Below are 144,179 nucleotides of genomic sequence, written 5' to 3' on the forward strand. Positions count from 1 at the left end.
GGAGGACAGCGTTAATGGCAAAATATAAAAAGAGTCCTCCGGACAGACGGATCTTTCTGTCTATGCTTGCCCCTACATTTTCTCATTTAAAACTTACTTGACTTTTCTGTGAAACTACAGAAATCTAACTTTTAGCTGTTCTCTGACCACTTTATGGGATGCACTGGATGGTTCAGTCCACTGACGCTGCTTCCATTTTAATATTCTCTCATCAACATTAAAAGTTGTTCTTAAACCCAAGCTCTCAGCAAGAAGTTAGAAGAGAGCCAAGTTTGATAGCCAATAACTGCGACAGCCGCCACACGCAGTGTGGCGGCTGAGCCGTGCTCCCATTTCAGATCTTCATGTTGAACAAACGGGTGCCTTTGCGGCGCTATATTTCCTTAAATTTTCAACAGAAACTACTAGGAATACTTACATGGGTCGATGAAACCTAAATGACTATCATCGGCGACTGTTTGAGGCATTTCATTGCTTGTGATGCACAAAATGATGTCTTATAAGCAGCTCACCGATGTTAACAGAATTCACAATCACTCGCACAAGCACACAGAATAGGGGAGCTGTCACATTAGCGAAACTGGGGGGAAGCCGCCAGGACCGCGCCTGGCGGCGCGGTCTCCGGGGCTAGATAGCCAAGAGATCAAGAAGGATGTTTCATAGAATACACATCAAATATTCTCTATCCAATTAATCAACCACTTGACCATCAAAATAGAACATGAACAATTGATGAAATACAGTATTATTCTATTAAGCGAGCTCCAGCTAAGGTGTTAGCACTAACACTAAACAGTAACACTACAGCACGTCGGCAGTAGCAGCTCCACTTCAAGCGTTGGCGTTGCGGAGCGGAGGCCGCGCCCGCCCCGCCCCGCTCGCGCTCCATCAGTACTGCGCTAAATAGTATTATCACGTTTCGGGAATGGTTCAAAACTAGACTAGAATCTAGACCCTCTAGTGCCGCTAGCCGAGTGGAAATGCATCACGATTAAAACTTCGGAAAAAAGATGACAATTTCTACTTACCAGCTAAGTTAAGGTGATCGTAACAGTCAGCACCCCAGTGCGGTGGTCATCCTTGGGTCCGAGGAACCAACATACATTGTACGACCTAGTACTCTATCGAGCTCGCGAATACCGTATAAACTGCATGCATAAAATGCAAGGGATCGGACGTACCTACCTTTGATCAGTTGTGAGGCTAGATCATGCCTATGGAACGCCAGTTGCACAACACAAATGCATGTCGACTTGCATCGATTTATGATACTCGACGTCTCGTGCATGATCAAGGATATCAAAATATGTGCTATTATTTTACGACCATTTTTCTACCTTTCCTTAAATTACGTGAGCATGTCCCCCAAAACCTCCCTAACCAAGATTTTGCCAGTGACATTATCTGTCAATCATTAATTTATAACTCTAACTATCTAAGTACATGTACACATGTACTGGTATGAAAATATGCTCAGCTTGGTACTTGAAAGATATACTCTTGGTTTCTATTTTTTTTCTTTGCACATATCCAAGTAATCTGAAGAAATATAGTAGAAAAATTATTTTGAAATATATGGCACATATTTAGATGTTCACTCTTTTGTCACGTGTTCAGAAACTCCAACCCAAAGCACCTTCTGATCTGGAGATTCTCCCGCCTGAAACCCCTCACAAACGGGAGACTCCAAGTTGATGTATGCGAAGCGCGAAGTTCCTAGGGTTCTAAAATAGATGCTCTCTGGTGCTATAAGTCTTATTTTTCTTCAGCATACAATAGCAATATAAGTAAGAAATCCTTTCAAACGGGAGACACAGAACCAGGGCGGGAGCAATTAAATCTCAAGCAGGAGAACGGGAGATTTTGCAAAAATGGGTTTTCGGCGGAAGATCTCCCGTCGAAAACGGGAGAGTTGGAGTCTCTGCGTGTTATTATTGTTAATCATACAAGTACCGGTACTAGTACTTCTAAACCAATGATTGACAGAAAATGTCACTGGCAAAATCTTGGTTTGGGTTTTGGTGGACGTGCTCAAGTATTCTAAAGAAAGGTACCGGTAGAAAAATTGTTATAAAATGCTTTATGAAATGGTATTATTAATCAATACACATCAAACATGCAGATGCATTATGAGTCCTTTAAACATGATAGGATTTTTTTTTTATGCGTGGAACTACCTTAATAGAATGAGTAGTCTAATCTCAAGCACAGAATAGTAAATCAAAAAAAAAAATCTATTGTACAATGTACTTTTATTTTGCATCTTACAAAATAACCCAGTATGTTTAATCTTCGCTTCAGAGTTCATTTTTATTACAGTATTTTGGGGGGTTTTTCGGGGGGAGAGGGTACAAAGTGAGTGTGCAGTTTCTGTTGAATTGAAATTAATTGAATTGAATTGAATGATTTGTTTTGCTTGTTGACTGCTAAGGAAACAATGCATGATGCTTGGAGTCAACCAGTTCAGAGTTAGGTCATGCATGTGCACATTATTTTATAGTACAAATGACCTTAATATCCTCAGTTGGTTATAGGCACTTCACATGTCTCCAAAATTACATAAGGCATGATTAAAAACAATCTTTTTCTATTGATACAAAAACATTTGTACCCAGCCTTTTGCTATTCTTGTGAGTATATATTATGTGTGTGTTTTAATCACACTTCTACTTCCAAGAATCCAAGATTATAAATGAAAACAAGAGTATGCCAAAATTGCTTGATAGTGGATGCACTTGGAAAGTTCAGCCCTTCATTGAACATTATTGCTCATTTAAATACAGCATTTGATTAGCAATAATATGAACAAAGCCATTTTTTTTGGGGGGGGGGGGGAAGGGTGAGGGTTGAGCATCATATGTAATTCATGCACACAGTCTCTTGAGCTAACAATTCTTAGTGTGTGATTCCTGTCTGCTCAACAGTTACTGCACATTCACATTGGATTTATTACTGTACATCCTGTATGTGAAAAATGAACATCAGAAAATATAGCACACGCTGCTTTCCATACACAAAATTTAAGGAACTCAGTAAGCATAACTTGCATGTTCCCTTGCCGTGTCTTTTGTTATCCTTGTCACACTTAAAGGGACTGTACAGTACTGGTTGAGGTGGGGATTCATGTTTTGAACATTCCTAAGTGAGATAATGAGAAACCTCTTATGAAATATGAAAGAGCATGTAATTTTAAGAAGGATTCAACGTTTATTTGATGAAAATTGGTTTTCAAATGACTGAGATATCCAAAAAAGGTGATAATAATAAAGGGCGACAGGCCACGCCTTTTATTAGGATCTCTTTGTTTCACCTTGTTTTTTATATCTCAGCCATTTCAAAACCGATTTTCATCAAATAAACTTTTGATACCCTTTAGAATTGCATGCTCTTTGACATCTCATAGAGTGGTTTGTGAATATCTCGCAAAACGTCAAAAGCTAAATCCTCACCTCGACCAGAATTGTACACACCCTTTAATATGACAGAAACATGCAAGTTATGCTGAGTTGAGAGGAAGGTACAATCCAAAGTCTTTTGTTAAACATTTCAGTACTTTAGCAATGATTGACAGATGATGTCACCTCAAGAATATTAATAATGATTGGTTTGGAAGGATTTTTTGTGGGCATTCCCAAGTAATCTGAAGAAAAAATAGAAGAAAAAATCATTAAAAATATATGGAATGTTTCTAGATATTTGTTTTACCGCAAAAGTGATGTTCAACGGTATCATAAATAACACTAATCAACATGCATTTGGATTTCAGGTCTCTCGGCAAGTCTGCGGCATTGTATTGCAAATGTATTGAAAACCATTTCATTCGTCAGAAATACTTTAATAGCACAAAGTGAAATGCACAATGCTGCACTGTCACACATGTTTGCAATGTTTGTGATTCCAAACAAACTGAACCATCAATAAAAATACACAAGAAAACAAGAATTGAACCCGATAAACAATTCTTCTCACAAACGTGCTGTATCCGTTTTGTATTTATTGCCAATTTCTGTGGGTCTACATCAATCATCCTTTTCAAATCCCTTCAAAACATTCAGCAAGGTTCATTCCCATAATCTTTTGATAGTCGGAATACACTTCACCAGTGCTCTTCTATGACTGCTGCATAACCAACCATACATATAAGTTGACTGCAATAGCACAAACTAATGTACTGCTTATAATACTCAATCTACAACATGACTACACAAGAATCTGAATTGTCTGTATCTACACTGATTTTAGGAGCTTACAGGTATACACAAACATGCAGATTTGTGGCAGTAAATGCATTCTAAATGTTAAGACCTAACAAATCATGTCGCAAGCACTATGTTTATCTAATCTGGTTGAATATTAATGCATAGCAAATGATAAATCTAGTTAAAGTATGATGGTTAGCATATATACAAGTAGGCCTACATTTAACCGTTCACCCAAACACAATGTCTGAGGGGGAACAAAAATTTTCGCAAGCATTGCACATACAACCTGAACAAACATATGGTACCAAACACAAATATTCTTACAATACAGTTACACACACAAAAATGTTGACTTTACAAGTACATCACACAAGGTTAAAAACATTGTATATGCTTTTATATCTTACTTAAACACTCTTGCAGGATGAAAAATAAAACTTGGCATAGTGCATTCACGAGAAACCAATCATTGTCATCTCCGCATTTCAAAATATCTGAAATTCGTAATCTGAACACAGCAAATTTACTATCACAAAGTGCAGATTACGACACATTGTACGATCTGTTTATAGATGCGCATGTCAAACGATGAAAAATAATATTTATGATAAATTTCTGAAAACAGGACAATCTCTTTCTCAAAAGCAATCACATCTTTCTCATACAAGTGTGACTGTATTATATAAACTTTTACATTCTGTACACATCTGTATTGTGGTCCTAAATGTGCAACCTTGCCTGACAAGCAGTGGAAGGCATAGTAACTTGTCAATTATTTGCCAAACATGAAAACATTTTGACCACTTTTCTTATCTAATAGCAAAGTTTACTGCAATGACATAAGCAAGACACCATATCCCAAATTCCTCACAAAGAATAAGTGTGTGAAAGTCTGTCTCCAGCAGAGTTGAAAATGACCACTGCTGTTTCAAAAACTAGAATGGAACAAACTCAGTTCTATAACCTTCCCCTTCAATCAAAAACTTGAAGAATGGCTTGGAATACGTTTGTTGATAATAGCAAATAATCACTGAATTCTTCTACGCATTGTGAATGAACACTTTGTACATGGATATTTAAACTGTAGACATAATCATTACACACTGTTATATCAAACTATCTTGGTTTAGGCGTGTGATTTCACCGAAGTTTCCTCCCAACCCCAAAGCAGCATGTTTCAGCAACCTTCAACAGCCCTACATTAGTAACATTCATTCATCATACTCAACGTCTTCATACAACGGGTATTAATTTTCAGGCACCGCTCCTGATCGCACACGCCAGGAAAATATACCACGTGGCATTTTCTTTTAGAAACATAGAAACTGACAGTGTGAAAAGTCTTCAGCCATTCATTCTGCACCACTGAGGAATTTCTGTCCTCATTTACAATATGAAGTCAAGGTGATAAAAAGTATTTACCTTCATTTTCTTTCACATTGAAAAAAAGAAGAAAGGCTATTGCTGGCAAACCATTTTGGGTCTTTGCACATATTTTTGCAGTTCATGTTCATGTTATGAAATATTCCGAATTGTACATGTATATCACTTTGTACTGCACTAACTACAGGTACACGGCAGCAGTGCCTGCAAATAACATTAGACATATGCAAAGCAAGCCTATTCTAACAATATGTCACTTCATTATTACTTCGAACAATCCCCATCCACGAAATAAATTAAAAGAGTAAAAAAAAAGACAACAAATAAATTCACATTCATGTTCATGTTCATGTTCATGTTACGAAATATTCTGAATTGTATATCACTTTGTGCAGCACTAATTACACGTACACGACAGCAGTGCCTGCTAATACTAGTCATATGCAAAGCAAGCCTATTCTAACAATACCTCACTTCGCTATTATTTGGAACAAGCCCCTTTCACAAAAACAAATTAAATAGATAAAAAACAAACAAATAAATTCATTTTTTTTTCTACCAAGGCTCGCATTGTTACAGCCTCTTAAACTTCTTCCTTACAAGATTATGATATTTCCACAGACTTTGTGCAGAAACCACTACATTCCTTAAGCAGTGGGTAAGATTCCTTTGGACAGCCATAGAAAATTTGTTCTCCCATATGAAGCAAATATGAAACCATCTTCAAAAACTTTACCAGACCCTGTGTAGCACCAGCTAATAGCATTGCCTATCATAGCATCATAAATATTCTGCCTTTCTTGGTTATCTAGCTTTGTTTCATACTGACCTTCATTGAGGCTTGCATGGGTGATCTTTATGATAATAATGAACTTCTAGCAACTCTCTTGGAAAAACAAAAAGAAATGAGAGGAAACATAGCACATATATCATAAAAGTACTGTGGAAGGGAAATATAAAGGGAGGGGAACACACATAAAGTCTTGGAATCACACAGCATAATAGAAGTTCTTCTTTTGGTAATCCTCTCCTCAGTTTTCTTTTGGTTCACAGCATGCATGTACTATCACAAAGCCTATAAACAATACAAGACTACATCTACACACAGACACACACACAAAAACGACAACAACAAAACAAATCAAAACAAAAACAGACAAGTAAAATGACACTTGTAACAATTACGTAAGCCCCACCTTACCTGACATCTTTACACCAATACATCCAATGTGTGGGAAAAATGCCAGCACTAGTAAATTTGCATATATGAGCATGCCAATTGTTTCATAGCGCTTTTCCGTGCTCTTTTAGCTGACTTTACCAATACTGAACTTGTCACAGAATTTGTAATGTTTGTGCCATCATGCACAAATCTATACTTCTCTACTTTTTCATTTTTGCTTTGGTTAGTGTTGTTGTGCTCCTCTATGAAGCAATGGTCTCACAATGAAAATTCCTCCTGAGAGGAATTTTCTCTGTCAAAACATTTGCAACCTTTCAGGCACCCCAATATTTATAAGGATATATTCAGTCAAGTAGCATAAGATTAAACAATGGAAAACATACAAAATCAGCATAATTGATCGTCTTGGCTATTACTCTATCACCAATGCTGCCAAGCTTGCTCATTGGTAGAGCTGAACTTCTGTAACTGTGAAAGAAATCAGCACTAACATTTCAACCATTAGGATTTGTCAACATGAACAATATATGGATCTTCTCATGAAGAACATTTGCCCATCAGTCTCAGAGACTCCAACCCAAAGCACCTTCTGATCTGGAGATTCTCCCGCCTGAAACCCCTTGCAAACGGGAGACTCCAAGTTGATGTGTGCGAAGCGCGAAATTCCCAGGGTTCTAGATGCTCTCTGGTGCTATCTAAGGCTTATTTTTTTCAACATACAATAGCAATAAGTAAGAAATCCTTTCCAACGGGAGACACAGAGCCAGGGCGGGAGAAATTAAATCTCAAACAGGAGAACGGGAGATTTTGCAAAAATGGGTTTCGGCAGGAGATCTCCCGTCGAAAACGGGAGAGTTGGAGTCTCTGCAATCTCAGTTGTGCAGGTGGTCCATCTCCCACAGATGAATAGATAATCCTAATTATTGTAATATTCCAAACAAAGAGTACCAACTCTGGTAACATATGGTGCCAGATCAATTCTTGATTCAAAACTGAAATGTAACTATAGCAATGCTGCAAACTGGCATTGGTCCGACGGTCCCTGACCAGTAAAAATCACTGTCAGACCAGTAACCTTTTAAGGAATGGACCAGTAAAAAATGGAGAAACTGGGTATCTACTGGTCCAACAGACAGGCTGGACCACTACAAAAAATGAGTTAGTGTGCAGCGTATGCAGCCCTGACTATAGTATTAATAGAAATTCAGAACATGAATGTACAAACATTTTTGAACAGCCAAAGATAGAAATAAAGCACTCACGATACTTTAAAAAAAAAACGTAATACAGATGTTTCAAGTAAGGTCTTCGTTTCCATACAAATCAAGAATGTGAAACTGCATAATAAGAAACATAGCTTCATGACAAAGTTGGAAAGGCATACATTGTGAAAAGAATTGATACTGTGTATGTTTAAAGGCAAAACATGGCACTATCGGGGGGCATGGAGGACAGAAAAACTTTCAAGGAAGACCTCATCATCAAGAGCATGTAGAGTAATTGACAAAAGGCCTCACTTTGACAAATCCTTGTTACATCAGAAGACTTCCATAAATGATGCAATCCATTTCCTAAAACTGCTCATGTCAACTGAAAACAGGAATGATTGAAGTTGGACTGAATATTTCTGCTTTCATTAGGCCGACTGCCGTTCAAAAGAAAAAAAAAATGAACTCACTTTCCTTTGACATCAGTTCCACATCTGTAAATGTTGTGTACATCACTTCTCCTTGCTAACAATTTGGAATTAATCCTTTCATTACCACTGACCAACCACAGTGCATGTGACATCCATGGCACTGTAGAGTTGTGGTCCTGTGAGAGTTAATATTGAAACTTTCTAGAGGTAGACTCTCACAAAAGAACAAGATATTGTTTGTTTGTGTTGTTAGCATTTCAACATATTCAGAATGGGTAATGTTAAAGACCATAGAATGCTCAACTTGAACTGTTTGAATATATCACCATCACCTGGTCTACACTGTACCATGATTGCTCATTTATTTATTTTTTTTGGAAGATGGTTCTCTTTTTGACCAAGACCACCCCAGGAGGTAGAGGCAACGTCACACCTTGAGGACAGCGTAAACTCCATTGTTGAAGAGCGGAGTAAAGTACGGGGAGTGACTCTCCTGAAGGCGGATGCATAGAGGCATCTTGTTGACATTCTCTGGATCCTCAATGTCCCAAATCTCTGGCATGCTGCAGCCAAGTCTGTGACAGCAATTAGGAGATTAAGTATCACAAGTTATTTTATTACAAAGCAGACACCACATCTACTAAGATTATGATTTATGATTTTCTTCATTCCTATCATACTCATATCTCATATATCATATCTTAAAAATCACTGCAGTCTTGTCAATGAGGCATTTCTTTTTTTTTTTACATTTTTAATTCCTATTTCATTTTTTTTTTCTTTTTGATAGAGTAATTTTGGCATTGTCGGCCATGGAAGTGACAGTCTTTGCACTGCATCATGAGACCTGATACTACGGAGCTTTAGATTTGCGGCGCGCACGTTTGAGACAACGCTTGGGCTTGACGTTCTCCTCTCTCCCTGCATCGTGTTGAAAAGTAGCTTTAGATTATGTTAAGACGCAACCTATAAAAAATAAAATGGCGCCCCCATATGATCGGTGCATGAAGTAACTCTCTACATCATGAATTGAGCAGATGTAAAATTAGCTCAGAACGCGTAGTGAAAACCCAGGCGACGCGTGCTATAAATAGATTGACTGTGATACGCGATTCTGCGCATGCTCAGAACATGTTTTTTTCCCTCTGAACATCCCCGTCACAAAAATCTAAAGCTCCCTATTACCGAGATGATTTAACAATGAATGAGAAAGTTATAACAGCGGGATAGAGCTCAGAATATTATAAATTCAGGCTTAATTTTCTTGAAAATTCAATACATACTACTTTAAATATTGAGTGATCTAGCTGTCACATAGTTGCTGTTCTGGGTTTTTTTTTCTCCCTAGTTTAGGGTTCTTGAGGTTTCACACATTTAGGTGATCATAACAGTCCTATATGAATTTATGTCATGATATCAAATATATCATCTTTCATTGTGTACCACTCCCAGTAATACAATTTACTGGATACGCCATATATTTCGTGAGTCTAAATTTTCGTGAATCGGGAATTCCTGACAATTTTGCAAGTGGTTAAATTCGCGATCGTGGAGTCCTGTACTGAACAGAGAAGTGTACACCCATACGTCACATTCACATCGGGATCAGAGTCAATATTTTCGCGTGTCGATAATTTCGCGAATAGCATCTGACTCGCGAAATTCGCGAAATATTCGGTGTATACAGTACATTCAAATGGGGGTTCGTAATGTCAATACTAATCTCTGCATGCCCACGAAAAATATGAATCATTTTTATCAACCATCAATTCAGTTGCAAGATCCTAAAGTACAAACAATAAACACAAACAAACAAACAAACAAACAGACCATGACTCTGCATCTCAGGAATATTATGAAGCCTAATTGAGTACAGTGACTAGCAATGGTCAACAATAGGTATAAACCTGGCACACTTGCATCATACAAAAAAAAAAAAAAAGAAGTAGAAAAATTGTGACTCACTTCGACCTGCGCACACACCAAGAGTGTTCCATGATGGCATACTGCACACCCAGGCTCTTGTACCCCAAATGAACCTCTTTGGCTGATTTGCGGCTGAACATGGCATACACTAGCTTTGTCCTGGCTCTGCAGATATAGTAAGCACAGCAAAAATCCATATACATTTAGATAATTGACAACAAGGCTGGAAATGCTTGAGCATTCATCTCAATCATGTGATCACAATGTAACTTATTATTACCTCCGCCAAAGGAGGAGGTTATGTTTTCGTTACCGTTGGTTTGTGTGTTCGTTCGTTCGTTAGTTAGTTTGTCCGTGTGCAAAATAACTAAAAAGGTAGTTAACAGATTGGGATGAAACTTGCAGGAAAGGTTTAGAATGACACAAGTAGCAAACGATTAACTTTTGGTAGTGATCCGAGAATTTTGGGGGAATTTATGAAGGATCTTTTATATTTCGGCAGGTAGGGTCAATGAACTTGGGAGTTCAGGCTGCGCATATTTGAGGTTTGCATGCGTGCACTTAAGTGCATGCTCTAGTTTCTGCTAGGGCAAGGCACGCCGTGCAGCCAAGGGTTTATGATGTAACAAAGGCTTCTATATTGGGAAATCGGGCGACTTTCAGCACACAATGCTATAAGTATGTATGGGTGGAAATCACTCATATCTCTATGGAAGAACAAGATCAGTGGTGGAAATGAGCTGCATGCTTGGTGGAGGTCTGCGCTCTCAGAGTGCTTTTCTAGTTTAGAATATGTCATACTGTCAACATTTGAGTTACTTCACTCTCATTCTCAGTGTGCTGTATCCTATGATTTATTACTAGTAGAAGGAGGGACATGACAGCTATTCTGTTCAAATATCAAACTGTGCCACAGTCCCATGCACTGACTGTGAAAAAAAAAAAATGGAAACTTGGTAGCTGTCTAACCCGTTGAAGACTAGTCACAAGTATACTCATGCAGATATGTATGAGAAATGTGTGTTATACATGTAGCAAAATCAACTCATCCTAAATGGGTTAAAGATGAGTAAATCCAACAGGGCATCTACAAAAGTGTAAATCAGACATTCACATCTACCATTCTCCCATCTCTTGCTATAGCCATGCACCAAAAATGTTCTAAGGTTCAACTCTTTACGCATCATGCTCCCAGAGTGAACATATTCACCAAGTTTGGATCCTAGGTCAATAACCACATGTCTATTTACAATGCTAGAGGTACTTGGTAATGATTCACACACGGGGTATAAAGTTTTATATGTGCTGTGGCTAATCCTTATACTCACTGCGCTGCACTGTGAACCTCTTTAAGCAACAAAGACATAATTTTGCCAAATTGTCTAGCTGTCTTTGATCATTGCGAATAAAATTTACAAGTTATCATGATTGGATTTTGCACATGGGAGGTGACATGCAAGGGACGAAAATGGACAAATACTACAGAGGCCCAAAGCAATCTGCAATCTCACCTCAGCCCAGCGTCCTCATAATGAGGGTGGTTCACAATTCTTCTTTCCGTGGACAGCTTCACAGATGCCATGGTGGGCATCGGACCAGCAAACACTGCATCTGGAATATCGCATTTGGGAAGAGTAAAATGACACAGTAACATGACGGTGGGCACTGGGATACTATGTAAAATGTTAGAGGTAAACGCAAACTTTGATATGAAGAAATTACACCAAACTTATCTGCAAGAATTATGCCAAACTGTTGTACACATAAAACATTTGTCATTCATTTTTGTCTTTAAATATTTTCTGTACTGAAAATAGCATCTCTTCATTTTCTATTCTCTCTCCACTTTCCCTGGGCACTGAACAGAATGACACATAGAGACAGAATTTCTCTCTCCTTTATTCAATTTTTGTTCTTTGCACATTAAGGTAGTCATTCCACTTAAACAAAAGCAAATGTTTGGTGGTGAGGTTCATTACCATCTTAGGCACAAAGGGCAAATTCAGATTTTGGCCTATGAGTTTTATTACGGTGCCTCATCTTATGAAGTAGCAACAAGGTAGATATAAAGAGAAAACACCAACAAGATCTAGTCTAAACTCATGGAATGATCCCCTGAACTCTCTATGTGTCTACACTATGTCTCAGCTGTAACTTGCCATACTCAATACTGGCATTTATGCAGGCAGTTGATTGTCTACTTACAAGAACTGGGTGTACTGGTAGCATATATCAAATCTGTGCAAAAGTACATATCTTGGAAGAAACAGTCCAATTCTCCCATAAAAAAAAATGACAATGACATACAGCTGAATAGAAAAATCCCACTCAGTCACTCAGCCATGAAAGTGAAACAGTCTTGCAAGAACTTAACTATCAATCTATATAGATTTGGAGGATACAGTACACCCCCCCCCCCTTCACTGACAATTAGTTTTTAGTAATCTCTGCAGATCAGCAGAAAGCAAAATAAGTCTAAACAAGGAAAAGTAGAAATTACGCAGTGCGTAACATATGTCCCCGCCGGAAGTAGCATTTAGTGGCAAAATGTACAATATAGGTAAAAAATCAAGGTCAAAGGTCAAAGAAGTCAAAGGTCAAAATTCTGTGTAGAAGTTTTGAAGCCTGCACCTAGTGCCATCACATAAAAGCAAACGAAATCGAAATCGGGTTAGAAATGGCGAAGGAGTAGCATTTTGTAGCCAATGTACAATATAGGTAAAAAATCAAGGTCAAAGGTCAAAATTCTGTGTAGAAGTTTTGAAGCCCTCACCTAGTGCCATCACATAAAGCAAACAGAATCAAAATCGGGTTAGAAATGGCGAAGGAGTAGCATTTTGTAGCCACTGTACAATATAGGTCAAAAATCAAGGTCAAAGGTCAAAGAAGTCAAAGGTCAAAATTCTGTGTAGAAGTTTTAAAGCCCTCACCTTGTGCCATCACATAAAGCAAACGGAAGTGAAATTGGGTTAGAAATGGCGAAGGAGTAGCATTTTGTAGCAAAATGTACAATACAGGTCAAAAATCAAGGTCAAAGGTCAAAGAAGTCAAAGGTCAAAATTCTGTGTAGAAGTTTTGAAGCCCTCATCTAGTGCCATCACATAAAGCAAACGGAATCGAAATCGGGTTAGAAATGGCGAAGGAGTAGCATTTTGTAGCCAATGTACAATATAGGTCAAAAATCAAGGTCAAAGGTCAAAGAAGTCAAAGGTCAAAATTCTGTGTAGACGTTTTAAAGCCCTCACCTAGTGCCATCACATAAAGCAAACGGAATCAAAATCGGGTTAGAAATGGCGAAGGAGTAGCATTTTGAAGCAAAATGTACAATATAGGTCAAAGGTCAAGGTCAAAGGTCACAACTGAAATTTTGTGTAGAAGTTTCAAAGCTCCCATGTAGTGCTATCATATAAAGCAAACAGAATCAAAATTGGCTCATAAATGACAGAGAAGTAGCAAATTGAACATTTTGATCACACACGGACGCACAGACAGACAGACGGACAGACAGACGGACGGACGGACGGACACACGGACACACATACGTACGGAGCCCGTTTCATAGTCCCCTGCTCGAACTCGTTCGGCGGGGACAATAATGATGATGGAGTATTTGGGTTTAATACCTCGGGGAGTATTGGCCATGATCCACTCGAGAAGCTCCTCCTGCGGAGCATTGGAGAAGTCTCCACTGATGTTCCACTGATGCCTGAGGTTGGCCACGCCCTGGATGGACATCAGGGCCAGAAGAAGAACCACACCCGCCTGATGGTAGTCATCTCTCTTTAGGAACCTGAAAATCTGAAGAAAAAGAAAAGCAGCTGATTCCTCATGAAGGGAAATATCCATCCTGATATGATGCTGCTTTGTATGAAGACAGAAAAGTCAGAGGAGTAGATCAGTGATTTTTTTTTTTTTGTGGAAAAAAATCCATGCACACAAGCAAAAAAAAGTTATGAACTTTTAAGGTTCTGTGTGATCTAGGTGTTGTGCAGTACTCCTTTCTTTTTTTTCTTTTCTTTTTTTACAGAGAGTTTCACTATTTTCATTCTTCTAAAATACTTCGACACAGACAGAACAAAAGGACCTGTTTAACTGAAGGAGATTTTGCTGCTAGTCATGTGACTCTTTAAGACTCTTTAAGAAACTGCTTGCTCTCTTAAGAAAGAGGTGTCTCCAGGGTGACATTCAAAATGTCTCTGGTAGGTCGCCAATGGGTCACTACAAGGTTGCCGACAAAATTAACCACCACGACTAAGGAGACGTCACAGAGATGTCAGAGAGACATCTCCAAGATCAGCTGGAGACTGGAAACGGTCTCCGAGAAAATCTAACATGTTTGATTCTCTCAGAAGTTCCACGACACCAGGCTAGTCTCCACGAGACCCACAAGATCTGTGAGACTCAAGTCACTACCAGGTTGCCACCTAGTCTCAAAGCCAATGAGATGTACACTTTATACATACGCATAGTACACTTCATCCCCCTCCTTTCATTGATTTTCCTCCTACTTCCCCACTCTTCTTACCTTTCCTCTCCTTTCATGTAGATATGCTATCATCACATATTCACTATTATAAAATGGGTTCAAGAATGTAGCCAATTGGAAGCGCTGAAATGAGTCACGTGTGCTTGTATTAATTTCTCACTAACATGCACGACCGACGTCACAATGTTTGCACTAGCAGTGCGCACTCAATCAGTTGTTACAAGGGCGTCGCGCGCTACTATATGCGCTGTCAATCCTGTAAACAACTTCTAGTTCGGGCTGCCGGCCGGCCTTTCTTGTGTGCATAACATGTGTGGCGTACATATACTCTTATATGTGCAGGATTTCCGAGTGCGACGTGTGTAAATGTTTGGGACGAACATCTTCGGACATCTTGATCCACAAAGGTACGTGGAAAATGCTGTTAGTTTTCGACCCATTTTATAAAACAAATGATGCACATGATTTATTTCGTGGCGTTAGTGGAGATGTAGCGCAGTCGAGGGTATTTACAATTGTGAAACATGCACTACATTGTAAATACTCGAGAGTATATCATCATTTGTATACCAATACACTACAGAATGGAGGAAGGTAGGAATTTGAAAAATGTAAGAGTTAGTAGAATTGACTCACCTGCTTGGAAGCCAGTAAACTGGAAATTATACACAGATGAGGCGAGAAGAAGACCTTTAACCTCATGATGAGGACTGCCATGACCAGAAAGGCCAGGAGCTGGAACAGGTGATATACCAACTGGAACATGTGCAGAAGAAGACAGAGAAAGAGAGAGAGAGAGAGAGGGTCTAGGGTATTAGTACCTGTACAGCGCTAGCAGTCATTTTGCACCGATCCTTTTCAGATACTGCATGCCAATTAAATGACAAATGTAGTACTAGTACTAGTACTGCAGCACAAGTCCATGCCATGTTAATGATATGACAGAACATCCATGGTTATTTGTTTTTGTACAACTCAACAAAAAATTAGACCGTGAGGTTTAGCCTATTTGACAGCATGCAGGTAACTTTAAAGGGGTATATGATATGGATTACAATGTTATAAATTAATACTCAAATAACTCTGTCTGTAGTGACTGTTAAATTCTTGACAAATGCTTTTACAGATCAAGGGATTTATAGTCAATAAAGACTGTAACACCTGCAAGAGTTGGTTTTTCTGTGGGCAATGTTAATAAATGGAAAACAGACATATTGCTGAGGTCCAATCTGAAACACATGTGCCATTCTTTACAGCATGTTTTTATACCAATTGAATATCATACTGATTTTAATAATGAACAGTAAAATATTTTTCTTACCTCTGCATGTGGCTTGCATCTTATTTCTCTGCAAAATAGACATAAAATCGAGATAAATTATTTCTTTCTGACTCAGAATCAAATTACGTCTTGCACATTACAGTATTCCTCCCTCAGAATGTATCACAAGTTCAGACAGAGAGGTAGATTTTGTTGTATCCAAAAAGCTTAACCCGTTGAGGACGGGTTGATTTTGCTACAACACACATTTCCCATAGACAACTGCCCGAGTATACTCGGGACTCGTCCTCAATGGATTAACACTTCCCTCCTTCAAGCACTTTCTAAGCAGGCTACTATACATACTGCAGTTTTCCCTGTTCAGGTTAGGACCTTATGTCTCATTTGACCAACAGAGTACAGACTATAACACCTACACTGAAAACCTGTGATTGGATTTGAGCAAATACTGATTCCAATGAGACTTCTGAACTAATTGAACATTTCCTCCCTTTGCTTTGTGCATCTGCCTATGATTATGAGATGCAGATGGCTCTACAGTGTATTTCTGTGTGGCTTAGAAGGAATGGGATTTTAGTTTGCAATGTAAACAAGCACAATTATCACAAGCTATTTCCAAAAAAAAAAATTCAAATTCCATCATGATACTTGCTTTCTCGAAAACATTACAAGAGACTACTTGGTCTATCTTCCACCTAAACAGCATACTTTGCCTTCATGGCAATCCACATGAGGCAAACCATTTCAAAAATCTTGAGATTCAGGGATTGCTGCAGACATGCCCCTTGGGAAACACCTTCCTATTTTGAATAGTTGGGCCTCGCCCTAAAGGTTTCCAAAGGGGACACCACTACCATTTGTACAAACTTTGATCACCTCCTCCATTAACAATTTCTGCAAAGTTTGGTCAAATCAAGCCACCAGTTTTCGAGAAGATGCAATGTGATTGGGGGGGGGGGGATCCAAAAATGCTCACGAAGACTCAGGTGCTTGCCAAAATGCCTCATCTTGTTCAAAGTGGAAACAAGTAAAGTATTGAAAACAAATTTGAATCAATTACACAAAGTTAACACAAATTTTTAATGTGACTGACTAGTTGTGAGAAAGTAGGTAATTACTGAAGTCGTCAATGCAAGATTTTCTGACTTGACTACATCATAGAACTTTTGATTGGAGAAATCATGCAAACAAGGAAAAGTAGAAATTACGCGGTGCGTAACATATGTCCCCGCCGGAAGTAGCATTTTGTAACAAAATGTGCAATATAGGTAAAAAATCAAGGTCAAAGGTCAAAGAAGTCAAAGGTCAAAATTCTGTGTAGAAGTTTTGAAGCCCTCAACTAGTGCCATCATATAAAGCAAACGGAATCGAAATCGGGTTAAAAATGGCGAAGGAGTAGCATTTCGTAGCAAAATGTACAATATAGGTCAAAAATCAAGGTCAAAGGTCAAAGAAGTCAAAGGTCAAAATTCTGTGTAGAAGTTTTGAAGCCCTCACCTAGTGCTATCACATAAAGCAAACGGAATCGAAATCGGGTTAGAAATGGCGAAGGAGTAGCATTTTGTAGCAAAATGTACAATATAGGTCAAAAAATCAAGGTCAAAGGTCAAAGAAGTCAAAGGTCAAAATTCTGTGTAGAGGTTTTGAAGCCCTCACCTAGTGCCATCACATAAAGCAAACAGAATCGAAATCGGGTCAGAAATGGCGAAGGAGTAGCATTTTGTAGCAAAATGTACAATATAGGTCAAAGGTCAAGGTCAAAGGTCACGACTGAAATTCTGTGTAGAAGTTTCAAAGCTCCCATGTAGTGCTATCATATAAAGCAAACAGAATCAAAATTGGCTCATAAATGACAGAGAAGTAGCAAATTGAAGATTTTGATCACACACGGACGCACACACGGACACACGGACGGACGGACGGACACACGGACGGACGGACACACGGACACACACACGTACGGAGCCCGTTTCATAGTCCCCTGCTCGAACTCGTTCGGCGGGGACAACAAGCTGAATCTTACTCTTGATGCGGTGGATCTCTTATTGCTGAAATGCTCTGGCCATTGGTCAAGGTCTCTGATCTGACCTGCCCTCCTTGAATACCTGGTTGCAGAAATTCCCTGAATAACTATAGGAGGTAGCAAGAACAGAGAGTGAAAACACCAAGGAAATAGTAAGAAGCTTCAGACACAATTTCTTGCATGATTGACTATCATGGGTGTGACAAACATTGAATCAAGGGCTAACAAGAATGATGAATATTAATGAGTTGAATATTCATGAGTGCACATATGACTTTAGGTATAAAGATGGACCTTGGCTGAACACAGAATCCACTCATTCAGTTTTATCCACCTGATTTTCATAGTATCACTTTGGCCATAAGATTGGGACTTTGGTTGTTAAACCCAACACTTATGTCAAAGGAAAGTACAGTATACCTGGCAAATCTTCTATCACGGTCTCATCTAAAATACAGCTAAAAACTGGTCTTATCAACATATTTAATACTCTAAATAGATGCTAACCTTGTCAGCATACATTTTACAAGTCTTCCGCAAGCCATGAAATAAGTTCCCTGCAAGATTCTGAAATTCCCATAGACCTCATTCAGAACCCTCCAAGTGATATGTATGAATCTTTCAACAGTGCTACTGCTAGAGAAATGATGATGGTAAATACTCACATGGTAAGCTAATACCAAGACAGCCACCACAGCACTGGGAAGCAATAATGTTTGGGAAAACTTCACAAGGGTCTGTGAAATAAGCACACATTGTCACTTCATAATAATAATGTTCTTTGGATATTGATACTTGGTATGGTACTTGGTATTAAATATAAATAGCAGTTGCCAACAGAGAAATTTACAACAGACAGAGTCTAATTGGAGCATTCACTCTCAATTCTCAATTCAACATGACTGCTTGGCTTTTTTAAAGTGATTTTTTTTTTTTTTTGGTATTCACTCGCAGATGGTTGTGTCCATAACATATACAAAGCGGGGTTTTTATTCACTGCAAAAATCAGTCTATGACAGCAAACTTTGACAATTTCTCTTGAAATGTATTTAACAAAATTATAGTTGAGCTTTTCAAAAAATTAATACATATTTCAATGGGTCCAATTATTTATATTTTCTTCTATTACAGCAAAGAACTAAAACAGCGAGGCTGGAAATATGTCCTGAAATTGTACTGAAGCACAATTTCACAGACGATGTTATGTATAAAGGGGGCACTGTATGACAGGCTTACCGCAGTTTGCATGTAATCAAATTCAGCAGCACAGGTGTATAGCATGGTGTGGAAGTCCTTGTAGTCAGAAAACTTGGACCTAAATAGATTGGCAATGTGAGCCTGAAAACCAAAAGAGAAGAGGACTTTAGGGAAAAGTGGCACTAAAAGCTTGAAAATTTAAAGGTTTAATCCTAATTTGCTCAGCTTTATTAGAGGCTATGAAATGGAATGAACTCATTTTATAAACTATTAAGCTATTTTCCCTTTGAATATGGCAGATACAGCAGAACAATCAAAACATGGCCTCGATTTAACACATACTAATCATGCATTACACACATCTTCACTATCATACCACAAGAGCATGATGTCCTATGCAGTAGCTGATTTTGAAAAGGGCAAACAAATATATTGTTAGGAATATTTCATTTCTTATTGGTCAGTAATGGATGTGGCCTGGACATACATGTACAATTATCCTAGCTTAATCAACATTTCCTGACTAAATTGAACACAGTATGCAAAATTTACAGGCACAATGATTTCGCACCCCTTGTGCTAGAAATGCTTTTCATTACACATCAAGATTTTAGTTTGAGAATGAGAAAGGCACTAGTCCTGAAAACCTCTTTGATTTGAATAAACATGTAACATATATCTGTGGTGTCCTTTCAGACCACATTGTATCTCTTTCCTGTACAGTACACAAAGCATACAGCAGGTGCTGTATCTGTTTAACCAATTGAGGACGAGTCCCAAGAATACTCAGGCAGGGGTCTATGGGAAATGCGTGTTGTAGCAAAGTCAGCCCGTCCTCAAGGGGTTAAAGGGAATCAGAAATTTACATCAGCATCTCTTTTCCTTAAAACAAGAGTGGATGAAACAGTCAATGCAATTTCATACTTAGTCAAAATATTTTGACACAGGGGAAAATGAAAACAGTACAGAATTTTACATTACAGCATAGTACTCTAAAAGCGGATATTTTCACAAGAGTAATTTTTTTGTGTTCGGCCAGGTAAGATGAGTTCTGTGTGTTTTTAATTCTGCAGAATCAAGACATGAACTACTGGAATATACATCGTGTAAGCAAGCAAAAACAATCATGCGCTTTTATTCGTGCTGGTTTCTGGTTGCGCAAAATTTCCACTTTTACAGTAGTCAAGAAACAGCTGTGTGGAGGAACATCACTTTAATAATTAAGACTTCCTCATCGCACACACATACACACATTCACACAATAATTCACATATTCATCTGGCTCTACTTAACCTGTTGAGGATGAGCTGATTTTGCTATAACATTTTCAATTTCCCATACACACAAGTCCGAATACACTCGAAAGTAGTCTTCAACAGGTTAATAAAAACAAACACACAAACAAATGAGGGAGAATGTTCTTACATCATCCTCTGTCCGAAGGAGTGTAGACAAGACCAGCTTGATGGTAAAGACTCCTCCAAGTAATAGGCACAACTGACACAACTGTGAGAAAACATGAAGCAATCCTATACAGTTATGACACAGTACAGTGTAGTACAACAAAAAATGTGCATTTACAATACAGACAGCGTATATACATGTAAAATGTTGTCTTTCAAATAGCGCTACGGTCACAATTAGAAGATAAACTTACTACAGACTTGATTTAACTTTTGTTGGGCTGTTTCTGTTGTAGCTGTTGTTGTTGTTTTGTTTTGTTTTTTGCTTTTTTTTGGGGGGGGGATTCTTTGAGAAAGTTTTTGCAGGGTAGGGGTAGGAAGACTGAACATTGGGACTATTGGGATTACAACAAAACATCAACTACAATGTATTTCAGAAAAAAACTAGAAATGTCGCTATGGCGACTGATGCCTCCGCCATAATGCATGATTCTCCCAATAGGTGTATAGTACAATGTCTTCACAATGTGTGATGACAGTTTCACATAACTGGCAAAATATCGAAACAACAGGTTTGTCAGAAATATCTTGAATGTTCACTTTCCACGAACTGGGTTTGCTATAATTGTCTATTAAAGAGTGCAGGTACACATATTTGGGGAATTAAAAATTTTTACTTGACTTCTGACCGACCTTATTATAAGTTTATGCACTGAGTATAATTTCTAAGGTATGAAGAAAGAGTGTAATTACAGTGCAAAATATATCTTTCTTTTTTTCATTTAAACCTGACCTTTGACCCTTAACCTTTGACCTTTGACCTTCTGGCTGGAAATTTCCAAGAGAATCTCCATTAAGTAATACATGTACATAAATTAAATTTTAAAACTAATAATGCAATCATTGCATACACTAGTATATGAGGGAATAGTAACATTTTGAGTTGACCTTGACCTTTGACCCCCTGACTATTGACCCATGACCCCTAAATTCCCTAGATAATCCCTGCCAGTCAGTACATGCATATTTACCAAGTTCCATGAAGATACATTGAACCATTTGCGAGAAAAGTGATATTGCAACATTTTCACCTAACCTTTGACCTTTCGACCTTTGACCTTATGACATGAAACTCTCTCTGGAAAATCTTTACGCAGTAGTACACGTCTACACTAAGTTTCAAGAAAATAACTGCGGGCATTGCATAGATATGGGGGAAATAGCAACATTTTTAGCATTTGACCTTGACCTTTTGACCTTTGACCTCTTGCCAATGTCACTAAAATCTACTCAACTAATTGTCCCATTATACATCATCCTTGGACCAAGTTTGGTGACAGCTGCTTCATCCAGTTTTGAGTTATCACGTAAACAGATAAATTTTAGGATTTGACCTTGATCTTTGACCTTTGACCTCTCTCCAATTTCACTGAAAAACTAATCAAGTAATTGTCCCATCATACATCATCCTCCAACAAAGTTTGGTGAAATTTACTCCATCCAGTCTTGAGTTATCGCGTTAACGGATACAATTTCATGATTTGACCTTGACCTTTGACCTTTAGCCGATTTCACCCAAAATCTATTCAAATCATTGCCCCATCATACTTTATACTTGGACCAAGTTTGGTAAAATTCCAGTTAATATTACTCAAGTTATCGCGTAAACGAAAGCGGACGGACGTACGTACGGACGTACGGACGGACGGACAACCCGAAAACATAATGCCTCCGGCACCACTTCGTGGCGGAGGCATAAAAAAACCAACAACCTCAAGCAATGTGTCTAGGAAGTTCAGAAACCAGTTGTCCCTGTAACAATAAACAATGGCTACAATCGCTCACCTGTTCGATGATGATGAAAGCATCATCATTGCCAATTTACCCTAACAGCATACTTTGTGTCCATTTTACAGCCATTAACTTGTTTAATCCCAATGATACATGTTACATGTATAATCATATAATCCTGTATAGTGGGGTGGCTTAGTGAAATTATCGTGACACGGCGGACAAAAGCATGATTTTTTCACCAAAGGTACTTCATGATGTACCTTCTCAAAAAATAGGGTGCTCCAAGAAAATTGATGCTGGGAAGGAGGTTAGAGGTCAAAGGTCAATGACCTTTATTTGTGAAATAGGTTTTTTGGCTATTTCTCAGGTCAGGAATATCCAATCTGGATAAAACTTGGCAGGAAGAATATTGAGAACAAGTAAAATATTTTGATTGAATTTGGGGTGAAATTTCCAAAGGTCAAAGGTCAAAGGTCAATGAACTTTTTCTAAAAATCATGTTTTTGTTTATTTCTCCAGGTAGGAAGATTCAATTTTCACAAAATTTGATATGAACGTTGTATAGAAGGTACCAAGAGTATAAACCAGGGGTCAAATATAATTGTTGATTTGTGCGTTGCCATGGCAACCCAAAACTAGGGTTTTTAATTGAAGTTAGTTACAGGAGGCTATTTTCCAGTTTGGAAGAGATTCCATTTGAATAGGTACAACTGATCAACGGGATGTATAGAGGTTTGAAATACTTTTCATTAGTGTTAAGTGGTATGTTGCCATGGCAACTACATATATAGATTTTGGTTAAACTTAAAGGAGACTTCAGAACTTATGAATTTGAAGAGATTTCCATCAGGGTTGGTATTATTGATCAACAAAAAAGTCGCCAGACAAAGATTTGTCACCTTTATAGCATGTGGGTTGAGTGAATGCAGCAACAATAGTAGAACACATCAGTGAGAGTTTGAGGAAAATTGGACAATCCGTTCTAAAGTTATGAATTTTTGAAGTTTCTGCTCATGCAGTCGAGGCTGGATGAGAAGACTACTATACCTTGTAATATCACATGTGTACAACGATATAAAGAATGAATAAAGAAAATTCAACATAAATTATTTTCGCTTACAAAAGGATACTCGACTTCTCTTTCAGAAGGCAGGGGGAATAATATTACCCTTGACATACGTCACTAGCAAGTCAAAGAAACTATGTGAACTTTATTCAAAAAGTATGGTTTTGTGAAATTCTCATTTCATTTTCCTTAGAATGTGCGCATGTGACATCATACACTGTGGTAGTCTTTTCATCCAGCCGCGACTGTGCAGATACCTTAAAAAATCATAACTTTTGAACGGATTGTACGATTTTTTCCAAGCTTTCTGTGATGTGTCCTACTAATATTGTTGTATTCACTGAATCCACGTGCGCATGAAGGTGGACTTGTCCTTTAAGGACAGATTCTGAAAGAGCAGACTGTAAGCTTTAAAATGATGTATCACACAATTCAAAGGGATTCCCCTAACCTATCTAAATAATAATACCGGTACTGGAAAGAAAGCACACACTCTGGATAAGTATGAACTGAGAAAAGAGGCTGCATTGTCTATTTTAGCGTTTAATCTTTACCAAGCTGTCTCATGTCATTATGTTCATCTTTTCTTCCCCCCTCCAATTTTCATTTGAGTTTGTCATTATTAATTTTTGATGATAAGAACGATGCCACAAGGCATTGTTTCTTAAAAATGCTTCAACTGCTCCTTCAGGTCCAAAATCTACATCAATATATATTATTTTCCTGATCTCCTCAACATTTTCCAAAAATAAAGCATACACCTTTTATGCATTGAGTCCTCCTTTTTGTGGATAATTAAAGGCAAAAACCCAAAATTAGTGCTTGAAAATTATTCTTAAGTGTGAGTTACGGATAGAAAGAACCTCTGTAAAAAAAAAATGAATCTGTATAATCAATGTTAAGTATTGTTAATAACACAAAATGTGAACAATATTTCTATGATAACATGTTTCCAGACTAAACCGTCCGCATTTATGCTTTAATGAGAAAAATACTGATATCTCTTTATATGTTTGCTTTGATTGCAAAAACTGTATATGGTAGGATGTCTTGTGATACAACAGGGGGGCATTTCATGAAGCAGTTTGGTCAGATATTTTTCTGACAAACTGTTACAAACTACAGAAATCCTTGCATCTGATTGGCAGAGAGCAAATTTGTCCGACAACTTGTCGGACAAAATGCTTCATGAAATGCCCCCAGACCTACACATATTATGCATAAAATGTGATATCCTGAACATTTTTTTCAAGTCACTCTCCCAAAAGTGTATATATAGGACCTTTAAGTTTTTCTTGTGTTTGTTCCTGGCAGATTACTAGTACACAAATGCTCCAATCCATGATGACCTAACGGAAATTAAGGAAATTAAAATGAATATACTGAAAACCAAAACTACAGATACTAATAACTTACTTCATTCTTCTCTCCCCACCCCACCCCTTCTTTTTGGTTTCTTGATATACTAGTAGATCTACCTGACTTTGATAATTGTCATTATGTAACATCATCTTCAATTGACAAGGCGATAAAACTTAACAATCATTTCATTATGCTGCTGGACTAATGGGGTTAGTTGAACTATATTGTTTTTAATGTGCTATACTTTTTCCTCCTATCAATCACATGTATTTTTGGGTGGAATGTATTTTGACATAAAGCATCATAGAATCAACCGCCTTTGGGGTCGGGAATTTTGTCATATCATATTGTGATTTAGATTCTGCTCTATGCCGATTTTGTTTTATTTCTATCAACTTTTTAAACTTCCCCATAGACTTTGTTCACCAGCCAACTACATCCCACCCTCTTTGGATAATGTGAACCAATCAAACATTGCTTTTACTTTTTAATAACATGTCTATACATAGCTATCAGACCAAAAATATTCAAACCGCTTTAAGTCTTTATGAGTGAAATTACAAATATCAATATATCTTTAAAAATATTCAAATTGTCTAAATTCAACTTTATCTATGAAAGCAGACTTTTAACTTTTTTAAACATTTGAATAACCCCCATAAGAAATAAGAAACATATAAAGAGGGGAGGTGCGGACTATAAAAATTGCTTACGGGAACCAGGTAATCCCTGCGCTAAACCTATGGAATTCACACAATCTTGGAGGAAACGGGTTAAATTTGTTAGGAAATATGTAGGGCAATACCCAAAACCTTAAGTTCTCAATGGAATATGCAGCTCTTCTACTGGTAAACTAGTAGTTCTGGGAGAAAAAATGAACTGTGACATAGTCCTACACCTGGCTCAGTCATTGCCCAAGATTTAAAGTATCTGAGCCAGAGTCACATGTCACTCTTTGCCATTTCTCTACAGGAGGTAGACAGTACTAAAAAAATCCTTTACAAGAAATTATATGAAATTATTCAATGAAAAGGTGCTTAAGAAAACTGGACTATTCCAACACACCTCCCTCAGGTCTGCAACACAGACTAACCACCTGTTACCATAGGAAAACCAGTAAAAATGGTGTATTACTGTAAACATGCACATAATATGTCGTATTATGGGTCTGAATTTTAAGACTAGCAACCATGTACATTGCATTGCATTGTACAGAAACCTGGCGAATGCCCTGTGTATAGTCTTTGAATTCAGACATTATTGTTATGTACAAATTAAGGGCATTTTCTCATTTTTTCTGTTAGCGGATTTCTTGGAGCACCCCCTAATTTTGATCCTCATATATATACCAATGTCTGAGGAAAAAATGACACTTTTGTCCGGCGTGTCACGATTATCAGTATATTTGTCACTAAGCCACCCCACTAGTACTCTAGCCAGCACTGACTATAAACCGGTAATGTCATCATTCAACTCTGATAGAAATCTGTATTTCAAATGCAAGTGTTTGGCGAGGACAATAAAAGAATAATCCCACATTCTGTGAATAAACTTACCCATATAATAATTCTGTATTCAAGTTTTTCCAGGAGCGGTTCCAAAAACAGAATTATCTACGGCAAGAAAAGACAAAATAAAGATACATCAATGTACATCATCAGCTTCTGAAAAATAACCAAATGAAACAATTGAAAAACAAGCATAGTTTTCCTTTTTTTTTTCAAAATCATACAAAGACAATAGATAGTATATACTGATCACAGCATAAGCTACAATGTAACCCTTTAGTCTGTACCATAATTTGGTGGATAGCCCATATTTCTTGCATTTGGTGTCTGTTTGCAAGAAAGGAAAAAATATCTGTCTCATCTTTTCTTTTAACTGTCCTCAGAAAATAAATGTAGTACTTTTTCATTGGAAAAAAAGTGAAGTAAAATTTCATTCTTGGATTGTGTTATGGTTTAAGAAAAGGGGGGAAACAGATAATATGGTAATCTGATGGGTGAAAGTTTGTTTTTCACTTTACAACATATCATATTTAGAAAGGATAAATTTCCTACCTGTATATCTTAATGATGAAAACATATGAAGCTCCAAAAGCTGGAATTGTCACTGTTAGCAACATCAGCTCTGGTGAAATGTTGCTTAATGAACTTAGAAGCCTCAGTCTTTGAGTTATTCTACCCCTTATTTGTGCATAGACTACATGCACCATACCCTTTAAAAAAAAAAGACATTTGCAATAGGGCATGTCATAGAGCAGGTTTAATTTTGTGTGGTCTGTTTTACCCCAACTTACCCAGATTGTGAGAAGACAAGATGTAAAGAAGGATGTTAGGAGCATCTCATTTCCAAATAACATGATGTAACTGACAAGCAATCCAATCTGGAAAGAAAAGAAGAATGCACTGGTGCTGTTAAGACATGGGACTTAACTGATCGATGAAAATGAAAACATGTAATGCCCAGCTTTTCTATATTAGTTATGCAATACATTGTCCTACAGCAGTGCGATATGAAATTGTATGCGATTTAAATGTCTAAAAAATGTAATTTGCCAGTAAAAACATAGGCAGCAATGACACACTATCTGGGATTACAAGTTTACACATTAAAAAAGATGTTCCATGGTACTTACATTCTAAATGGACAATATCCCCACTTTATAAAGGATTAATTTCACATCTCTAGTCACAAGGAGAATAAAAGCTACTGATGAGTCGTAGTCCAAAATGCTTCACTAATAGTGGAGCGGCATAGCCGAACAATTGTGCATTTTGTGATAAAAGCACCAAATTTCGTACACAGGTTGACAACCACGTTCAGATTATATTTAGATATTGGGCCATCGTAAATAGCGCCCTCAACGTCCATGGCAGCCATTTTTCAAAATGGCTGCCATAAATGCCATGTTTTCGTAAAATTTGCTAAGTTTAGGAGAGAAAAGTCAATAAGATTTTGGTTACAAATGGGAAATTACATTCAGAATAAATCTAGATATCGGGCAATCGGAAATAGCACCCTCAACGGCCATGGCAGCCATTTTTCAAAATGGCCGCCATAAATGTCATTTTTTCAAAATATTTGTTAACTTCAGAAGGGAAAGCCAGTAAGATTTTGCAAGCAAGTGGGAAATTACATTCAAAATGAATTTAAATATTTGGCCATTGTTAATGGCACCCTCAACGTCCATGACAGATATTTTTCAAAATGGCTGTCTTATGTGCCACTTTTTCGATGATTTTGCAAATTTCAGATGGGAAAAGTTAATAAGATTTTGCTCATAAATGTTAATTACATTCAAAATAAATCTAGATATTGGGCCATCGGAAATTGCGCCCTCAACGGCCATGGTAGCCATTTTTTCAAAATGGCCGCCATAAATGCCTTTTTATGTTCAAGAATGCAAATTTCAGAAGGGAAAGCCAATTTTTTTTCTTTTTTTGCAAACAAGCGGGAAATTACATCCAATCTAAATCCAGATACTGGGCAATTGAAAATTGTGCTCTCAGTGGCTATGGCAGCCATTTTTTTTTAAATGGGCACCATAAGTGCCACTTTTTCATTTAAAAAAATGCTAATTTCAAAAGGAAAAGTCAATGAAATTTTGGTTATAAATGGGAAATGACATTTAAAATAAATCTCGATATTGGGCCATCGGAAATTGCGCCCTCAACGGTCATGACAGCCATTTTTCAAAATGGCCGCCATAAATGCTATATTTTCGAAAAGATTTACTAAAATCAGAAGGGAAAGCCAACGAGATTTTGCAAACAGGTGGGAAATTACATTCAAAAGTAAACTTATTGGGCCATTGCAAATTTCCCCCTCAATGGCCATTCCAGCCATTTTTCAAAATGGCCACCATGAATGTCTTTTTTTCGTAAAGTGTTGCAGACGTCAATCAGAATTTCCACAAAGGTGAAAAATTACATTAAAACTGAATTTGATAATAGGCCATCCAAAAGTGCACCCTCAACAGCCATAGCAGCCAAGTTTCAAAACAGCTGCCATGGATGCCCCCCCCCCCCCTTTTTTTTTGGCAAAATTTTGCTGATGTCAGAAGGAAAAGTCAAGACTTTGCAAACAAGTTGAAAATTATGCTCAAAAATAAATTTAAGTATAAGGTCTTCTTAGAAGGCGCCCTCAAGGGCCATGCTGACCGCCATGGATGTCTGCTTCTTTCTTTTTTTCTTTGAAAGATTTGCTAATTTTAGAGAGAAAATCAATGAAATTTGTACATATGTTGAAAATCATATTCAAAAGAAAATAATATATGAGGTCATTACAAATGGCACCATCAACGACCATGGCAGCCATTTTCCAAATGGCCACTATAGATGCTATTTATTTCTTTTAAATATGATAATGCCAGAAGAAGACAATACAATTTCTTGCGCAAATTGACAAAAGACATTCAAATAAATTCAAGTTTGAATTTGAATTTGAATTTGAAATGAAGATATTGAGCCACCATTTAAACATCGTCCCCAACGGCTATGGCAGCTCTTTGTCAAAACGGCTTCCACACACTCCTTGCTTTTTCCAGAAGGAGAAAGCAATAGCATACTGCTAAACAGCCATTATATCTAATGCAATCTGATGTTCAAAGAAATTTAAATTTAAAAAAAGGTTTCATTGATGGGTTAGTTCTAAATTCATGTTTTCAGTTTGGTTCTAATTGCAGTATTTCGCGTGTGATGGCTAACAGTATGGATATCAAAGGTATGTGTTTTTATGGAAGCACAGCAAGTAAATTAACTTTTTTCATAAAATGAAAGGCCATTTTTTCGTATCTGTCTTAAAAATATTTAGGAAGTTACATTTTAGAATAGATACACGTCATATTTCAGATTCTTTAATGTCTCTGTGAGTATTCTACTGTCTTCTCCTTCTGAAGTTAAGCAAATTTTCAAGACAAAAAAAAAGAAGGGTGTATTGTAGCCAATTTGAGAAATAGCTGAAATAACCATTGAGAACACAGCTTATGATGGCTCAATGTCTAAACTTCTTTGTATGTAATTGTCAACTTGCGCAAAAAAACCGTTTATTTTCTTCTTCCGGCATTAGGACATCTTCATAAAAGAAAAATGGCATCTATGACAGCCATTTTGGAAAATGGCTGCAATTACCGTTATTAGCATTTTTTTTTCTTCTTGAAATTTGCGAAGGAACAATTTGTAGAGTTAATGCAATCTAGATATATTGTTTGATTTTAAGCATGATTTTTCAATTTATGTACACATTTGTTGACTTTTCTTTCTGAAATTACCATTTTTTAAAAACAAAATGATTATGACAATGGCAGCCATTTTGGAATATGGCTGCCATGGCCGTTGAGGGCAGTATTATAATAATCTAATACAAATATTTATTTCAAACATAATTTTCAAATTGTGTGCAAAATCTTATTGACTTTGCCTTTTTGTGAAATCAGGAAATAAAAAATAATGGAATCCATGGTGGTCAATTTGAAAAATGGCTGCAATGGCCATTGAGGGCGCTATTTACAATAATGTAATAAATAAGCGCAAGATATATTTCAAACAACATTTTTTAATTGATTGCAAGATCTTATTAACTTTTCCTTCTAGAATAAGTAAATTCAGAGAAAAAGGGGGTATTTATGGCAGCCAATTTTAAACATGGCCGCCATTGGCGTTGAGGGCGCAATTGCGATGGCCCAACATCTAAATTTATCTTAAATGTTATATCCCACTCGTTTGCAAAATCTTATTGATTTTCCCTTCTGAAATTTGTAAAATTTTACGAAAAACTGGCATTTATGGCGGCCATTTTGAAGAAATGGCTGCCATGGCCGTTGAGGGCGCAATTTGCGACGGCCCAATATCTAAATTTATTTTGAATGTTATTTCCCACTCGTTTGCAAAATCTTATTGATTTTCCCTTCTGAAATTTGTAAAATTTTACGAAAACTGGCATTTATGGCGGCCATTTTGAAAAATCCCTGCCATGGCCGTTGAGGGCGCAATTTGCGATGGCCCAATATCAGAATTTATTTTGAATACTATTTCCGACATGTTTGCAAAATCTTATTGATTTTCCCTTCTGAAATTTGTAAATTTTTACGAAAAATGGCATGTATGGCGGCCATTTTGAAAAAAATGGCTGCTATGGCCGTTGAGGGCGCTATTCACGATGGCCCAATATCTGAATTCATTTTGAATATTATTTCCCACTCGTTTGCAAAATCTTACTGATTTTCCCTTCTGAAATTTTTAATTTTTCGCGAAAAATGGCATTTATGGCGGCCATTTTGAAAATGGCTGCCATGGCCGTTGAGGGCGCAATTTGCGGTGGCCCAATATCTAAATTTATTTTGAATGGTATTTCCCACCCGTTTGCTAAATCTTATTGATTTTCCCTTCTGAAATTTATAAATTTTTACGAAAAATGGCATTTATGGCGGCCATTTTGAAAAATGGCTGCCATGGCCGCTGAGGGCGCTATTTACGATGGCCCAATATCTGAATTTATTTCAAATGTCATAGTCAACATGTGTGCGAAATTTGGTGCTTTTATCATAAAATGCACAATTCCTCTAATTTTTCAAGCTATGCCGCTCCACTATAATAATACCCTAAACTTACCCTCACAGTAGTGCTAAGAGATATTTGCAGCATCAACAAAACACTCTAGCCTTACTACACATTTCCATGTCATTTTCCCTCAGAATATAATTGTAATATGCGGAAATACTCTGTGTATTATGACATATGACTTTCATCATTCTTTCCTGGCCAAGTCCATGAGAAACCACACCAGTTGTGCAGAACATCATTTGTGTACCTTTAGTAGCAATCATGAATCCATGAGAAACATCCTCTTATACTTCAAAGTTTCTGCCGTATAATGAACACTCTACAATCATATCTGATCACTTTTACTAGTTTCTGCTGGCCTACAATAGACAGGAGTGACTTGGACCAATAAAGGTAATCACCCTAATTGTTGTACGCAAAAAAAAAGACTAAAAAAGCCCAAGAGTGAACAAAAATCACAAAGTTGAAAACCAAAGAAAAAGAAATATTCAGTAACAGGCCTAGCTCTACTGGTTTTTTGCCAATCGTTCCCTACTGTGAGATACAGAAACAAGTAATAAAAGGTGACCCCTTGGCTACTCACACTTTGACCTTGAAGAATGCACTTGACCTTTTGAGAACTGGCAAAGCCCAGCATGTAGGTTGCAAACACAGCGAGGGTCTGGAATTGGAGGAATGAGAGAGATGGAGTGAAATGGAGAAAAAGAACTATTAGTAGAGACATACGGTGCAGAGGGGCAAAGGGCATGTATTATGAAAAGGAAGTTGGAAGGAGAAATACAATTGTATATGGGAGAAAGAGAGGCAGTAACCACAGAGTAAAAACAAAACAAAAACAAAGCAGCAACAACAACATGAAAACAGCGGTGGAGGGATCACACGATATCACAATTATGAAATCATCCATCCAAATGCATGGTATAATATACTTCAGTAACTTCCTTCTGCAGATTGCTTTAGGATAATCTTGCATCTAACTCTGTCCTCACAATGGCTGTCCTACTTTGCATGTAACATTCCTGATTGGCACTGAAGGAATGGCACACAGATCTTTCCTCATGATTCGATTCGATTTGATTTGATTCCTTGCATTTGTATGTTGACAAAAAACAACAACTGGTTGTATTCTTTTTTTTCAAGGTGGAATTAAAACAAATCAAGAATCTGATGAAAACCAGATACCGCTGTTACATATTAAGCAGATGAACCTAAATATACAGTAAATCTTCACACCAAGTTGAGAAAAATCTGATTCTGAATATAAATGAACAAAGAATAGAATGATTCACTAAAAAAAGTGGATTTACCTGTGTAAGAAGAGCAAACTGAGCAAATTGCCATGGCAACATGAATCCGACCACGCCCAGACTGATGGCGATGCTATGAATCCATCCAGGCTTCTGTATTCTGTGAAGATTCATTGTCACATTTAAAGCATGTATGAAAATGCTATGCTATGCCATGTTATGCTGTAACCTATTGTACAAGACAAGAAGTCATCTTCAGATGGGTTTTTTTTTTTCAATCAGGTTCCCAGCAGAACATATCTTTCTACAGTGTCCTTTAGAAGCTACAAGGATACTGAATATACAGCAAGGATACTGAATATACAGCAGCTTCTACACAAGGGGTATCAGGGATATGCCCTTGAGTTATTGAAAGTAATACAGTGCAAGCAGTTTGTCTTAAACATTTTTGTCGGTTATGCAAATATGAATACTATGTAAATTCTTGTTATCCCCAAGAAATAAATTTGTGGGAGTTATAACTTATTGCAAAACATATCATGCAAGGCAGTAAAGTATGCCCTTGTAGAACATGATGGTCCTTGTTCATGTGACCATTTTAAAACATGGACCAAACTGACCTTGAGCAGTGATCATAGGTCGAAGTTGTAACAAATCCACACCATATTCAAACTGACTTAAAGAGACAGAAAAATCAGACAAGAAGATTGAAAGAAGTTTCATCCGAATCGGACATCACATGCAAAAAGAAGATATGGAATTCTTAAGCTTCGTTTTCATCAAGTGAATGCCTGCTGGAAGATCATCTCCCAACTCTCAGACATGTTTATACACAAAAACACTATCAAACTCCTGTTTGAATTGATGATTTTGCAACTGCAACCGTTTTCTTTCCCCTGGCAGTCATCATTGCTAGCTTAGTTACAAGACTTCCATAATTTGATGTATCAATAATGCGTATTGTAAATAAGAAAAAAAAAGAAGAAAAACATATGAATAATAATAACAACACATACATGTACAGTAAATAAATAAAAACATATTCCAAGTATTGCTTGTTTCATAATCCTATTTCTAATCCTCTACCTTAAAACATGAGTGACCAAGAACATCTCCAGCACAAAGATGGGATATGCAAAGCTTTCTCTCAAGGGAGGTGTCCACTGGACTCTGGTACACTGCCAAGATAACCATAATAAAAGCATGACAGATAACAAAACAGGCGGACAACAATAATCACTGGTCTTTGACAAGCAGGGAACGTAATCTATAAAGATTGTGGGAGAAAAGCATGTTTACACGAAATGTTCTCTTTATTCGCCCTGCAGAATTCAGCTGTAGATGCCAGAAGGGTTTAGGCATGGCAACAGCGATGTGATCAGCTAGGGGTTTTAGCATGTCACCACAACATTCTGCTTGACATCCTAAAAAGTGCAAGACATTCAAAGCACAGCACCATGAAATTGGCAACACACTGACAATAGAGACTTGTAAATTAATCAGACATGCCTACAAACTTACAAAAAATCTGGCTAAAGATTTTTTATGCTATGATCATGGCTTCTTCAATGTCATCTAATGTTCACAAATATGGTTAAGAAAGCACCATAGCACATGTAGATGTCCAAACACAGCCCCTGCCTGAAGGGACTTTAAGCTTTGCACTGGTCCATTTCATGCCCATACAATGCACATTCACACATAATACACAGACAGACTTTTTTTATGTAGATCACCCTGCATGAGTAAATTATACAGCAAACCTTGGATACATTTTAGAAGGGACGCAGAAGATACAGCTTTTCTTTATATCCATTATACACTCAGGATGTATTTTCATCAAATCAAACAGAAAAACTAAAAAAAAAAGTTCTAAAACTGTGCACGACAAAAAGGTGTTACAATGTGCCCTTATAAAATGGAGTGTATACATTGTGATGCACACAAAAAAGTTTATCACTACAAGATTCAATGAAGCAAGACCCATTCAAAGACTTGAATAATGGTTTGCAAAAGACCCCACAATGCTTTAGGCATTTCAATTTACCATTCAAATCATCTCTTTCTTTCCCCCCATAATACGTACAACATAACGTTTCCGTCCCATGGAACACAGGCCATAACTAGAAATGTCGCTACAGCGACTGGTTATACCCCCGCCAAACAACATTTCATAAGCTTTGGTCAAAAAACTGAGGAAGTAGTTAAATCCGCAAGATCTTTCCTTGATCTTCTGCCATTAATATGCCGTTACCATGGCAACGTACTTTCGGGTACTGTCGAAAAATGCGTCTTGCACATCTACAACCAAAGGCACACATCTGTACCAAGTTTCATGGAAATTGGGCAAAAACTGAGGAAGTAGTTTGCAACACAAAATTTTCCATCATTTTGGCTCATAATATGTGAGCTGTTACCATGGCAACATACTTTTTGTCACTGTCAAGAAATGTGTCATGCTGACCTATATCCTAAGACAAACATTCAATATGAATTCCATGAGAATTGGAAGAACACTGATGAAGCAGTTTTGCCATGAAGCATTTTGCCCTATATTTTACCAATAACATGCCGTTACCATGGCAACGCACTTTTTGCCACTGCGGAAATATGTGTCTTGCACATTAACATATTCAGATGAACATCTGTACCTAATTTCATTAAAAATTGATCAAAAACTGTGGGAGGAGTTCGCGACGCAAGATTTGTACCCATTTTTGCCCATAATATGCCGTTACCATGGCAACGTACTTTTGGGTACTGTCAAAAAATACATCTTGCACATCTACAACCCAAGGCACACATCTGTGCCAAGTTTTATGGGAATCGGTGGAAAACTGAGGAAGTAGTTCGCGACGCAAGCTTTGCAACGGACTGACCGCCCGACCGACCACCCGACCGCTCGACCGCCCGCCCGACCGACCGCCCGACCGACCGTCCGCTGATTCCTATATACCCCCTTCAAACTTCGTTTGGCGGGGGTATAAAAATAAATGAAGTGGGTTCAAAGGAAAAAGCCCATTAGTTTCTTTTACTATTTTTTGCCTTTGAACCTAATTCACACAAAGTCCTTGACATAATATTCTTGCAGTTGGCAAACTGACATACCTCTCCATGGTTGTAGAAAAAAGATAGCACAGTAAGAACTCCCCCGAGGATATTATGGCTCAAGTATGCACCAAAGATGAAGAGCAGAGACACAAACAAGCCATTCTCTATGAAGATCCCATTCACATAGAAATATGCCCTGTCCCCCATTCCTGCAAGAAGAAAAAAAAAGGGGGGAATTCAGTTACATCTGTACTTCTATTAAATTCAACAGAGGCCACAATCATAAATGCTGTCAGATATGAGAACATATTCATAATTATATTAAATTGATCAAAATTATTTGGAAATCTTATTTTCACAGAAATATACACTTTCTAGTGTCATAACATAAATATTTCCTCCAGAATGAATTTATCTTGAATCTTGGGTGAGTAAAGATTTGATAACCATCTGATGTTTTCATTGCAACTGATTGACAAATTGCACTACATCTGATGTTTTGTGAAGACTCCCCTTTCTGGCAGTCAATTATTAAAAGGAAGACACTGTATGCCAGTGATATGCACATTGTATATCAGTCAAACATAATAAATTGATGTAGAATATAATATGGCCACCTCCATTCCAGTGCTTTTCGATATTGATTATCTTTAGTGGCCATTTTCATGACTTTGTTTCTGGTTTGCTAGTATACATGTTTGGGAATCTATGAAACTTGTAAACAAATGTAGATTATAATTCCTCCAATCGAAGTGTAACAGATGGATGGAGAAAAAACAAACAAACAGAAAGAAAGAAAGATAATATCTAAAAGATGGAATAAATACCTTCACAGTTTAGTACCGGACTAAGCCCTCTACCTCTGTTGACTGTGTAACACTCCTTAGTCTTGATGTCCAGCAGCTTTGTGACACTTTCATATATTCTGAAACTGGCTGCCAGAAATACCTGTAAAAATGATATTTGTCTTAAAACATCAGAATCTCTTTGACAATAGTGCAACTGTTAGACAAGTTTGCAAGACTGAGGAATTTTAATCATTTAAATGTACTACAGTGTGGTCACTATGCTTACCGACAAAATACTATCAAGTTTTATTGGGTTAATTGAAAAAAAAAAAGAATATTCAAGTATTTACAAGTAAGTATAATAATTATTAAATTTCATTGATCATGGATATTTGCCATGAACATTTGACATGAGTATTCTTAGCTATATCTACTCTTTAAAATCATGGGGGAAACCCCAAAACACACACACACACACAACAGAAATGACTTCCATGTGACAAGTACCTCCACTTGAAGAGATCTTCATTTGCATTGCAGCAATGAACAATGCAAAACGTGTCACTGCATACCCTGCCAATTCATGCATGTACTGGTACATGTCAATGCCACTTTTTTAGTCACAGTTTATGGTTGCCAATGTTGCCACATGAACCTTGACTCTTAACCCGTTGAGGACGAGTCCCGAGTATACTCGGGCAGGTGTCTACGGGAAATGCGTTTTGTAGCAAAATCAGTCCGTCCTCAACGGGTTAAGTGGTAATAACAAGGTCACTACTTTTGTGGCACAGCATACAATTACATGTATACTAAAATCAATAGGGCCTAGTGCAGAATTTTGATTGGTACTACAAGAATTAGAATGTGAGTCCTCCTTTCTGCATGGGTCATTCGACTTAAATATCAACCTTCAGTCCACATTGGCAAAATGCAAACAATGGACCCACTGTTCCTTTAAAAGGTAAATCATGTCTCAGCAGTGGCAGAATTGTTACAGCAAATGCTCACAAGTATGAGATATCAATGTCTATTCATGTTTAATTGTTTCGTCAGAAGGGGCTGTGCTAAATGACAAGAGTATTAGGTCCATAGAATGCTTCCAGTAGTACATATTGCAAAATATGAACTTATGTTGGATGCTTACAATGCACGGTCATGGACTTAAAAGACTTCTGAAAAGGCAAAAACCTTTATATTATCAATATTTTGGATAATGCGATAATCCTCTTAATACTCCTAACATAGTCAATACTTACCTCTGGATAGACATTGAAACGTTTGAGTGTATTGATGGTATTGGGGTACTCGGTGACATTGTCACTCATTATGGCGTGCAGTCCCAGGCTAAAGCTCGGAGCCTTCACCATTGTCTTGTAGTAGGAAAAATATAGACCCTGCAACGTTTTGAAAAAAAAAATGAAATCATGTCACTGCCTTGGACTTTATATTGATATGAAGCAGTGGATTCTAAATACAAAACTAGCAACATATATATCACCACAATTTGATGGAAAAGTGTAGAGTATACACTGTATGAGGCAGCATTAATGATAAAAAATAATTTAGAGCACGATATTTGTGAAATACCTAGAGGACAATTTCATTGTAAACCAGATGACTGCATCATGTGATCAAGGTTTTAACACAGTTAACAAAATTTATGAATGAGGAAGTACATCAATCGAAAATAGCAGCTATATTCTACAGGCTCCTGTTTGGGACCCGGGTTACAAATGTAAACAGTCACTGTTTTTCCAGGAAACAGCCACTTTTATTGTTTCAATACACATTACTCTGTCACATAGAAACAAATAAAAGACAGACACACCTTACATGACTATTTACTACAAAGAAGAACATGTCTTTCTATCATACTGGCATAGAATTTTCTCTTCCAGTAATTTCTTTCTCTCCTCCATCTTCCATATTTTAATATTGGTCACAGACAAATTACATTTCTTTTTTTTACCCTTTTTATAGCAAAACTTGGTCCAATTGCAATAAAATCAATACTTGCACAACAGCTCTGAGTAGTACTCAGTTACACTGAAGTTTACGGCAGCAATTCCAGCAAGATAAATGCAAGCACATCATATGCATAGCAGCAGCCAGCAGGATTGAAACTTTGAATTTGGCAATCCTCTAATTTTATCTTTAGTACAGTGATATGAATTATATCAATTTGCCAGTCATTTGTATGCGTATAAGGTACAACCATTTCTCAGGATTACCTACATGTATCTTTATTATGGAACATAATGTCAAGTGCAAGTGGAATGCAGGAACAACACATACTGCAGAGCTGGGTAATTTAAGCATTTGCTCTCTTCTGCAGTCTAGGTATTGTATCCTGCTATGATATTTTATCCCATAAGACCTCAATGATCAAGAGAGTCAAGGCTTCAGTGCAAATGACGTCATAAACCTTCAACTGGCAATGGGTTACTTACCATTTCAGTTCTGAATGTCATTTCTCGCTCCAGGTCCGAAAGGTGGGAAAAGAAGCGATCGTTCTCGAACATGCTGGAGATGTGTTTTCTGTCATGATTGGATTGGCAATTTAAAAAAAAAAATCATGCATAAAAAATCTAAGATAGTATGTGATATTCTATACCTCTTCTCTACTATACTTGATTTGAATAAACAAAACTGAAATCCCATGACACGACTGACAATATTTGGGTTCAGTTTTTCTGCAAAAAAAAAAAAATAATAAAGAGCTCCCAAAAAAGCAACATTAAATTTCTATAAAAACAAACAAACACACCTTAACATGAGTATAATACATGAATATGATGACTACAAACACCAACAGGAAGCAAACAAGACTAAGAGTAAAAAAGTGTAATTTTAATCAGGTTGACTCATTTTCGTCTGGAATTAAATCAAGTATACTCGGGACTCGTCCTCAACGGGTTGATAAATCTACGATACAGAGTAGCATGAGCATTATTGACATTCTAAAGATGTGTGATTAGGTGATTGTACCGGAAAATTTTCAACAACAACATATTTGAAAGCAGTGGTTCAAAGCAAGATGTAAGAGCCCAAATTCTGAAATTGAATTTAATTCTTTTAATGAATGCCGGCAATTAGCCTCTCATTGAAAAGAGTTAATCATTAAGTTTGTTTCAAATAACACATCGCTCTGAACTGTGCAACATCTGTTTTTAATACTCATACACCAATATGGGTATATAATACATCATGCCAACAGAATTCAAATTGTTTTTATCATTTTATTATCTCAGAATGTGATACAGAGTCAAAGCTCTCCATTAGGAGTGATTTACAGAGCTCCCAAAATCATGGAATACTTCAGAGCTAAACATCATACAAGCTGTGCAAATATCAGGAGTCAGGCTTTGACCATATGCAAATATGTTTTCAGTAACAGCTGGCAAATCAGTGGATGTGGTATAATGAAGTCACAATGGGAATCTCTGATAAAAAAAAAACAATTTTTCTGTTGGTAGTAGCTGAGGTATAAGTACTTACCCATGCAAATATCCTACCAGCAAGGCTGCCATGATGCATGATGTAGCATAGCAAAGAAAAGAAAAATGGCAATCAGTTATGACATATCTCTAGACGCACATGTATTAGATTAAATCTGACAGGCAAATGTAAACACTCAAAAGATAGATCTATGTTTGCTTTTGGTGTTTATTCAGCTATGATGAATGTCAAGGTTTTGGTAAAACTAAGTTCACAGTGTATCATTAATTACTCAACTGTCTCAAGTTCTTTGACATGAAGGTAACCTGGCTACCTCAGAAGGGCTGAGGTTGACAAGAAAATAGTCCAAAGTCCTCTGTCTAGCAAGTTCCTAGTTGTGTTACCCTATGGGTCACCCGTAACACACACTGCCACTTTCAACTCGCTTGCAAAGGTTTTGTGTAATGAAACCAGTTTCAGATTTCAGTGCCTACTAGTACTCTATGGAAAGAGATGCCGACTTTGTGACAACAAATTGTAGGTCTACACAATTTGAAGCTTGCATGAGCAGCAATCAGTAAGAGTCACTGTTTCATGTGACCTGCATGTGACAATCATAGTACATCTCGTATTTTTAAAGGTGGGGTCATAGTATGCATGATATGCATGATTTGACAAACATAAAAAGAAAACAGGAAAAATTTGCAAGGCAAAGGCAAGCATATAGTGAGGCCAACATCATTTCATCAGTTTAATGGTTGAAAATTTATGCATACTTCCATACATGTGTATAATTTACAGCCATATTTCACAAACGTATTGTATGTTCATTGAGCACTCTCAGAAGATTCTAGCCTACACAGTGTACATTGTCATGTTTGGTTTTGCTTTGTTTTTTGTTTTTTTGATACAAGCACTTTATGATTTTGATGTTTCAACCACCAGTAATTTCCACTCGTACCAATAATGCTCAATGCTTAATACTGTTGAACATTATCAAATTAGACAGAATTTATCAAACAATATTCTAAAAACAAAAAGTTATTCCTTAAATGATGTTGAAGAGAGGATGCAATAATCTTAATCGTAACAAACAGGGATGTAGGACTGCTCATTGCATAACATATGCTTCATAACTCAACTTCATCATTGCACTTTTACTACAAAATAAATAGTTAAACTGTTACCTGGTATAGTCTAGAATCTACTACATCATAAATGCAAAATGAAGTGCTTCTTCACTCTGTCTCTGAGTCTGAGTCTCACACATGATTGGTAAATCCAACTCTACGCTCTACTCTTCACAGTCACACACTTTTATCTAATGTTAGTAATACGATCTAACTTGTTAGAACTCAAACTAGAAATTTGTCTGGTTTCTAGGATCTTTCTTAATTCTACTCCCTTTTCACAGCTGATTTTAGTGGCAGTGGTTTACTAAGTCCAAATCAGTGACAGTGTCTACTGCCTAACGTTACAGGTAAACTTGGAGTTTACTGATATTTTGTGATAACAATAACAGTTCAGATCTTAAAGTCTCAGTTCGTACATTCATACTGCGTCATTAGTTTTTGCATGAGATGTCAACATCAACACTAAAAAACTAAAAAAGTTGAGAAATCAGAGTCTGGTCTGGAGTAAATTTAGTAAATGTTTAATTTAGATAAATTTACTAACGTTAGTGCTAGATTCTAACAGTTACACGTTTGTCGCCAAAGAAAACTCTGTACAAGTTTAAGGCCATGCCCTTTTAGGACAGTTTAAATAAATGCATATTTTCATCAACCCACTTGATGACATATTGACAATAAACTGCCACAAACGAATGAAGCGTGCCACGGCAGGCACCCCACCGGGCCGCTCAATGTGCCAACGCACAGTGGCAGCGGACACGAAGCCACATCGCCGGGTAAGCAGGGAGACGGAATGCTGCCACCGGCCGGTCCTCGGTATACACATTCAGCATGTAGCTCTACGACACACACAATACACTTCGCTTTTTAGTTTTGACTCGTTCAGTTACAATGCAAAGACAATACTTACCGAGACTCACTATAAGAAAATTCCTGCCAGAAAGAAGCCCCGCGACAACTGGTCGTTCTTCTCGGATCCCATTCTCTTTCCTACTTCTTTGACTTCGTGAAGAATTGCCCTTCTTTGTTTCTGTTCGCCCCGATCTGATGTTCGTCGTCTGCTCCGTCGTCCTTCTTCTACTACCGCCAGCCATGTTTATTCACGATCAATTTTGTTCGTTCGCGATCGATCGATCAGCGATCAGGCTCCGATTGAGTTAGTCGATCAAAATTGTTATCGATCACTACGCAACTCGCCAGCTCGCGCGGTCGTTGTAACAGGTTCACCAATAATAATACATGTAATAATTAAAAAAAAAAAAAAAATGCACGAGTTTCGAAAACATCGTCATGGAAAGTGCAGGATGATGAAAGATGAAAGGAAAGTCACAGCAGAAAAGAAAGAAGAAGCTAGAATTGCGCAGATGAGAGAGAGAGGGAAAAAAAAACAGAAGAAAGAACTGAAAAGGAAAGGAAAGAGAAAAGAAGGAAAAAACATGAAAGGGGAGCTAGTGCATGACAGAGGCCGATAAGCCAAGACATAGAAACGAAACTAAATTTGGCATCGTAATGGTAATAAACAGGGAGGCCTAAACTTCATTGGAACAAGATTTATGATATATATGAAATGTTCATTGAGAACAATGCCGTTGGATAGGCCTAATTTTCATCTCCGTGCATGTATGAAAGTTGAATGTAATTTAGCATGCAAGATTTAGAACAACATCAAGCTTGATATCTGTAATTGATTGAGTGAAATCGAAATTTGGATTGCGAAATACGGTTTGAAGGTAGTTTCATTTAAAAAAAAAAATCTTCGTGTATTTAGTGAACGTAGTGTTAATGTTTGTAGCATTATTTGAGGAGTCTACACCTCAGTGAATTGAGGAAAATCGAAAATCCGTTCAGAATTTATTGCAATCAATTTCCAGCATTTCAATATAATGTATCGCAAAACGAGAGTTCAACACGATCTTCTGAACAACAAAGGATCTTCTGAACAACAAAGGGCACACCCTTTGTTGTTCATGCATGTATAGAATTGTTTTGATTGCAGAATTTTCAAGAGCATCAAGTAGAGCAACATTATTTTGTTAGAATTCAAACATGCGTTTAGTGTGTCAGAAGATCTAACGTTCCGTTTCTCTTTCATAAAAACGTTGAATTCCTTTTGGATTTTGTCCACACAAAATGAAGTTAAGCCCCAAACCTGTGGCTCTTGATAAAAAAAAAGAAGAGATGAATATTAAAGAAAACTCTGTGTGTGTGTGTGTGTGTGTGTGTGTGTGTGTGTGTGTGTGTGTGTGTGTGTGTATGTGCGTGCAATGTGTACTTGTATTGTGTAGCCTATCATTATCCATCTATAGGCCCCCTGCATGTGTATGTTGATGTGTTACTCACTTGAGGCCTATTTGTATTGTATAATAGAGGATGTTGGATGTACGGGAGGGCCGCTTTAATACAAAAATATTTCAAAAATAATTCAAACGGTATACAGTTTAGATTCATCTTGTATCACAATTCGTATCAGTAATGGCAGTTGATATCAATCATGGTATTTCGGTTGTATCTCTCAGTCGAGCACGTGAAAATTGTCAATCTTTATAATCTATTATGTAATGATGATTAATTGTGTAAAATCTCAATAAACATTAAGGGAAAAATGTGTGACACACATCCTGAAAAGTGACACATTGTCTGCTATTTTGCAGTGTCGTGCTGTTTTGCGGTTTCCCGCTCGACGCTGGAAAGTGCACTTATATGCTGCTAAGTTTTTCTTTTCTGCTTTTCTTTTCTTAAAGATATCCTTCATCTGCTCCACGCAACTTAATTAAAGAAACAACAGCGCAAAGATTGTGGTTTCGCAGCTTTATACACAGGGCATTTTAACAGACATTGACTTATGCATTTTTCATTCACATGCAAAGTCTTGTTAATATAGATATGACATAATGCAAAATGCTCCTTATCCTATACATCCGAGCACGATTCATCTGAACTGCAACAGCGTTGATATCAAAGCTCACATGGTATGCCTCACTTCTTGAATCTTAGCAATTATGAATGAAGAGCAGAAACAGACTTGTTACAATGTCATACATATTCATTGTTTATTTTAGTAAATCGTGGAAATTGATATACAAAGAAATTCTACTGACAGTTGAAAATTAGAAATTCAGCACAAAAAAAAAGGTATGTCGCACCTATTTCAAGCTCATTTTTGAGAGAATATTCATATGGTTTAATATCTCATGTATCATGAAAGTAAAACGTGAAAGAAGGAAAGACAAATTCAGGAATTACATTGATTTTACATCCATGCTATCAAATCATATTTCCAAGAATTTCAAAAAAATCGATCTTGCCGTTCGTCTCCAACTCAAGAACAGGCTTCCTCGTTCATATCAAATATATTTAACATAATTATGTTAAAAGGATTGTATAGTTTTGGTTGAGACCCAATTTCAGGTTTCTAACATTTTTGGGTGAGATAATGAGTAACATCAATATGAAATATGAAAGAGCATATAATTCCATGAGGAAAGAATTCAAAGTTTAATTGATGTTAAAAAATTTATTTTGAAATGGCTGAGATATCCAAAAACAGACCGATTCTATCAGTTTCGGACCCACCTTTTATTACGATCGCTTTGCTTTTGGATGTTTTAGTCATTTCAAACCTGATTTTCATCAAATAAACTTTGAATTCCTGTTAAAATGGTATACTCTGTATTATTTCATAAGTCATGTAAGTGTTTTCTTGGTATCTCGCAAAAAGTTAAAAGCCCAATTCTCATCTCCACCAATACTGTACTATCCCTTTAAATAGATAACTTTGGCATATGTTATTGTCAATGCCCTTTCACAGGATTGCAGAATAACATTATTGAAATATCTCGTAACTTGTGATGATAAAGAGTGAATCTATGCACTATCATTATCATAACGATGAATAATACTTTCGCTAACTTGACAGCAGTTACCAGGGCTGTCCAGCAGTACCACTTGCGCAGTTACACCGAGCATACCTATAAAAGGTATAATAATAGATCAACACTGAATCATAATAACGTCAGAATTTTTCTGTAGCGTGTCACTGCATTTAGAGGATTAATCTTATTATTATCAATGATATAAATTGCAATTTATATTGCTCCATTTCCATTAATGATATGCTAAAGGCAACCTGGTAACCAATGTCTAGCTACCTCAAAATATAAGGAGTATCATGAGTGCATATATGAAGAGTTTGTTCGCAAAAACCGATAAGTCCATTTTTGAAGATTTTGAAGTAAGGTCTCTGTCATAAAGTACAAAATAATACCTTTTAAATGATATATTGGTCACTACATATAAAGGCACATTTATGAAGTTATGGTCAAAAGAAGCAAAAATTTTCTTATTATTCTCTTTATTTTTCTTGACCTTTAATCGCGAATATCTCCATTTGGCAAATATGGACTTATCGGTTTTTGCAAACAAACTCTTCATATCTTCGGGTAACGATCCGTGCTGCTGCATTTTGTAACGTTTGAAGTTGAGCCATGTTTTTGGTGTGTTTTTTTTTTCGGGGGGGGGGGTATATATAATATGCTATATATGATATAGAAAAGTGCATTTCCAAAATCCAGGCGGGATGATATTAAATCGTGCACTATAGTTTCAGAGAAGCGGGGGAGTCAACTATACTTGCGGACAAAGCGTAGATTTCGCAAGTGCTATACCTTACATTAATTTGCATGCACTCGATATCTGACAAGACATGGACATATATTGAATCAAACATAATAGTAGAGGCTACTATGTAATCCCGTGAGATTTTCGTGCCAAAATTGATTTCTTTCGCTAACTTTGTCAATTTGGGGGTGCTGAATCCAAAAAACTTTGCTTCCATTTTTTCTGACCACGTCTTCAGCCGCCATTTTGAATTTCAAAATGGCCGCCCTAGCAGACTGTATTTTGACCTATATTTCACAAAGTGAGCATTGTAGAAGCTTAAAATTTGGTGCAAAATGCATGGGTGTGATGTCACACACTCTGATAATTCTTTGTCTGATATTGTGGATTGTTTTGATACAATTTGTAGACTGCCATAGCAAGCTGTATTTTTACCAATATCTCATAAAGTGAGCATTGTAGAAACCTCAAACTTGGTGCAAAATACATCGTTATAATGTCAACACTCTGATATATCATTTTCTGATATTGAGGCTTGCTTTGTAGAGTTTGTAGGCCGCCATCTTGAAATTCAAAATGGCCGCCATAGCGTTTTTACCCATATCTCAGTTTGCAATTATTGTAGAAGCATCAAATTTTCAAGAATGCACATGCTTGTGGTGTCCAACGGTCCAGTACAGCTGTTTCCTAATTGTGGATCATTAGATAGGCCACCATGTTGAAATTCAAGATGGCCGTCATAGACGACATAATTATGATACTATGGTAAGCGCCTTAGATGAATGTGCCAAAATTGTCCTAGTTAGACTGAATTCATTTCCAGTTCACGCAGAATGACAGCCATCTCTCAATTCAAAATAGCCGCCAGAAATTCAAAATGTAAGGATGAGGTTCTAATTACGTCATCAAGAGATGCTGAGGGGCAAAAACTGCGTAAGGGGGGAGGGGGCATACCACTGTCCGATAGTGTGGGCAAGCGCGTAAGCGTTACATCCCGTATAGCCCCCCCCCCCCCCCAAAAAAAAAAAAAAAAAACAACAAAAAAAAAACAAAAAACAAACAAACAAACAAACAAAAACAAAACAAAAACAAACAAAAACAAACAAAAAAACAAACAAAACCGCTAAAACGGTTCGTTTTTGCCTCTCGGGCAATACGCTATTTTGCGTTGTGGAACCTCGTTAATGATTATATTTAATCCCAATCAATGAGAATATTTGTACAAAAGCAAGCATTGATGCAATTGAAGGTGATCTTCAAAAACTTGATGCTACCTCAAGAGAATGAAGACAAACAAGGAAAAGTCTCGCAATGGCAAGAAATGCTATGGTCACCCTACCAGGCATCCCATTCACAAGCTTGTTGTTGGCCATAAACTGAAACACTTAAGGTTTGCTTGATATATTTCTGGAATAACACAGAATGAAGAAGGAATAAGTAGGCTTTTTCCTGATTGCCCTTGAGTGGGTCATCTTCAATTATCAAGACTTCCAAGATGCTTACTGCTGTACAGCCAATGATTCTAAAACTACAAAGGAGTAATGATAGCTCAGTTCTGTGGCGCTTGCATCCATCAGAATTCCTCCACAACTTAGAAGATCATCACACGAGGGTAATGTAAGAAATTGTCACTGCCTTGAAGCTGACGAATGTGGTGTTTGGCAGTCAGGTATCAGAAATATTCAAGGGAGATACTCTAGAAAGAGATAAAAAAGGGCAGTTTTAATGTTCTGTACTAAGAATTTGTATCTGAGAGAATTAGAATATATTACTCTCTGGATTATTGTGAGAAAGGCCAGACATTCAGCTCGTGAAAAAAAAAACACACCATGTAAAATTGGATCCAAAGTCATTAAGCTTAAGGGATAACCAATTCTTCATAACATTTCTATTGGTTCTACAGCCTGATAGACTTGTCATTATCCAGTCATTTCTGAACGATACAATATTATTGAAAGGTATAAGTTCTAAGCAATTCCACAATCACTCTTCATCTCATTGTTTCATGGCCTTCTCGTCATTCCTACCCATGCCTTAGAAACTCACAAAACTGAGCCAAATAATCAGCCTGAAAGTTGAAATACTGAGCAGTCAATTCCATCTGACACAGAGACCACATCATGGAAAGAAAATAAAAGAGTTCATCAAAGATGCCATGGGAATTACTGTCACCCGTCACTCACAACAGATAGCCTTATGTATGTATTAGAGCAACGGGAAAATCAGAGATATTGATGATTATTACGTAGACTCTAACATTTCAATTATCCTGATGGATCTTGGTGGTTTGCTTCACTTACTGCATTGCAAGTTGTCTGCTCCATCACTGGAAAAATAAATGATAAAGGTACAATTGACAATTTTGAGAGATTATGCTCTGCAGTTTGTTGCGAAAAAACATGAACAACTAAAGGTCTGCTTTTTCATGCCTTTCATGGTGCTGGCTGAAGTTGAAAATTTGAGGATGTCTCCAAGAGCAGATGGACCAAGAAGTATCTAAACCTTGAATCATGCAGAATGTGCTATGACACAGTCTGTGCCTCCAGAAGTTTGGCGTGGATGACTTCAATCAGGACAATTTCCTGCTTTACCCTCGTAGAGACTTGATACAATATATCCAGAGAACGAACCTCGTAGACTCTCACAACCTAATTTGTGCCTCTAATACCTATGAAACCTATGAATATGATATATCAGATTGTAGATATTTGCAAAGGGTATGCATAAATTGTTCAATTATTATAAAATGCTTCGAGCTTCCTACACCAACGGTAGCCACAGAATTCATTATCATGCTCAAAAGCAAGAAATGCAAAAGTCATTATTTCTGGAAGAATTTAGAACTAATTCTCCCCTGTGTACAGCTTTAGAGTGCTGTTTCTTTAAAATTCGTGCAGGGAATGAGCCTAGAAAACATTTAATTATTTAAGTGACTATCCCATGAATTATTAGAGTATATAGGGCTAATATTGTAAGTTCTAACAACCAAATCGTCTAAATGGGGCATTATTTAGTCACTCAGACACATTTTTTTTTGAAAGTCATTTGTTTTTAACATCAAAATCACATGATTTCCCATTCACAAATTTTACCCAAACGCTATGCTTTTAAAGGAATGTTTCACATGGCAGCCTTTTTGCATTTCAACACAACAGTGTACCTACAGGACAGGAAACACTTCCGCTCACGCAATATTCAATGAAGTGATTGACTTATACATGATCGTTTCACCATGCTTGGGTCATTACAGTATGTCCCAAAAAAAATTACAACGGGACCCTCCGCAATGATATCTTTAAAAATAGTGAATCAATCTAAATACAAATTCAGGGCATGAAACTATAAGTCATTGCCCACATCTTACAGAAAATCCCATTCGATTTGCTTCAGTGGTCAAAGAGAAATAAGGAATTTTGTAGAGGATGTCGAGAATCTCTTCTGTCCAAATTCTGTCTATTATTCACACACAAGAGCATTGAATTGCTAAAATTGGAAGAATGAGACTCATGACATGCTTTAGAACAATCCACATTTCTCTGTGACCGCTTAACCAAATTGATTGGGGTTTTCTGCAAATAGAGCTAAGATGTTATATTTTAAGACCCTGAAGTAGCACTTAGACAGGTTGATCATATTGGGTGCTATCAATTCGAAAATCTTATTGTAATTTTTGGGGCGACTTACTGCAGTATGTCCCCCAAAAAAATACAATCAGATTTTCTCATTGATAACGCCCAATATGATTAAATTTCTAAATGCTACTTCAGGGTCTTAAAATGTCACATTTTAGCTCTATTTTGCAGAAATCCCCATTCGATTTGACTAAGCGATCACAGAGAAATGTGGATTATTGTAAAGCATGTCATGAATCGGATTCTTCGGAGTTTAGCATTTTGATGATCTTGTGTGTTAATGATAGACAGAACCTGGACAGAAGAGATTCCCGACATCCTCTACAAAATTCCGTATTTCTCTTTTACCACTGAAGCAAATCGAGTGGGGTTTTCTGTAAGATGTGGGCAATGAGTTATAGCTTCATACCCTGAATTTGTCTTTAGATTGATTCACTATTTTTAAAGATATCATTGCGGAGGCCCCCGTTGTAATTATTTTTGGGACATACTGTACAGATCTTACAGCACCAAATATGGTCAAAATACTTCTTGAATTTCAAGAGTGGCGACCAATACAAATAATCCAATATTACAGAATGTATAGGCCCTATGTGTGTGGATGTGTTTTAAAGAATGTACACTGTACGCCACCATAAACATTGATATGTCTAAAAGTTGCTTGTAACCAGAGATATCAGCTGAAAAGCAGCCATTTTGAATTTCAAGAAGGCAGCCTTGAAAGTGATCTGCAATTTTAGGGATGGGAAAAGTGCATGCATCTGAATGTTCAACATCATGAGCCCGGTTTATGCCCGAAATGTGAACTGTCTGTATTGCGTACAACATGAGATATGGGTCAGAATATACATTCAGTTATGGCGGCCATTTTGAATTTCAAGATGGCCACCTTTGATATCAAAATGAACCATCGTTTCAGAAAAAGATGTTTCAGAATGTCTGACAACATATGCATGCTCTCTGCCCCAAATTAGAACCTTACACAATGCATACGATGTGAGATACCGGTCCAATTACATTTGTTATGGTAGCCATTTTGAAATTCAAGATGGCCGCTAAGGAAAATGATTCATCATTAAATAAAAGAATGTATAATTATATTAGCATGACTGACATCATATGCATGCTTTTTGTCCCAAATTTATAGTCTACATAATGCTTACAACCTGAGATATGGGTAAAAATATATTTAGCTATGGCGGCCATTTTGAATTTCAAGATGGCTGCCTAAAAATTGTATCAAAGCTATCTACAATATTAGATAATGGTGTATCAGAATGTCTGACATCACAAACATGCTTTTTTGCATCAAATCTGAACCTTCTATGATGCTCACATTATGAGAATTGGGTCAAAATACAGTTTGCTATGGCGGCCATTTTGAAATTCAAAATGGCGACTGAAGACGTGGTCGGAAAAAATGGAATCAAAGTTTTTTGGATTCAGCACCCCCAAATTGACCAAGTTAGCTAAAAAAAAAATCAATTTTGGCACGAAAATCTCACGGGACCCAATATTTCGACACAGTAGACTGTACTATAATGTCAAGATACCGACAAGACTCTGAGACTTCAATGACAGTATCAGCAATTAATCATTACTGACTTGATTAACGTCTATTCTGCCCAAAATGAACTAATTAGGGATACTTTATGAAGATCAAACATATTGCACAATGTTCTGATACTAATTACGTATAAACATTTTCAATCCTATGATAAACTCTGTATCAAATAACGCACATTAACGATTCAAGTTAACTATCAAACTGCTCGTCATATAGGCCTATGCATCTCCCTCCTCGCACTTCCACAAGAGTGCATGTTGCCATTATGTAGAAACACATGCACGTCAAAATTTTGCTTAGCTAATGCACTATACAACTCTCACCATCTTCACTGTCCTCTAATAGGAGCATTGAACATAGCGCGTTGACAGGTACAGTACTGCGAAGAAACATTACGAACTGCCAGTAAATAAATATTAATAATAATGTTTCCTTTTGACTTGCCACTTTCTATATCACGTAAGATATTGATTGTTTAAACAAGATAGTCTGACGCATATCACATGACGACGGACATAAATTATGCCTCAGCAACAATAAAATTGTTTGACATCTGCGATATGGAACGATGGATCATCTCTGCTCAATCTAAAATATCAAAGTGCCTGCATGGCATGCGGATGATGACCCTCAGGTCAGTTGACTGTTAACCGTCGAAACGTCCTGGAACGCCGCCGTTGAGACTTATAAGTTGCGACATGCCATAGTGTAATTACGAAAATTCTCTTGCTCGTCTAGAATGGGTTGTTTGTTACTTCTTCATCAATTTAAATGCAGAAAGGCAATTACGTCATGTTTCATAATGCCAGAACAGTTGCCTGCTGGATTACCTTGTAGACATGTCGAAGTTTACTATACACCTTTTTCTCTTTTTTCTTTTTTCTTTTTTTTTTGAGGGGGGGGGGGGATTTGGTGATGTTCTCATTTAGGACCTATTCTTGAAGCTCCCACATGCTGTAGGACCTCATTCGCCTTCATTCTTAGTGCAATAATAATGGTAAATAATTATATTCTACGCGCCCTTCTCAATAAGGCATGTATAAAGACTTATGAAACCATTTTTCCCCTATCACAAACCTCGTATGCTTTTTGAAAGTATTTTCAAATCAGATTTTCCAGACTTTCCCAGGTAATATAATGTTGCCATAGTAACGCGCCTCTCGTGTATGTAGCGACACTTCCTGGCCCACGAGGGCGAGTACAGGTCGAGAGAAGGCAGAGTTCCTGATAGAGCGTCTATGTCCTATGGTGAGGGTCAAAGTTCATAGTCGGACGAGAGACATTTTGTTGTTGATGATGATGAAGGTTTCTCTATTCTTTTTCTTCCTGTACAGATGCATCCGTATTGTGCTCGTCGGACATACCCGTGGGAAGTACGGGATCGTTCGACAAATCGTGCAGCTCCGGCGCCGAGGGCTCGGCAGGGGCGGGCATCGTTACCATGCCCAGCGCGGTATTGGTATGGTAATCGTCAAATGACTCGGTCGACTTGCACCTAAAGAGATATCGATGGGATAAAACAAAAACAATAAAAAACACAGGTAATCTCGCTATTTGGTTCACTTAAACCGCAACATTAGTAGCCAGACAAGTTTATGATGACGTGTTCGTAAGATGCTGTTTGCGTATAATATCATGTAGAAAAGACCTGCCTCCACTGAAAATTTTTCTCCCTTTGGTCAGAATACTTATCTTACTCAAATATTAATATATCGGCTAGTTTTACATTCAGAATAACAATATACACAGGGAGATAATCATCGATATGGCTGAGGATAGAAATACACTGTATTGGTATACAGCGTGTTCTGTATGATGATGTTCTTGCTGAGCAACTCGGCTCTCCCAGAGACACCGAGCTATTGCGGGCCTTACACATCACCTATACAGCCTATTGTAAAGTAGACACTTTATAACAAGAGAGGGCAGAGGGAATAAAGTTACCCAGGCAAACACAGTGATATGTATAGTTGTATGGAGATAAGTAGAGAAAATGAAAACTTCTTACCGACGTATTACGAAGAGCGCGAAGATTGCTAGCACAGCAATGAGGCAAATGACAAATATGGTGACCAAGATCCCGCCTATTCCCATTTTTCTTGATCCTAGAGAGAATAAGGTACGAGAGAAGAGGTCTGGTAATAAGAGGAAAATCCTGGAAAAATTGAGTTGTGAAAAAAAAAGAAAGAAAAAACAAGCACAACAATAATAACTTATCGAATTATCAAAACACTGTTTCTCTTCTTCTTCTACTTCCTACTTCTTCTTTTTTTTTTTTTTTTTTTGCTTTACGGTTAACTTCAAAGGAACGAATATAGTCACGTTAGTGTTTCTTGTTACTATTTTTTTTTCTCGCTGCTTCTTAAACATCACGAAATATCAAACCTATTCCTTAATTTCGTTTTACTGTTTGTATTTCGTTTTAACCGTTTGTTTGGCTCAAAGGAAAATTATAATTTCTTGTCGCTTCAAACATGGTGTCTGCATGTGGTTTTCCCTGGTCGTCTGAATTACTTTACTGGCTCGTTGCTTAGTGATTAACTCTGAGATAAGAGAAGGCATGGGGGGGGGGGGTTGCGATGGCCACATATGGCTAATTATTGATACCTGATGTGGGCGGGGTCGGGGTTTCTTTAATGACGTAGACGAGAGGAAGGCTGCTTGGGCCACGGACGAAGTGTAGTACGAAAACACTGGTCGCTTCCGTGCCCGCGTGGCTGATGGTGCAGTTGTAGCCGTTTTTCACTGGAACAAAATATGACGTGAATACAATTTGTATATATACAATGCAATTTTCTGCTCAAAAATAGAATAATGCTCGGTGTACTTTCGTCAATTCAAGTTAAGAGGATTATATAGTGTCATGTTGCCAAAATACAAATACCAAGAAGCACAGTATTATCAAGCATGGATTAAAGATGACGATTACATGCGGAAACACCTGGAATCTACAAAAATTTATGAATAAACTTGTTTGATGGAGAAATAAAACAACTGAACACATTCTTTACCTCTCATTTCACCCCCCTCTTTATGTATGATTTTCCCCCTCCAATATAAATGATGTTCTACTCTTGATGAATATCAGACATCTACACACACAAAATCTCTAGCATATGCACACACATACACCTACACGTATCATGATTGTGCTTTACGTATGTTAATTTTTATTTTACATCTTGAGAGTCGCGCAAAAGGAACATTTCTATTGTACTTTTCTCACAGCATCTTCAAGTTACCTATAGAAGAAAGCATTGGACCACGTCGTGTCTTATCCGTTCCTTGGCACGAACAGTCATGGAAATCAGACTTGAAACCTTATGAAAAAGATACATCTTTGATTGTCCTTGAAACTCTTAGTTGAGGACCCATTCCGGAATACCACGCAAAAAGTTATGAAGATCTCATCAACTCACCCTCGGGAAGCTCCGAAATTATAACCATGCGTGCTTTACACATGTTGCACTCGCGCTCTTTCAGGGGACCCTCATTGAAGATTTTGCACTGCACGCATTCCTCGTACACACCACACTGACCCGTACATATCTGAACCAGATTGTAAAAGACAGAGGGACGAACTAAAGAGTGATAAACCAAGAATAATCGCCTTATATGCTTATAATGTTGATTATAACTATTGTATATAATAACAATAGTGATAACAACATTAATGATAGCCATGTTTATGTCAGACCTATATCGGTACACCAATCAATCAATCAATCAATCAATCAATCAATCAATCAATCAATCAATCAATCAATCAATCAATCATCAATCAATCAATCAATCAATCAATCAATCAATCAATCAATCAATCAATCAATCAATCAATCGAGAATAGCTAAAAGTGTTCGGCTTCGGCTCCCTGAATATATAAAGCGCCTCATCGTTCACCTCTTGCGAAAGCTTGAATTTACTATTGAACACGATATGACCATTCACTATTATGATAGGCCTAATCTGTATCACTGTCAAACTAATAATGACCAATAATAAATGTTTTTAATAAATCAGCCAAAATCGCGGCGACTCATAATACTCTGTAACGTTGAGCATCTACGTGGGTGAATGCACTCGTAAGTGATGGTGTATTATAATGTTGAGGTGAGGATTCAGCTTTTAACTTTTTGCGAGATACTTAGAAACCACTTTATAAAAATGTGAAAAACCGTACAATTCTATGAGGAAATCACAGTTTATTTGATGAAAGTCAGTTTTGGAATGGCTGAAACATCCAAAAACAAAGTTAAACAAAGCGATCCTAATAAAAGGTGCATGGGTCCCATCTTTTATTAGGATCGTTTTGTTTTGGATATCTCAGCCATTTCAAAACCAATTTTCATCTAATAATTTTTCATTTTGTTGGAGTCCTCTCAGAATTACAAATGTATATGCTCTTTCATATTTCGTAAGAAATTTCTCATTATCTAAAAAGCCATCGTCAAAAAAACTTTTGAAACCTGAAGCCCGTGTCAACCGAACCTGTTTCATCCCTTTAACATGTTTAACATGTGCATGTTACTTGGCAACCCGACTAAACAACTTTAGAGTTGGCCGAGGTAAGCATGTTGTAAAGAGCGTTAGATATGCATCTTGAGGTAGTGAAGAGGGTCATGTAGAAAAAAGACTACTTCCTATATTATACAATAATGGTAATAATGATAATAAAAATAATAATGATAGTAATGATCAAGATGACGATGGTGATGACGATGTAATAATAATAATAATGATAATGATAATAATGATAATAATAATAATGATAATGATAATAATAATAATAATAATAATAATAATAATAATAATAATAATGATAATAATAATAACTACTTAAGGATAATGACATTAACGTGGCCATCGTCATTGATATAATTTTCATCGTTTATGTGCTCATCATTATCATCAACTTGGTGCAAATCGATTCAGCGATAATGTAACCCCCATCCACAATAGATAAAAATGACGCGTCGTTGTACATACTTACGCCACAATCGGAGCATGTTGGACCGGAAAATCGTGAATCCGCCTCACATTTGCAGACACCACACTCGCATTTTCCGTGACCGTTACAAATCAGCTGTGTAATGAAAAATAATACAACAAAAAGAAAGAAAATTAAGCCGTGAGAATTCCGGGAACCAAACAAAAATTAGAACGCATGGATGGATAAATCACTTATATCCTAAATCTCTTCCTCGGTACATTATGTAATAACGATCTATATTTGAACTAGAAATGTCGATATGGCGACTGTTATGCCTCCGCCATAATGCATGATTCTCCTAATAGGTCTAAATAGTACATGTGGACAATGTGTGATTACATTTTCACAAAATTGGCAAAATGTTAAAATGACAAGTTTGTCACAAATGTGTTGAATGCTCACCGCCCTTGACCTATATATGAGAGCATGTATTTGGGATTTACAGACTTTAACTTGACTTTGACCCATTCATATGTTTATGTATTGAGTAATTTTCAAGGTATGGAGAAAAGGTGCGATTTCTGTATTGAATAGTAAATTGTTACCATTTTCATCTAGCCTTTGACCCTAAAATTCATAAGATAATCACTGTAAAGCAGAAGATGCATAAATATGTAGTACGTTTCAAGATAACTTTAGCCACTTCCGAGATATGGAGGAAAAAATCAGTTCAGCACTTTCCCTGCCTTGATCTTAGACCTTTTGACCTTTGAGGCAAAAACAAAAGAAAAAGAAAACTTTCCAGAAAATCTCTATTAGGTTAAACATGCATACACCTAGTGTAGAAAAATAATAATCCTGCTGGCATTGCGTAAACATGAGGGAAATAGTAAAATTTTGAAGCGTTGCCCTTGACCTTTGACCCCTGACCTTTGACCCCATGATTCCTAAATCCTCTAGATAATCACTGCCAGTCAGTACATGCATATAATATGTTCCATATGAAGATACCTTGAACAATTTCCAAGTTACGGAGAAAAAAGTGAAGTTCTAATATCTTTACTTGACCTTTTGACCTTTGACCTTTGACCTCATGACCAAAACTTTCACCAGATAATTTTAATTGAGTAATACATGTATACACTAAGTTTCAAGAAAACATCTTCAGGCATTGCACAGATATGATGGAAATAGTGAAGTTTTATGTATTTGACCTTGACTTTTTGACCTTTGACCTTGAGCATGTGCACCCAAAAGTTGATTAGGCACAACTTCACCCCCTAATACACATACATGCCAAATTTCATTAGGATACCTCAAAAGGTTTTGATAGTTACCTTGTCCACAAAATTCATTACGGACGGACGGAAGGACGGACGGACGGAAGACGGACGGACGGACGGACGGAAGGACGGACGGACGGTCGGACAACCCGAAAACATAATGCCTCCGGCACCACTTCGTGGCGGAGGCATAAAAACACAACGAAGCCTGCTGGGCAATAAAATATTTATCCCCAGAGCAAGTGTTTCAGATAACATCATAGGAAATCTATTGAGTCAAATGTAATTACATGGACATCATTTAGGAGTAAGTTTTACTCTCAACTGAAAAAAAAAAGATGTTAAAGAGAAAGCGCGGCTGCGACGGCCTTATTTCATACTTAATACACCTTACAAGTAAATATCAGCTGAATAAGTATATGAAAGTTAAATAGTTGCCGATTCATTCCTACATCTCACAACAGTCTGTAACAATGGATTCCATTAAAACCTAAATACCTTAGAACATGTCAAAAAATTGTTTTATTCATGGTGTCGCCAAAAGATGTCATTTCTTGGCAAGCTTTAACATTGTGTAAACATCACTGTACTCTCTTCGTGTAAGAAAGCATTGATAAAAATTTATTTAATCGTATCACCATGGGATTCAATTTTCATGTAACATTCATAATTAGAAAGTATATGCTATGAGCGACTGGCCGGTCGTTAGATGGGGTTTAGAGGAATTACAAGGGAAGAGGGTATATAAGTTACTTTGATCACGAACTATTCCCAAGGCAATAGTCATACCCCGTTCGGAGACAGACACCGCTCCGGTGCGTTGAGACAGCCACATGAGTCTCCGGTGTAGTTCGCCGTGCACACACACGCGCTCTGAAGGTCATAGTCTCCGTCGCATTCGCATTGCCCGCGCTCTGCACCTGGAAAAACACCCCCCCCCCCCCCCCCCAAAAAAAAAAAAAAAAAGAAAGAAAGAAAGAAAAAAAGAAAAGAAAAGAAAAAAGAAAAAAAGAAAAAAAGAAAAAAGAAAAAGGAGAAGAAAAAGACAGAAATGAAAGAAAGAAAAGGAAAAAAACAAAACAAAACAAAACCGAAAGACAAAAATAATTATATTAATTATACAGTATAAACGTGGCAGAGTGGAAAACGCTCCAGACCCGTAAAAAGAAGAACCTCTGGATTCGAATCCTATGCAACGATTACTATCTATACCGAGAACATGGTGTATAAGCCATTTTTTCCCTCTTCACCAAAATGGATACCTGGACTCCATTTCATAAAAATGTTAGGATAGCAACTCTTGCTGCTGGAATGACAACTTCCCATAGCAACAGCCAATCAGGAAGCTGTATTCTTGTCGCTACTATGACAATTGCCATTCCAGCAAGAGTTGCTATCATATCAACTTTTTATGAAATGGGGCCCTGGTTACTGCAGATGCGGTAAAGTTAATGGTATATTGTTTCCGGCTTGTTGCACTGCAGTGTATGACTTGGTTCAAGGATAGGATATTATCATTCTTTTCACTAGCATCAGAAATAAGCCATGCACTATCGATCCTATAACTGTTAGTGGACTCATGGTGTGAGTCATCAAGTGAACTCGACAAATAATTGACATATCTTATCAAAAACAAACAAGGATTTCGTCACTTCCTAAAACAAATGTAATCTTAAAAATAGTGATATGGATCCTAATCAAATGAATGGCTGAGAGCCGTCATGTGTCCTTTCTTTTAATGTTGCCAAAAGGGCCTGTGTATGTGATTTAGTTAGTTTGGAATTATTGCGCTGGCCTGGGAATCATACGAAAATAGCTGCAGCAAAACTCAAATTATGTCGGGTTTTTTTTTAGATAAAACAGATAATGCACATTACCTGCTGGAGACTTTTGAACAATACAAAACATACTCGCATTCTCCCCGTGTTTTCCACTATTCGAAACTTATTATTGGTCAGTGTTTGTAGGATATTTCTTGCGAAATAATACCCTGTGTTATGCATGTTTAATATGTGCATTATTTTTTTTTTCTCTCACCTCCACAAATCTGTCCCCCGAAATACGGGCAACTGAAGTTATCACACTGGCAAAAGGATCCATAAAAGCGGTGCGAAGGGTTCTGAGTTTGAGATGATAGGAGTACAAGAGAAAGAGAGAGAGAGAGAGAGAGAGAGAGAGAGAGATAGAGAGAAAGAGAGAGAGAAGCAGAACGAGCTTTAAAGGACAACTCCACACTGGTCAAGTTTGCGCTTATGAATAGACTATCAAGTCAGCTGAACAGAATGATATCACGGCTTTTATTTTTTAATCAAAATCGGACCTAAATTAAGGAATCATGGAATTTTAGTTCACCATTACTTTGCAAATCCGTGTTATTAGTGGCATTGATAAACACGATGATATATTATCTCAAAAGTCGCCCATAGAACTGCAAATAAATCGTCACCAAATTTTCCCCGTTATCATGAAATTACTTGAATAATAATCCTTCACATTATTCAGAAACTATATTTCATCATCACTTGCAACGCACCGTGACTTTTAGGGAGATTGCAATATTGCCAAATTATCGACCAAAACGTGGACTTAATAAAGTTTGTACAAACCAATGAGGGTGTGGGCGGGGTTAATGATGTCATCACTTCTTAGAATTTGCAAATATTTGGTGAAAACATGCATGCGAACCGTTACAATAATCACATGTATGTCCTTTTTCTTTTTTTAATTCTGCCATTCTGCTCGTCTAATTTTGTGTGTAACTTGAAAATGGTGTGGAATAGCATTCTGACTGAGAGAAGAATTATTTTGTTCCCTCCTGACCATAACAAACCTGCTGGGTAGAACACAGTGTCCCACAGTGTGAAACACAATATGAAGCACAGTGTGAACACAGAGTGCAATCTCCTCACACATTGTGAAGACACTGTGATCCTCAATTCACAGTGTGAAACGGAACCTTACTATGTGAACTCTCTGTGAAAAACCACACCACAGTGTGAAATCATCTTCACACTGTTGAATTCGAACGTTTTCACATAGTCGACTATGTGAACACACTGTGAACTGACACACTGTGGCTTACTGTGTTTTCTTCCAGCAGGGAAACTTTATTGTCATTACGACCTATATAACAGATAAAAGAAAAAGAATTTACCGCAGACATAAGTTGCAGTGGCATTAACTCTCTCGAAACAAATGGAAACAATGATCTACAAAATAATGTCGTTGTTCTTATACATAGGAGTGGTGTACATAGGAGTGGTGCCTCTGGGCGCAGAAGAATCACCTATAGGCCTATTATATACTAAAAGCATGAATCAATAGGAGCATTTGGGACCCTAGTGCGTCGTGAGGATCTAACAAAAACATAATTGAGAAAAAATGATGTGATTCAAGTTTTGTTTGTACATTTATTAGATGGCCTCGAATCATTCGGACACATTTTTGGTGTGTTCCGTCAGGACTATCCGTCCGTGGGAAAGGTACTTTTTAATAGACGACAAACACAACAGGCAGTTATAACATACATTGTACATTAAAGAGCGCGCGGCAGACAAACGGACAAACAGACCTTCGGTTCGTTGCAAACACATTCTTCGTTGATGCAGCGGCCTCGTCCAGAGCACATGATTTTAGAATTTGGTCTAAAAAAGTGAGGGAGATCATATATATATATATATATATATATATATTAACATATATATATATATATATATATATAGAGAGAGAGAGAGAGAGAGAGAGAGAGAGAGGGAAAAATAGACAGACAGATAAGACAGAGAACGAGAAAAATAAAGATATAATTGCAAAGAAATGAACACCAATAAATTAAGAGTCGTTATTGCTATCGTAGAACATCCAAACACGTATCTATAAACATTTTATCTATACACGTCTAAGGTATTTTGTAGGTTATGACCCTTAGCTGTTTTGATTGAATTTACTGGAACAGTCTCTTAAACTTATTACAGAAAGAATACCTCGGAAGATGATGATGACGATGATTACCATGTAATTACCATTACAACCTGAAGTTTTAATGATATTGATGATAATCAGACAAGCAGTTTATAGTAGCGCAACTGCTGATCCTATTATCACAATTATTATCGTCATTTCAATATCGTTAACATGTCTCATCATTATGATTAAAGAAAAATAAAACCTGCTATGAAAATTAACTTTGCCTACACTACAGAATCCATGTTCAATGACGTGACTTACGCCATGCACCGTCTGAAATTGCCACTATACTGACATAGCCTTCCATATCTTCCCGGGTTGCAGATACACTGTCCGCACTCGTACCTCCCATTGCTGTTGCACAGGGGACTATCTACGACCTAAGATAATGGGAAGAAAAGCATGCTAGCAGATAATTATGTCCAAGCACGAAAGGTGCGCAAGTTAATGTAACGTTATTATGCCATAAACAAGAAGATCTATTGCCACTTAACTATTGATGTTAACTTAAAATGATTTCATTTCATGACTTTAACAATCTTGAAGTTGAATTTTGAATTGAAAAAAAAAAAATGTAGGGCCTTATACACGAGTACAGGAAACAAGGACATTTCATCTGAATGATAAAACAAAAGTTTTGTTACACAGTTGCTCTCTGTCAACGCCTAAGTTTCCTTATAATCATCGTTAAAATAGGTCTCTTTCCTGTGAATTTGAAGTTCTCTTTTCGCAAAACCCATTTTATCCCGTAGCATTCTATCGACACGGGAGTAGCCCGGATCCGTCAAATACATTATTCAGTGTTGTACATCTATAGCGAGGACAACTACTCATTGAGATGACTTTTACAACCATTATTGTAATATAATCATCTGCTTAACAGGTTGCTAAATGAGATATTTGATTTGATTTATTCTTTGTATAGCATGCTTTACAATTACATCTATTTTCATCAATTTCATATCAATGGAATGTACATCTTGAAATAACACAGTTATAACATAAAATTATTGTATAATACGCCTATCTTTATCAATTTCAACAATTTCCGCTGGTATAAGACATTTACATCTGTAATATAATCACATGCAGTATAATTCCAGTCATTAACGAGCCATCCCATCTTTTATTGATCCCCTAATGATAATACTTGAACGAAAGTTATCACATCTATTATACATCTCATGATCTCACCGCGTCGTCCTCGCAGTCGCAATCACAAACGATTTCGACGTTGACCGTCATCGCTTCGGCGATACCAACTGGACTGATGGTAAAACTGCCAACGCGAAGACCGAAAAACGAAGAAAAAAAGGCCAAGGAGAAAGACAGAGATAGGGATTGCATTTCATGATGATTTTTCCCATTTTTATCCCAATTTCTATCACTGAATTCCGGCGCAATGTGGGAGAAGAAGAAGATGATGATGAACAACATTTATGTAGGGTCATTAGATTTGTCGGGACAACATTCAGAGGTACTGTGTGTCACACGTCATCCACGAAGTTGTAACTATTATGAGCAAACCTTTTTTTTTTCTTTTAATGAACACATCATGTTATTTTTACATGGCTGCCTGATGTGTGTTTGTGTGTCAAAATCTGCTCTCCAAATATCTCCTGAAATGCATGTGTGAAAGGACTTTTTCTGCAAACTGTGACTATATCTTGGATATAGAAGCATTCAGCACCTTGTGAGTATGTAGATATTGTGTAATCCCTCAAATGGAGTAGTTCTGGAACTGAAATCTTTGACTCGAGAGCTCCATGAATCAACTTTGACTGTGTTGGTCCCACATATTGACACTTCTGTGACAGTTCAGCCCTCTACACTGTCCTGCCTGGCTGCCAGTCCTCTCAATCTTCATTGCCAGGGTCAACCTAGAAGGTGAGAACAATTTACACTAATCCTGTTGCCTATTGTCCAGACACAATGGCCACTACCACTGGAGGACCCAGCACTATAGACAATCTGCAGCTGTGACATGCCAGGTAGTGAAAGAGCTTGTGAAGAATGACGAGTTCAGCTCACTCCTGAAATCCATTGTACGCGAGGCCATGGACGAAAAAATGGGAGAACTGATGAAAACAATCCAGGTTGTTCAGGGTGAGGTGCTGGACCTGCAACAAAAACTTCACATGAAAGAAAAAGAGATCACTGGATTGAACAAAACTGTGACGACCCTCAAAGGTGAGCTGCAGAAAGTCAGCAATACAGTCAATGACCTCGAGCAGTACTCTCGACGTTCCTGCATTCGAATCTTCGGTGTGGAGGAGAGGCCTGGCGAAGACACTGAGGCCACTGCAGCAGACATCATCTGTGATCGGCTTGGTATCACCTTGACGCCAGGAGATGTAGATCGCTGCCACCGCACTGGAAAATCACCAAAGTCAACGACAACACCAAACGCCCGGGAACAAACAAGACACCATCGTTCAATCATCATGAAGCTATCGTGCTACAAAAAGCGACGTGAAATACTTGCGAACAGGAGGAAGCTGAAGGGATCTGGAATTTCCATTTAAATTGTATTTACACATGTATATGGAGTGAGAGGTGTACAGTTACAGTGGTTTGAAAATTATTTGTCCAATAGAAAACAGTATGTGATGGTCGATGGTGTCAGATCCTCTTATCTCTCTGTAAATATTGGTGTACCACAAGGTTCTGTTTTGGGTCCTCTGCTTTTTCTTATTTATGTTAATGATATAGTAAATTGTTCTCGTGTATTCAAGTTTTCACTTTTTGCTGATGATACAGTGGTTATGTTTTCACATAAGAATATTGCTTTATTGATAAGGACAGTGAATACACAACTTCAATTATTAAATGAATGGTTCAAGAGTAACAAGTTATTTTTGAATTATGATAAAACAAAATATGTTATTTTTCATTCTATCACTAAAAAAGTATCGTTGAATAGTGATACTTTAATGATAGATAATAATGTTATTGAAAGAACTGAATCACTATCTTTTCTAGGTATACTTATCAGTGAATCCCTCAGTTGGAATCTTCATATATCCAATGTTTCTTCAAAAATCTCACGGACCGTTGGGATTTTATCAAAACTCAAACATTTTTTACCAAGAAAAATATTGATTATTATTTATAACTCTATTGTATTGCCACATTTAAATTACTGTAATGAAATTTGGGGGAAAAACATATCATGTACATATTAATAAACTTGTTCTTCTTCAAAAACGAACAATACGTTTAATAAGTAATGCCCCATACTATAGCCCCAGTCTGCCATTGTTTATTAAATTACAGATTTTACCATTGCATGAACTTGTCAGATTGAATATCCTTATCTTTATGTTTAAATATCATAGAGGTATGCTCCCTTCTGTATTTGATAATATGTTTCTAACAAATTCTTATTTTCATATGTATTCCACTCGTTCCCGAAGTAATTTACTGTATCCCTTTACTCGTTTGACTGTACGATCCCACTCTATTAGGTTCACAGGTGTAAGTGAATGGAATTCAATAATTACTGCTTTGAAATGCAGTACAACTCTTTCTAGATTTAAGTGCTTACTGAAGCGGTTTTTTTTTGAACAGTTAGCCATGACTGAGTAGTAGAGTAGTATGTAAACTGCATGTGTGTGTGTGTGTGTGTGTGTTGTGTGTGTGTGTGTGAGTGTGTATATACTATGTACGTATTAATGTGATGATTTTTTTTTACTTGATTTCACATAGAACCAGTTGTAGTATATGTTGCTATTGCAAAGTTGTATTTTCATGTGTAGGCAACCTAACACAAGCACATGATGCTTTCAAGGCTGCCTGGCTCTCATTGTAAACGCCATTATTACATGTTATTGTGTTTTATTTTGCCGAATAAATGGCCTAAATTGGCCTCAATCAATCAATTGGCCTCAATCAATCATGATAAATTTACAAGTTAAGTTGTTGGCATGATTTAATTCTACTAACCAATTTAATCATAACCTTTATAGCCCATAATCTGAAACCGATGTTTCTAATCGATAGCTATACGATTAAATTTGTCAATTCTACTCGCAAGTGCATGCAGTGTATGACTCGTACTTCGTATATTGAATCTAAGTGTAAATTCTTACCATGTTCACGTTGGTTTTAATCAATCGAGTAATATTACCAAGATGGGTTCTAGTCGAGGTTTCATCAACATTGATCCTATTTTAAAAAGTTACACTCTATTCCGGAGGTACGTGACCCCGGAAAATAAACTAAGACTCGGTATTCCAAAGGTTCGTTAATCCAGGAGTGAAAAAGAAAAAAAAGTTCGATATGAAGGAGATTCGTAATCTACAAACGAAAATGAGGTTCATAATTTTGTAGATTCAGTGACAATAAGCAGGGCCTACGTTTTTCACATTCGGATTGCAGAACCTTCGGATTATCGAATCCCATCTTTCTTTTTTTTTCATGTTTGGATTAACCAGGGGTGGATCCAGGAATTCCGTAAAGAGGGGGCGCGTTTACAAAATTAAAAGGGGGCGCACGCACCCCTCCCCCATTTTTTCTTTTTATTTCTTTTGTTTCAACAAAAAAATAAAGGTGAGGGGGGGGGGGGGCGTGCGCCAGTTGCGGTCCTCCCTGGATCCGCCACTGTTAACGGACCTCCGAAATAAGAACCTTCGGAAAACGCCACAAAATGTTCGGATTAATGAACGCTATTTTATTGTTAGACAAACGAACATTCGGAGTAACGAACATTATCATCACAAAAAATGTGGAAATTTCTAAAGTTGCACATTAATTTTGTCCTTAAATTAGTGATATTTTAGCAGCAAGCATTATCTAAACTATACATGAAGTGATGCCCTTGGCCTCATAAGCATTGCATTGACTTGCTTATGAATATTCAAGAGATTTCACTCTTTCTTTTTTTATGACATGAAGTATTGAAGGAAAGTTGAAAATCTTTCCCATCAAAATTTCGCCGCAGAAACTGAACAGGGTTATTATAATATGGCTGCAAATCTATCGGCAAATACCTTTTTTATCATCATTTTGCACAAACCGATATGAGAGTTCTGAGTTAATGGGACATCATCACCTCAGCTATTCTGCACTTGCGGTTGGCAACAAATGTCACTATTCCGATTATACTCTGAATAACTTGAACATGGTGTGTGCAATTGCACTTCACAGTATAAGTGGTCCACACAGAGTCAACGTTAAATGTAATCCCAGTAAAATCAGGTAATTGACAGCGCTCCATACCTTGTTCTGCCACCCTCCACGCAGCCCTCGGCGGTTACATCGACGCGGAAGTGCGCGGCTTCCCCGCTGGCGAGGCCCGAGCAAGACGTCGAGTTAGGGGTCGCCACGCCCTGCTCGCAATAGGCGGTGAAATCAAAGTGAAGTGCGTCGTCTGCGCGAACTTTGAGCTCGACATTCGATGTTATCAGCTGTAACATAGCCAAAAGATAGAAACGTGCTACCTCCATATAGCAGACTACAACAAAACCCAAAAGTACGTCACAGTCAACGCTCTCTTATGTCTTGGACGGAAGGAGATTTATTCTGGGCTCATGTTTTGAGACAATCTTAATACCGGACATTCAATGTATGATACCCCACCCATACCACATACAGAGAGAAAAAGGGATGGGGGTATGGGGGGGGGGGGGGTTGTATTCTCTTAGCTTACCTTTCTGTGACAAAAGTGGCGGACACTAATGGGGTTCGAACTCATCACAAGCTTTTTCCTGATCGCACGTGTAATCGCCATTCCTGAGAACCCTATCACTTCCTGACCAGTGATTGACAGAAAGCGTCCTGACGCGTTGTGTCATGCCCTGGGCACTATCTATTATAGCCCACATGTTTTCATATTACGAAATTCTACTTATAGATAGAAACAGATATCATCACGAAGGAATATTTTACACTTAAAGTTACGTTCAGACAGTGATCCTGGACTTTGAAGATAGGTTAACTTTGAAGATCATAGGCTCGTAGTTAAGTAGGCCTATATTCAGGCACCAAGTGTCGAATGGTCTCACGAAATGACAACGAAATAACAAGTGACAACGCCAATTTCGTCAACGCGGTGACAATTATTTTGTGACGAAACTATTGTAATTTCGTCTACGCTACGAGATTACACTTTGTTAACAAAATTGCTATTTCGTCGACGACATTATCATTTCGTTGACGACATTGCCATTTCGTTGACTAAATTGTCATTTCGTCAACGGATTTTTATTTTTCGTCGACAAAATTAATTGACGTTGTCAATTTTCAACGTAAAAGCTATTTCGTCACTAAATTGTCATTTCGACGCCCAGACACCCTTGAGTCATACGGCCCACGAGTTAACAGCCAGTAAGCTAGACACTCATGGGTCCCACACTAGGCAAAAAAAAAAAAGCCCACGAGACCAACACTGCGTAAGTCCGGTGATGCAACGTGATGTCGGTCTCGTGGATATTCTTCTACCTAGTAAAGGATTCGTGGCTTTGCTTGCCAAGTGTCGGACTCGTATATCTTACAGCTTGTGGGCTTATTCTACTTGATGTCGAGCTGGTGGGCCTTGTTCACATAGTGTCCTGCTCGTGCTATATGATTCTTGGGCTGTGTGACTCGTGGGATGTGTGACTTGTGAGTATCGGACTCATGACGTGCATCGGTTAAAACATGGGTACCTGACTTCAGGTCACAATCATTAAAGGACCCTACATGGTCCTGGGGCCTCTGGTAGAGCAGTGGCAACTCTGAAGAGGCCACCCCAGATGAATAAGACCAAATGACTTACGTTATACAATTCTCGGATCAGGAATACAACATTGCTCGAATCTCTGTCAAGTCGAGCAAGGTATGAGCCAGGGAAAAATTGTCGGAGTTTCTGTAGAGAAAACAGAGACAAGTCATTCCTTTTTGGAAAATGCATGAAAGTAAGTATGTATTAAAAGTTACTTTGTGAGGTAAATGGCGTTTGATCGTGATCATAGGTATTATCATGTGTGTTTTATCTTACTGTATGTACGTGTGTGTGCGTGTGTGTGTGTGAGGGGGGGGGGGTGGCCCCTTGTTCCCTCATGGGGTTACAGTATCACATGGAACACGATACAATATTCAATATTCAATCACCAACGGTCTCACCCGTGCTCAAACTTACCTCGTAAAGCGGCGCCACACTTGATGGGACTGCAAATAAAAGGAAGATATTCTGCTCCTGTAGCTTCTCAGACAGGTGTCCAGGAGATGGGTAATCCTACATTTATAGGAAGAGAATTAAGAGCAGTTACAGTATCCTATCATATCGAATATTAGCTATCAGCGTCACACGGAGAAAACAAAGCAATGGGTGCATGTCAGGAGTGCAACACCCACGAGTCATACAGCCCATGAGTTCGACACTACGCAAATAAGGCCCCCTAGACCGACACATTAAGCCCCGTGTTGTAAATGCGGGACTCGTGGGCTGTTTTTACCCATATAGTGTCGAACTCATGGGCTGTATGACTCATGAACCTTTTTTTTTGAATGTCAAACTTCCACGTCGTACTTCCACTGCATGAAATTCACATTAGGACCAAAACATTGCTACCAGCCAGACATTCAAATGATCGTCTTTAAATCGCGATAATGCTGTGTATATGTGTGAATTATTTTTCGTGTGAATTTTGTAAAGTTTTTTTTTTCCGATTATGGATGCGTACTAGAATCGAAATATAAATGAATACTTAAAAGGACTTCAAATGGCTTACCATAATCTTCTCGACGGTGTAATTACCGCTCTCACTGTCCACGTGGCATTGTCCATCGTTGGGAGTGACTATCCCAGCGATCTGGACCAATCGCAGGAGTGATTAAAAAATGAAATGAAAGGAATCACAACGGTATACTGCCCAACAAAGGGATTTTAATTATTACTACTAACACAATGCCGTAAAGACTAAAAACAAGTAAATAAACTTCAGATAGACCTTGGTAAGGATTTGCGCTATCACTGGAGTGAGTCGATCTTTCAAATAAAAGAGAAAATCTGAGAACTGAACATTAGATAACATGAATATAGTGAAGGGAAAAAAAGGTAGCCAACAAGCAGCCACCCTATAGATGTTGATATCGTTTGATTTTTTTTTTACGTAATCAACATTGTATCTATATGTGATTAACAATCAAAGAGCTATCAACGCTTAATGCCACTTCTTTTTTACAGGCAATGACCAAATTACATCAACACATTTACGATTTAAAAAGCAAGCAGACACTGATTTTATGAAACAGCGATTTCAAACCTCATGGTGTGTTTAATGGCGTGCCTTCCAAGTATTTGGACATCAATGTGGAGGTAGCAATGTCATCATATAGAAAAGACATTATGGTACTACAATTGTTAAGGATTCACCCTTTAGTTGTGTACTAGCCACTTCAACCCCCCACAGCGGGGCAACTTCAACTCCCTCACACCGGGGCCACACCAAATGGAACCGGCTCCAGAGGGGCAGCAAGGGGATGGGACATCTTTTAAAAGGGTAAACGCTCTCTAGTTGTAAGTGTCTTTACTGTATAGGCCTACACGTACACACACACTCACATAAATCCAAGTATACACACACACACTCAAACCTGTCTACTATAGCGGCAACCCCAAGGGAGACGAAAGAGTGGCCGTTGCAGACAGGTGGCCGCTTAGGGTTGTTAAAATGGCTTTTCTCTTGGGGGATTGTGTTTCGTGGTCGCATACGGCAGGTGGCCGGTATAGACGGTGGTCGCTACAGACAGGTTTGACTGTATTCATACACTGTGAAATAGTGTATCTTGCATTTGTACCTACCCGTCCGTCCCCGCTTGTGTGGAATGTTTCGTCGGTCGAAAAGAAGATCACGTGACGAGTCTTGTCTCGCCAGCCGATGACGTCACGACAAACGGCGACCTGCATCAGCGCCTCTAGGCCACTTTCTGGGGAGTCCACGTTATGAGAGATGTTCATCGCACTTATGGTCTCCTGATACGGGAAAGTAATTCACAGCAGATGACACTTCTACTATTATGTATACAAATACTCAATAATGAGACAAATATATAATCGTCATCACTATAATTTAGAGCAGTATCATCGGCGATCATAATAGCACTTATAATGAATACAAAAACGATAATTACAACAACAATATTGATATGAATAATGACAAGTAGATACGATCAAACCAAATAATAGTGCTACATAGTTTCTCTTTCCTTTTCAACGTAATGTCATAATTTTTCTTTACTTTGTAATATTCTAGGTTCAATTTTTGTAATTTATGAAGAACAAATGAATTGACAAAATATTCGAAATAGTTGAACATTCCATGATCAAGGTAAAGCGACAGTTAGAGAAACATCACGTCCCCTTCGAAAATATTCTGACCGATCATAAACTCTCCTGACAAAAAACAAAACAAAAACAAAACGAAATTCACGAGCAAGGGGTCAAACATGACAATTTTCATCTACTTTGAAGCTACAGGAAACACTGAGTGATTGGTATTAAATTAGTGGGGAATTAATGCCACAATTCAGCTTACCCGCAGTAAAGTGAGGTCATCAGTGAGTGACAAATGGTTCGTGAATTCGTACGGATTGGAATAACCCTGACGTGGAATTGCGTCACTGTATAAAATAGTGAATACCAGAGTCATGAGAAACGGAAATATTTTACTTATCAGATAAGTTTGTTTGACCCGTTAAGGACGGACTGACTTTGCTACAACACGCATTTCCCATAGACACCTGCCCGAGTATACTCGGGACTCGTCCTCAACGGGTTTAAACATGATATTCAAAATACGAAAATTTATCAATATGGCTATCAACAAAAATAAGGGCAAACCCCGTATTACATCAATCAAAATGTGAGTTAGTGGTTGATGTCGTTTCCTTAAGGGTGAATATTTTAATGAGAATTTGTTACAAATATGAAGTAATCTTGCCCAAAATATTCCACAGACTCATCGAAATTTTAAAGATTATTAGAAGTCCCCAATCCTAGCTCATTGTTTTTTATTCCTTTGCATAGAAATGAATTATTAGATACAGTTCAGAATTTGAAAAATAAAAAAAAAGTTCTGGATATGACGGCAATGACAATGATCTTTTGTTAAGATATTAAAGATTATAATATTATCGATCCACTTGAACATGACTTTTTGTGTTTGATTTATCCGTAAGTAATGGTGCTGTCTCCGAGGCTATGAAAGTTTCCAAAGTAATTCCTGTCCATAAAAAGGAGAAAGGAAAGATATCTCCAACTACAGACCAATATCTTTTCTAATTTCTGTTTCGGAAACATTAGAAAGAGCTGGTTAACGGCCTTTTAAAGTTTTTAGACACCCACAAAATTATTTCTGATCATCAATTTGGTTTTCGGCAAAAGCATAGCACATCTCATGCCATTCTTACCGTCTTCGATAAGGTTTCAAAAGCTATCGATGAATTTCATCATACCATGGAGTCTTCCTTGACCTCTCTTTGACCTTTGATACCACGGACCACAACATCAGTACTTCACAAATTATCACAATATGGTATCAAAGGAAAAAAACTTGGAGTGGTTCAGGAGTTACCTTACTAATCGAAAACAATTTGTATTTACTAACGGTCACACATCTACTATGCAAAACGTTCATTGTGGTGTTCCTCAAGGCAGCTTTAAATACTCGGTCCTCTTTTCTCTATTCTTCATGTCAATGATATGATATGCCAAATTCTTATGCCAAATTCGTTGTTATTTGTGGATGACACTCATGTGTTTTTATGTGATTCTGATTCTGATCGATTGATTGATATTTTAACATTTTAATGAAATTACTCCAATGGATAAGAGCGAACAAATTATAAATTAATCTAAAAAAAAAAAAACTTGATGCATGTTGTTCAGTAATTCTCTAGAAAATTTATCGAGAAATATTTTCCTGGAAGACACAATCATAGAAGAAGTGTCTTCTATTAATTTTTAGGCATGATTATGGACAATACACTCACCTGAAATTTACATATTGATTCTGTATGTCGTGTTATATTTCAAGGAATATAGGTGTTATAAACAAAGTTAGATTATATCTTCCAAAAATGCACTTTTTATGTTACACTCTGGCTTGTTACTACATTACTTAAATAATGGGATACTCGCATGGGGAAACACCTTTCTACTTGTATAGAAAGAATATTATTATTACAGAAAAAAACTTCGTATCATTTTGTAACGAACCGTGGAGAAGTACTAATAATTCATTTAACGAAAATAATATATTGAAAATCCATGATTTACACCGTTTACAATTATGACAATTCACGTATAAGCTCACCAACCATTCTCTCCCCTTTGTATATGATTCCATTTTTATCAAAAACGAACTATTCATGCATATCCAACGCGCCAATCCAATGAACATTATTTGCCTTTGACTAAGAAGGTTTTTGCAAAATCTTTATTCTCCTTTTCTGGACCTAAATTCTGAAATTCTCTTGATGATAGCATAAAAGAAGTTTTGATACTTTTTCCTAACAGGTAAAAAAAAACAATTATTTGAAAACTTCTTATGCAACACAGTAAGTTACTTCTTTTTTACTATTATTTTTAAAAATGTTGTTGCTAATTTTACTACTCCAAGCCCAAGATTCTTGTGCCTCTAGTGCCCTGGTTATGACCCACATTTCCTTTCTCCTTTCCCTTTTATTGTCCACCTCGGACTCTTCATAGCCATACCTTCCTCACTAATCTTTCTATCTACTTATCTTTTCTTCCCTTACAAGAGAGCTGCCTCGTGTGCCTCCTCCTTGTGTGTGCACGTATGTGTTTACTGTGTCTTTTTTTCTATCTCTTACGCAAATTGTCTTTTTGTTTCAATCTGATTTTTCCTTTTATTATGAGGGGATTGCATACTACAAGCTCTCCATTTTAGCAGTCCCCTCTAAGAGATTTCCAGCAATTTTGTTCCTGACTTTGCCATAATGATATAACATTTATTTGTATATATGTTAATAATTTACCAGTGTCTTTCTTACGTATCATTATGTTCGTCACATCGTTGTACCGATTTCGTGACATTATATGCCAACATTACATTGTACTCCTAATTATTTTGTTGGAAATGAAATAAATCAACTTGAACTTGAAGCTATTCATAAGGACTTGGCGAAATGAGTGTAAATTCTCACAAAGAAAAAACGAATAGAAAAACAGAGATTTTGTCTGGTGGTTGGTTATTTGGGCAATATCCTCGATTTCATTTTTATTTTAAGAGGAAATCCAGTCCAAATATAAGTTAGTCTGACGAAAAACAGTAAAATTACACGAGTTCAACGGTAAAAATTTGACTGAAATCGGATGGAAAATAAGGAAGTTATGAAATTTGAAGTTTTGATAATTTCTCCAAAACAGTTCGAGTTCATGGGGTGGGTATGAATATGCAAATGAGTGAGCTAACCATGTCATACCCTCACAAATTTCCATTGATCGTGTAAAAAAAATACGAAAATTCAATGTGTCTGTCATTGAAGTCTGACATCTATTCTATATATTAACAGACATGCAGGAAACTTTAAAGGCAGGAACCAATGGAAATCAGGCCTGCCATCTATACATGACTCCTTTCCGGGCAGCGACACTACCACCAGGCTGTCCCTGGCTGCCGGCAGTGACATGATGAATTTTGAACAAAATAATTCCCAGGGTCTGAAATTCTGACATTGTTTTGTCAAATAGTCCAAAGTTGACAAGGCTATTATTACTGGGTTTGTTTTTTTTTCATCATTCGTCACGCTCTGTACAAATGCATGTATTTGTAACATCAAGGAGGTACTACCGGCTTGTCTATCATACCTCCTCGACTTGATGGATACATTTGTACAGAAGGTGACAAGTGATTAAAGATATTGTCAACATAATTGACGTCTATTTATATTTTTTGAGAAAAGTTATGGCAGCACTCACCCATCTGCTGTCAAATCAACAAAAGGTGAGACCACCTTATCGACGAACGAGCCGAATCCTATCGTGACGTCATTTGACAGTTCTCTCAACGTGGCACCTTTGGCACAAAAACATCAGCAACGCCAAGTATTGAAGAATATAATGCCACAATGACACAAGGAAAAGAATCGTTTTCTTATACTTTTGTTGGAATCGTCTAAAATTGATTCTATAATCGTCATGACACAATAAAGGTATATATGGGATTGTTCGGGTTAGAGATTTTAATTGTCAGAGATTTGCAGAATAGTGGACGTCACCGTGGCAAGGTTTGAGAAATGCTGATAATCTTTGTCCTTGATGGTTATCATATTATTATTCATCAAAACGTAAAATCGATAAGAAGATACAAAAGAGCAAAATTAATAGCTTCATAGTAGATTCAACACCATTCTACACCAGTTCCAAGTAAGAGTTCCACAACGTTCTTATTCTATTGCAACTAATTGACAAATTGCTCTACATCGACGTTCATGATATTTACAGTAAATTTACTGTTCAATGATATTACTGTTAGATATTTTCCTATATATAAGGAAATTAGTCAATCAGTTGCAATATCAACAAATGACCCAAGAAATACAAGAATAATGAAAATTCATGTTCTATCTTTGATAAAAGCTATTACATTTTGTTTACTTGCTTGAGATCTGATTTGTTCCTCTCTTTTTTTTCTTTAAGAAAAAAAGTGCTTCACATTTAAGTCGATACTTAACCTGTTCCCGCGTATTTTCACTCTTCTATACTCAGTTGTTATTCCATCCTTTTATGAAAAAAGGAATGCAGAGATCAATTCAAATTAAATCAAACAAGATCAATCAAACTTGAATATGGTGTAGAATTGTTTTATTCCTCTGTCAAGTCCCATAAACCACACTTGAATAATGAAAAAAGGAATACCCACATACTTGCAACAGATATACAGAAAGTATAAGGGCGCAATTTCTCACCTATATCATCACTTAGAGTGTTCAGGTTAGCAAGGTCATCCTGAAATGAAGTGCTGGCATCTACCAGGTAGTAGAAATCCAGCGGGGAAGATTCGGCATGACGTACGGACAGCTCAAGCCTCGCCGTTGCACCTGCCATAGTTGCAACGACAAGAATATAATATCTTATTAAACGTACACTGTGACGCGTTAACACCTCATATAACTACTAGCATCTTAGCAGCGTTTGGAGACACTGTGGCTCTATCAAAATCAGTATAGGCCCTACTCTTTTACTTATGCCCAAACGTGCTGTTAGACTTATCACGAGTTCTTAGTACCTAAAGCAATCACTTAATACTTGTGCCACGACTAGGTCTCAAGCTCAAAATCATCAATTTACGCATAATAATCATACATAAGGAAAACAACAACATTTACTAAAATGTGTATGCATAAATACACTTAGAACCAGCTGCTAGGTCCATATAATGTTAAAAGAGTTCGATCTGAACCTTGGGGTTATGAACCTTTAGTGAATACCGAACTTTGGTAAATAACGAGACATATTTCTTTTTCGGATTGACGAACCTTCGAAATAGCAAACGTGCAACCTATACTCCGAGGTCGTCACCCTTTACGTAAGCACAATGCTCATTGCTGATACTCAGTATAGTCTCCTCCAGTTGTACCTCGAAAATTGTGACTCAATTAATGTGTACACGTATACCACCCTAGATGATTGATGAGTAAGTTTAGTTATCGCTGATTTTGTCATATTATGATAGCTGAATTGTCATCGATCCTTACACTTTTTATGTGTAAAGTGGACAAACAAAACAAACTAAGCCGAACTGAACTAAACACACACACACACACGCACACACACACACACACACACACACACAGCAACCGAACAATATTAATAATTTTTCTTAAATCTGCAATGGTGAAAATAATGCATGAAACCTATTTTTTTCCTTTCAATGTTCAACACAGTCATTTTAGATTCCCTGGACGAATCCTGACTGACATTTCTAAATTGGGTGCCTTCAGGCAGAAGCCATACGTCCATGCCATTAAAGGAGACCTCCGGATGATTTTCAGATTTTTACATTTGAACAACTATAAATTAGTTAATTAAATTAGTTAATGCATGTATGATACCGCAAAATGTTGCTGAGACGAGGGTACCTCAAGCAGATCATAATCATGTTACTATAAGCCTTGATATCGGGGTCGTGCTCTTGCTCGGACCACTTTCACTTTTCATTTTCGAAAAGTCAAAAGTCAAAAGTAAACCTCTGGAACGTTATGCAAACATTTGTACAAGCGTTATTTCTGTGGTATTGATTGTAGGTACAATTTTCAATAGAATCAATAAAAAGGTTGCCTTCGAATATATTACATGAAAATTAAGAAGGCAAGAAAGGTGGGAAAAAACACAAAAGATGAAGAAAACCTTGATGATGAAGAGCCTATAATTCGTGCAGACGCCGACGAAGACGTGCAACATTAAATTTGACTTTAAGGACGCGTGGAATTTTCGTACAATGTTATCATTCGTCAGGCAGGAGGCACGCAGCCAAATGGCAGTCTTAATTGTTATCAGTCCGTTTACGGACTGTTCACCAAAATTTAATCCGTGAACAACACCGAAACATCGCCTTCACCTTTCCTCAGCCTCAGATTCACTTCCTGGGGAGTGATCTGCACAAGATCGTCTGGAAAGGGAGAAGACCTGTCCGTTAAGGGTAGACTCTGAGGGGAGAGAACGCGAAATCTGTCATTCATTAATCTATAGATCATTGCACCAAAGTTCGTGTAAAACTAAATAAATTGATGTACGGATGCATACATTAACTGATAAATAATAATCATGTAGATACAATTAGAATCGGTACACTTTTTTAAATCGATAGCTAAATGAATTGACACGCGACGGCATACACATAGGCATAAAAAGGAATTTACATATTGTAAATAAGTCCATTTAAGAATGCAAACGCAATAATTCTTAAGTAAGCAGAGTGATGTAATGAAAATAAGAATTGTACGTGACAGTCTCTTAAAAGCAAATGTGACAACTATCAAAATAGATGATTGCCAATGTGTCATACGCAAATAAAAATAAATAAAACTGCAGAAAAGGATGCTAATTTACGGGTGCTATTGCAAATTGTTCTTTAAAAAATGTAGAAGTGGGCTCTACTATATAAGGTCTTGGTCATATCTTGCTCTAGAGCTTCTACATAAAATGAACTCTGACGATGCTATGAAAAGCACAGACCTCAAATCTGCCCTAAAAAAAAAACCCGGGAGTAATACTCGAAGATTTCGCAAAAGAGTCTCGTTTTATATCGGGCGCCATTGCCCCCTGGACTCAACTGTGTACGAGCACTCACGCCTCTCTGTGGTCATCCCACAGGCTCGACGCCCAAATGAGTCATACGGCCCACAAGCTCGAAATTGAAAAAAAAAAATGTCCGGAAGTCGTACACCCACAAGCTGTATAAGTAAAGCCGTGGTCACAACTCGCCGTACTTGCAAGTGCGTGCTGTCTACTCGCAAAAACGTGGGCAAAATTTGAGGATCCGTACGTAGTAAGTACCGCCTCAGTTCGGATTTTGGAGCACGCAGACACGCCGTAGCACTTTTAGGACATGAGGAACTTTCGCTGCGTTCGGGCTACGGATTCACTCTAAGTGCGGGCAACGCACGTGCCCTCTACAGCGAACGTGCGTACAACGCACTGACTCCGTGCGTCTTTTAACATTTTCCCACCGTCACTTGCTCGACGGACGGCGCACGTAGCTCGTTCGTGTTGAGCACGTAACAAGTGCGCAGCCCGTGCTTATTCGACACTTCCCTGAGTTCAACTGCTCAATAGAGCACGCAGACCGTACCGAACTTGCCAAATAAGCACCTGCTCCGCACTTAAAACGCAAGTTGTGCGCAGTGATTTCTGCAATGCTCATCACGAGCCGAGCCGACGGAAGAGTATCATCATTTCGTCTCCAAGATGTCCTGATGTTGGCAATTATATATTCATACTGTTTTATTTCACCTACCGGGCAGAAATGCCCTGTAAGGATTATGGGATCGAAAAAATCGCATACACAGAAAAAAATTATTGTTATATCACTAGAAAGGGCTTTCAAAACTCTTTCGAAGTTATTATATTATATATCAACAATGTATACATAAATAAATACTGTATATACACTTGCATCATATTTTGCGGCATATAAGACACAGTCAAAAACTCTTTGAAGAAGCAAAGCATAATACATAGAAATCTTGAGCTCTGAGTGGTCAGTACATAAAGTGACCAGGTTATTGGAGTTTTGAAAAAAAAAATACATTTAAGAGCTGCACAAGCGTGGTTAAAAGGCATTGACCATCATTGTGTATGTAGAACAGTGATAAAATCAGTACCATTCTCTGAAATTGAGAATGTGTATATTTTGAAATTAAGCAAGGAAGAAATTTCTATGACAGTATTACCTTATATAGGGCCTTAATTGCAAACGTGACACCTTCCGACTCAGATAAAACTGCAAAACCATAGGCCTACATTCATTGTTCTAGTAATATGCTGATAAATCTATGCTGATAAATCTAGCTCAAAAATGCCTCCATGGCTGAAATGCCACCACCTCTGAAACTGGGTATAAAGATAGTAGACTTCATGACAGCAAATCATATGCATCTCACCCCCAGTGCCAATGTGTTAGGATGTTTCAACCAAAATAATGTTATACAATGTCACTGTATACCTGATATTCATAGTAGCCTATTAACCTACATCAGGTACACAATGCTATTTTATACGTGATGTAACCTATGTCCTATACCTGATACAGTATAGCCTATTAACCCTTTCTCTGTCAGTGAGTCAAATATGCACACATTTCACATATTTCATTTAGTTCATTTATATCAATCTCATTTTCTTTCAACAAAATATAAAAACCTATAGACATGAAATGAATATGACACGCAGAAGGTTAAACTACCATTTAACGTATGGAGAAGACGTATGATTATACATCTGAAGAACCTCGGAAGGTGGTCCCATAATTAGGCCTACCCCTAGCATCTGACGGGGAAAAATCATCGCACTTGCACGCACTTACAACATGCGACAGAGTAAGGATACCGTGCGTGAGCAGCACGTGTAATTACAGCCTCCGCAAGAGAACGTGGCAATCGCACGCAGATTGTAAGTTGTAAGCACGTACAACTCACTTACCACGTTCACAACGTACGATGCACGTAACCCCTCATGGCCAGGCGTGGCGTGCGGGCCACGTACTTACACCCTGCGCAACCGTGCGAATGTCGTGCGTTGACGTTCTTCCTCCCTGCGCTAGTCACTCCCTCCCCACGTTTTTAGAAAAAAACGTGAATGCCGTGGCCTCCGCCAAGAACGTACGGACGAAAAGCACGCACGGCGAGTTGTGACCAGGGCTTAAATAAGACTCCTGAGTTCGACACTAGACGAAACGGTCCCACGAGCTCAACACTATACGCAGGGCTCGACACGGTGGCCCGGTGGCCCGGGACCACCAAAAATGAAATTTTTTGAAATTTTTTGAAATAAAATTTCAAAAAAGGACAATTTGGTGGCCCGCTTCGGGCCACCAATTTTTTTTTTTTTTGAAAGTATGTCAATAAATTTGTAACTTTTTGCCCCGGAAATTAGCAGTTAAATTTGTTTAAAGGATGGATAAAAAGGACTAAATGAATGCCTGAAAGTGAGTGTTGCGACTTTGTTGAGATTTATTTATGAGTAGATTATGTCCAACTTCCAGTTCTTACTATGATAAGACTTAAATATTTGACTCATTAAAAAAACAGGACTTTTAATGTGTTTTATTGTTGTTGTTTTTTCGGGCCACCAAACTTTTCTCTCGGGCCACCAAAACTTTAAAATTGAGGATTTTGGTGGCCCCATCGGGCCACCAAACTAAAAAGTTAGTGTGGAGCCCTGCTATACGTATAGTAAGCCCTGTGATGTAATAATGATAATAATATGAAATATTTATATAGCGCTTAATATAATACGTTTCGAAGCGCTTTACAATAATCAAAACAAACAAACAAACATAAATCAGCTTCGAATACAAATAATCAACTATACATAATCATCAGTTCTGTTCTAAAAATAAATGGGTTTTAAATTTCTTTTTGAAACTGCCATTTGAGGTGGAGGACTGAATGTAATGTCAAGCTCGACCTTTTCTTTTTAGAGTCCAGTCATTGCCAGTTCATGGGCCTTATCTTCCTACTGCCTAGTTCCAGGAATGTATGTGTCGTGGGCCTATAGTAGTTGATATCGAGCTCGTAATCCTTCTTTACTCAGTGTCTGGCTCGTGGGTTCTATGACTCGTGGGCTGTGTGACTCGTGACTGTCGAGCTCGTGATGAGAACCCACCACCATCTACTACAGTACCTTGCGAATTTCCACTCTTGTCGCCTCTGGTCCATGTCCACCACGACAACCGGTCAAACTGAGGTTTTCACTCGTGTCGCAGCGGTGCCCATGGAATTCCTTTTTTAATGACAACCAATGAAACAAAGCTATGGAATAAAAGAACAGTCGCTTTTCATGGATAATACAGAGCGAAACTGAATTGAACCACCGAATGCTGCACAATTTTACCTGCAAAGCGAGACCGTGGTAAACCTTATTTAGACTTTAAGAAGCGCACAATGAAAAATTTCTTCGTAACTATACCAGCATGCATGGTTATAAAGGGAAGAGTTTTTAAAATCGTAATTATCGTAACTGCTTCGTAATTGTGACCATGCATCACACACAGCCCCATACAGTTTTTGATGATATGTAGTCAACTTAAAGAGATGTTCCCAGTCCATCATAACAAATCAAATTTTATTGGAATATTACTTTTCTGCAAGGGAGTTTAAGGTTAATGGTCTATTCAAATTCAGCATGGGCCATCCTTTATTGCGTGCGAAAAAGGACTTTTGACTACGTGGAAAACGATGTGATTATCAGATGAAACAAAAAAACACTAACGGTCTTTCTTTTTATCACCAGGTCAAATCGTAAAAACGACTACTTATTGTAGGCCTATTCATACAGTTCTATCATTCATTCATTCATTCATTCATTTTCCATTTTCCATTTTTTTCCTTTTTTTTTCATTTATATGGAGTTCCCATATTTTTACTCATACATGTACTCACATACTTCATGTTTGGTGAGCAGACAAATTGATATAGGGAAAAAACAACTGTCAAAACACTAACCTATGATAAATGCTAAGCTTGTAGTCTTTTATTGTTTATGATTATTTCCAGGCCCACTATAAACTCAACCAATGCTACGTTTGGTGTGGTTTTGTGATGCAGGATCACTTAAAAAACACATGAAAAAAAAACCTCAAGGATTGTCAAGAGGTGAAGATGATTTTCCAATGGCTGCATCATCCCCCATTCTAATGAATTCAACAAACAGATTTCATCTTGACATGCAATCACAATATGCGGGTACTTACAACCCCCTCTCAACCACCTCCACTAAGTTATAAATGCTACATTATTACAACTCTATATAATCGTAATATTCATCTCATAATGTCAAGAGATGTGAATGATAGTGTATACAGGTCTAGGAAACTAGCAATGAGTAAGATACTGACACCATCGCCCCAGATACGGTTGTAGCCAATATCACTGATATTGTGAAAACATGCGCAATTTACAAACTCCTCGATCAGCGCTCTTATATCTCGTATTTCGATTTCAGTGAAACTTCCATCATTCAGCGCGTTTTGTTTTGTTTTATTTAAATGTAATTACATATTTTCTGTAGATTACCCGGCACGTTATCCTAATTTTCCTTTGGATATACGACATAAACCAGACTTCATATCGTCAGTTCTTCCCGTACAAACAGAAATTTCCCATTTTTGTTGCAATTGTTTGATCTCTATTTGCATGTTTAAGATTGTAATGTGTGGAACACAAGCCCAAATCTCCATTTGTGGAACACAAATCGTGATTGAACACTTGAAACATGAAAATGATATAGATAATTATATACAACTCTGCATACACCCTTAGTGAGACAGTTTACGGAAATTGTGTAGCCTATACTGCGCGTTGTCAGCAGTAGGCTAAAGCAGGAATTGAATGATGGGATAATAGAATGTATAACGTGGCGGAAACACAAACTTCTCTACTTAAGGTCTTGTGTCCACTTACTGTAGTAGGTAATCATATTACCATTTTTTTTTGTCTCCCCATAAGAAGAGAACATCTAAATCGATGTATATATATGGTGTTTCACTTTAGCAGAAGGTGAAATACATTGCCATCACTATACTCACATGATCAGTGCACCATACACACTGCAGGTCTGTTTGGATGCATTCTGCGCAAGTTTTAGCCTGCAAACACAGAGTGGTGTTGAATGGCTGGTCTGTGGTAAGATATATGTAAGCATAAAAGTATGAGATATCTACGAACTAGGAAAGCCAGAACCTTCACAAAGGAAATATAGGGACTCTAAAGTCAAATCATAGTACTGTGCTAATGGGCCTATATCATTAAAAGACAAAAACAACAACAATAACAAGATCTTATATCCGGATCATTAAATACTACTGACCTATTAATTTCTTTTACTATCCAACGGACTTATTCTGGTCTTGCAACTGATTGACAAATTGCCCTGCATCGACGTAAATTTCATGAATTTGAATTATCCTGGTCTGGTTTGAATTAAAATGTCAGCAAAATCCATGCACAATTTTTCAAGTATAGTATTACTTATAGTATTAGTAGTATTACTAATAAAGACACACCTCCTTTAGTTCGTGTGTCTTTAACAATGACACTTACTCTTGAACAGTGCAACTTATACAACTTCTTACTAAATTTTATTGGTCTCTTTACGGATTCACTCTGAATTAAAGTCAATTGTCAGATTCCAAAATTGTCAGATTAAAGTCAACTGTCAGATTCCAATGTCAATTAGGGTATGTAGGCCCTATATAAATATGTGCACATATTTTAATATGCCAATTCTCTTTGATTCTAATTATACGTCATTGTACATAAACAAGCCACTTATTCTTATGTTATTTTGTTCAATTGCAGCAGTTTTAACATGATTCTCCTTATTGAACTGTGATTGATCGATTTGCCATGTGAGCATATGTCCCATGATATCAAATGTCTATTTTGTATGGTAAACTTAAAGGGGGATATGGTGGTAGATAAAAAAAATATTGATGTGGAGTAACAGACTTCCGATTTGTGCAGCTAGTTCATTTCCGTTGTATACAGCTAAGGATCAAGAGTTCATTTCTGGGAAATTTCCGGGTTACATTTCTGACCTTTGAAGAATTTTAAAAACATAATCATGAGCCCACAAAATGTCAAAGTCTGTGATTGTCATCCAACGATGACGGCACTGAAATTTAAACTTTTGAACGAATTGTACGATTTTCCTCAAACTTCACTGTTATATTCTATTGATATTGGAGCATTTGATACTCAATCCATAGTAATGAATAACAGATGATAATGTCTGGGGTTACATTCATTTAGTAGATCTCGCCAGAGTACTGAATAGTCAAGATACCGTACACACAAGTAATAACCGGTTTCACGCATAGAGCTTGTGAACGATCGCGACCAGAACTTGGACAACACCCCACTCAGTGCTGCCGTCTATAGGTCTCTTAACATACGTTCACACGAGTGTGTTAAAAACGAATTGAGTACTATCATATACATTGTAAGGCTCGACACTAACATGTTTCTCCGGTGGCCTGTTCGGGCAACTAAAATCTTCGAATCAAAAATTTTGATGGCTGGTAAAAGGAAAGTAGTGGCCCCAAATAAAAGGAAACATAAGATTTCATTTTGAATTTCAGCTGCCCGATCGGGCCATCAAAAGTCAGTTTGTTTTTGTTTGGTGGCCGGACATCAATTTTTAGTGGCCCCGGGCCACCGAGCCACCACTAATGTCGAGCCGTACATCATGGTATAGGTCTAACCACGCATGGAGGTGTACCTCCCAGCTCTAGAACTTACTAGTATGTATTCTTAAATACGGGCGGCAGAACGTTTTTAATGTAGAGGTTCTGGCTCGGAGAAAAAAAAAAGCGGGGGGGGGGAGGAATCAAGGGTGGAGCTCATTTATTCAAGTGTCAGTCCTCTCCCCCGCGCCTCCTTCACTCCCTCAACCCCGCCCTATCCCATCCCCTTTGAAAGTAATAGAAATCTCAAAAGTCTTTTTTTTTTTTTTTGGGGGGGGGGGGGTTGTACTTTTTTTAGAGCCTTAGGTGTGTATGTCACGTAGTGCCTTCAGTCGCCCCTGTAAAAGAGCCAGTCCTACTGGAAACTATAGTGCTACAGATACTGTCATGATTTCCCTTTAAATAGTACATTATACTCACCTTGGCCAGAACAGCATGAAAGGGTGATAGTAACCAAGAACAACGCACCCGTAGCTATGCGAGTTCTCGCCTCGATTGTCCGAGCCATGTCACCTGGTATGACAGTGCGTTATGATTACAGTAGACGTGTAATAGCACGATTGTCCACAAAGAAAGACTGGCATCAGATCACTGTGGCTGAAGTTTTCTACCAAAATGTGGTTGTTCAGTCGGAAACGCGCCGTTTATTTGACCTACTGCAACATGATACATGCCGAGAAAGGTATACACCTGCTTCTGTTATTACTATTTCTACTCAAGGTGAATTATGTCTGTGAGGAAGCATGGATAAACCTTGGACAAGGTATATCGCGCGGAAGGGCGGAAATTCGTCGAGCTTCCGATGCTGGTTTATCATGCTTCAGTTTATATGCCAGTATGATAGATTGAATCATATCCCATTTTCTTCTTCAAAACAAAAACAATTCAGGAATCCACCTAGTGCAATAAACGGACAAGGAACAATCACACACACACACACACACACACACACACACACACACACACACGAGCGCGCACGCACTTACACACACATACACACACAATAATTATACAATATTAGATTACAGCGTAATACCATATAACATAATGATATATTGAATGTGACATGATTATCATATGATATGATTTCATAAATAATCTATGATATTATGATGGAAATGAGATATTAGATGATACATATCACACACTCCTAAAGCCAGGTTCAAGGATTAAGGGACGTCTTAGAGGTACACCAAATAGAAATCATGATTTGATTACACTGTACTCTGCAAATACAGAATAATATTTCTTCAAGATCAGGTCAGTAAGTAATGTCTCTACACTATGATCAGGGCGATATGCTGATTGGTGGTTATCAAAAAAAAAAAATCATTCTCCTGCACAAGTAGTCTCGTAGGCGTTAGAAGGAAACATGTTCCGTGACTTTGCTAACAAAAAGCAGGTCTAAATTAAATTGGTCGATTATTGTATAACATATTCTTATCTAAAGGAGGTCTCTAGGGTTGTGAATATCACTGCTGTTTTCAATTCGTTTGGCACAACACCTGCTGTAAAACTGGCAGAGGCCGTCATTGATACACACTTTTTAAACAGATCTACACAAAAAAGGTCGAATACACATGGCTTATTTAGAGACTTCATAATTATATTCTCTCAGTTGCAGTGGCCGGATAAAATGAGTCTAATAAACATTGAAGTAGTTGCAACTTCAGCTTCAGTTTTAACCTTACAGACGCATGGTGAGGACAAGCGAATATTCGCTCTTATCCAAGAAAACCTGATAAAACTGGTCAGCCAATTCTTTGTCTATAACACTTTTTTTTTTCTTTTTGGTTAAAGAAGGTGGTACCATGCTACCATTGCTGTCATCACTGCAACGATGAGGGCAGCGTGGCTTGATGGACTGATTGATCCCTTTGAGGTATCAAGGTAGTGGATAGACCCTAAATTAACAAATAACGTTTGTTACGTGGTGAATCATAATAGGCTTCCTTGGTGGTATTCTGTGCGTCGGTAGAGCGTTCTAAGGTGACAAGCTCATTCCGGCATAACAATGTGGATTCAACAATGTAGATATTAGTGACACACGCTGTGTATAAGTCCGAGGGAATTGACAATCACTGAAAAGTTGGCAAATTTGACTCCTCAAGATGAGGTCACAGCCATGTGCTGCCCTCTATAGCTGGAGGCTCTGCAACAATTTGTGATTCAACTACAGCCTACAGGATAACAAATTTCTCAACTCAATCAATAAGCGTTTTTAACTATCATTTTGCGATAGCGGCAAAAAAAAAAAAAAAAAAAAAAAAAAAAAAAAAGAGAGAGCCAATTTCAAAGTCATCTTTGGACTCTCACAATAAAGAAAAGCATGTCTATGCCCGACAAACAAAATAACACCAAAAAGGTTTTGCCACCTCAGGTGGTACCAATATCTGGCCTGTCCCATGGACTAAGAGCAAAATTTGACGTCGCTATGATCTACCACCCCTACAGCAGTATGATAAATAATCATGAAAACTTTGCAGGATTATCAACCTTAAGTTTTTTTTTCTTTTTTATCTATCATCCATCAATATTCTCGTCAATTGTTCATAAAAAGTGGGCGTTAAATATTGCCTCCAATATTACTCATTGGTTAAAAAAAAATCCTTTACCTTTTCAATATTTTCCAATTTTCCTAATATGCATATTGATAATTATGTGCTTTGCAAGTATTACTCTGTTTTTGGAACATTAATCTTTTGTAATGATGACGTTTTCCCAAATTCTCTCAATAAGAATGGGTTTGCCGCTGTCACCCTCCCGGTCGGCACTGCCACCATTCGCCGGCCCGCTCGATTCCTCGTATTCCCTCGCTAGCTCTCTGTACGAGATCAGCACGGCCTTTTTCATCTCGTCTGTGGCGGTCTCTCGAAAGTGAGCGACGTGGGTCATGAAGTCGAGCATCAAGTCATCCTCTGCCGAGTCCTGTTCGAAGAGGCTGGTGATGTCGACGACGATTCGCTGCTCGGAGATCGTGAACGGGATGTCGAGTTCGCTCAGGATTCGCTCGACTCTTGTCGTGGAAACGTAATCCTCGTCGCGGAATTCGTGTGCATTCAGGCTTGACGTATCTGGAACATTGGGGAAAAATTACCAGTGAATTCCAGTATTAATGGCTACATTGCTCCTCACAGAATGGAGTTAGTGCACAAAAGAAGCGGCTTTGACTCCCTTGGCCCGAATTCACGAAGGTGGTGCAAATGAAAACGGTTTAAACCATGGACAAAAACCATGGAGCGCCAAGTGTCGCATGGAATATTTAGTTACGAAATCAGTCATTTCGTCGATGAAATTATTATTTTGTAACGAAATGACAACATTTCGTCCACGAATGATAATTTCGTTAACGAAACGGTCATTTTGTCGGCGAAATTACCAATTTCATAACGAAATATTCCGTGCGACACTTGGCGCTCCATGGTTTTTTGTCCATTGTTTAAACCATGGTTTCATTTGTACCACCTTCGTGAATTCGGGCCATTATGTCCAGCGACGGGGGTAACAGCACCCCGTATGTTGCATAGCGCTTTGTACATCGCGACATGTAATTATTAGAAGATAACGCCACGTCATCATCATCATGTCAGGGCGCTCATGGCTTTAACAAATATTTACACCTAACAAGGAACAAAACAATCCGAAACATTTAAAAGCTTCAAACGAAGTTTAAACAGAAAAACAATAATGATAGTGTATCTATTACGTGATTTGTGACTGGTCAAATTGGTATCACGTGACATTTATTCTTGCACGGGGACTACCATATAAAACACATCTATAGGAATGTGACATTTTGTTTACGTTTACGTATACAGTACTATTCCGTAGGCATGGCGTACAGAAGAATCACATCCACGACATGCTTTACAACGATTCACATTTCTCTGTGACCTCTTAACGAAATTCAATGGGGTTTTTTTTGCAAAATATAGGTAAGATGTTATATTTTTAGACCCTTAAATAGCACAGTTCAATCATATCGGAAGTTATCAGTGCAAAAATCTGATTGTATTTTTGGGTGGTCATACTGAACATGTACCTGATATTTGAAAAAAAAAACAAACAAACAAAAAACAAACAAACAAACTAAGAATTGTACGCAGACCGACTGAAACATACATAATAAAGAGTTTTATTGCAAAATGAGCTAGTGCCATATACCTTAAACACTTCAAAGTAAGTCCATCACCAAGATAGAGATAATAAGCATTTCCAGTAATACCTCACTAGTGAGATTACATGGTATGTTCTAGAACTTATGTTTAAAAATATCCTGTATTTCTTATAATTATTTTCTTTATTTTTTAGCGGTTTAATCACAAATATCTCAACTTAACAAGAATGGCCAGTTAGCTCAATGAAGAAAGACAGGAGGAATGGTGATCCGACGAAATGATTAGAACAAAGTCGTATGCTGATTGTACAGATAGTAATAGCTGAACATAAAATATAATCATAAGACACATGTTGACTGTTACACCAAATGACATTTGGCGAAATGATTGTAGACTGAATGTGTTATAGCCCAAGCGGTTTTTAGACGAGTTTGGCATGGACCATTATTTTGATCACTAGACCAGTGGGAATTGCACTAATTGCTAGTAGACGAACACGCTCAAATAACGGGTAAAAACGTGATACGAAACCATCTGCGTAAAAAACGAGATGGTTTGCAAACTGGAGCTATGACAATCACCGTCTCCAAGGATTAAACTTGCCTTTCAATAAAGTAATCAGTAGAATCCCTCCTGGTGCCAGGCTATCGCACAGAAACTGCAAGGAAGCACGGAGATTATCCACGTAGTACAGGCTGTGCACGGCAGAGATAAAGTCGAACTGCTACGGAGATCCTTCGGCGCTCTGACCGGACTTCTTAGCCATGTGTTCTTGTAGCGTCTCGTTATGCCATTGGAAGTTAGCAGCTCCAGGCGCAGACCAATAACCACCACTCGACGATTCCCTGGCAGCTGCCGACTGGAAGTGCTCTAGCAAGACCCGTGCCGGTTCCACGACCACGTGGTTGAAGCGGGCAAAACGCTGAGAGAGTATGCGCAAAAGGATGATGTCATTTTCACCTGTTTGAATGATTATAAGTGGAAAAATGTAACATCTATATATTCATACATATTCAATGACCACGCACTAACAATCACATTTATGATGAGTAAATAACACATAAGAGGTCTCGGGTTCGAAACCCATCAAGTGGATTCATTCCACTTCCATTTAGCAGAGTACGAATAGGTAGAGGTTGTTCATCTCCCTAGCTAAGCAGGATATTGACCCCTTTCGCAGGTGTTGTCTGCGCTGTATATACAGGAAGTGACTAGCAATGAATAAGACAGCGTCATCGAAATCTACCATTGGTGTGTCTAATCACTCGAGAGAACTGATTTTCTTTTTCTGTTTTTCATGAAGCCGTATACGCCATGTGAAACAGAACGAACAGCGCTTCAAATTAAAATGTAGGGCTTTCTTCTCAGTCTGTTAACAATTCTTTAAGACAGGTCATCAATATACAAATATTAAAAATGCACACACATAGATGAATAATATGTGTGTATTATTATTATGTATACATATATCTATATACATTTCCATATCTGTGTGTAGATATTATTATGTATATGTATATAATTCATAATCACAAAGCTGTAATGTGAACTTACGTCGTGCGAAACGTCGCATGACGTTAAGTTCCCATTTCAGCTTTGTGATGTATGACAATTTTGGAGTTTGGGAGGAGCTGTGTGGAACATGTGGCAATAATCGATTGTGGTCCAATTAACTACGGGATCTATATGAGAATAGATTTTTGTAAATCAGTCATGTCACTTTCTTACAGGACTTGTAGCGCTATATGCCATCACAACACATTTCGTATCAGTTAATCCACATACTGATGTAATAGTTTTATCAGCAGCCCATATTATGCAAAACGGGAACCAAAAGCCGTGCTCAGGTGCAATCTCACACAACGTTTGATTTGATTGTATTGAATTGTATCTATTTCCTCATAAATATCAACATAACAAGAATGCGCAAGCTATAGTCAAACAGTATCAACTGGAATACGACTGCCATGAATTGCCCTGCTAAGCTGCCCCTATAGACGACACTGCTGTTCTGCCGAGGGGTCCAGGAAATTGATTTTCATTCTGAATGACAGATAATACATGTCGTCAACAAAGAACGTGAAATGAAAAAGCTAAACATAATTAACGTTTCACCTGTTTCATCGAATTCGGATACTAGCTGTAAACACAAAATTTAAATATGCATATTGCCTGAGGAGATTTCATTTACTCAAGAAATGTTTCGTGATTAACGAATTTTCATTAAGATATCTTTCGTCAATGATTAATTCATTCACACAATTCTATTCACAACATCTTTTTACAGGGACATTCTGTTCAGTTATTATTATTATTATTATTATCATTATTATTATTATTATTATTCATTCGGCAATTCAATATACAATACAAGTTTACATAAAATACAATCAGAAAATCGTTAATACATGATATAAAAATTGTGGTGGTTCCAGGTGCATGCTGCTGGTTGCCAGGGGAGGAAAAGGCAAACTTAATCACCGAGGCTCGAGACCTTCCTCCCCGACCAGTGCATGCACCCAGAATCAGCTATATCAATGTAAAACAGATACAGTCATTATCAAATAATACATCATTACACAAAAATGCTCTGGATTCAAACACAACTAGACTTGGAATTTGTCAACACTGACAAATTAGGTGATCCGATCTTTTCGAAAATCAATGATTTGAGTTCTGATCCCAATATAAGCATGACCATACAGGTTTCATCTGTGTTTAGGGACATTGGCCGTGTGATGTTTGGAATCTCATTTAGAAAAGCGAGTCAGACCTGCCATCTTTGGTACCAAATTCCGTGTACACTATATCGAAGATATAGAATGAAGTATATTTGACCATTGACCCCACTTTGCACAGCCAAGATGGCATCTGAGCAAAAAGTGGTTATTTTGTAAAATGATTCTTGTAACATGGTCTTTGCGTGAGCAAAATATGGAAGAGATAGGACATGTATTCACTAAGATACAGGATGAAACATTTATGACCTTTGACCCGGCTAATTTACATACCCAAGATGGTGTCCGATCAAGTAGTTGTTATCTTATGAAATAATGTACGTGACATGAACTAAGCATGTGCAAAATTTGAGGGTGATAGAAGCTGTTTTTCTTGAGTTATTGCAAAAAGTTGCAGAAAGAAAGAAACATCTCAATACATTGCAGATAAGCTTTAAATTCAACCAAGTTTTTTAACGTAATCCCGACATCGTATGAAAAAACGAAGGTATTAAATTTACGATAGCCCAAAGTCTCAGCTACAACATATTAAAATCTGGGAGAAATTCATTGAAGCATAAGTGAGCTAGTGCTCGAAAAAGATAGTCATGTCAATTTTCATTTGCAGAAAAACTGCACTCCCATAGAGATAACACGTCATAACGAAGATACAGAATGAAGTATATTTGACCATTGACCCCACTTTGCACAGACATGATGGCATCTGAGCAAAAAGTGGTTATCTTGTGAAAAGATTCTTGTAACATGGTCTTTGCGTGTGCAAAATATGGAAGAGATAGGACATGTATTCACTAAGATACAGGATGAAACATTTATGACCTTTGACCCTAATTTACATACCCAAGATGGTGTCTGATCAAAAAGTTGTTATTTTATGAAATAATGTACGTGACATGAACTAAGCATGTGCAAAATTCATTTCTCAGGTCTCCGTCGGCTTTGGGCCTAGCACTCTCCCGTTTGCAGCGATTCAGGCCCGTCGATCGCTGCAGTGTTCTCAGCTGGCTTTCTATTGAATTATCTATGTACGACTTTGATGAAACCTACCTCTTACATGTTTCTTATGGGACTTCATACTCTGCCTATATTGGTTATAAAGTCATTTTTGACCATGATTTGGGAATGCCAAGAGGCATCTACAGGAAAGCCGAAATGTCGTAGCTAAGACAAAGGCATACGAATTGTCTCTAGTGCAAAGATGTTGGAAAATATGCTCACCTGAGCCGCTCCCAACCCCTAGAGACCGAAGGATGTGGTCCGAGGGACGGATCTCTCCCAACTTGTGAACGACAGCAGCGGAAAAGTTTTCCTCGGCCCATTTCCGGTCGCTGGTGTACTTGTTACTCTTTTTCACAAATACATTAAATGCTTGGCTATAATGTGTGAGATTATCTGATATAATATTCATTTTGCAAACGGTGCAAAAAGCTGGACCTATACAAGAAAGTGGTCTGACCAAGCACACAGCATTGAATGCACGGCGATAACAGGGAGCTATCGATTGCTGGGTGGGAGATTGAAGAGCACCGGATGCAGAACGTGAAGTCGGATCTGTGCATGAGCGAAACCGATCAAAACGTCTCTACAGCCTGTTGATATTTACGACGGTTCTCAGTGGAAACTATGGTATATTCGTTCCGAAACAGAACGGAGCGCGCGCAAAATAAGATGTCAGAACTAGCATAATACCATGAAAATCTCGTGACATAAATTCCTCAAGGGTCCGAAGAGAAGAAAAAACAAACAAACAAACAAACAAACAAAACCTAACCAAGGTCAGCGTCCTCGACGTCCACAGAAATCAACTTAGCAAACAAGTAAAGGATCAAGCCGGTCTCGGTTGGTTGAAGGGACTGTGAAAAGCCGATAAATTCTTTCGTATTTTTGGACCACTTACTTTGGGACATCAAAAGCTATTGATTCGCTTATTATTATTATGCACAGGAGTACAATAATCTGAAGTATTACGTAACAATAATTCGTGTCTTCACTCTAGGATCATAAATGATGACTCGAGTTGCTAGCCAGGACTCGAGTGGCTTGTCACAACTCGACTTAAAATGTGACTGAGTCAAACGCAAGTCAGAGTCATCTTAACTTGTTACTCCATTAAGACATTTTAGGTGAAATATATTAGGCAAATTAAAATGCGCCTCGAGTCCGAGACAGTGACTTGTTATAATTCTGCATACACAAACTAGAATTATCACTGAAGGTGATTAATACCCCCGCCCCTAGTGTTGCTTTATAGTGTGTGATGTCATGAGGGCAATGACGTTAATACCAAGTTTGTGCACTTGTCGAATTTGAAACAGAACAATTTTAGTTTACTGTACAATTACAGAGTTGACACTGAGTATAAAACTTACAGCAAATGGAAACATGCTTTCCCCCAGCATCACTACACTTAAAGACCATCATACACACCAAATTTGACCTTCATAGCTTGAATGGTTTATTTTGATACAAAAATGAGTGGTTGCCATGGCAAAACATTTTCCTTAAACTAACACATTGGTGTCTTGCAAAACTATAGATCATGATACATACTAAATTTGACTTTAATTGATTGAATGATGGAAAAGTTATTCGATCTGCAAGGTTTTGGTAAAGTTGTGGTTACCATGTCAACGGTTTGTGTGACAAACACAAAAAATTATGTGTTACACATCTATACCTCAGGGTCATAATGCCTACCAAATTTGGTTTCAATTGCTTGAAAACTGTGGAAGAAGTTCACTCCACAAGATTTAAAAAAAACGTGCGGTTACCATGGCAACGCATTGTCCGATACAAGTACAAAGGACATTGACAAAACTTCACTTAAAGAGCATCATACACACCAAATTTCACCTTCATAGATTAAATGGTTCAATTTGATACAAAAATGAGTAGTTACCATGACAACACAATTTTCTTATATTAACACATTGGGTCTTGCATAACTACACCTCCCGATCATCATACATACTAAATTTGACCTTAATTGCTTGAATGATGTGGAAGTTATTCAATCCACTAGGTTTTGGTAAAATTATGGTTACCGTGGCAACGCTTTGTCCGACAAACACAAAAATTATGTGTTCCACATCTATGCCTGAAGGCCATAATGCCTTCCAAATTTGATTTCAGTTGTTTCAAAACTGTGGAAGTTGTTCACTCCACAAGATTTCGAAGAAAACATGCGGTTACCATGGCAACGCTTTGCCAAGTACAAACACAAAGTGTCTTGCACAACTACACCTATAGATCATCATAGATACCAATTTTGAAATTGATTGCTTAATTACTATGGAAGTTATTCAATCCACAAGGTTTTGGTAAAATTACGGTCACCATGGCAACGCATTGTCCGACAAACACAAAAAACATGTCTTGCACAACTATACCTCAATATCATCATTTACCCTAAAGCCTAAGTTTCATTTAAATTGCTTCAAAACTGTAGGAGGAGTTCGCGACGCAAGATTTTGCAATAGACCGACCGCCCGACCGACTGCCCGCCTGCCCGACCAACATCACGGTGATTAGCCCTTCACACTATGCGGGGGTATAATTACGTAATCATACTCCATCCCCATCCAAATGCTAATTTACCCTTCTAAGAGATTGTCTTTAGAATGGTTTTGTTGTTGTTTATGTGACTAATTGTTGCTTTCAATCTTTAATTCTTATTCATTATTATGCTTCATTTTCTCTATACAAATTTATCTTCTTGATGTCATACATCCCCAGTTGAGAATCAGAAGGGTGCTCTCGCGTAATAAGATTTGAGCGTAAATGAAAATGAAATAATCAATTTTCATGAAATAAAACATTTAATAAAAAATGGGTACATTTGTCAACATTGTTTCAAATTTAGGGTAAGATAGCGCCCTTGCGGTTTTAATTTTTAACGTTTCACTGAAAATGAAAATAATTTAAAATTGACACCGTAATGTAGAGAATATTGAGCTCTACAATATTATGATACCAATAACTCAATACCCCCCCCCCCAAAAAAAAAAAAAAAAAGAAAGAAAAAAAAAACAGAAAAAAGAAAAAAAGAAAGCGATTAAGCCTTTCTGGTTCTCAACCGAAATATATCTCTTTTCAATTGTACTTGTATACAAGTAGGGCCTACAATTAAGATGTATGGAAAATGAAATCAACCAGTCACTTTATTTATCAGACAATGATGTCCAAAAGATGACATACTCCACATATTGGTGACATATTTTCCAAAAGCTTAACGGAAAAAAAATATCAAGCTTTATATACAGTGCCTGTTACAGAGTTTATTGATTGCATATGAAATCAAGTACACATACGATGCCATGCATGTAATCTGGATCCTCGTAACTTTTGGATGTTCATTTTTCAATCTACCAGGGGGAACGTACATGTATGAGCATAGATGCCCCATTCGCACGCATACGTGCCATTGAATTGAACTTCCTAGACTCAATGGTATCATTAAGCAGTAAAATGCACAGTTCTGAAAATGGTGCGTTGTTGACACCTTATCCGTGTACAAAATTTGTAACAACCTCATGACACAAATAAAACAAAAATGATACGTGAAGTCATTCCATATTTGCACATGTTTTCTGATTTAGAACATATGTAATTATGATTTCAAAAAATTCAGGCATTTCCATTGTAATTGCATGTTAACATAAATTTTGTTAACAAATGTATGTGTCTGTATTTGTACACATATCATATTGTAAATGATGATGATGATGATCCACAGCATTTGTATGGCGCCATATATATCTGTTATAGAAACATTCAAAGGCGCGAAATAAATATGCATGGAAAGTGAAAAATCAAACGAACATCTGAATACCTTTAGACAATTGACATAATATTTAAATTCTGTACAGCTCATAATAGACATATTGTTGTCATGTCGTCACTATTTGTATGTTGAACTTGTATTCTACAATATTATATGGTATATTGCTTTTCCTCAAAGAAAAAAACCCGATAATATTTCTACTTGTGAGGTGAGTTCTTTTCGGAAGTACAACAATTTTGAATATAGATTAATTTGGTGTGTGTATGTGTGTGTGTGTGTGTGTGTGTGTGTGTGTGCGTGCGCCGTGGCTAACAGTATAATATTGATGATGTCAAAATGACAAAAAAAAAATTGCATACGTGTCTGTGTGCGTGTGTATGTGTGTGTGTGTTGGGAGGGGAGGATAACTTAGAAGGAAAATTGCTAGATTTCACGAAATTGTATACCTAGCATCCCTAATGCCTGTATCATCCAACAGCACACACACACACACACACACACACATCCGCACTCAAATATCTAACTTTCTGAAAGTCCATTTTTAAAGTCAATTACATGACTATACAACAAAGATAATGATAAAATTAAAGACATGAGATTCTCAATAAACATGACAGATTGTGTTGGAAAGCTGTACCTTTAAAAGAGAAATCTTTATATACATTTTATCTGTTACATAACTGGTAAGTGCCATAGTATGAGTTTGAGTGTAAATGTATGTGTCTTCATGTGAATGTGTGATTTGAATGATTGTGTGTGTGAATGATTGTGTATGCATTTTGCAGGTTCTGAATGCCTGCACTCAAAATAGCTCTGTAGTTCAGTGGTCGTTGTGGACCATTGCTAACTGTGAAGTGGCTTGTTGGTGTGGAAAGCTCCGTGAAAATGAAAAATCCGCAGATGAAACTATAATATTCAATACATTGTACCCAAAGCTCGCTATATTAATGGGGATGACTTGGATTTAGGCGGCGCCAAACTTCTCAAAGGCGTTATCAAACAAACGGACATCTTGAGGTTTGTGTCCAACAAATCCCGTAGACAATTAATGTATTTGTCGTGTTCCCAATAATTCAGATAGTCTCTTAGTGGATTTTAAGCTTTTTAATAAAAGGCAATTCCAAAGGCATGGATGAATCGTATGCCATGCAGAACTGAATAAATGTGGAAACGTCTTTCAAAATTATGATTTGTATGCAACAAAGGACAATGATTACATAAGATTATCCTTTTCAAGAACTGATTGCATCGATTTTTTTTGGTTAGATAATACCAAAGTGCATGATCATTTGACATGATATCTGAGCTACATCGTATATCTTAATTTCTGTAACAAGGTGAACTTATCAGTGAAAACCTGCCAGCATAACATTGACCTGAAATCAAAGAGTATCATAATTATGATCACATCAAGCTTTTGTGATGATGAGGTTTTCGTAAATTCTGTCGATGAGAGCGCGTTCGTCGTCATTATCACTGCAACGACCACCACTGAGAAAACTTGTCACTTCTTCCGCCTTCGCATCCTTGTACTCCCTCGCCCGCTCTCTGTACTTGGTCAACACGGCATCCTGTGTTTCTTTCGAAGCGGTTTCCCGAAAGTGACCGAAGTGGGTCAGAAAATCGAGCAGCAAATTACCCTCCTCCGAGCCCTGGTCGAAGATGCTAGTGACATCGAATACGATTCGCTGCTCGGAGGTCGTATACGGGATGTCGAGCTCATTCAGAATTTGTTTTGCGTCCGACGAGTTGTAGTAATCTTCGTCGCGATGTCCGTACATATTCTGTCGTGATGTAACTGGAATAGACGCACAATAAAACGGAGGGAACACGTTAACAAAGCGCGGTCTACATGACACGAATGAATGAAGCAAATTGTACATTTTACTAACTATTTTTACTATGTGTGCGACAAAATCATCCTCATATATTATGTCAGCCGAGAGAAGCTTTCTGATAAGTTGAGTCATAATTTAAGACAAGGGAACGTATCCTACAGACACTGTTTGTAAAACATGTCGGGCCCACAGACAAACGAAGTTTCCATATGTGATAAACACAAAATGATCGATGCCAAAAGCCATCGTTTCTATTATAAATAATATCTAAATGAAATTACGGTATACGAGCTGGTTATTAATTTGTTGAGAGATCTTGGGCCAACTATAAATGAAATCAGCATGCCTTTCGTAAGTGCGATCAAACAAATCCCTCCTGGTGCCAGGCTATCGTACAGAAATTGCAAGGCTACACGAAGATCATCCACGTAGTACAGGCTGTGCACGGCAGATATGAAATCGAACTGCTGCCAGTGCTGCGGCGACCCTTCGGTGCTCTGGCCATTCTTTTTCGCCATGTATTCTTCCAACGTCTCGTTGTGCCACTCGAAGTTCGCTGCGCCCGGCACAGACCAATCACCACTCGACGATTCCTTGGCAACGACCGACTGGAACTGCTCTAGGAAGACCGTTCCGGGTTCCACGACAATGTGGTTGAAGCGGGAAAAGCGCTGAGAGAGCATGCGCAGTAAAAGGATGTCGTAATCTCCTGAAAGTTTAGAAGATCATGATATGCTGTTTAGTGATTAGCCTTTATGAATGCTACAAATATGTAACTTAACTTCTTCTTCTCCTCCTCCTTTCCACAAAACCAATAGGCCTAGTCTCACTGGACACTGAATGTCTGTCTATTAACCATTTGACGTTTGAATTTGTACAGGTGACTTTTTATACCTTTATAACGACTTGATTGGCATCGTTAGCTTATATTAAATGGGTTAGTCAAATACCGGTAAGTGACTGGCTACACACAGTCACGTGATGGAGGCACATTGGTTATGTTCACCCATGGGCAGAACATTTTTGTAATGTTCTCCCATGGGAAAACATTTTCACGTAACAAATGACAATCGGTATGTCCCCTCCCTCGCCAGTCATCATCTATAATGTAGGCCTACCTCTGGCGTGAATTTGGTAGTCATAGCTTCAATTGCGAAAGAAAGGAAAAACAAATAAATACATCTATAAATGCAAGACCGAACACGACGCCACTCAGCCATCGAGGAAACAACACAAATGATGAACCATCCAAACGCATGGCTTGCCTCCTAGACGATTACCACCTCCCAACAACACATTCATGTTCATGCAAATCAGATTTATTTGCTGAAAGAAAAAAAAAACATTCCGTACAAGAACGCGACGCCCCCATCACGGGACTACGCGATATAATACTGAGTTAAATCAAAAACATTGTCTATGACCCCCCCCCCCAAAAAAAAAGAAACAAGAAAAAAGGAAATGCACAGCATGACTCCTCACACGACCTAGCAACAACACCTTTTATATTTATGGAGATCAGATTCATTTGCAAGGGGAACAAAATACACACACACACACACACACACACACACAAATACACGTGCAATTAGATGGAGTGACGCCCCTGACTACGCACATGATCTATAACAAAAATCGAACCATACCAGATTGTCAACGAAAAAAAAAATGCAAATGCTGCTCGTGCATTTCCAAAGATTTATCTGCTAACAAATAACTGATTTATGTTTGATACAACCGAGATCATTCATTTCTTTAGAAAACACACTTATCAAAATTACTTCACCAATCAGAGGAGATGAAACTTAAAGGACAAGTCCACCTTCATATACATAAGGATTGACAGCATGCAGCAATATTGGTAGAACACATCAGTGAAAATTGGACAATCCGTTCAAAGTTACGAATATTTGCGCAGTGACTGAGAAGACTACTACAGTGTATGATGTCACATGCGTACAACTATATACGAACGAAAACAAAAAGAGAATTTCACAAAACTTAACTTTTTGAATAAAGTGCACATTTCTTCGACTTGCTACTGACGTATGTTAAGGGTAATATTATTCCCCCTGCCTTTTGAAAGAGAGAAGTCGATTGTTCTTTTGTTATGCGAGAAAAATGGAACTATGTTGAATTTTCTTTATTCTTTCTTTATATCGTTGTACTCATGTGACATCACAAGCTATAGTAGTCTTTTCATCCAGCCGTGACTGAGCAGAAACTTCAAAAATTCATAACTTTCATAACCGAAGAGTGTGGTCCGACGTGTCCGAGGGGTGGTTCTCTCCCAACTTGTGAACGACAGCTGCAGGGAAGTTTTCCTCGGCCCATTTCCGGTCGCTGGCGTACTTGTCACTCGTTTCCATAACAACCTTGTACACTTTGGTGTAATGAGCTAGATCAGCTATAAACGCGTTCATCATGAAACCCGTCTAGATAGCACCACTGGGCATGTTAACATGAGAGCATACTATGTGTCATTCATCACGACAAACAATTTTCAATAGTGCAAGCACGGATATAACTAGCGATGGATGGGCATGCTTTCCATTTTGTAAATTCACGGGCCATCGCGTAGGTTGTTAACGTTAACTGTCGCAGTGACAGAAAGTGGAATAACGAAAATTTTACTTTCAAGACGAAAACATGGCAAGGATATCAGTATTGTTATTCTCAAGCCGAGCGATCAGACTATGGATGTACGCAATTGTTATGTTCAATAATCTAGGGAACAAGCAGACGAGGCCGCGGGGCGTAGTGGCCTTCATGACCTCGTAGCGGGTGTGTGTGTGTGTGTGTGTGTGTGTGTGTGTGTGTGTGTGTGTGTGTGTGTGTGTGTGTGTGTGTGTGTGTGTGTGTGTGTGTGTCTGTGTGTCTGTGTGTGTGTGTATGGGGGGGGGGGGGTGGTGTCGGAGGAGGGTATCCTCCTCCCCAACCTATAGGGATTAGGAAGATGTTTTTTCTTTTAAAAACAAAATTTAAATTCGGCTGTCTGGTGCACACTTTTCATTAAGATATTTGGAACATTTTCAATCAAAAGGAAACCATCTCTTCATGGGATGGGTGTGTGAAGAGGGGAACCGAGCATTTGCGCTTCGACCATCCAATACGAACTGCATTCGATGAATCGGGACGTTTTGTGAAATACATGATGGGCGAGTGGTTCTATACTGTACGGCTAATCAGCTAAACTAAGTGCTTTACGGTGCAACGCTCACCTGAGGTAAAAAAAAGAGTAAAAAATTAAAAATAGTAATCGTTTATCTGTTTTCGATATGCATTCTTTACTGTATGTGCTGAGGTGAGTGCTGTGCTATGTTGTGCTGTGCTGTGCATGCCATAAAATACAATTTTGTTAATTTAACGTTTGAACATATAATACATAACTGGATTTGTTTTTAGTGTATTAGTCATGTGTCATGTCTACGTCTGTTATTGTATTCTGTTTACAATATTAATTTTAGTATGATCACAAGTAAAACATGTAATAAAAAAAAATCATGCGGCAAATTACTAAACTCCTAATGTACCGGTATAAGCTGTTTATGTGTTAACATAAACCCCCTTAATTTTCTTATCACTCACACATAATCATTATTTCGATAAAAGATTTTTTTTTTTCATAAGCGCTGTAAAAGAACATAATTTAGTGGTTGCCTTTATTTGCTCAGGGTCTAGCGTCTGGTCCATGGTGTCTAATTGACTTGTGAGTTATCCTTAGCTTGGGATTGTGAAGGTGATAATCTTTGGAATGTCGAGTTGGGTATAGTGGGGACGCTGGAGTTCATTTCATTTCATTTCATTTCATTTATTTCATTTCCAACAACATTTTCATACACAAAATAACACAACATCAATACAATGTAGAGTTCACAGTGAATAGATTGTGGAACGAGAAAGGGAATGTGTTGACTGTGTATTTGTAAATGAATATCGTTTATTTTTAGAGTTTTCAATTTAGAGAATAATGGTTCAGAGTTTGCAAGATTATGTGAGTTGGTGCAAATGCGGAGTGCTCTATTTGGAGAAGGTGAACTGATTGAATTTTTGTCTTGTTAGAACATGCCCATACCATATTGCAGTATGTCAAGTATGGTAAAATCAGTGTATTATATGACATAAAAAGAGACTTTTCTATCAAAAGATCTTTCAGTTTGAACAATATACCTATATTTCTCGATATAATACTACTTATATTGTTTACATGTTCATTCCAGGTAAGATTGGCATTAATAATTTCACCAAAGAATTTGGCAGACTTTTTCTACAAGGGGTAACCCATCAATATATAAATTACATTCAATATCAAAAAATAAACATTTTTTAAGTATATGAAATTAGTTTTTATCAATGTTTAAAGATAATTTATTGCATTTGAACGAAGAAGAAACTTTACATCAAAATGAAGTGTGTGGAAAAGTGTCTGTGGATCTTTATGTGACTAAAATATGCAAAAATGTAAGTTAAAATTGGTGAAACATTGGTTATATCATTAACATAATAGATATGAAATAAAAGAGGGTCTAAGATAGACCCCTGTGGTACTCCACAATAACTATGTTATAATCTCCTGGAGGAATATGAATCAAAATCAACATATTGCTCACGGTTAGATAAATAATTGGTGAACCATAACAAGGGTATTTTACTCGAACGCCATACAGTTGCCATAATGTTTTAATTTTCGAATAAGAATTTTGTGATCAATAGTATCCTTATTAATAAACGCTTCAATTATTTTGTCACAAAGTTGAATAACGGATTTATCTGTCAGTTGTCTGTAGAGTGAGTTTGTCTAAATCCGAATTGATTCGAAATAAGAATTTCATTTTCATTAAAAAATAATCTTTTATAAACAATTATCTCCAGAATTTTAGATATAGTGGGGAGAAGGGATATTGGACGATAATTTTTTAGTTAGTGTTTGATCATCCTTTTTATGGATGGGAACCACTTTTACGATTTTCAGTGACTTCGAGCAGCGGCCTGAATTGAGGGATATGTTGAATATGTCTACTAGTGGGGGTGCAATGAAATGAATAATCTGTTTAAGGAGACAAACACTTAAACCATCGTAACCCGAAGACTTGCTGGATTTGAGATCTTTTACGATGGTAACTATATCATGGTATGAAGTTGGTGAGAAAAAAAGAGAGAAATGTCAGGTGATTCAGAAAAATACTGCAAAAACATTACTATCAGTTACATGGAAGATGCTAAATTTGATCTTTATATATTGATAAAATACTCATTAAAAGAACTGACAATAACATTTGGGTCCGTAATTTCCTATTTTCAATAATTTTAGAACAGGTGTTTGTTTTTTTTTATTTCCCAAGAGATTCTTAATCACCTTCCAATTTGAGGTTGTATTGGATCATCTAGATTCAATATTTTTTTGAATAATAAATTTAAAATGTTTGAATGTAGTCATTGTACTTCGTGTGGTTTATGATAAACTGAAAAGAAATTTAATTTGTGGTAAACAGAATCACCAGAAAATGATGAACATTCCTCGTTGGAATATACAGTAACTTCCTCATGTCTCACCATCGTGTTATCCATCTTAAAATGACAATCAAACTATAAACTTCTGTGGGGCTACTGACAGTGCTTACAACAGTATAACCACGAGTGATGTTTGTCAGGGATTCTTCTTTAAAATGAATGAAAAAACGACAGAGATTAAACATCAAATCCAGGTAGGGAATAGTTTGGGTGAAAATCCACTTATATCCTGTTGATAATTCATTGACTGTATTACTCTAGAGCTCTCTTACTTTCAGTAGGGATGTACTTGTAACTTAAAAACAAACAGGAGCCTTAGACTCCTTAGCTATTGCCCAGAGCCAAAGGGAATATGAAGCGACTCCTCCTGCCTCTGCTGTCCATAATAAATTATTATGATTTTTTTGCAGAATTATTTTTCCCAACATGAATGGCAGCATATATTGCAATTATCAACGGAAATTTGAAGGCTGGCGGCTTGATTCTTGCACTTGGAGTTATTCTCCTGCGTAATCATTATTCATATCATTGTCGGTAACTACAATTTTGAATTCTGAGAGCTTTCCATGAAGCGTTTTATCACAATGACATAATTATGTTTTGTCTGACAAATTGCTATAAGCTACTGAAATACATGTGATCGGTTGAAAGCACATTGATATCCAACAAATCTGTCGTAAGATTCTCAGTTTACTTGTTTGGAAAAGCTGTACCTCTGAAAGAGGAGACCTATATCTGTCAGATGTACCGAAGGTACTAACAGAAAATAAAAACTGAACGAAATGATTTACATTACACTCCAATGCCGGTTCTGGGCAATCGTTATGATACACTTGCAAGATCTATCGCTGTGATCCAACAAATGTAAGCTAGTTCATCATTTCAATGTGCGCATGTGCAGCTAAAGGTCACTGCGGACCTTCTCTTGAAGCCAACTTGTAAATGATGTGTTTGTAAAACTTGATAGGTCTTCATGACATCTATGTTCTGATTATGCATGTTGGAACTAGGTTCATTATCGGAATACGCACGTGTAAAACATAAGGCATCCATACAGCATTTAAATGTCAATCGCCTCTTTTTCTACTTTTGCAGTGTTCAACCGTTCTTCTAATTCAAAAGGGCAAATTTATGCTTTCAAAAGTCTGTGGCTTAAAGGTTACTGCAGACCATTGCTAACTGTGAATTGGCTTGTTGGTGTGAAAAAGTCCCTGAGAATGAAAAGTCCGCAGATTTATGGAACTAAGATTCAATAACCATGTAAAGCCTGCAAATGGGGATGACGTGGATTTTCAATATTTATATTTATAATATTATTTTTCCCGACCTGCGTATCTCAAAATAATTACACGTATATCTCTACAAATGACTTAAATAATCTATATTAAATATGATAGTTATAAAAAACCTTGAATAATATATTGTTTACTCATTATTATTTTATCGAGCGATCCACGTCTCACAAGCTTTGCTTTTTAATGGATCACTATTTTCCATAATTGAATTTATTTTCCGCACGCCCATGAAGCATATATGCATTGTTCCTCCTAATTATTGTATATATATATATATATATATATACATATGTTGTTATATAATTCAACTCGTATACTACATGAATCTTTTGCAAATGTTTGAACAATATCATTTCATGACATGTATACTTTGTACTATGTTTTGATTTTCGTTGATTGGAAATAAACTATGACTGAATTGAATTAATTTAATTGAATTAATAGGCGGTGCAAAAACATCCCGTAGACAGTGAGTGTATCTGTCGTGCTCCCCAGAAAGCAGATTTAATCTCTCACAGACAAAGTGGATTTTAAGTTTTCTGAATTTAAAAGGCATTACTTCCAAAGGAATAAATGTAACGTATACCACGCAGAATAAATGTGAAAACGTCTTTCAAAATCATACTTTTGTATGTAACAAGGGAAAATGATTACATAAGATTATCCGTTACAAAATCGAAGCAATTCACAACATTTTATGTGAGTGTTAAAAAGGAAATTAGGAAGTATTATCATTTTGGGAAGACAAATTTGATCTAGATACTCTTTTTGATTGGAATGCTTTAAAACAAGATAAAAAAACAAATTAAAGCAATCTCGTTTCAAAACACTACATAATTTTATCCTTTATAGATATAGTGTATCTACAAATTGAAAATTAAACTTCAACTTTCAACTTTGAAAATTATGTACAATGCATTAACAGAACATATTTGTAATAATTTCCAAAAGTAAATTAACAAAATACATTGTACAATGATACTGTATACAGTACATATTGTTCGGAAACAGAATCTTTTTCTCATGCTCTTTTGGATTGTCCAGAAGTGTCTTTGTTTTGAAAAATCATATCACATCATTGCATTCAGTTTGCATTAAGTGAAACACTTTTCCGAAACGAGAGGCTCTTGATTATCGCAGTTTAGACTCAAATTGTCCAAATGCGACGAATATAAAGAAAATTTTGATTTACGTCGAATATGCAATTTATATTGACAGTAATGGTAAGCATAATATGATAATAGCTTCAAAATATGCAATGGCTTTAGAAATAACTTGTATTAGATAATGCTTCAGAGATTATATCAAACACATTATCGCTGTTCAACCAATTGTGTATTGTTCTGTGTTTGTATGTGTTTAAATATGTATTCAATTTGTTTATGAATTTGGTTTAATGTATTTGTGGAAACTGATGTAATAAGTACCTCATCAAGGAAAAAATATATTCCGTTATCAGGCGTAATGATAGGGGCAAGTGAACGTATGTGTAGTTGAGCGTACATCCCCGGCGTATTATGGATTTGGGAGTGGCAAAAAGCAAACTTGTTTAATGACATGTATGCAACCTACATGCCTATTGATGAAAACAAATATTATTATATACAGTATAATGTAAGGTTAACCTATATGTACAGACTATAGAAGCAATCTTCAAACTTCAGTTCTGAGTGTTGTCCTTATACATTATTCATAAATGCGGCTCGTCAACGAAGAATGGTCATCAAGACTCTTTTTGATCGATGTATACCATCGCAGAAAAAAAAAGAATCTGCATTTTTCTGACAGTATTAACCCTGCACACATCTTGGAATGGCATCTATTGATCTACAATGATACCAAACTTGAACGAATTGACATGAAACTAAAGAGAATATTTCTAAGCTTTGGTGATGATGAGGTTTTCCCACAGTCTCTCGACGAGGGCGTGTTCGTCGACATTCTCCTTGTCGCAGCTACCACCACTGGGAGGACGGGACTCAACGTCTGTCATCGCCTCCCGGTACTCCCTCACCCGCTCTTTGTACTTGGTCAACACGGCATCCTGCATGTCTTTGGTGGCGGTCTCTCGAAAATGGCAGAAGTGGGTCAGAAAATCAAGCAGCAGATTACCCTCCGTCGAGCCCTCGTCGAAAATGCTGGTGATGTCGAGGATGATTCGCTGCTCAGAGATGGTGTACGGGATATTGAGTTCACTCAGAATTTGCTTTGCATCTGCAGCGTTGTAGTGGTCTTCTTTCCGAAATCCGTGCATACTTCTTTTTGATGTATCTGGTAAAAAAAAAATGTCCCCACCAAGACAGATTGAGTGAGTACCAGACTTAACAAAAGGAGAAGTTATTGAAGTTCTACATGACATTTTACCAGAGACTCCAACCCAAAGTACCTTCTGATCTGGAGATTCTCCCGCCTGAAACCCCTAGCAAACGGGAGACTCAAAGTTGATGTGTGCGAAGCGCGAAATTCCAGGGTTCTAGATGCTCTCTGGTGCTATCTAAGGCTTATTTTTTCAACATACGATAGAAATATGTAAGACATCCTTTCCAACGGGAGACATTGAGCCAGGGCGGGAGAAATTAAATCTCAAACGGGAGAACGGGAGATTTTGCAAAAATGGGTTTTCGGCGGGAGATCTCCCGTCGAAAACGGGAAAGTTGGAGTCTCTGTTTTACGAGTTTTACAAGTAACAACAGCACGATGTCCGTATAAACGATAAAAAAAGGACCAAAATTTTCACACAAAATTCAAGTTGCGAGGTTTTCAATAATTCTTTTGTGCAAACCTTCCATTATACGCATCTGCATTAGGAAATGAATTTGAAATAATGTCTTAAAAGAACATTTCATTAGGAAATGAAAAGAACTTATCCCATATGGACATTCCTACCCCCCCCCCATTCCGCAGCACTACTTTAGTTCCGTTAGCACCCCTTTCAAGCCCTGTTTGACCATAGAGAGGAGAATTCAAATAAGTCCAGAATGTCCATACAGACACAAGGTAAAGGAACCTTTAATCAATATGCTCTGGTTTGTAATACCGTATAATCTAATATTCAGTAATAGTTTTCGCGGTGTGCTGATGACATACGCACGTCCAGTCTTGGTCAGAGGGGGTGTTATTCTCGGCACGCGCTGCGGACAAACCCCTGTAACGCATTTGAAGTTTCTATGTGGCACTATTATGACACAAGAAAGGAAGTGTAAACTATTATGGCAGATAGTGAACCTAAAAAAACACATCGTTTCAATATGCAACATAAATTCATGAGACGTCACGAGCTATTCATACCATTTGTGTCCATGTGTTTTAATGCACCCGTGACAAGTTAATCGAATCATACATGAAATCAACATGCCTCTCTTAAAGGTTATTAGAAGAATCCCTCCTGGTGCCAGGCTATCGTACAGAAACTGCAATGCTCCACGGAGGTCATCCACGTAATACAGGCTGTGTACGGCAGAGATAAAGTCGAATTGCTGCGGCGACCCTTCGGCGCTCCGACCGGACTTCTTGGCCATGTACTCCTGTAACGTCTCGTTACGCCACTCGAAGTTAGCAGCTCCAAGAATTGACCTCGTGCCACTCGACGATTCCTTGGGGACGGCCGACTGGAAGTGCTCAAGGAAGACCCGTGCTGGTTCCACGACCACGTGGTTGAAGCGGGTAAAGCGCTGAGAGAGCATGCGTAGTAAAAGGATGTCGTAATCACCTGCCAGTGAAGAAGATCAAAGAAAATTATGCCGTTCAGTGATTTGCCTTTATGAGCTTTATGAGTTTTGGAACTACGTTGGGGTTGCGGAGCGTTTATCAAATTGGGGTAGAGGCTGACTACCAACCATTTTCAATACCATAAGAAAGAAAAAAAATCAATTGTTACCCCGCACTCTTAAGTATAAGTCCAGTGTACCGAGATTGTAGTTTGATTATTCAATGAAAATTTCAATCAACTTAGGAATAACTTCAAAAATCCTTTGAATTCACTTGAATATAGGAAACACACCACTTTTACGAGAGCAGGACTGCAACTCTGCTTAAAGAGTTCTTAGGGATGGACCCTGGAGGTGAACAAAACACACCTTTTTTCTTTTGCATAGACAGAACAAAACTGTAGCATTTCAAAAGGTAGAATGCCGAAATTGTAAAACATATGATGTTCTCTCCACCAGTGGACACATCTAAAGATGACATTAATGATTATCGATCATTAGTTCTGCTTTTCATCGCATAGAATGTGACGAGAACAAAATGCTGAGATATATATTCATTATATTTACTGGATAACTATTAAACTTGATGAAATCATTGATGTTACTATAAGTCTGTGTTAGCTGGCGTTAATTCTAAGGAATTGTGTAAACATCGACATTCTATCACGGTTAAAATCGCAACAATAATAATTTCTCTATTTCTTTTAAAATCTTGCCTACGCATTATTCATTTCCTAAAGGAAGATTAAAAATGCTGTTGACAGCAAAATAAAATAAAAAGAATGACAAGAAATTTTGAGAGAATGGTCTACTAATATTTCGTCACAGTTTTCTCCTAATTCTACGGTTGACTGGTTTAATTTCAAACCGAATTGACTGAAAACGAAAGGAAATGCAAGTATCTATTCCTTGTTCATTGGTTAGGCTTATAAGTGTGTTTACGAAAGCACGGTAATACAGAACAAGGATCATCTTCCATTTAGCCAAGTTAAACAAAAACTAACACAGTGTTACACACAGACACACTCATATTATATATATATATATATATATATATATATATATATATATAATATACATGAATACAAATGTTCATAGTTACATTATAATTGTCATAAAGTTACTTAATACACGCAAGGAAAGTGTTCGAAGAGGTATTACTATAAATGTACATAATGTGGATATAGATGTGATGATGCTATTGAATATATTTGCAGATTTTCATGGTCCTAGATATCTTTTGTTATCATTAACTGATAAATACAGACAAAATAGAATACTTCACATGCTGGACACGAAATAGATAATGAAGATAACATTTTTTATCATTCACTATTACCGAATACTAGTAGAAATTATTGCTATATCATGACGTCATGGCTTTGATTGTCATATCGTATACATTCAACCTACAGGCCTCTACCCTTTCGTGTAGCTGTTTGTGTGGAACGTTTACTAGCCGTTTAAACTTACTGTCTTTGTTTCACTCAATTTACTGTGTGTGTATTGATTGTTTTTCAGTTACTTGTCTGTTTGTTGTAATGTGAATTTACTCTCTGTATGGACAAATGGACGAACATCATTGTCATGTTGACAAAACTGAATAATGGCAATCCATTCATTCTATTGATTTATACGGAAAATACATGCCACTTATTACTGCTATACTACTACTATTACTACTACTACACTATTACTACTACTTCTACTACTACAAGCGCCACGCCAAGGAAAATTGGAACTCTTCTCCTTTAAGTTATGTGGTAAAAGCGACAGCATGAACAGTTTGAGACACTCACCTGACCCGCTCCCAACCCCTAGAGACCGAAGGGTGTGGTCCGAGGGGCGGTTCTCTCCCAACTTGTGAACGACAAGCGCCGGAAAGTTTTCCTCGGCCCATTTCCGGTCGCTGGCGTACTTGCCACTCTTCTCCACAAACACATCGTATGTCTTGCTGTAATGAGCCAGATCAGTTGTTAACATGTTCATCATGCAGTCAGATTATAGTGAGCATTTCACGAGGCACACAATACGGGAAGGCATGTCGGCCCCTACTATATTTGCACTAAATTATAACAACATTGTTGAACCATGCAAATACTCTATTGTTATGCAGTGGACCATCGGGGATATTTACTACGGGTGACTGGCCATATGTGTATTGTATATACATTGGACAAAACATGGAATTCTTGTCATTTTTTGCTTATTAAATCTTACAATTCTAATCAAGATATATAAGTGACGGCCTTATAGATAACGACTTATACCAACAAACTGAGGAGTTGAAAAAATATTCCAAATTAGTACGCACGAGTGAGCCGAAATTCGTATATTTCCGCGCCATCATCACGTTTTGTTCTTATCTTCTTTTTTTGATAAATTTTGGCGAGCGAGCGCAGCGAGCGAGCCGAAAATTTTTGTATTTCAGCTTACAAAACATGGAATTCTTGCCATTTTTTGCTTATTAGATCTTACAATTCTAATCAAGATATAGTGACGGCCTTATAGACAACGATTTATACCAACAAACTGAGGACTTGATAAAAAATACTCTAAATTATTACGCGCGAGTGAGCCGAAATTTGTATATTTCCGCGTCATCATTACGTTTGTTCTTATCTTGTTTGATTTTTTTTGCGCCCCCCCCCGTAATGTTCGACACCTTTTGTGCCCTAATCCACAGCTCATCACGTCGTCGTAGTAACAAACAGACTTACTGAGTATTTAAATCAAACAGGCCGATGGCAATTTGTTGTTCAAGTCGATCAACCGACCCGCTGGTTGACACGGTCAAACAAGGTCCGCGAACTATAGTATACCATATAATTGCAGCCGAGAACTGGGACGCAAATCTATGAGAGTAAAAGCCACCAATTGTCGTCGCTGATTGCATAGTATGTTACACCTCCTTTAGAGTTTCTATAGCATAATATCAGAGATAGACGTGAAGGGAGCGGAAACCGAGGCGGTCAGCGCGCATAATGGCGTTTTTTTCTCTCATTATGGCTAGTAACTGATCAGTGGGAATCAGTGGGAATGCTGGAGGATGATTGTTCCAATCCTTGTGGGATTCATTTAAGAGTACATTATATATCTATTGTTGTGTGAAAATTATTTGCTTCAGAATGATCTCATATTCAAGTAATGTGCAGTTTAATGTTTCCAGGTTAGCGTGCCTGGTCAGTGACGGGGCATTAATCTGCACATTACTTGAATATGAGACTGTTCTGAAGCAAATAATTTTCACACAACAGTAGATATATAATGTACTCTTAAATGAATCCCACAAGGATTGGAACAATCATACCTCAGCATTCCCACTGATTCCCACTGATCGGTTACTAGCCATCCCCTTTAAGTTTGTTTGTAAGGCCTACTCGATTTTGAAATAGGAATTTTGAATGATATATTATTTCAATCACCTGCAGCATATGTTCTTCTAAATAGTGTAGATAAACTTGGGTGTAACTAATTTTGGCATTTGTTATACCCTTTACAAGCTCCGCTTTTTAGTAGATCACTGCTTTCCATCGATTTACTTACTTTTGTAGTACCACTGCAAGCATGCATTGTTTATATTCATCCCTCATAATACACTTTATGATCTGCTGTGCTTACAAATCGAACAGTTTATGATTTGTATACTTTGTAAAAGTATCAGTCTAACTGCATGGACGATGAATGTAGCGGCCAGTTTCCCTAATATTTCTTCTACTCGTCTTTCCAATGAAAAACTTTTTATAGCATTCTTCTATCCACGTAAGAGAGTGTATTTCAAGCGTCCGTAATAACATGAATGTCTCGTCTGCATATCATTTGTAAGTATAAAGTGTAATTTGATTGACCATTCACTGTAAAAACATCGGTTGTAGATTAAACACCACGGGTGTTAAATCTAACACCGATCAAACTTCAATAGAGGACCACACCCACAGGTGTTAAAAATGCACTGTGATGGTGTTGAAAAGTGTTCACCTGACACTTCGTGGTGTTAATTTGACACTATACCTGGTGTTATTTTGACACTGTACTGGTGTTAATTCAAAAATGACACCACATGGTGTTGATTTGATATTTGTTGGTGTTAATATCAATGGTTTAACACCCGTCCAGCTTCAATAAGAGACCACACCAGCTGGTTTTACTTTGGTGTAAATTCATTTTCTATTCAATATCTAGTATTTTAATCTAAAATTCTTGATCGTCTTGTTTAAATCAAAAATCAACAAGAAGTGCAGTTACTAAGAAACTCTTCAAAAAACAGTTTAAAATTTGGAAATGACACCCGGAGGTGTTAATTTAACACCATAAATGAGCACCGAAAATTTAACACCAGCTCGGTGTTCACTATCTAACACCGGACTTTTTGCAGTGTTTGACCTTTGGTCTGGTCAGACTTCACCGATATTCGAACTCGCCGACCGGTATCTTTGAGGGCTTACTTGTGGTATGAGTTTCCCGGTCGTGGCTCAATGTGGAAGGTTATTGAGAGTACACCACAATACTGTGAGTATAGTGGTTATCGGAGAATGTTTCTTGACCTTTTTACCATGACCTCGTCAGAATTCACCCATATTCGAACTTGATCAGCATTCTAATATGTTCTTGTTGGTGCTTGTGAGTTTGGTGATATCAGCTCGAACGTGTTGAGTTATGGAGCATATGACCTTGACCTTTGACCCTGTCGGACTGAACCCACATCTGAACTTGACCGGCATTTTTAGGTTTAATGTACCTGCGTGGTGGACAATCGGTGATCATACCTAAAAGCTGTGGAAGGTTAATGAGGGTATACATCAAGTTTTATAGTCGCCGCCATCGACGACGATGACGACAACGGAAAAGTGACGCATATGTCTCTATCCTGCGACGCAGGTGACACAACAATAAGTCATACTTTCTCTTCCGACCATGCTATCGGTATAACGCTGCATAAATAGCCTACTGCATGCTTTATACGCAGACGCCGAACTTTCACAATGTTACCTCTCCTCTTCGCGTGTGACTAACATATTAGGCCTATATTGTTTGTGTGTAATGTAAGAAAGATGTACGCCACGATTTCTTCTTTTTCTTCTTCTTCTTCTTCTTTCCTGGAATCATGAGTTGGGAAGTTAAGCGTTCTCATCCGTTTTTCAATCTCGTCATGGAGAAAGGAAATCGGGGAAATAATGACCTAAAAAAATAAACCACAGTAAAATCGTTTCGTACGAAATCTTTTTATGAGCTTATGAAATTAGCTTGCTTTATTGAGTATCGAGTGATAGACATGCGCGTTAAACAATCCGTACCATGAAAATCTCCCCGCGATAATAAAGCTCACTGTATCCGGGTTTATCATAACAGTGTGTGTGTGTGTGTGTGTGTGTGTGTGTGTGTGTGTGTATTAGTGTTATATGATATATACAATATATATATATATATATATATATATATATATATATATACGTGTGTGAGAGTATATATTCAGTATTCTTTATTATGCAATATTAGTTAATGCAACATCACTAATAACTCCTCATTAATAACTCCTATAATATAGACTGCCCCTTGGAATAAGCAGGAGGCTATAACAAAATAATATAATATGAATGTATGTTTGAATAATACATTGTTTGTGCTTCTTCTTTATAACTATATCTGTAAGTTGTTTTTTATTTTACTCAATTGTGTTTCGTATGTGATGCAGGGCCCCTTGCCCCTGCTATACCCTGCTAAAAGAAAACGGAATAGATAAATAAATAGATTACAGATACATTAAGGACAGATCAAGACTACATACACGAGTAAAGTAAAACCTGTTGCATGCGATTCCAAAGCACTCATTTCTATTTCTATATACAAAATTTTCTCTCATCTTCTTATTTACTTCTTCCCTCTCTCTCTCTTACTATCTCACCCTCTTTCACGTTCCCGCCATTTCAATCTTCGTCACGGTACTTTTATTTTGTTACTTGGTCATAACTTTGCCGGAAAAATCAAACGCAAGTCCCCTGAAGCGCACGAAGTTTGCGTTAGAATTGATCCCGTATACGCAATATACACTGTATCAAGCGCTATTTTGAAAATCAAACACACACACACACACACACACACACACACTTAAAGGTGTGATCCTGATCAAACTAAAGTTGTGTTTGATTCAAAATAGTGTAAAAACTGCCGACATTGTCACACACACACACACACACACACACACACACACACAAACAAAACGCATAAATAGTCAAGGTTCAGCAAAACTCTGTTGAAATGCATTGAATACTTAAAGAATTACAATGAACCGTGAGAGTAGAGCAGTGACAAAAATCGCTTGAATTTGAACGCCTTGTCATTAATTCGAATGCAAATCTGATGAAATTGGGCGGGAAAACCTATATATTAAAGACGGTATTTTCTGCGAATGGCTGTGTATAGTTGTAGTGGAATTAAGGAGTTGGCACAATGGTCTTTACACCACCTTGAGTTTTGTTTATTTAAAATCATAATTTGTATAAAACAGAGATAGGCACACATGAATACACTTGTATTTCAAAATCCATAATAATTAAAAATGTATTCTCAGCTTATTCGTGCATACTGTAACAGCCTTGAAGAGAGGCCAGTTTGTCCTCAGCTGCATTTTTGACCACATGTACTTTAAAATCCTACAAAAGGGAAAATTTGCAAAGAAAACAAAGAAAATAACGAAATAGTTCAAACATTATTGATTTAAAACAACCTGTAACGATAGATAACGTTTCTGGCCGACATTTCTTGAAAGACCACGCAGGCGTCCACAAGGGCGCGGACAAGTCTCGGACAGCAAATTTAGTAATTTCGCATTTATTCGGCAACCTCCCCGCACGTTCTTGAAAGAGTCCGTTCACTGTCCTGAACATGAAAAATTAGCGCTACCAAATTTTGATTGAGACCAAAATTTGAGCGCGGAAATGAACTTCCTGACACTTTCGGCAACTTGTTGGGAGGACGTCGTCAGGACATCCCGCTTTTCCGTAACCCTTCCGCCCCTTCCGCAAACGCGCCTAAAAGAATAATGCGGTGCCTGGCAGCTTCGCGATGAAAGCGGAAGACACCCGGGGTGTTTCATAAAGCTGTTCGTAAAGTTACGAACGACTTACGAGCGACTGGTGATCAGTTCTTGTGCTGAATTATTGAAATTCTGATAAGTATAGCACTTCAGAACTAATCACCAGTCGCTCGTAAGTTGTTCGTAACTTTACGAACAGCTTTATGAAACAGGGCCCCGGAATGTTTTAGGACAGCGCAGTGCCGATGCGGATCAAAAAATGCAAGTACGCGAGGCCGCTGCGGACATTGTGATCAAGAATAAGAGCCAACAGATTCCTACTAGCAAAAGGATTTTGAAGGTGAATAGTCAATACAGCATTATGCCTATGAAACATAAAACAAAGAAGGGGGAGGGGTGAGGTCCCCATCCTAGCCTCGCAGCTGATTCTCTCCTCCTCTAATGAGAAACATGTAAATGTCAGTATATCCCGGCGCCAAATGAAGAAGAACAGCAAAAGGCAGTGGACACTTTGTCAGCAGTAACTAGAAGAAGAGGAAGCAGCCCCCTCCGCTCCGAGTGAACTTTTTTTTCGTTTTTTTTTTCAGAAACAACTTTTTATTTGAGGGGATTTTAATAGTTGCCATTACATTGTACATCGTTTTGTTCGATTCAAATGAGACCGAGAAGCTCAAAACCCACAAAAGTGGAACTAGGTCAAACTCTTTTATTTTTATATCTATACTTATGTCAAAGTACTAGTCAAAGTACTAAGTTATAAGTTTGTAAAAATGATTTAACCTGTTAGAATTGGACCATCCTAGCCCATTCAAAGGAGACCAGGACCATGGCTATCTGAGCATTCTCTAACAGCTTGTATTTGAAGCAATAAGGCAAACTGAATTTCGGCTGGTGTGACGTCCATGACGGTTGTCCCTCGCCCTACATATTTATACTGCCCGCATATCTAACTCATGTCAAGTTATCCTGATTGTCCTCATTCATGATTTTACCACTCCTGGTGTAATCCTAGCCGTGTCCGCGCTGTCCAGCTACAATTAGCTTATTCTGAGGTATTTCGCGCTCTTCCTGATTCCTAGCACACTCTCGTAGGAATGTGTGCAGTCAGTCCGCAGAGATTCTTGGAACTTAGTCCCAGGACAAGCCGATTCGCACACTTTTTCAGCGTCTGACGCGGACAGGATGCCAAAATGACAGACTTTGCTTCCGCAACCCTTCCTAGACTTGTCCGCGCCCTTTATAGTGGACATCAGCCCCGTGAACGAAATGTACATGTCTTTAAAGTTATAGTTAGCTACCTATGACGTCGCAAATAAAATATCTCTCCATAGCATGAGTATCAAAAGCTTCAAACTCGCTACACAGGTACAACTCGTTACACCTCATTAAAAACAAAAACAAAACAAAAACAAAACGTAGATTACATTTGGATGATTTGTTACATGATACTTTTGAGCATGGAATGAGCGATTACTAGTCGTATACGGTACAACACTGATATATGAATAATATATATCAAAAAAGACATTGTGCGGACATCAAGCTTTTGTGATGATGACATTTTCCCAAATTCTCCCCATGAGAATGCGTTCGTTGTCATCATCCGGGTCGCAAAGACCAGCACCATCCGACCCAGGCTCGAGGTCCGCTCCCCTGGCTACACGGTACTCCCTCGCTAGCTCCCTGTACCTAGTCAACACAGCATCCTCCATTTCTTTCGTTGCTGTCTCTCGAAAGTGACCGACGTGGGTGAAGAAATCGATCAGCAGATTGCCCTCGGCCGAGCCCTGATCGAACATGCTGGTGATGTCGACGGTGATTCGCTGCTCGGAGATCATGAATGGGATGGCGAGCTCATTCAGGATTCGCTTGACCCTCGTCGAGCTGCTGTAATCCTCTTCGCGAAATTCGTGAGCATTCAGACTAGAAGTGTCTGTATTATGATAAAATTTAATGTACGTGCGTGATATCAAGATAAATGAAGCGATTATAACTGACACCAGGGCAAATTAACGCCCAGCGTGGAATTTCACTTTTAATATCCCCGGATTTTTAAACTGGGCACATCAATCGAAAGCAAATACAATGTAAATAAAGACAATAAATGTAGATCTCTACATGAGTTTGGATTCTGGTGGAGTTGATCTGAATTCCTACAGGCTTGAGTTCTTATAGTACCTTGAATGAAATACCGGAATATTGAAGGTGACGTCATCAGTGGGTGACGTGGGTGGCAGACATTTCAAATCTCATCTTTTTTAACTTAATAATTCGAATCCTGTGGGTGTTTTATTTAGCAAACTGTGAAACAAAAGTATGCATGAAACATGGTCAGAAGAGTGCGCAAAAGGAATGGGACGCGGATGCGGCAAAGGCTGCAAAATGCTGCTAATTCCAAAGTAACTTCAAGGAATTACCAGGAATATTATGACCAAATAACAAACGATGATAATAATCATCATCAATGACAATTGTCTCAGGAATGATATAATTGTTCATGTAAATATGAAAAAATGAAAGTGATATACCTTTCAATAGGGTGGTCAGGAGAATCCCTCCTGGTGCCAGGCTATCGTACAGAAATTGCAAGGCTACACGAAGGTCCTCCACGTAGTACAGGCTGTGCACGGCAGATATAAAATCGAACTGCTGCGGCGACCCTTCGTTGCTCTGGCCACTCTTTTTCGCCATGTATTCTTCCAACGTCTCGTTGTGCCACTCGAAGTTAGCAGCTCCCGGCACAGACCAATCACCACTCGACGATTCCTTGGTGACGGCCGACTGGAACTCTTCCAGATAGACCCGTGCGGGTTCCAGGACCACGTGGTTGAAGCGGGCAAAGCGCTGAGAGAGCATGCGCAACAAGATGATGTCATACTCGCCTGATGGTTAACAAAGATAAAAGGCGAAAATGTCGTGCAAGGATTTGTCGTTACGGATAAGCAGTTGCAGACTTATGTTTTATTTTGATTTTAAACCTACATGTAAATCGTCGAGATTTTGCCCCCCCCCCCCAAAAAAAAAAAAAAAAAAAAACAAAACAAAAACAAAAACAAAAACAAAAACAACAACAACAAAGCAAAACAAAACAAAAACAAACAAACAAACAAACACACACACACGCACGCACACGCACACACACAAAAAAACAAAACAAAAATCAGATCAGAAGTGTTCCGGCGCGCTTGGGTATGTGTCATCTGCGGGGACCTTCGGGTAGCAAAAACTGTTCCCAGCATTTCACAAGCAATGCTTGCCCAGAAAGGTGGTACATTTGTGTACAGGCCCTTGAGCATGGTCAAATGCAGTTCCGGGTGAATCGCGGGTATTGTCCGCAGAGGTTCGAGAACACCAGTATAATAGGATGCTCGTATAGCGGCCAAATCTCGCAGGCAACTCCCATGCAGAAAACACGCAGTTGCACTTCGCAATGCCTGCATGTCGTCCGCAACTAGAACATAAGTTCAACGTAAGCAGCACACGACCAGCAGGTATAAGACGAACACGAAACTAGCCAAAATCCTAGTACATGTATCTGCCCGCAGAGAATTATCCCGCGTGCTGGAAAATCCCTACACGCAACAAACCCGCATAGCTTGCCCGGAAAGGTGTGACAGAACGTTTATAATCGATCTAACATTTTTTGTTCCCACAAGTTTTTGATCAGAGAGGCAGCATTGTCCTCTAGTAATGCTCATCTCATTTTTGTGCGGATTATCTTTATTACATCAAGATAATGAAGTTTGCTAAAATGGGTCGTCATTGATAGTGTGTGTGTGTGTGTGTGTGTGTGTGTGTGTTTTCGTCGTGGGCATTTAAGACCAATGAATATTAAAGGTGTGTACAACTGGTCGAGGTGAAGATTCAGCTTTTAACGTTTTGTGAGATATTCAGAAACCACTCTATGAGATGTCAAAGAGCATGCAGTTCTAAGGGGTATCAAAAGTTTATTCGATGAAAATCGGTTTTGAAATGGCTGAGATGTCCAAAAACAAGGTGAAACAAAGAGATACTAATAAAGTTGGGGCATGTCGCCTTTTATTATTAGCACTTTTTGGGATATCTCAGCCATTTGAAAACCTATTTTCATCAAATAAAAGTTGAATCCTTTTTAAAATTACATGCTCTTTCATATTTCATAAGAGGCTTTTTATTATCTCACTTTGGAATGTTCAAAACATGAATCCCTACCTCAACCAGTACTGTACAGTCCCTTTAATATCTAATACAAATACATTAGAAATACAAGGACTCATATCAATCTGTTTGATTTTACCCTATAAAATAAACCTCGTAAAAGTTTAGATATGTCAATGACTCCTCTTATCTATATTGGTGCAAACAATATTTGACGTTGACATTATAAGGGCTATGACATTGTCGTTTCCACAGATTTGGTTATCTTGGTTATCTTGCCTATTACTGCACTTTAACAGTGGGAACGTTATGCTAAATACTCCCTCCAGGTGCTATAGTGTTGTACATGGTGACATCGTAGGCCTACATTATTATTTGGGGGGCTAAACTCCGAGTATATAAGGCAAGAACAAGGGACATGGACTGGCTTATGACGTGAACAACAACCATTTTACTACAATTACTGTATAAACATGTGCGGGGGTGGGGTGGTGGTGGTGTTGGCTTTTCACAAGTTTCAAACCTAAAAGGAAAATTCAACGCAAATGATTTTGTAAATTCAATGATTGCAGAAATGTTGAGAGCACACATGAGTGCGTCACTGAGCCGATAAGAGCTGTACTGCATTCATGCATATAACTACATTATACACAGCCCAGTCGCTGTTCCACCTCCCTGTTCGCACGGCGTCTGGTCGGGATGCACAGATAAGTGACCTCCCTGGCATCATATACTGAATACAGTAATTAGTATCGTAATTCCATCGTCACTGTTTTGGGAATATTTCACAATTCGCGGTGTGACCGAGACTAACACTCCCCACCTTCCTGTAAACATAACAGCTCCTTCTTGGTACTACTCTAACAGCGTCGTGGCTGCCGTAGTAGAGGCACATTTAAGGTCCATAAGGCACATCAAAAAAAAATGCAACGTCGACGTATTCAACTGAAGAATTAAGCTTACCTGTCCCGCTCCCAACCCCTAGAGACCGAAGGGTGTGATCCGAGGGACGGATCTCTCCCAACTTGTGAACGACAAGCGCCGGAAAGTTTTCCTTGGCCCATTGCTGGTCACTGGTATGCTTTCCAGCCTTCTCCACGAACACGTCGTACGCCTTGCTGTAATGAGCGAGATCTGCTGTCAAAATGTTCATCGTGTTCACTGCAGAGCTATTCGAGAGTATATGCATTCACGTGGCCTACGCAGACGATAGTATTCAGCGATAGAAGCACTTTACACGTACGTCTTCACGGTGCGGATCAGGGAACTTTTTATGAACGACTTAACACACTTGTAAAGCATCATAGCCATCGCATCATAGGTCACAATAAGGTCATCAGCTGAGCAAGAATGAAAGGAGCCTTGGTATACGGTCATTATACTTATACCCATGGAGCTACACAAAGTTGGAGACAAATAGATCTTTTAAACTCGAACATTAACAGTTTAACCGACCCACCATCCGGCCGGCAGAAACTATTCTTTCTCGACCTTCTCTTCCTGCAGTGGATTCGCGTCCAAACTCCGACCTTCGCATGTGCTGGACACATGCTATAGGCCTCTCAGCCATGGCTGGTCATGATGATGGAGAGCGGGCAGTTTTGGCACCTATTTCATTTCCGTTTTTCTCTTTAAAGACTGATAAAAGACTCAGCAAGTCAAAAAGAATATCGGCGCACTTCTTTTTTTTTTCAGATTTACAGCTCCTCACAAAGTTGCTGTGAGATGGCACATACACTTTAGAACTAAAAAGTACGTTGTAATATACGAATATTATCAGGAAGGGAGGCACATACAATGTGCTCACTACAGTGGTGTATCGCGCAGTCCATATCGAAAACATCAATGATCGACGTGGTTATCGCAATACCCGCCACTAATGACCTAGTAGTGGCAGCAACGGTGGCTTTGATCAGTTTTCAGTTTTTCCCTTTTTTTTTGGGGGGGGGGGGGGTAGGAGGAGACTTGAAGGATATGTGCGAGGGAGCGGAGCGACCGAGCTGGGAGGAGGTGTGGGTGTAAGAGGGGGTATCCGCCCTCCCATACGACAGAGTTTGTTCTAATTAAAACAAAACAATATGATGCACTTATTTGGGAATATTCTGAAAATTGTCAGTCTCCAAAGCGTACTAGGACTGTGTGTGTGTGAGTGCGTGTGTGTGTGTGTGCATGTTTGCATGTTTTTTGTTTGTTTTTTTTTGGGGGGGGGGGGGGGGAGCGAAGCAAGGGAAAGGAGTGGGAGGGGATTACCCCCCCCCCCCCCATACAAGGAATATTTTGCACTTTCAGAACTGACGTTCAGCTATCTGGTACTGCACTATACTTTTTAAACCACGCACACTATACGTTCCGCAGCCCTTGTTAAGTACTCCCTTCACGGAAATTCCGGATTTCACGACCATTCACTTGAGCTTTGCTAATACAAATAATAGTTTACGATGTAAGGTCCGTTTATGTCTGTGAATGCAGGATGGACTGAACTGTTTTCCTTGGACACACTCGACAGCATAACGCACGTTGTATATAACCGTGAAAATATTGCATGTTCACATTAGGAAAAAACTAAATTAATAATCTTCGCCAGAAATTAGGGAGGGGGGGGGGGGGGAGGGGAGGATGGAGGTATACAGAGGAGTGTGATCTCGGGAGGAGTCAACTTTTGATTAAGAACTTGGGTAATGTAGGAACTACCATACAGGTAATTGATTCTTATTCTTTGCTTCTTTGAATATGCTTGTAATTCATCGCCCATCGTCCATCGTGAGTCGCCCGTCGTGCATGTCGTGCATAAACTTTTATCGTTTTCAGCTTCTTTGAAAACCCCATGACGGATCCTCACCAAATTTTCCAGCAGGAAGTAGGCCTATTCCTAAAGGTGATGGGATGTCAATTATATTTGTCCAAATAGGTATCATGTCCGCCCCCCCCCCCCAACTCGGCTGGGCTCTCTTCACCATACAGCGAGAGGGCCTTGACAAAAGGCTACTAAATGCGGGGAACGAAAGTCCTCCCTGCGACAGGGATCTTTTCTACATGGTTGACTTTCTCCAAATGCAGCAGATTGTTAGCACACCATTCATTCAATCAACTCTTTTGACTTGTGCAACTAGTGTGCCTCGAAATAAGTAGCCTTTCACACCGTATTTTTAAAATATCAATTTTAATATATTGGCTGACGTTTTCTGCCTGTCAAAACTTTCCGGACCATTTTGTTTTGCTCTAGTTAAGCCTCCGCTTGACGTCATAACTTCAAGTCCATGGACACCAGGAATTCTCTGAAATTGCCCTGTCTTGACGAAAGGCCCTGTCACGCCTTTCCGGGCAAGCCTTGCGTGTGACTTGCGAAGAACAATTTTTCTACTCGGAGGTATCCGCAAATGACCAGTTCATGACAGTACCTAGCACGCATCTCGCCCGTAGTTGCCTGGAGTTGCGCACGGAAGTCCTATTTACCCGCAGCCAAATTTAGGCCATGTCACACCTTTCCGGGCAAGTTATAAGCAGGCTTGTTGCGTGTGGGGATTTTAAAGCATGCTTCTTTTTTTTTTTCTTTTTTTTTCTTTTTTTGTGAGCGGACAAGAAACAATTATATTACAACTATTGTTCACATTTTGTATATTTCACAATACTTAACATTGATTACACGGATTTTGTTCTATCCCTAACTTTTATCTTTAAACTTTTAACTTTCTATCCCTAATTTTAGAACTATTATAATGCACTGAAGCTGGGATTTTGTTTCATCTGTAAATGGTAAATAATGCCTTTAATACGGCAGAAGCTCCACAGAATCTCATTATCTTGGCTCTCAACGACTCTCAACTAACCAGCAGAAAGAGAGTAACTGACTCTCAGCATCAGAGTTTCATCACAGGACCTGCGGCTATACAAGCTGCCCCATCATATTTTTTTCGCATTATGACCTTAGTTTAACTCGCATGTATACAGAGTACAGACCTTGTGTTAATACAAAGACAAACATTTGAACATTCCTGTGAAGTTCCATTTTAAATTATCTTCTGTATAATTTTCGTATTTACATACTTTGTGATATATGTGAGAAATATGAAAATAAATTGAAATGAAATGAAATGCACGAAATTTGCTTGTATAGCTCGCTCCACGCCCGCAGAACTGACCAGCTACACGGATATTGGTAGTATCGACGCCGTTCCTTGCCAGTAAAACACCTGTATTACACTCGAAGAATGCCCGCAAAATTAATGACGCGCGTGTCCGGCGCATAGGCACAGACCCACGAACAACCTACGTACAAAACTAACAAAAGGTACTTCAAACGGGTTAACTGCCTAATGACTTGAGGTAGATACGTGTCTCCTACCTATATAGTGTTCTGCGTGGACCTCTGCTAGCAATCTCCGCGACTCACCCGGAACAATTTTCAAGCATGCTCAAAACTTGGCTGCGGGTAAATCGTACTAGCGTGCACACCTCCTGGCAACTACGGGCGAGATACGTGCTAAGTACTGTCAGGTGCGGGCCATCTGCGGGATTTCCGGGTAGCAAAACTTGTACCCCGCAAGTCACAAGCAATACTTGCCCGGAAAGGTGAGGCAGACCATTGAGTATGGTCAAAACCTGTGTCGGGTGAGTCGCGAGGATTATCCGTATCTCGCAGGCAACTCTCCGGCAGGTAATACGCAGTTGTAAAGCAGGTACTTCGCAATGCTCGTATGTCGTCCATAACTATAACGTAAGTAGCACGCGTCCAGCAGGTTAGACGAACGCGAAACCAGCCAAAATCCTTGTCTGCCCGCAGAAAATTATCATGCGTGCTGGTAAATCCCTACACGCAACAAGCTCGCGAAGCTTGCTCGGAAAGGTGTGACAGGGCCTTAAACCGCAAACTTGTGCTCTGATATAGTATGAGGCATACTCTCAGGGATACCCTTTTCCTCGCATTTTCGCGAAGGTGGTACAAATAATGGTTTAAACCATGGACAAAAGCCATGACCGCCAAGTGTAGCACGGAATATTTCGTTACGAAATTGGTCATTTCGTCGATAAAATTACCGTTTCGTTAACCCAAATATAATTTCGTGGACGAAAATGATTTTTTTTTAGTTACAAAATGTTGTCATTTCGTTACAAAATAATCATTTCATCGAAGAAATGACTGATTTCGTCACGAAATATTCCATGGGACATTTGGCACTCCATGGTTTTTGTCCATGGTTTAAACCATGGTTGCATTTGTACCACACCTTCGTGAATTCGGGCCTTTCAGGGTCTACTCATTCTGGCATAGCATTTGATTACAACCCACTGTTGGTTATATACATTGTGAGTCACGAAATCTCCTATGTGGTTATGCTGATGCAGGCTCATGCCAAGTCGCACTTCTTGTTTAACAATTAAAAAGGCAACATCACTTTCTTACACGGTAAACATTGTTAAAATGAGAAAAATCAAGTACGCGATGAGTACAATCATGTCATGCTATGATACAGTACAACACCAATATCTGAATATAATTAGATACACTGAAAAATAAGAAAATTAATGACACAAATACGGACATCAAGCTTTCGTGATGATGACGTTTTCCCAAATCCTCTCTATGAGAATGCGTTCATTGTCACCATCCGGGTCGCAATGACCAGCACCCGCCGATCCGGGTTCGGCGTCCGCTCTCCTGGCTACACGGTACTCCCTCGCTTGCTTCCTAAACTTGGTCAACACGGCATCCTCCATTTCCTTTGTAGCGGACTCTCGAAAGTGACCGACGTGGGTCAGGAAATCGAGCAGCAGGTTGCCCTCGGCCGAGCCCTGATCGAAAATGCTGGTGATGTCGACCGTGACTCGCTGTTCGGAGATCGTGAACGGGATGTCGAGCTCCTTCAATATTCGCTTGACCCTCGTCGAGCTCGTGTAATCCTCTTTGCGGAATTCGTGAGCATTCAGACTTGACGTATCTGTATTATCATAAAATACAATGCGATATCAGGATAAATGAAACGATTATAACTGTTACTAGGGCAAATTAACGGCTAGGGCGGAACATTATCAACTCCGGATTTTTTATACTGAGCACGTCTATCGAACAAAGTGTAATGTTGCTCATGATGAACACTAACTAATACAATGTAAGTAAAGACACATGTGTCTGGATTCTGCTGGAGTTGATCTGAAATCCTACAGGCTGAGTTCGAATGGTACCAGTGGAGCAAGTCTCGAATGGAATATCGGGACATTGTGGATGACATCGTGGGTGACGTGGGTTTTGTGAGGGCGGAAATTTCTAATCTTGTCGTTTTGTCTTTGTAAATCAAACAACGGGGGCGTTGGCGATCACCCACCACTAATCCCAGATTTTCCATGATATACCTTTATTAGTATATCAATAGCCAAACTGTGAAACTCAAGTCTCCATTAACTATTATTATGGTCGGGAGAGTGCACAAAAGGAATGTGACGCGGAGGCAACAGCGGCGGCGAACACCGCTGATTCCAAACTTTTTTCAGGGCATTTCGTCTTCTCAAAAATACAATTACATGACCAAACTACGAACGATAATGAAAATTATAATCAATTAAAAATTGTCTCGGGAATGATTAGTTTTTCTAATAACTACGAAAGTAATATACCTTTCAGTAGGGTGGTCAGTAGAATCCCTCCTGGTGCTAAGCTATCGTACAGAAACTTTAAGGCTACACGAAGATCATCCACGTAGTACAGGCTGTGCACGGCAGATATGAAATCGAACTGCTGCGGCGACCCTTCGTTGCTCTGGCCACTCTTTTTCGCCATGTATTCTTCCAGCGTCTCGTTGTGCCACTCGAAGTTAGCAGCGCCCGGCACAGACCAATCAGCACTCGACGATTCCTTGGTGGCGGCCGATTGGAACTCTTCCAGATAGACCCGTGCGGGTTCCAGGACCACGTGGTTGAAGCAGGCAAAGCGCTGAGAGAACATGCGCAACAAGATGATGTCATACTCGCCTGACGGTTAACAAAGATACCAAGGCGAAAATGTCATATTATATATATAGTGCATGAGGCTGAATGCACTATAACAATATAAGCACCGACAAATTCTGAATTTGCCCCGAAGGCCAGTTATATTCAATGAGGCCGCAGGCCGAATTGAATATAATTGCCTGAGGGCAAATTCAGAATTTGGAGGTGCTTGGTACTTGTTATAGTGCAATAAGATGTCATGCACTATGTGATATATAAAATAGCATACATACCCAGTCAAGATAAGCCTAGATCATTTCTAACAGTTGCACGTGTCTACACAAGCAATAATACCAGTTTCTTTGAACCTGTGTAGACAAAATCCTGAAGATCCAAATTCAACTATAGAGTCTAGGGTCTACGTGGTTATATCTAAAGTTTTCTAGGCCCTACGATAGGTTAGGCCTAGGGCCCTAGGGGTCCTGGCCTAACGTTTTTATACTAGATCTACGTACACTGTACTGTACGTCACTTACGAGCAAACAGAGCTAGTTAACACTTGACCCTACAATAGGTCAACTAACAGTAACACGTTAGACGCCCTACTTACTGCACTGTGGGTCCAGGACCAGGACTAGATGATGTTTTGTAGGATTAGGGATCTACTGGATTTAAACGCAAGGCTCGTGCCAGGCCCCATTGCTGCACATGCGGATTCCGAGAGTGTGTTGTGAATGTCGTAGTAAAGTTCATAGCGTAGCGTGATCAAAGAGCGCTTAGCGTACGAGTATACTGTACACACCACACGCTGCCAATTTCCACGGCGCACTTTCACGTAGAATGTACGGAGAAAGCGGCACAAATCTTGGGTTGACTTGCTCAGTAATATCCGTCGGACTGATTCCTTTTTCAGAAAAGTAGGAGTCCAAAATTCGTAGGGCGTATTTGATGGCATCCTTTGTGTCCTTATTGTCTAAGATACTGTTTATATAGATCAGTCTCTCTAAAAGTAGCGAACCTGTTCATTTCAGCTTCCATGTTTAAATCTACCGCTGAAAGTCTAGTCCCATCACACAGGTAAGTTGCTGGCAGAGCCAGCCTGCGAGAATTGAGAATAACGATAATATCGAGCAAAATATATCGCGGTTGTGGCGCAATCGCGTTGATAAGGTGCGGGATTCAAGTACTCGATGATTAAAATGAGGGAGCAAAAACCGATATCAAATCGATAGTGGGTTATCGTTTGCAATCGTTATATTTTGCGTGCACTATAACTTTTGTCGTGCACTGCCGGCCTGTATCATAAGTATGTATGCTATTTTATATAACGATTTACGCAACGAAATAAGCAGTAGCAGCTACCTGATGCATGCTTTATCTTTTTTTTTTCATCCGTAGCGAGCTGCTAAAAAACAAAACAAAACACAAACACAAACAGACAAAGAAACAAACGGAACCAAATCCTGGTTGAGGGTTTAGCATTTGGGGAAGATTGGAGAGTTCCTCTTTTCGCTTTAGTGATATAACGATAGAAGTTGTGACGGCAATTTTGGAGGAGCGTCACCTTTGCACTCTTTTTTGACACACGGTATTGCAATAAATTGCACTCGTTAAATTTAAAACTAAACACGAACTTTGAACATTCGAAAAGGCGATGGCGGCGGGGGGGGGGGGGGGGGGTCTTCGGATACTTCACTAAATTTCCACGTTCGATTTTAGAACTAAATGAACACAGTAACTCTGAACGACAAAAAGTGTAATCAAAAGATCGAGGGTAATGATGCAAAAGTTCAAGGAATTCCAAACACAAATTATCGTCTTTTCATCTCTTCATCTAACTGAAATAATGACAGAGCCTTGTGGTGAAGAGCAGCGGCATACACTGAAGAGGCTACCCTGGATCACCGACAGTCACCCTCGATCTCTGGATGAAGCACGACAGTTTCCCGCCTAACATAGCTTTTCTCAAAGCAGGCTTCCGCACCTTCCTGCTCACGATGGGAATCACATGCTCTGCAGAAGAATGACTAAACGGGTGATATATGCTGATAATATATACACGCTGTGTTAGTCCATCACACATGATATTGTGTTAGCAATTAGTATGACTTTATTGAAGATCGATGCTCACCTGACCCGCTCCCAACCCCTAGAGACCGAAGGATGTGGTCCGAGGGGCGGATCTCTCCCAACTTGTGAACAACAGCAGACGGAAAGTTTTCCTCGGCCCATTTCCGGTCACTAGTATGCTTGCCAGTCTTTTCCACAAACACATTGTACGCCTTGCTGTAATGAGCGAGATCAGCTGCCAAAACGTTCATCGCGTTTACCGTCTAGACTTTGATCAGTTATAACATAGGGCTGGTATACAGATTTATCCACGAGGCCAATGGCAATTATATTCACGTGCAATATCAGACGATCATATCAGCATTCACTCGCATAAGTACTTCCTCGGTGTACAGATTTTCGTAGAGAAATAAATACTGGGCGACTGAGCACACCGCATAGGGATCATCGGTCACATCATGGAGGTGGATACTGTCGGACAATTGAAAGCAGCGCGATGTACATAGTCTGTATACCGCGACCGTAACCTTGTTCTTTGAATTATACCAATGCACTAAGCCAGATCCTTCAAGAGGCGTTCTTATCAGGTAGCAGTCGTAGCACCACCACACTCTGTCACGACTTCTACACAATACTAGTAGAACATCATGTCTTATTTAACCGGCTTCACATTCATGATAGTGAGGCAGCAAACAAACTTGCAGAGAAGTTGGCATCCCACTATAAACATTAAATTAACCGATCCGTACACCATCCGGACGGATTTAGTTTCACGTCCAGCTAGCATATGACTGCCTGAGGCCCTGAGCACTGCAATTATACAATTTTGTAGTATAGCTAGTAGCGAACTCTGATCAATGCATCTAGCATGTATAGTAGCTCCAAGATACATAGGCCTACTCGGTTGGGAAATGCTGCCTGGCTGTCTGGACATGATAGACAGCGCACAGCGGGTATATTACACAATTTATCACCAATATTTTAAAAGTCAGCAGGTTGAAAAGAACACTGGCACTTTTTTTTTCAGAGTTACAGCTCCTTTCAAAATTGCTGGAACGACACCTTGAACCCTACACCCTAAAGCCTAAGCTATTTTGACCCTTTCAGGTACAAGGGGTGGGGGTGGGGGGGGGGGAGCAGGGGCGGATCCAGGAATTCCGTAAAAAGGAGGGGTGGGCGCCTGTACAAAATTAAAGGGGGCCACTCCCCCTTTTTTTTTCTCCGTTGTTTGAACATAAATAAAGGGGCGCGTGCCCGGTGCGCCTCTCGTGGATCCACCACGGGGGTGGGGGGCACCCCCTGTCCTTATTACCTCCACCAAGGAAGGAGCTTAAGTGATCATCGATCGGCGTTGGTTTTATTGTTTGTTTGCAAAATACGGTATCTCGAAACGTTGTGAACGGATTTGAGTGATGTAAACTTGCAGGAAAAGTCGATAATGACTCAAGAAACAGGTGACTAGATTTTAGTAGTAATGGATTTTTGAAGTATTAAAAAAAAAAAAAAAAAAACTTTTGGCATATAAGGTCGATGAACTTGGGAGTTCAAGCTGCAATAATGGAATTGTACATACGCCCTCTAAGGCAAGGCGCCGCGCAGCTAAAAGCTGATGGCGTATGTGTAAGCAGTCATTGGAAATTGCATAGTGTATGTATGTATTAGCGGAAATGAGTTGCTGGCTTGGCGGAGGTAGAGCAACTCAATAAACCCTACATGACCCTCAAATCGAAATTTATCAATGCGAAGTATTGAGGGCACTAGTCACCGCAATATACATAGGGAATAATCATGTTAAAATCATGGTTTTCCTCTGTAATTTTTTTATCCCAATGTCTTTATCTTATTCGACCAATCATTTTCACATTTCCCACAAAAGAAAAGCAAGTCAAACTTCACTAAAACAAACACACTGACACGCACCGCATACAACGGCCCCTTAAGATTTCACAATAGTCATTTGGACTTTCATTGCTTATAAGTTTACTCCGTACCGTCACAGTAAAGTTCATTCACATCGACATGCCGACGCGTTGGTATGTCGATGTGAATGAACCTAATTATAGCGCAAGCTCTCGATAACATAGTAGCTCAAGTTGTGCATAAACATGAAAATGAAACATGTTCACATTAGGATGAACTTGTTAGTTTGAAAATAATATTCGCGCGGAATAAAGCATGAGTGTGTGTGTGTGTGGGGGGGGGGGGGGGGGGGGGGGGGGGGGTATACAGGGGCGTGGGAGCTCCCGAGGCGTCAACTTTTGATCAGAAACTTGGGTAATGTAGGACATATACCATAGGGTATAGTAACTTTTTTCTTCGTCTTTTCTTTTTCTTCAAATCTCTTTGTAAAGCAATTATAACGTTAGGCTTGTATATAACAATCACTCTCATGATCTCACATCATAGGGTGTTTTAAAATTGATGGCCCGAATTCACAAAGGTGGTACAAATAAAACCAAGGTTTCAACCATGGACAAAAACCATGGAGCGCGAAGTGTCGCACGGAATATTTCGTTACGAAATTGGTCATTTCGTCGACAAAATGACCGTTTCGTTAACGAAATTATCACTTCGTGGACGAAATGTTCATTCAGTTACAAAATGTTGTCATTTCGTTACAAAATAATCATTTCATCGACGAAATGACTGATTTCGTAACGACATATTCCATGCGACACTTGGCGCTCCATGGTTTTTGTCCATGGTTTAAACCATAGTTTCATTTGTACCACCTTCGTGAATTCGGGCCGATGTCTTCAAATAGGTCTATTACATGCAATGAATTTAAGATGCATTTAAAATACATGGCAACCGAACCGAAACATAGACCTTTAAAAAAAAGTCCCCAGAAGAGATAAAATTTCCAGTAAGACTTTACACGAAAAGAAGTACACCGTATCATCCGAGTGTTGATATAGACCAACTCTCCCCTACTCAGTATACGAGAGTCTCCCCCCCCCCCCCCCCCCCCCCCCTTTGAGTTTTCTATTTGATTGCAGCTATTTCAAGAAATTCATCCTCGGTAACAAATTTGAGGGCTGCATGCTAAGAAAAAAATTATTCATATGGACGAATTCTAATCAAGATAAACATTTTTTTTTAACCATACGTTTACTTTTTGTGTCAAAGAACAATTTGATCACTCCATTGTTGATTTTGAAGGCGAATTTTATTCTTTCCCCTTACCAGGATCCATGTCAGACAAAATTGATTGCTCGGTGTTTTAAATTACATGGAGAAAGTTTGAAATTGACCGGGAAAACCATACCGCGGTTTTGCATATAATATAATATGTATGTCTATTTACATACATACACACACACACACACACACACACACACACATTATATAGATAGATAAAGATAGATATAGATATATAAAGAATCAAAAAATTAACCGGTAATGCATTTATTTGCCAAAAAAGAATTAGTTTATTCGACTCGAATTTTCGGTGGCCTTCTTCAGGAGTCTCGACAATGACGGTTACGGTACCAAAACACAAAGCGCGCACTCATATACAGACTTGGTTGCAATTCAATTTGTATTTTGGTACCTTCAATTTGTTTTGGGTACCGTCATTGTCGAGACTCCTGAAGAAGGTGGAGGCCACCGAAAATTCGAGTCGAATAAACTAATTCTTTATTGGCAAAATAAATGCATTACCGGTTTATTTCTTGATTCTTCGTAATATTGGAGCCAATGCGTGAATTCTCAACATCTGTATGTATAATATGTATATATACATATATCTTTTGTACTATGATAGGCCTACTGCATAAATGTCATACTCATGTTAAGGGCACACTCGTCACAAGTTTTTGTACTTCTAGAGATGTGTCTGCAGCATTTTGAAATTGATTGCTTGTTCACATATTTGCTGGAAATGAAATATTACATTGAAACTGAATCTCACTGTTCATTATGCCGGTAGGAACGTATAGGCAGCAACTGCAAAACTTCCTCCATTCGTGGCTCTGTTCATGGCCGGGGCTGGCGCTGTAGTGTCCCCAACTAGGGCTGGCATGGTTTTGGTCCCTCGCTATAACTCTCTCTCCGTGATGATCCTTCAGGTGCTCAAGATGGGTCTCTTCCTCTTCCTCCTCCCTTCTGGAGTCCAGTACAAGTGCTATTTCGATAATGCTGTCTTGTTCTTTCCAGACCGATCCTCAGTCTCTAGCGCCTTCTTTTGATGACTGGGTCCATGCATTAAAGCTGGCATCTGTCTTACGATTCTTCGTTTGACTGTATTTGACCAACTTGCTTTGCTCGTTTGAGGTGTCTTCAAAATACAAGCTCTGCTTTTCTCCATTTCCGGCAATTTTGATTTGTATTTTCATCGATCGAAGTTACATTTATTGTACTTCAGTTGGTTCGAGTTTCGTTTATTACGGTGTTGTATTGATTTTGTGTAATTACGCAAAATATTGTACTGTAATTATATCTTTGTCGGAAATAAAATAAATGAAATGAAAATGAAAAATATGATTTTGTGAATGGTCCTCCTTTTTCAAACTATGTTTTCCTATACAGTGATTAAAAAAATCAGGAAATTCTGTTGTTTTCATAGCTGTTCACACTTCCACACATTTGTGTGTGTGTGTGTGTGTGTGTGTGTGTGTGTGTGTGTTAATTGTGCTCAGTTGCATTGCATAGATTTTGCTTGTTTTATGACGATGCCTAATTTTCGAGTCTTGTGAGCGACAACGCGCGTGCTTTGGCAGCAGTGTACTATTTTAAATCAAAGAGTTTCTGAACACATCATACTGGCGCTACTTTTTCAACTCAGGGGACATTTCATCAAGTATTTTGGGCATACTCGTGAAATAGGCCCCACCACTGCGTATCCGTATAAATACTACGGCGGCTCGCCTGTTTATACTCGTGAATTCAGCCCCACCGTGTGGCGTTCATCGGTAGATAAGCACGGCGGTGGGGCTTTCTTCCACAGTATAATACTCGTGAATACGGCCCCACCAAACGGGGTTTACGCGAGATACATACGGCGGTGTAGTCTGGTAGGAATGGGGGGTCCCCATGCACCCCCCGAACACATTTTTTAACTTACTTTTTTGTAACCCTTAGGGTGTCTAGTTAATGAATTTTTTTGTTCCCAAGAAAAAATCGTGTCCCATGGGGGTCATTGGCGGCCATCTTGGCAGCCATCTTGGATTTTCAGGGAAAATCATTATTTTCTATAACTTTTGAACTACACAGCATAAAATTAAAAATAAAGCATTTTTTCAGGGTAAATGTGACACGAGGAATCAATTGCAATGGTTATTTACATGATTAAAGCAAGTTTGAAACAAGAAAAGACTAAAAATATGCAAATTTCCGTGTCATTTTCGCCGAAAAATACCCAAGTAGTTTAACTTTTCAATTACACAACATACAGGGACAAATAAAACAGTACTCCAGACTTAATACGGCACGAGGAATCGTTTGAGATAGTTATTAACATGATTAAATCAAGTTACATACAAGAAAAGTCCAAAAATGCGAGGAAAACCAGTGTCGTCTACTCTAGAAATATTCCCAAGTAGAACATACATGACAATCTCATACCTCCTAAGAGTAAACTAACCACTTTTTCTTAACACGGTCTGGCAGGAACGTGGGTGGGGGTCCCATGCACCCTCCTTTTTGTATCCCTTAGGGTGTCTATTTGATTTTTTTTTTTTTGTTTACAAGTAAAAATCATGTCACATGGGGGGTCATTGGCAGCCATCTTGGATTTGCGAGGAATAGCTTTAATTTCTATAACTGTTGAACTTTCCAACATACAAGGACATAAAAATAATATCTCCAGGGTAAATTTGGCATGAGGAATCGATTGAGATGGTTATTTACATGATTAAAACAAGTATGATACATGAAAAATCCAAAAATGCGAAAAAAAACAATGTCGTTTACTCTGGAAATTGCCAAAATAGTCCATATACATACATGACAATTATATACCTCATATGATTGACTAACCACTAAAGTCTTAATAGTCTTGTAGGAATGGGGGATCCCCATGCACCCCTCAGGGTGTCTATTTGATTTTTTTTTTTGTTTCCAAGTAAACATATGGGGGGGGGTCATTGGCGGCCATTTTTGATTTGAGAGGAAAGTCAGTAAATTCTGTAACTTTTGAACTTTACAACATACAGAGATAAATATAATATTTCTTCAGGGTAACTGTGTCATGAGAAATCGATTGAGATGGTTATTTATATGATTAAACCAAGTTTGATACAAGAAAGGCCAAAATACGAAAAATTTGGTGTCATTACACTGTAGACTACCCCAAATCCGTACACATACATGACAGACTACCTCAAAAAAAAAATGACTTAGCACTTTGTCTTTAGATCATAGCTCAAATATTGTGTTTTGTATATTAAAAAAAAAGATGCAACATGCAACTCTAAGCATTTTGACGCCTCACTTGTTGAAATCAAATGAAAAATGTAAGCACGATGGCAATTCATATGCAGATACCCCTAAAATAGCAGATCAAAAGAGGTGAACATACAAATTTTGATCACAACATGTGAAAGTGACTAATCAACAAAATTCAAACCTAAAATATAATTGAACACTTTTTGTGTGCATTTTTTATTTCATTTAATTTTGTATTTGAAGAGTTTGAGTAAGGGTACTTTTATAAAGGAAATCACTGTGCCAAAATGCTCTGTCGGTTTAATTTAGGTGCCAGATTGTTATCATTAAAACTTATTTAAGATTAAGTTAACTCTTTATGTGCCATGGTGGAAACCCCCTGTGTGCCAAGTTATTCTGAGACACGAAGGTAGTCATGCTTTGAGAAAGAATTCTGTTATTCCGATTTGTATAACTTCTACAAATTTCTGTTAAGATAGGCATAATAGTAGGCAAAGTCAAAGAGGAATGCCAAGCTTTGTTACGATATTATTTGCATGACGAATCTATTTTCAATTTTTCTTTTGAACGACCAGTTGCTACATTACTGTAAAGGCATGACTTTTGCCCATAAAACCGTGACAGAAACTTAGAATGTACGAGCAAATTGAGTTGGGAACATCGCTTGATAGTCGACCACCACATAGAATACAAGTCGTATACGAGAGGAACAAAAGCGCAAGAAACGCTTTCATTGTGCCGCGGGATTAGCAGTAATAAGCGGTTTATCGATCGGTCTTGGCGGCTTTGTTTGTTGAGCAGAATATGTGAAGTTAGCACGCCGTCGACTGAGTCGGACGTGCGAACATGGCACATAAAGAGTTAAAAATGGTTTATTCAAACGTATTTGTTTAAAGCCTTCCTGTCTGAAAAAAACAACAACATATGAATTTTACTTGACAGCCAGAAATCCACTCTATATGTAGGACCGAGACATATATATATATATATATATATATATATATGTATATATATACATATTATATAAATATTATATGTATATATATACATATATATATATATATATATATATATATATATATATGTATATATATTTGCCGTTTTGGTTTTTCATACATATCAAGTATGAAATTAACGAATATCGAAAAAAGTAAGACAATATGACTTTACTTTGTCTAAAGTATTCTGAATTCTCATCCTGTGCAATCATACAAACCACAGATGCGGTAAGCGATATGTTAGCTTCTGGCTTTACACTTCTGTAATTTCCAGTCATCATCAATACGATCATTGTAGTCAATATCTGGCTCCTCCTCTTCATCCTCCTCTGTCTACGCAGTAACTTTCTGAAGCAAGTCAATGAGGGAAGGGGAAGGATAGGGCCACTTGGCCACACCGGATCCATGATACCGAAGGCTGTCTTCTGCCACCTTTGTCCAGGATAAACGAGGTAGCGCACCAGAAGATTGGCTAGTCAGATCGCTTGAAGATGGCAAGGTGGTACCCGTCGTTCACACATTGAAAGTGTGAAATAAGGTTGCCTCTGCCAGGTGGGAGCAAGGAGAAATCCACCTTGGATTTGGTCATCAGTTGCTCGCCCTGTCCCACCATCTGTTTCAGCATGATGCTGCGAACGCCATAAAAATAGACTTCTCCCGGGCCTTGCTATACATTTTAGGCATGTGAATGCTTCAATGTCATCTGTCACCTCTGGCTCCACAGACCACCCATCACCAAGATTTGTGAGGAAAAAACACTCAACTCGGCATATTGTAAAGTCGTATTCTAAGATTTCAGTAGTCTTTAATATGATATAATACTGAGCAACTTATTAGATTTCTGTGAAACACTTCTGAAATCATCATATCAAACAACTCTCACCTGAATGCTATGTGGGTGGCTTTGTAGATTCTTTAGGAGTCCAACCTTTCCCAACCCATGAAGGCACTTTAGTTGTTACATCTACCCCGGTGAAAACATTTATACATGTACAGTCCAAGTATTTTGGTACAGTAATGAGCTCCCGTTGATTCTATATGCAAGTTAATTGACATTCACAACCTGGCAATACGTGACCGTCTGTTTATTAAGAAAGATACTACATTGTAGAATGGATTAAGCATGGACCAAGGGGATCAAGAAAATGTGTGTCTGTATTCCTCGCCAAAGCTACCTTGTATCCAAGCTTAGCAGCACACTTGAGGTAGAGCACGACCCTGGTGTCCGTCTCCTTAAACTGGTTAGACAGTCACTCATGGATATTGCACCGTTGTCTCCTGGAACATATCATTGTGTAAACAAAAGGAATGTATAACAGAAGTCACATTCTCTGAAGCTTAAGTGATTCCTGTTACATTCTTTTTGTTCATCCAATCATCCCAGGGGACAAAAAGCTCTGTCCATGAGCTGCTGTCTAACCAGGAGAAGGACACCAGGGTAGCGCCCTACCTCGAGTATTCCACTATTAAGCTTGGGTGCAAAGCAGCTGTGGTAAGGAAACCAGACACAGGCATTTTCTTGATCTTCTTGCACCATGCTTACTCCGTCACCCTCACTATCTTTCTTGATAAATGGACTGTTGAGAATTGCCAGATTGTGAATGTCATTGAACTGGCATACAGAATCAAAGGGAGCTGGCTACTGTACCACAATATACTTGGACTACATGTGATAACAGCGGAAGATGTAACAAGTGCCTTCAAGAGTAGGGGCAAAGTCGGACCCCTAACGAATCTACAAAGCAACCCCATGTAACACACAGCATTCAGGTGAGGGTAGCATATGACATTATGATTTCTGCAATATTTTACTGAAATGTGGTAAATTGTTCAATATTACATATAATGAACACTGCTGAAATCTTAGAACATGACTTTAAAATGTGCCAATGTTTTTATCCCCCACTTAAATCTTGGTGATGAGTGGTCTGTAGAGCCAATAAGAGGTGACAGAAGACATTGGAGCATTCACATGCCTAATGTATGACCAAGGAGGTATGGCTTCTCTCATATAAACCTCCTTGGTATGACCATAAGAGCTGGAGAAGTCTATTTACAGCAGCATCATCCAAAGTAAATGATGGGAGAGGGCGAACAAATGACAACAAACTCCAATGTGGATTTCTTCATGCTCCCACCTTGCAGAGACAACTTTATCCCACACAGTGTGACCCTTTGCCTTGCCATCTTAAAGAGAGCTGACCAACCAATCTTCTGATGCTCTATGACCACTTTGAACCTGGGCAAGGAGAGCAGAAGATAGCCTTTGTTATGATGGAGCCAGTGTGGTCAAGTGGCCCTTTCTTTCCGACCTCCCTCATTGACTTGTTTCAGAAAATTACTGAGGAGATGAAGGAGGATGAAGAAGAGGAGCCAGACATTGATTACAATGATCGTTTTGATGATGACTAGAAATTAAAGAAGTGTGAAATTAAAAGCTGATATATCGCATAACCGCTTCTGTGGTTTGTACAGTTACACAGGATGAGAATTCAGAATACTTTTAGGAAAGCGAAGTCATATTGTGTTTCTTTATTTTTTCAATATACGTTAATTCCGTACTTCATGGAAAGCATATACACATGTCACAGATGTTAAAATATATAGATGATGACTGGCGGCAGAGGGAACATACCCAATATTCCATCCGAAGGGTTTGAAATGCTATTGAGGGAGGCTATAAGTGTGGTGTGGTCCTAGGCCTTAATTCTGTCATTTGTTACGTGAAAATGTTTTCCCATGGAAGAACATTACAAGAACGAATGTACCTCCATCACGTGACTGTGTTCAGCCAATCACTAATCGGTATTTGACTAACCCATTTAAAATATCATTTTGTCTGTTGAAAGTAGCTTGAATATTGTGTCTTGTATCAGACAACTTTTCACCGAATTCGAAAGAAAACTTAATTCCAATCAATGTGAACTTGAATTGAATGTATACAGGATGTAAGCACAAAAGCGATTCATATGCAAATATTTCTAAATTGAAGTAGCAGCAATCCACATTGATTTACAGTCCCTATTCACAGGGTAGATTTTCGGCTGTCAAATGAAAATTTTCTATTTGTTTTCGGACAATAAGCTTTCAACAAATACATTTGAATGAATTACTTTTTTAACCTGAGTATAAATTAAAAATATTTTGGCATCTAAATTTTTGAAATCGGCTCAAGATTTTGGCACAGTGATTGTTTCCTTGAAAAAATCCCAACTCAAACTCGTTTTCATGTCATTTATTCATTCATTCATTCATTTCATTCATTTATTTTTCATTTCCAACAAAAACATATAAATATATTACAGAAATTGAATACAGTACATAAATTCCACCATAATACAAAATAAGGGATAAGTTTACAGAAAAATTGTAAGTATACGAAAATGTTGGAAATGGGGAGGAATGCTAAAAAGCTCGGTTTGTAGGATACATTCCCCCCACACGTAATGCAAGAAATTATATGATCGATTGACTGATATACATTGAAAATGGATGAAACAGAGAAAAACCTATAATTATGTCAAGACAGTTGAAGAGGTCTACTTATATGCCGTTGATGTTTTAACGCATGTAATTAAACGCTACCATGTGTCATGAATCTTTCAAAATAATGGCCTCCTACGTTCACTTCACTTCACACATGCATGCATGTTCACATGTATGCTTTTTTATTTTCATTTCCAATCAATATACACAGGTAATACACAATGAAACGAAATTGAACTCGCACAAAGAATGTTAAATTACAGTTCAAGTTTTATCTTTGTCCATTAGTCGCTTTCACGTGTTGTGATCAACATCATTATCACGTGTCACCTCCTTTTAAGTCTAGTTGCATATGAATTACCATAGTGCTTAAATTCTTATTCGATTTCACCAAGTGAGGGGATAACAATGCTTGAAATTAATTTTCTCTTCAGATTTTATTTAATGTTTTTGACACAAAACAAAAAAGGCCTAGGCCTATTTGGGCAATGATCAAAAGACAAAGTTGTTAGTCACTTTGTGAGGTAGCGATCGGTGTAACCGATATAGATTTTTTCATATTTTGGACATTTCTTGTATGAGACGTTTTTTAAATCATGAAAATAACCGTCTCGCTCGATTCCTCATGTCACATTTACCCTGAAGAAATGTTTTATTATTCCTTGTATGTTGGAAAGTTCAAAAGTTATAGAAATTAATGATTTTCCTTGGAAATTCAAGATGGCCGCCAATAACTCCCATGTGACACGATTTTTACTTGAAACAAACAAAAAAAAAAAATCATCAAATAGACACCCTAAGGGATAGAAAAAGGAGGGTGCATGGGACCCCTCCCCCATTTCTACCAGACTGTTAAGAAAAAGTGGTTAGTCACTCTTTGGTGGTATGAGATTTTCATGTACATGTATATGGACTACTTGGGAATATTTCTAGAGTAAACGACACTGGTTTTCCTCGCATTTTTGGACTTTTCTTGTATGTAACTTGATTTAATCATGTAAATAACTATCTCAAACGATTCCTCATGCCGTATTAACTATGGAGTACTGTTTTGTTTTTCCCTGTATGTTGTGTAATTGGAAAGTTTAACTATTTGGGTATTTTTCGGTGAAAATGACACGGAAATTTGCATGCTTTTAGGCTTTTCTTGTTTCAAACTTGCTTTAACCATGTAAATAACCATTGCGATCGATTCCTCGTGTCAAGTTTACCCTGAAAAAATGCTTATTTCTAATTTTATGCTGTGTAGTTCAAAAGTTATGGAAAATAATGATTTTCCCTGAAAATCCAAGATGGCTGCCAAGATGGCCGCCAATGACCCCCATGGGACACGATTTTTTTCTTGGGAACAAAAAAAATCATTAACTAGACACCCTAAGGGTTACAAAAAAGTTAGTTAAAAAAATGTGTTCTGGGGGTGCATGGGGACCCCCCATTCCTACCAGACTAGTGGGGCCGATTTCCACAGCATAGCATCGCACGGGTGCACGCGCACTGCGGTGGGGCCTATTTCACGATTTTGCCGTATTTTGTCCGATATTTGCTCTTAGCTAATCAGATGCAAGGGTTTCAGTAACTTTAAACAGTTTGTTAGGAAAAAAAATCTCCCCCCCCCCCCTTGCCCCTCTTCTCATTGATTTTTTTTTTCTCGTTTTTTTTTTCTTCTATTTATTGCGCTGAGCGCCCTCTGTAGCTACGTTTAGGAATCGTCGTGTTAACCCCAACAAGTGTTGTTGTCCTCTTGTTGAACGTGAAATTCCGCGAATCGAAAGGGTTTACTGCTCGACTTTTGAACAAAACTTACTGCAGCAAGAACTTCATAGTTGTGTAAGTGTGTAACAGATATTTCAAGTCGCAAGTTCCTCAGCTTTTGGTTCGAAATCAATGTTAAAAGTCTAAACTCGGTGCAATGTAAATTTTACAGTCCCATCTATTGCTATTCCAGCTGGGTCTTTTGGTCTTGTGTGCACTGACAATCAGCGACAGTGACATAATCTCTAACGTTAAATGTCTGAGTCTGACTCTGACTGACTGAGCTGAGCTGCTGGCTCCGGCTGTGCGTAGGCCTACACTGTAAACAATGGTATAAACAAGCCAGGCCAGACTAGTCTACAGTGTAGAGCTTCCATGGCATTGCATTGGTTTTACTTTCGGGATCGGAGCGGAGTCTCGTGTTCGTAATCGTAGACGTAGGTATCGACAATCGTGTGAATTAATATGAGTGCAGCCTGAGGTACTCCACCCCATCTATTTATGCCCGAAAATGTAATTTAGTCTACAAACTGGATTCTATTTCTATCTAGCCTTTTCCGAGGCAATGTAAAGTTTACAAATAGGTCGAGGCCTTGACAATCAATGACAATGGTCTGCACTCTGTCTAGAATAGAGACATTTAAATTAACGATTAACAAGTTTAATAGCAAAATTTAATTTAAAAAAAATGTATTGTAGATATAAATCTGCTATTATTCAGATTATTTCTGCGAAATACAGCATTAAAGACCCCCTGATTTTCTCCATTTGCAGAGCTACAGAGTGGCATCATTTGGCATGCTACTGTGCTTGCAGTAGGCATGAGCATTTGCTCTTCTGACCTGGTTTAGGCTATCTGTAGGTAGCGTAGATTGGTTACTGCAGCTCAGAGTCAGAGAAGTGCTGTGGGGAAATTCGAGATACGATTACGAGATACAATGTACATTGTAAACATGTAATTTCACAAAATTGATGGGAAAAAAGTGGCACAAATTAACTTTGCAACGATGAAAACAGATCAAATTTTACGACTATCGTGTGCTTTAAGCACACGGTAGTCGTAAAATTATACACCCTTGTTATTGCTTGTGGTGTAACACCTGAGCCGATTTTCTGGCAAGCTGTGCATGAAAAATAATGGACGTGCTTGCAAGGGTTAGATAGCTCCTGGTGGCATTCACGACATCTATGTACGCTAAAACAATTCAGTCGTGCACAAGTACTAATCTTTCTTGTTTCCCCATTTCTATTAATACATTGTACTTCGTCCTGTTTCTGTCATTTTTACAGTTAGACAGCTTTAGTCGTGGTAATGTTGTCATGATTTCATGTCTCTTCTTTTTGTAGATTTGAATTGAACAGTGGCAAGTCATTCTTAATGCTGGAAAACTGTTCAGAATGGGATATGATAGAGATCTAGAAAATATATGTCACAATATTATGCCTTTTATTTTTCACATTTTCATTGCTTTTGTATTAACTACTACTGATAGTGTTCAAGACTACTACATGTGCAGACTGATACAGTGGACTCCTGTTGTAACAAAGTCCCCGGGACTGGCAGTTTTCTTTCATTATATCAAAATTTCGTTATAACCGAACAACTAAACAATAAGAATACATAGAGTGGATAATGTTGCGGCCTGAATTTTTACTTCAAACAGTAACCGGAATTTCGTTATAACTGTGTTCGTTAAATTGGGGGTGCACTGTACCGTAAAAGGAAGAACTAAATTAATAGGAGGAAACTTGCAGTCCCACCATTTCCTATAAAATTGATTGAAAGTCAGATGAGGTAGTGATGCAGTCGTGCCATTCTAAATCCCCAGAAACTGAAATACGCTGTCTTTGTACTTTAAAGTATCCATATTTGAAAGAAAAAAAGTGTCTACTGTTCATTCATACAGTTTGTAGGTTCCAATCACATCATCATAATGTTTTACTCTCACACCTTGTTGGGGTATACAATTTGTAGGCATATTCTGCGATTAAGATGTCATCGAGGGATCGAGATCGTGAGAGACACGTCGATCACAGCCGTGACCGAGACAGAGATCGAGACCGCGACCGTGAAGTAGACCGTGACCGCCACAGGGACCGCAAGGACCGGCATGACCGCGATCGCGACCGTGACCGGGGGCGGTCAGAGAAAGATCGTGACCGACATCGGGATCGGGACAGGGACAAGGATCGGGACAGGAAGAGAGACAGATCAAGGCACTCAAAGTCACCAAGTCACAAGTCAAAAAGGTAATTCATTTTATTGGCTAAAAAATGCATCTTTTTTTTTTTTTCCAAATTCTCCTACCTTCCTGTATCCAAATAATCCAACAAGATACATTTGTCATGTGTAAAATAAGTTTAGTAGCACATTTTAAAGTATGCCATAGCTCAGTTCTTAATTACACCAAAATTACATTTTTGTGAATATATTCCAGTAAATTCACTCCTGTTCTTATGTTACTGTTAATTTATTAGAATCATAGCAATTACACTATTTTGATTAAAATTTAAAAGTATAAGTTGTTGTACAGTGAGTTGCAACTCTAAGAGTATTTTAATCTTCATGTGCATAGTTAAAAAACAATTTATTGTATGTAGGCCTACTGAGCATGGAAGCTGTATGATATTCCACCAGAGAATCACAGAAAAGGGCGAAATTAGTTGAGACTACAGTATTTACAGAGTAGCCCAGGTTAGATATGCACTGCATGAATGAAAAAAAAAAAATTATTGCAAATTACTTAAAAATGTTTGCCAATCTGTGAAACAAATCAGAGTTTGAAGTCTATTTGTAGTATTGCTGACTAATAGTTTCACTATTGTTCCATGTGTGCATTTTTCTCTTTCTCCCAGCATCAATGTTCTATGTGCTCATTCTCTAGAATATGTTGTTTGATTGGTGGCAGTACCACACAGTTTTATTGAAATATGTTGATATGTTCAGTGTATCATCGATTTTTATTGCGGTACTGTCAGACTGCTTCCGTTATCAGATTATATGATATGGGCATGCTGCTGTTATGTTGAATGTTCCTCAATTTTCATTGGTAGCTTGGGATCTCTCTATGGTAGAGATGCAATAATGGGGGCAGTAGAGTGGCTGTCAAGAAACTGAAGCCCAAAATTGATTCAAGAAGCGTAACTTATGATTAAGGAACGGCTCTGTGCAGAATTGGCGAAGAAGCAAAAAGAAATGGTGTATTTCCTTTTTTGCGAACAGATATATGGTACGTGGATTGATACTAATGGTATTGTTTAAAAACTCCCTTACAGTGTGAAGAAGGAAGAAGATGAGGAGGAGGAGGAGGGCGAGAAGTCCAACAAGAAACAG

The 144,179-nt window shown here is 38.2% G+C and overlaps 8 protein-coding genes and 1 long non-coding RNA gene across 9 annotated transcripts in view; 1 reads left to right on the top strand and 8 right to left on the bottom strand.

Moving 5' to 3' along the window:
- Nucleotides 1–8,834: 8,834 nt before the first annotated feature.
- On the bottom strand, nucleotides 8,835–42,260 carry LOC139708220 (protein C-mannosyl-transferase DPY19L1-like). The gene is made up of 21 exons (XM_071620192.1): nucleotides 42,077–42,260; nucleotides 40,094–40,118; nucleotides 39,046–39,133; nucleotides 37,852–37,989; nucleotides 36,635–36,755; nucleotides 35,865–36,016; nucleotides 33,843–33,934; nucleotides 32,817–32,916; nucleotides 32,093–32,170; nucleotides 27,246–27,332; nucleotides 26,503–26,559; nucleotides 20,747–20,827; nucleotides 19,361–19,462; nucleotides 18,790–18,861; nucleotides 18,125–18,231; nucleotides 16,141–16,168; nucleotides 15,456–15,575; nucleotides 13,957–14,131; nucleotides 11,845–11,944; nucleotides 10,373–10,498; nucleotides 8,835–8,982 (listed from the first exon to the last, which is right to left on the bottom strand). Exons 1-21 carry the CDS (start codon nucleotides 42,258–42,260, stop codon nucleotides 8,835–8,837), a joined length of 2,181 nt encoding a protein of 726 aa, XP_071476293.1.
- A 10,033-nt stretch (nucleotides 42,261–52,293) lies between these two features.
- Nucleotides 52,294–70,756, bottom strand: LOC139708201 (integrin beta-1-like). Its single transcript, XM_071620174.1, has 16 exons — nucleotides 70,677–70,756; nucleotides 69,944–70,114; nucleotides 68,871–68,951; nucleotides 68,279–68,374; nucleotides 67,916–68,005; nucleotides 66,379–66,566; nucleotides 62,353–62,437; nucleotides 61,420–61,538; nucleotides 60,767–60,839; nucleotides 59,233–59,314; nucleotides 57,985–58,115; nucleotides 55,973–56,065; nucleotides 54,402–54,531; nucleotides 53,590–53,727; nucleotides 52,991–53,087; nucleotides 52,294–52,477 (listed from the first exon to the last, which is right to left on the bottom strand). The coding sequence occupies exons 2-16, from the start codon at nucleotides 70,097–70,099 to the stop codon at nucleotides 52,294–52,296; spliced, it is 1,743 nt and encodes a 580-aa protein (XP_071476275.1). The 5' UTR covers nucleotides 70,100–70,114; nucleotides 70,677–70,756.
- Nucleotides 70,757–75,112: 4,356 nt separating this feature from the next.
- Nucleotides 75,113–80,559, bottom strand: LOC139708200 (uncharacterized). Its single transcript, XR_011709328.1, has 3 exons — nucleotides 80,510–80,559; nucleotides 76,725–76,812; nucleotides 75,113–75,204 (listed from the first exon to the last, which is right to left on the bottom strand). It is a non-coding gene; the product is annotated as an uncharacterized lncRNA (long non-coding RNA).
- A 6,206-nt stretch (nucleotides 80,560–86,765) lies between these two features.
- LOC139708202 (histamine N-methyltransferase B-like) lies at nucleotides 86,766–92,335 on the bottom strand. Its single transcript, XM_071620175.1, has 3 exons — nucleotides 92,146–92,335; nucleotides 88,940–89,149; nucleotides 86,766–87,145 (listed from the first exon to the last, which is right to left on the bottom strand). Exons 1-3 carry the CDS (start codon nucleotides 92,333–92,335, stop codon nucleotides 86,766–86,768), a joined length of 780 nt encoding a protein of 259 aa, XP_071476276.1.
- A 4,784-nt stretch (nucleotides 92,336–97,119) lies between these two features.
- LOC139708203 (histamine N-methyltransferase-like) lies at nucleotides 97,120–99,917 on the bottom strand. The gene is made up of 4 exons (XM_071620176.1): nucleotides 99,799–99,917; nucleotides 98,667–98,692; nucleotides 97,895–98,257; nucleotides 97,120–97,508 (listed from the first exon to the last, which is right to left on the bottom strand). The coding sequence occupies exons 1-4, from the start codon at nucleotides 99,915–99,917 to the stop codon at nucleotides 97,120–97,122; spliced, it is 897 nt and encodes a 298-aa protein (XP_071476277.1).
- A 6,316-nt stretch (nucleotides 99,918–106,233) lies between these two features.
- On the bottom strand, nucleotides 106,234–110,044 carry LOC139708204 (histamine N-methyltransferase-like). The gene is made up of 3 exons (XM_071620177.1): nucleotides 109,861–110,044; nucleotides 107,779–108,063; nucleotides 106,234–106,625 (listed from the first exon to the last, which is right to left on the bottom strand). The coding sequence occupies exons 1-3, from the start codon at nucleotides 110,042–110,044 to the stop codon at nucleotides 106,234–106,236; spliced, it is 861 nt and encodes a 286-aa protein (XP_071476278.1).
- Nucleotides 110,045–116,632: 6,588 nt separating this feature from the next.
- LOC139708205 (histamine N-methyltransferase-like) lies at nucleotides 116,633–120,384 on the bottom strand. Its single transcript, XM_071620178.1, has 3 exons — nucleotides 120,195–120,384; nucleotides 117,623–117,976; nucleotides 116,633–117,027 (listed from the first exon to the last, which is right to left on the bottom strand). The coding sequence occupies exons 1-3, from the start codon at nucleotides 120,382–120,384 to the stop codon at nucleotides 116,633–116,635; spliced, it is 939 nt and encodes a 312-aa protein (XP_071476279.1).
- Nucleotides 120,385–124,772: 4,388 nt separating this feature from the next.
- On the bottom strand, nucleotides 124,773–128,473 carry LOC139708206 (histamine N-methyltransferase-like). The gene is made up of 3 exons (XM_071620179.1): nucleotides 128,284–128,473; nucleotides 125,841–126,194; nucleotides 124,773–125,167 (listed from the first exon to the last, which is right to left on the bottom strand). The coding sequence occupies exons 1-3, from the start codon at nucleotides 128,471–128,473 to the stop codon at nucleotides 124,773–124,775; spliced, it is 939 nt and encodes a 312-aa protein (XP_071476280.1).
- Nucleotides 128,474–140,802: 12,329 nt separating this feature from the next.
- The window catches only part of LOC139708191 (probable ATP-dependent RNA helicase DDX23), a 17,405-nt gene continuing 14,028 nt past the window's right edge, over nucleotides 140,803–144,179 (top strand). The window contains exons 1-3 of the mRNA XM_071620166.1: nucleotides 140,803–140,920; nucleotides 142,821–143,095; nucleotides 144,122–144,179. The exon at nucleotides 144,122–144,179 is cut by the window's right edge and continues 60 nt beyond it. Coding sequence (XP_071476267.1) covers nucleotides 142,839–143,095; nucleotides 144,122–144,179 — 315 coding nt within the window. The 5' untranslated portion in view covers nucleotides 140,803–140,920; nucleotides 142,821–142,838. The remainder of the gene's footprint in view (nucleotides 140,921–142,820; nucleotides 143,096–144,121) is intronic.

Source organism: Diadema antillarum, unplaced genomic scaffold (assembly GCF_040938485.1).
Source record: "Diadema antillarum isolate AM-2024a unplaced genomic scaffold, OU_Dant_1.0 seq00001319_RagTag, whole genome shotgun sequence".
NCBI classification, from domain to species: domain Eukaryota; kingdom Metazoa; phylum Echinodermata; class Echinoidea; order Diadematoida; family Diadematidae; genus Diadema; species Diadema antillarum.

Coding starts and splice junctions, on each gene's coding strand:
- LOC139708220 (XM_071620192.1), bottom strand. CDS start 42,260: ATGGCTGGCGGTAGTAGAAGAAGGACGACGGAGCAGACGACGAACATC. Junction 40,119..42,076: donor TTTTCTTATAGTGAGTCTCG/GTAAGTATTGTC, acceptor GCATCATGGCAG/CCTTGCTGGTAGGATATTTG. Junction 19,463..20,746: donor TCCTTCGGACAGAGGATGAT/GTAAGAACATTC, acceptor TTTGGTTTTCAG/GCTCACATTGCCAATCTATT.
- LOC139708201 (XM_071620174.1), bottom strand. CDS start 70,099: ATGAACATCTCTCATAACGTGGACTCCCCAGAAAGTGGCCTAGAGGCG. Junction 68,952..69,943: donor ACACAAGCGGGGACGGACGG/GTAGGTACAAAT, acceptor CGATTGGTCCAG/ATCGCTGGGATAGTCACTCC. Junction 58,116..59,232: donor CGGGGGACAGATTTGTGGAG/GTGAGAGAAAAA, acceptor GTGTTTTTCCAG/GTGCAGAGCGCGGGCAATGC.
- LOC139708202 (XM_071620175.1), bottom strand. CDS start 92,335: ATGAATATTATATCAGATAATCTCACACATTATAGCCAAGCATTTAAT. Junction 89,150..92,145: donor AGGGGTTGGGAGCGGCTCAG/GTGAGCATATTT, acceptor TCATTCAAACAG/GTGAAAATGACATCATCCTT. Junction 87,146..88,939: donor ACACATGGCTAAGAAGTCCG/GTCAGAGCGCCG, acceptor CCAATGTTCCAG/ATACGTCAAGCCTGAATGCA.
- LOC139708203 (XM_071620176.1), bottom strand. CDS start 99,917: ATGGAAACGAGTGACAAGTACGCCAGCGACCGGAAATGGGCCGAGGAA. Junction 98,258..98,666: donor CTACCAAATTCACGCCAGAG/GTAGGCCTACAT, acceptor CTAAACTTTCAG/GAGATTACGACATCCTTTTA. Junction 97,509..97,894: donor TTTGATCGCACTTACGAAAG/GCATGCTGATTT, acceptor CGTCTATTCCAG/TTACATCACGACAGAATATG.
- LOC139708204 (XM_071620177.1), bottom strand. CDS start 110,044: ATGTTAACAACTGATCTGGCTCATTACAGCAAGACATACGATGTGTTT. Junction 108,064..109,860: donor AGGGGTTGGGAGCGGGTCAG/GTGAGTGTCTCA, acceptor CTTCACTGGCAG/GTGATTACGACATCCTTTTA. Junction 106,626..107,778: donor GTATTACGTGGATGACCTCC/GTGGAGCATTGC, acceptor TTTTTTTACCAG/ATACATCAAAAAGAAGTATG.
- LOC139708205 (XM_071620178.1), bottom strand. CDS start 120,384: ATGAACATTTTGACAGCAGATCTCGCTCATTACAGCAAGGCGTACGAC. Junction 117,977..120,194: donor AGGGGTTGGGAGCGGGACAG/GTAAGCTTAATT, acceptor GTTAACCATCAG/GCGAGTATGACATCATCTTG. Junction 117,028..117,622: donor CCTGACCACCCTATTGAAAG/GTATATCACTTT, acceptor ATCATAATACAG/ACACTTCTAGTCTGAATGCT.
- LOC139708206 (XM_071620179.1), bottom strand. CDS start 128,473: ATGAACGTTTTGGCAGCTGATCTCGCTCATTACAGCAAGGCGTACAAT. Junction 126,195..128,283: donor AGGGGTTGGGAGCGGGTCAG/GTGAGCATCGAT, acceptor GTTAACCGTCAG/GCGAGTATGACATCATCTTG. Junction 125,168..125,840: donor ACTGACCACCCTACTGAAAG/GTATATTACTTT, acceptor ATGATAATACAG/ATACGTCAAGTCTGAATGCT.